Source organism: Adiantum capillus-veneris, chromosome 19 (genome assembly GCF_014529385.1).
Source record: "Adiantum capillus-veneris isolate H3 chromosome 19, ASM1452938v2, whole genome shotgun sequence".
NCBI classification, from domain to species: domain Eukaryota; kingdom Viridiplantae; phylum Streptophyta; class Polypodiopsida; order Polypodiales; family Pteridaceae; genus Adiantum; species Adiantum capillus-veneris.
The window spans coordinates 72,326,019-72,470,197 of NC_140949.1; the positions used below are offsets into that span (position 1 = coordinate 72,326,019).

General features: G+C 41.1%; 5 protein-coding genes and 2 pseudogenes across 5 annotated transcripts; 6 read left to right on the plus strand and 1 right to left on the minus strand.

Moving 5' to 3' along the window:
- Positions 1 to 26,746: 26,746 nt before the first annotated feature.
- LOC147434222 (uncharacterized) lies at positions 26,747 to 27,271 on the plus strand (annotated as a pseudogene).
- Positions 27,272 to 32,484: 5,213 nt separating this feature from the next.
- On the minus strand, positions 32,485 to 34,236 carry LOC147434223 (uncharacterized; annotated as a pseudogene).
- Positions 34,237 to 35,643: 1,407 nt separating this feature from the next.
- Positions 35,644 to 36,577, plus strand: LOC147434224 (uncharacterized). Its single transcript, XM_086489594.1, has 5 exons — positions 35,644 to 35,655; positions 35,845 to 35,871; positions 35,967 to 36,047; positions 36,136 to 36,240; positions 36,320 to 36,577. The coding sequence occupies exons 1-5, from the start codon at positions 35,644 to 35,646 to the stop codon at positions 36,557 to 36,559; spliced, it is 465 nt and encodes a 154-aa protein (XP_086345720.1). The 3' UTR covers positions 36,560 to 36,577.
- An 8,669-nt stretch (positions 36,578 to 45,246) lies between these two features.
- LOC147434225 (tetraspanin-10-like) lies at positions 45,247 to 46,119 on the plus strand. Its single transcript, XM_086490794.1, has one exon. It carries the CDS (start codon positions 45,373 to 45,375, stop codon positions 45,901 to 45,903), a length of 531 nt encoding a protein of 176 aa, XP_086346920.1. The 5' UTR covers positions 45,247 to 45,372; the 3' UTR covers positions 45,904 to 46,119.
- LOC147434226 (uncharacterized) lies at positions 45,957 to 49,833 on the plus strand. Its single transcript, XM_086490795.1, has 3 exons — positions 45,957 to 46,196; positions 49,274 to 49,526; positions 49,781 to 49,833. Exons 1-3 carry the CDS (start codon positions 45,957 to 45,959, stop codon positions 49,816 to 49,818), a joined length of 531 nt encoding a protein of 176 aa, XP_086346921.1. The 3' UTR covers positions 49,819 to 49,833.
- Positions 49,834 to 66,963: 17,130 nt separating this feature from the next.
- LOC147434227 (uncharacterized) lies at positions 66,964 to 69,147 on the plus strand. Its single transcript, XM_086489595.1, has 2 exons — positions 66,964 to 67,672; positions 68,015 to 69,147. The coding sequence occupies exons 1-2, from the start codon at positions 66,964 to 66,966 to the stop codon at positions 69,145 to 69,147; spliced, it is 1,842 nt and encodes a 613-aa protein (XP_086345721.1).
- An 18-nt stretch (positions 69,148 to 69,165) lies between these two features.
- LOC147434228 (uncharacterized) lies at positions 69,166 to 70,323 on the plus strand. The gene has a single exon (XM_086489597.1). The coding sequence runs from the start codon at positions 69,166 to 69,168 to the stop codon at positions 70,321 to 70,323; it is 1,158 nt and encodes a 385-aa protein (XP_086345723.1).
- Positions 70,324 to 144,179: the final 73,856 nt, after the last annotated feature.

A 144,179-nucleotide genomic window follows, 5' to 3' on the forward strand; every position in this document is an offset into this window, starting at 1 on the left:
TGACCTAGTGTTCAATCTTATTGATGAGCCTTGGTGTAAGTAGGCCGTGACTTTAGGTTAAGAGATTTACTTGACTACTCGTTGTAGTTGGTAAATTTATTTAAATGGTTGAGACCTTAGCCGTTTTTTTGGAATATAAAGGCTTGCTCACTCTAGCAACAAAGAGCGCTAATGAGAATACAAAGGAAATGGAAGGAAAAACAAAAGTGCCAAACGTGTAAAGCTTAATTTGGAAGAGAAATCCTGGCTTGGATTTGGTATTTCATCACATGTATAGCCTATGGTACTAGAACTCTAGCAATTCCCTATGTGGGCAATTTTCTCTAAGAAGCAAATGTCCTCAAGCATACAAATAAGCACACACATACATTGAATTAGAAATAATGTGAAAAAAAGAAAAAAAAGAAAAAAAGAAAAAGCAAAAAATGAAATGAAAAAGACTCCATTGAGCTTCAAGTGGAAAATTCAAGCTTTTGTTTGCAGTTGTGAGAGTTGGTTAGCTATCCTAAGCTGGGAGACACAATTAGAGAATGTTGCATTTAGATAATATTCCTAACTTAGCTAGGACTAGAGTAACTATTTTTACTCTTAGACTCATCCATAAGCCCAAAATTCTTCATCAATTAAAGTTCGCAAGTGCAATTCATTTGTTCTTAATGGTAGTGTAACATTTCATAATTCTTTGCATTTAAATAAAGAATAAAGAATAAAAAATTAAATTTTTAAATAATATTATATATAGTTAACAATTAAACATAAAAGTTTATATTTAAAAATACAAAATCAACAATTGTTTAGTAATGCAACAAAAAGAAGATAAAAATAAAAAAGAGTTAAGTTTAGTTTGGTAACCTGGAAAAAATTAAATCTATCTATCAAGCTATTTATATGTCCACCTATCTTTTATCTATCTCTTTTTATTATTAAATTTTCTTATGTATCTATTACACTATTTTTAATTTATCTATTTGTGTGTCTATTTAGCTATTTATTAATATATTTATTTATTTTATCTATATATCTATTGAGGCGGTCCGGGGCGGGCAACAAGAGAGGCGACCTCTAAACACCCCTCAAGGCTCCCGTGCTGCTCAATTGGGGCTGGGGCAACCACAAGCACAACACAACAACAAACCCACAGCCAAACCAAAACAAGATAGGGGCACCACCTAGTTATGGTATGCGAACTAGGACGCAAGAGAAATTTTGGCACAACCAAGAAGATGCACCACACAACACACACAAACAACCTCACACCAAGACACACATGAAATGGACCAGAGAGAGCTAGAGCAAAGGGAAGAGAGAGAGGGAAGGATCTTGTGTAATACCTTATTTGTGACTTGCAAGTGGAGATGGTTCGTTATGATGCTATCGTAGAACTTGTACAAAACTCACTCAATGCTTAGTGATTGCTAATCATTGCCAAAACACACACACACTGTCTTAGGGTGTGGGAGACCTCTCACCACAATACCCTCTTACAATGGACACAAAACTGGCAATGGAAAACACACTAAAACACTTTCTAAAATCAAGATCAACCGATAAAACTCTAAATACACAAGTCACCTTGAATTTACCAAACCGTATTGCACAAATGGAAGGACGAAGATTTAAACGTCGAATCACGCCTTTGATGCACCAAACCTCAATTTATTGATGATGAAGGAGCATGTAAAATAGTGGTTTTGAGATTTGTGGAACTCACGCTCTCTCACTTGCAATGTGTAGCTTGAAGGCTTCTCTCACACCAAGAGTGAAGCTCACAAGTGGTTGCTACACCTAAGTCTCTCCTCACGCATAGAGTGTTGGGGTGCTATGTGAGATGTTGGAGGTTGTTTTACAAGAAGGAGAGGGGCCTATTTATAGGTTGGAGACCCCTCATAAAGATTATTGGAAATCCTAATTTACAAGCTAACAAATCAGGATTATGAATTTTTTGAATATCAAAACATTGCGGGCCTTCTTTGTCTGCTTGAGTCATGGGTGTGGGCTCAAAAGAGAGCATTATTGATGGTAAATAAGGTGAAAGTCAGTAAGGAGAGAGAAAGAGAGAGAGAGAGTGTGTGTTACTATACACATGTCTTGAGGTGAGGTGTCTTTTATGGTTAGGTCAATGCTATTTTGTGTTAGCATGTTAGTCGTTAGTAATCACTAGAAAGTTAATGTTACATTTACAATGGGTAGAGTGATTTGATTTGATGAAGGAAGAGGGGTGAATTAAAAGAGAATCATTGAGATGGTGAAGCTTTGAAGAAGCTTGAACTCACCCTTGTGTAGATTGTGGAAAAAATGACCGCTGGTCTTCTTCTTCTTCTTCGCTTCTTTACGCCGCCGCTGCCAAGGTTGATCATCGTGATGAAAATGGTAATTCCGTTGATGAGATCTTTGATTTGCAGAGGTTAAGCATGGTACACATGCTGAATTTATGTATATATATAAGGAGTAAGATGGAATTGTACTTTGGAGATAATAGAGAGAGGCATAGAGATGGTGTATGTACATGGAGAGCTCATATGAGAGCTATGGGAGTAAGTGGGGAGGTTAATGGTGAAGAAGGTGAGAGAAACCATTGAAGGTGCAGGTTTGAGTGAGGGATTGAGAGAAATGTGTGTGTGTGTGTGTGTGTGTAGAAGTGTGGAAAGAGGTGAGAGAAGACTAGGGGCTACTTGTGAAAAAAGTGTGCAGACTGGGGTCCACTCAAAAAATCATAGCTCACCGCTGGTAGCTCCAAAAATCATGAAAAAATTTGAGGTGATTATTCAGAGCGTGGGCTACATTTTCTCTTTTGACCACTGCTCCAAATTCGGAGTGGAGATAGGTGCCAAAATTCTCACCAAAAAGCTTGTTTTTATGCTTGCAAAAGTCTTTTAGTGGACCCCTCCTTTGTTGAATTTGTACAATGCATCCAAGAGTGAGCCCCTCCTTTGTCATATCATAATACAAAGCATCCAAGTTGCCCTTGACACATGCATGGAGGAGGATTATTGGTGAATAAAGAAATATATACATGGTGGGACTAGTGTATGGACTATTCATGGACTTTAGCTCAATGAGCACATGGTGTTAGAATAATGAGTAAAAATAATAATAAAAATATGGAGGAGTTATGGATATGGAAAGATATTGGAATCATATGATGTGATCCCTCCTTGAATTATTTTGGGTGAAAGAGGAAAAGGTATGCAAGTAAATAATATAATAAAAGTAACCAATGAGTAGAAATCAATTTTTTGTTTTCACGAGGGTGAGGGTGAAAATGTGGGAGTGATTTGTATATAGGAAAAATATGAGGTTAGAGTATGTACATATTGGCAAAAAATATAATTATGGTGTAAGAGGATGAAAGAAGGTGTACATAGGTTTAATAAAACACACACCTAAGTAGAAATATTTAAATAAAATACCAAAATAATTATAAAAAATCCCTATATTTAGGCCATATATACAATGAAATATTTACACACAAAGAGACCATAATATACTTTTATTTTTATTTATTTATTTTTTTTTGGCTCACCTAGCCCAGTGACTAGCTAGCTGAGGGTTTTTTAAGAAAATATAGGAAAAGCCCCCTAACTCACACACGCCTATTTGCAGTGAAATGGTAGGGATAGCCATAGTGTTTGGGTGATTTTGGTAGGGTGGAGTAATCTAGTATGGCAATTATGGAGAGCCGAAAAACGGCTATCACTATCTAACTTTCTTGATATCTATCTATGTATCTATCTAGATATCTATCAAAATTGTCTACCTATCTATTCGTCTATCTATCTATTTATCTATCCACCTATCTACATATATGTTTATCTATCTATCCATCCCTCTATCCATCTATCTCTCTATTTTTCCATCCATCCATCTACCTACATATCCATCTATCTCTCTATCCTTCCATCCATCCATCTACTTATCTACCTACCTACATATCTATCAATCTATTTGTCCATCCATATGTGTCTTTGCCTATCTTGTTTTTTAATTGATTATTACTATCTTTATTTCTTAGATTCTTTAAAATAGTTCTTATTTTCTTGTTAATATTTATACTTTCAAACTCATCATCTATCTATTTTTAATGCTTTATTAATATATTCATTTACAAATATAAATATATTTATATAATTATATATGTTCTTTAAAAATGTTAAGGTTTGACTCGCACCCAGTACCAGTGGGGATAGTGCAAGCAATTTACAGTGAAAATTACTTTGTGGTCGCACTTATACAAAAAGAATAAGGAGAGATTTTCTAGGTGCAGGGCAATAGTGAGCAACAGAATTGGTTCTTGAAGACCTGGAAATGAGGAGTGCTTTGCACCTCCGTGTCTTTTGCTTAACACCTCCAAAATCCATAGTGCGAGTAGTACTGCAAGAGGGCTTGGATTTCCTGCATCACATCATGAACATGCCTAAAATGGGCAAGCAAATTATCTTGTTGGCTTTGCTAACCCCGAGTGTGACATGGCTCTAAGAATGATTTTCTAGAGAAATTGACTAGTTGAACCAAACGTTTATTTATCTAAGTTACATTTTAGGTTCATCTTTTCTATTTTACATTACAAAATGTATTTATTTTTATTTTTTATTTTTTGGCCTTCAAATCTATTTATGAGGACTAAATTATTATATATAATTTTTTATTTTTTAGCTAACCTTTACATCTCTAATGGAGAAGAAAGTGTATGCTTGAATGGAGAAAAGGGTACACGCATAGTATTTATAGTGATGTAGCTTTTCAATCTAAAAATCTTTAGATCAAAAGATCTATCGATCTAAAGATTTTCTATTGATTTTTTTTTAATAAAAAATAATAATACGGGCTAGGCGTGTATAATACGGGATATTCACGTATAATCCCGTATAATATGTATAAAGTTATTATCACGTATCTTCTTTTTGCCCTTATCACCAGAATAATACGTATAAATAGAATAATGGCAATGCATCTTCTTTTTTCCCTTATCACCAAAATTTCTAGACAAATTGTTGCCAACAGAAGCATTAGGAACATGTGATTTTCCACTCGTCGAAGAACCATAAGAAGTGGCTGCATTGCTGTTACCACCTTTTCTTTGAGTAGCAATAAAGGCCTGTTCAACTGGACATTGTCTAGTCCTGTTTTTTTTGGAAAGTGACTCTTGCAATAGCAATGTGCATAATGCATCAAACTCGACAACTTCAGGATTTCCTTGGGTCATAAGTCTCCAAGTACTAGCAAAAGTCTGGTAAGAATCTGGTAAGGCATCAAGAACAGTCTACACAAGGGAACTGTCCAAAATCACTTCTCCTACAGAAATAAGTTAAACGTTGCTCATTGATATCCTTGACACCAGCAAGGAAAGTGTCCATGTCATCTTTCTCATGCATAATCTTCAACTCCAGCTCTTATACAACAATGAAACTTTAGACTCATTGCGACTTGCATAAAGACTAGCCAGAATATCCCAAGTTTGTTTTGTAGATTTTGTTGAACGAATGTGAGGAGTAATGGTGTGCTTCATAGAAAACGCAATCAATGCATGAGCCTGTGAATCCTTTACATCCCAACGAGCTTGCTCAACCGTAGGCAAAAAAACTCTAACAGCAGCAATCCTTGTAGCAAGACTTGCAACATCCTCAACATTGCCTATATCCTCAGAACTAGGATGTACATCAATGCCTTGCACAATGTTTCAAACTTCCTTTGACACAAGAACATGTTGCATCATATAAGCCCACATAGGGTAATTGTTCCCATCCAATCTGTCCTCAGCAGCAAACATCTCACTACAACACAACATGGAGATATCGACGCGCGTATATCGACGAAATTAGCGGGCGTCACTATACGCGTCGATATACGCGTCTCAATGTACGTCGATATACGCATGGAAAGGCTTTACTTCCCATGCGTATATCGATGCGTATAGCGATGCAAAAAAAATTGGGGGAAAAAAGCGAAACCCGCGAGTAGCAGGGGCCATTTTCGCCTGCGCTCTGCTCAAATCTTGGCCTCCACCTGCTGCGCAGGTATTATGGCCCCCCCCCCCCCCCCCCCCCCCCCCCCCCCCCCCCAAACCCCTCTCTCTCTCTCTACATTGTGCGTGTGTGTAAGAGAGAGAGAGAGAGAGAGAGAGAGAGAGAGAGAGAGAGAGAGAGAGAGAGAGAGAGAGAGAGAGAGCGGTGTGTGTGTGTGTGTGTGTGTAGGAAAGAGAGAGAGAGAGAGAGAGAGAGAGAGAGAGAGAGAGAGAAGTGTGTGTGTGTGTGTAGGAAAGAGAGAGAGAGAGAAATGTGTGTGTGTGTGTAGGTAATCAAAGAGAGAGAGAGAGAGAGAGAGAGAGAGAGAGAGAGAGAGAGAGAGAGAGAGAGAGAGAGATAGAGAATTAATGTATGCTTAGGAAATTAAAATTAAAGAAAAATAATTAAAGAGAGAAATGAAATGAAATGTTATATTAACGTCTTCAAAAGGCCAAAGTGACCTATGAGACATGAGACAAGAAAGTTACAATGTGATGGATCTGATACAAAGTCAGAGTAAGAAGATGACAAAATAAAATATTATGGAATCCTAAACTGCTGGGTATGGACTAAACGGTTAAACCAGCTAGCTAGGATAGGTAGATCATAGGAGATCCAGTAGCTGTCGCTGGCGGATCTCATCAATCTCCTCCATAGTCAGTAGTCTGACCGGGCGTTATGCATGTCGAGCCAAAGTGACCTAGCTAGATCCTCTGATGCAGCCTCTGTCGATGTTGTGTAGTTCTCCGCAGTCGTGGACGTCTAGATCTCCCTAGCTCAGTCGCTCGTTCGATCAGTAGAGAGATAGGGAAGTAGAGAGAGAGAGAGAGAGAGGTAAGTAGAGAGAGAGAGAGAGAGAGAGAGAGAGAGAGAGAGAGAAAATAGAGAGATAGAGAATGAGAGTTATATATATATATATATATATATATATATATATATATATATATATATATAGAGAGAGAGAGAGAGAGAGAGAGAGAGAGAGAGAGAGAGAGAGAGAGAGAGAGAGAGAGAGAGAGAGAGGTAGGGAAGTGAAGAGCGAGACAGAGCGAGAGATAGGAAAATAAGGAAATAGAGAGAGAAAGAGAGATAGCGAGAGCGAGATCAAGAGAGAGAGAGAGAGAGAGAGAGAGAGAGAGAGAGAGAGAGAGAGAGAGAGAGAGAGAGAGAGAAAGAGAGATAGAGAGAGTGAGATCGAGAGAGAAAGAGAGATCAAGATCGCTTTTTTGAGCAAGAACCATGCAAGGCTTGTGAATCTTTCTCAAGTTTCTCATCCATCTCCACATTATCTTCTGGCTTGGACATGGAGGCCCCGTCCGGTTTACAATCAGGTAGAAAACTTTCATTGGGCTGAGAACTTCCATGGCTTGTGCTTTCATCAAGTGCGGCATTGGAAAGCTTTCTCTGACAGGCTACCTCGGAATGGAGGCAGGTGGGTTCGTAGACAGAGAAGAAACTATGGAACTAAAAGAGGCAAAGGGGTTTTGTCTGCTACATGCATTGCCATGTACACCTGGGAGTGCACGTATGTGTCTACCCATATAGGATTTGACCAATAAAGACGAGATTTTGACCCGGTGGTCCTGATCTCCGTACACCTCTGGACCGAGGTGTACGGAGATTGGGCAAGACTAGAGAATGCGAGGTAGTTTACATTGTGAGGAGTATATATATATATATATTAAAACAACATTCATAATCATTGTAGATGGCAACGTCATCAACTAACATGGAGGAAAAGATTGCATGCTCGTGCACGCTCTGCAAGTATCAAATCCTGCGCAAGCGTAGGATATGTAATGAGCATGTGCACAAGTATGGAGAGTTTGCTAGAGAAACCGTACAGAATCTGCGATATGACTCCCACGGAACGGGCATTGATTTCTGCGACATAGCACCTACATCTGAGAGAGAGAGAAAAAAGATTATGCGTGAAGGTCCGACCAATATAGAGCCACGGATGGAAGCAGAAAAGGGCTTACAGACAGAAGACGATGGCATGGAGGAGATGCTGGATGCCTTCTTCCAGACAAGCGAGGAGAACGCGAACGAAGCAGCACCAGAAGCCATGCGCCTATCTCCTGAAGACATGTTGAGGAAGTTGGCACGTCAACCAATCTATGAAGGCGCCAAAATATCTGTGCTTCGTACTTGTCTGGCGTTTTTGAATCTTCAGTCAGTGTACGGGTGGTTAGATGCAAGCGTCACTGCTTTGTTTAGGTACGTAATTTTCAAAAGAGATTTTTCGATTGCAACGGTGATGTGCTCGGAGAGCTTTTTAATTTAATGTGGCTTAAACAGGTTATTGCGGGAGAAACTTCTCCCGGCTGGCAATGAAATGCCCCCCTCTATGCCAGACGCAAAGCAACTTCTGACCTAAGTTGGCTTGGACTACAACAAGATTCATGCATGTCCAAATGATTGCATTCTTTTTCGCAATGAATTCGTAGATTGTCTGTCGTGTCCTAAGTGCGGAGCAATCTACAAATAGATCCATTGACGCAACATTTAGGGTGCCCGCTGATTTGAAGGCTTGGAGGCACATTGAAGATACCTCGCCACATTTTAAGAGTGAACCACCCAATTTGCATTTGGGCATGGCAATGGATGGAGTCAATCCATTTGGCTTGAGAAGCTCGTCATGGAGCACTTGGCCTGTGTGCCTTATCAATTACAACCTCCCGCCGTGGCTTGCTATCAAGAAGGGTCATTTGATTTTAAGCTTGATTGTACCTGGTAAGTTCAAGGCAAAAAACATGGATGTTTATCTAGCTCCACTAGTTGACGAGCTCCAGGAGTTATGGCATGGGATCAACATAGCAGATGCGGTTGAACTGGTAGGACAACAACATGCAAGGATCCATGGACTTCTTATGTGGACTATGCATGATTGGCCAGGATACGGAGAAGCTTTTGGTAATGGTTATTGATTTATAAAATTCTCGCTATTCGCAAGCCCTTTGCCTTGGCCTGATTCATGCTTTGATATATGCAGGACTAACAACTTCGGGATACAATGTATGTCCAATTTGCGGGCAGTCTACCTCTCTTCGAAAGACAATTTATCAAGGCCACCACCGTTATCTTCCAGATGGCCATCAGTTGCGCGAAGGCCAGCTTGGTCGCGTCGAATGTCCTCCTATGCATGTACAAGAGTGGCGTCGCCGATGGGAGCAACATGAGGGGCAACCTGTTCCAGGAATGAAACGTTTGTCCATTCTCCATACGTTGTCGTACTGGGGTGATATACTAATTAACCATTTGCTGGATCCAATGCATATATTCAAGAATGTGGGAGAGCTCCTCTGGAAGACAATCATGGGAATGAAAGACAATCGAGCTTCACGAGATGATTTGCAGTTGGTTGGAAAGATGCCAGAGCTGTGGCCTTTCACCAATGCAGCTGGTCAAACAAAACTTCCAAGAGCGCCATGGGTATTGCTAAAAAATGAAGAGCGACAAGTGAAAAGGGTGATTTCAGAGTTTAGGACGCCAACAGGATATATGCGATGTCTCAAGACAGCATTCACCCGTGACGATCAACTGTCAGGGTTGAAATCGCATGACTGGCATAAGTTCTTGCAATTCATTCTTCCAATTGCGATCAAGGGGTGTTTAACGGAGGAAGTACGGACCTGCATATACAAGATTTCAGAGCTAGTGCGGTGGATCTCTTCCAAGGAGATACGGGAGGAAGAGCATCTTGACAGATCAGAGAACCCATATCTCTAGAAGAGGAAGAGCTGGCTATTGGATGTGACTGGAAGTATCATACATACATGGCACTGTGGTCGCATGGAAAGCATTTCAAAACACAACAAATTGACAGCAGAAGAAACACGTTTGACAGTGGGGTAATGGTCAGTTTCATGCAAAAGACCAGGGCCAGTGCTAGAGACACGAATGAGAGCACTAGCAACCTGGATTACTGTGGTCTGGTGTCAGATATCCTGAAAGTAAGCTTCAGGCGGTTTGAGATGTTTTTATTGGATGTGAAGTGGTTGAAGGTGATTACTTTTGGTCGCAATGCAACGGTACGCAGAGATGGAAACAAGCTTGTGCAAATAGATTCTACAAAGACTTGGACAGATGCGAGCGACACATTTGCTCTCCCTGAACATTGCGAGCAAGTGGTCTTTGTACCGGACCCTCGAGAGCGACAATAGTGGTTTGTGGTTCAGGTTGCTCCAAGAAATAAACAAGTATTTGAAGGGCAAGATCTCCTGGAGGAAAGTCAGTCAGACGACGTCCATACTACTGTGACATTAGATGAGATGGACGAAGGTATGGCAGAGGAAGCTGACAGATATACGAGGGATGACGCAGACGAGCCATAATTGACACTTGTAGATGAAGATGCAATGGATGAAGACAATCTGCCAGAATGAGTTGGGGCAGAGTTATGTTTGCAATTAGAGATAGACGATGATACGGTGCAAGATCTTATCGATGATGCCTCACTCGTCGAGGCCTAGGCCTGTAAGTGTTTGTGTGAAGACTTTGATTTAAAATTAAGCTTAAATTTAATTTAAACAACTGTGTTTTGACGCTTTATTTTACTTTCTTATTGCAGGACTTTAGTATGGCGGACGAGATTCCAGATCCCGCTTCCATGAGTGCAGATGCATTCATGGGCTTCGTTACACGGATGCCACCTGCTTAGATGGCAGAGGCTTCTCAGTACTGGGTAGCCAAAGGCACGCGTACTACGCCTTCGGGCTTCACACCCGAGGGACCGACGCCTGGGGGGGGGACGCCTATGGGTACGATGCCTTCTTCTCCCATCACGGCCGCTTCGACACCTAGGGGTGGGGCAGAGGCTGGTACGTCCTCATCTCCGCAGCACAGGCGCACTCGCCGATCTCGATGATCGTCAGGTGGAGGTGGTGGTTTTTGTGGAGGAGGGTCCACAGATGCTTCGACCCCTCCTCGCTCTCGACCCCCGTCTTACCCAGGCACACCTCTCGACACACCTCTTGGCACACCTCGGACACCTTGGGGGGCACACGATCCTAGTGCCTCCAAGATCTATACTGTACGGGGAGATGGTTCTGTTGACATGGGTAGAGTCGGGACAGAGATGCGACAGCGGATTCGCCAGCTCGTGGAGCTGCAGTTTTCAACCAGCATTCTGACGTCTTGGGATCAACAAGACAAGGAAAAAGTCACTTACATAGTGGAGACCATCCTGAGAGAGTACCAGCCTGCTCCGGGTTCTTCCGTTGTTTCGGCGCGGTGGATCAAGGGTGTTGCACGGGACACCATCAAACATTGACGAGATGCAGCTCGGAAGGCTTTCAGGACCGGCTCGCCGAAGCCTTCGGGCATCCCACATGAGACGTGGCTGCAGATCAGGGAGGATGAGCGGACAACGGCCACGTGGTTCAGACAGCAGCGTGAGGCCGCGCAGGTACGACAGATGACTAGGGGGACATCTCATCTTGGTAGCGGAGGCTTCGACACCTTTCGCTATGAGTTTGTGAGTTTCTAATCCAATCTTAACTATGGCGTTTTTTAAAACGCGATGAATCATGTATTCTTATTACTTTGATTTTTGTATAAACGCAGAATCTTGCGATGCATAGAGCTCCATCACGCGAGGAGGAGTCAGATGGATATCGCAGAGGTATCTATGAAGTACTGAATGATCTTGAAGCTTCAGGAGAGCCTGTAGACTGGGAGGCCGTACAGTTTCGCTGATCGCTTGAGGTGAGACGTTAGTATGTGTGAGTTGATTTAATTAAGTCACTATATGTGAAGTAATATCAATACTAATTTTGTGAGTTGTCCTATGTGCAGGTTGCGACGCCTAGTCATTGGTGGACCAGATTTCATCTATATGCTTTGTGAGACACAGACACGCTTCTTTATCTCTTTTTTGTACAAACAGTTAGTGTTCAGACAGTTATTGTTTCCCTTATGGTTATGATTATTGTCATTGTCATTGTATAGACAGTTATTGTTTCTCTTTCTGGTTATGCTTATGGTTATTGTTAATTTTGTTTATGGTTATGGTTATCTGCATTATGGTTTTGACCAAAGTGGTTATAGCCGGTTATGGTTTTAAGTTATGGTTATGCTTTTAAGTTATGGTTATGGTTCGTTATGGTTATGCTTTTAAGTTATGGCTATGCTTTTTAGTTGGTACGATTGTCTTTCATTGGCCTTAAATCTCATGTGAGATCCTACATGGATAGCATGTAGGAGGCGTATACATGATATGGTTATTTTTGAAAAGTTTATGTAAAAACAAAGGGAACTCTGCCGAAATTTTTGCGCGCGGGAGTATGGTTGATATTTTGGTGCTGCTCGCTTTCTTGGACAGAGGGCAGGAAGTCTGGCTGTGGTTGTGTCCATCTTTTAACTGGGCATAGGCCAGGCTACCTGCCTTTTGCCCAAGAATTTTTTTTTTTGCTATGGTCGTCGCTATATGCGTTGCTATGCCCGTCGCTATCCGCGTCGCTAATAGCGACTGGTTTCACAGCGACGCATATAGCGACGATATATGCGTCGATAACACCTGTTTTTGTTGTAGTGTCTTGAACACATATGTGTTGTTGTCAGCCATGGTAAATGATGTATCTGATATGAAAACTATCCAAAAAGAGAAGAAGGAAAGCGGTAACAACATGTGCTATATAGCACAAACCATAGAAGACCGTAAGGACCTTTTATGCAAAAAACGACAATGAAATTTTTTTTGCACAAAATGATGAAATAGCCTGCATATGCCTGTAGTGAAAATGGAGGCCTAAATGAGCCCGAACAAAAAATGTGAGCGGCTTATGCTCTTTGAGCTCTCCCAAAATTTTTGTCAATCTGCGAACGCTTGCCAAAGCTCACTAAAATCGGAGAAGTGAGCATGCGTATGCCGGAGCTACTCACGACTAAGCCCGCAAGGATGCAACCTGCTCTGATACCAATTGTTGGAATTAGGGTTGCAGGAAAACATACACAACTTGGAGAAGACAAAGGAACTTGCTCAAGGCACACAAATGAGAGTGTATTACTTATTGTGCAATGGAAAGATAGATAGCCCTAGAATGATGGGTGTATATACATGCACGAGGGGAAAAACCTCCTGAAGAGGGAAAAAAATTCCCCGACGGTCCTAAGTGTGTTCACACACATCACTACCACATATATATGGTAACATGAGAAGCATTTTGTGATTAGCATAATTATTAATGTGTATATGACCAATAATCCCTTGCATTGGTTCTCTCTTCTTTCTATTGTAAATAACCTCTCATGATTTTCTCACTCTTTTTCAACTCATTGCTCTCACACACGCAAATATGTGTGATGATTTGATGCCCTAGTCGGGTTGCTACCATTTTTGGATGGACATTCTTGTTGATTTATTAGAGATATTCTACAAGGGAGCCAACATGCATATGGAATTTTTTTCAAATTTAGTGTTATGCTATACCATGCTTCTTGTACACTTTTTGCTAGATCCTAGCTAAAGAAACGGGTTTCAAAATCATGACCACCTACTTCATACACAATGGCCTAGCTTCTATAGTACAACAACAACAAACACAAGCCCATTCTGTTCAAAAGCATTCTGACGAAACATCACTAGTATGGCATTGCTAAATAGGAAGTGCATCGATGCTCTAGTAATCAAAATCTGCATAGGTATATTCACCAATATAAGTATCAATATAGGCTCTACGTAGAAACACCAAGACCAACCAATAATGACCACAAATCTACTTCACTAATATCAATGATATTAAAACGACTAATATAGCAAATTATATATGGCTACACTACATTGGCTAGCAAACATTTCAAAACTCCAGATTGTTATTAGGGCTTAATCAATATTTACATGGCACCTTGCAATGTAAATATATGTCTAAATTCAAATCTTTTTTTGGGTATATAGAGTTCACTTTCCTACTATCGACTAAGGTCCCAAGTGTGATACTAGTTTAATCTAGGGCCAACCCTGCCTTACTTCACATTCTACAGGATCAAAGAAGTGACATTGTGTTGCCTGCAATAGTAAAGTGTAGAGTTTTACTATTTTGTATGTATTTAATCAATGTGTATTTTGTAACCTCACTTGCTAACAAGTTTTCTCTCTTATTTTCATTAAAGTATGTCCCTGTCTTGCTCCCTTGGTATGGCTAAATTGAAATACTAATACTTTGAAAACATTACCGCCCAAAGAATTATTTTGATCTACTCAAAACTCTAATTTTCCAGAGGCATGTGATGCATGATTAAAAGAAATGTGCTTCCCCCAAGCACCTTACTCTATGATGTAGCACCCTAGTTACAATCTGTAGGTGTTTGCTTATTAGCACACTACAACACGGCGTGCAAAAATTGGCACAAATACCGACAAAATAAAGTTAGTTTCAAAACTAAAAATCACTGAGATAGGCTGCGAAAGAGACGTCGATATCGTAACGTTCGTATACGTACCGATATATTACGCATTAGAATAAACCATGAAATGAGCGTCGGAATACGCAGTGCAATAACCGCCGATAATACTATTGCATATTCCGACGCGGCTACCAAGGTCTATACCGACGCTTATACCTTACTCTGTACCGACGACCAAACCTACAAAATTTTATTGGGCAGAGAGGGTTGGGAACTTATGTTGCATGTACTGCAGCAAAAGAAAATAGCCCTCTCTGCCCAAAGGAAGAGTGCACAAGCAACCGCACTCCACCTACAACTTGACGCTAAAGAGAGAGTGTATGGCAATTAGCAAAATTGTAAGAAAAACATAACCACAAAATCAAAAGCTTGATCATGGCATAACGGCATAAAGAGTTTATAACAATAATTAAAACATGAGTCGAAAATTGCAAAACCATAAACATAACCTATTTGCCATACCATAACCATTACCATAATTTGCTTGTCATACCATAACCATAACAGCCATACCATCATTGCACAACCATAACCATAACCATACCCATACCCATATCCATAACCATAACCATAACCATAACCATAACCATAACCATAACCATAACCATCACATGACTGCCATACTATCATAGCAGAACCATAACCTTAACTTGACTGCCAAATCTTAACCATAAGATTTATGCCATACCATAAACATAACCATAAACCATAAACATAAGCACTACAAAACTGTACATATGCAAACAATCACTGAGTGAGAAGACCCTCATGGCAATGCCTCCCAGTCGACGTCCTCTCCGTCCTCCTGCACAACTGGGTCAAAAGGGCCACAAGTCCATACTTGTACCCATACTTCTCCTCTTGGCATGTCCGAAGATACTTCACTGAAATTTTCTACAAAATTATGGTTTAATCATTAGATAAATCTTCAAATAACACATATATTTTTCATAATTTAAAGCATACGTATAATACTTACAAATTCATGTTGAAGCGTATCGTAGCCTCCACTCCCAAGATGTGACGCTCCAACCGACTCCAAATGTACTTTGGCTGCATCTCTTTGCTGTTGAAATATCTGAGGATTGTCTTGTGTCTCTCGTGGAATCCCCGCCCACTCCTCTGCGTCCAACCATAACAGCTTAGGACTATTGTCATTGTACCCGTCTCTCGCCTCTTATCGACGGACATTGTGGACTTCGTCACACTCAAAATCCAGGGGTTCAAGACTGGATCGTACCCCTTTGCCGGCCTGTACTCTCTGTGAATGGCCTCGACAATGTAATTCTTTCTTTGAACATCAAGGTTATCCCAAACCTCCATCACAGAGTGACAAAACTGAATCGTACAGAGCTGTTGAATCCTCTGTTGCATGGCCTTCCTAACCCTATCCGCCATAACAACCCCGTCCCTGCTCTTGTACACCTTGCTGGGATCATGCTCGTGTGATCCCAAAGGTGTATGTGGTGTGCCAATCAGTGAACTATCTATTGAAGAGAGAGGTGGACACTCTCTTGGTGGTGTGGATGCATTGCTAGAATCACTACTACCACAGAAATCACCGCCTCCAGAATGACGCCTATCTCGTCTCGAGGATGAACCATCTGTCGATGCAGGGTGCACACGAGTCTTAGGCGTAGGGGGCACACTAGGCTGAGGTGTGGGGCCGCTCGTTTTGTGGGGACCACACTAGTCTCGGGCATAGGGTCGGCCGTAGTAGGTCTAGAGGGACCTGCTGCCCAAAGGTGCTGTGCCATCCGGATCTGCTATGGTGTGAACTGAGACAAAAATGAGCTCATCTGCTCGAGTGACATGCGGACCGGAGTGATAGGAAAACTAAAACTAGGAGAGTATGGCTCATCGTCATCGGCCATGGCTAGTCATACATAAACAACACCCACAAAATACGTTAGTTTACAAGAGAAATGCTTAATCAATACAAATAAAAAATCAACGAAGTTGCTACACAAATGAATGAATCTAAAGTGTATTGTAGACGTTTTAGAAAAGAGCTCCTAGCAAAAATCATTAATCTCTCATCCTCTATGAGATCTGATGCACCAAAGATGTCTATCTCAATCTGTACTTCTACATCTTTGTCATCAAACTCTACTTCTTTGTCGCTCTCCGCATCAGCTTCAGTATTTGACACCTCATCTCTAGGTTCAGACAATTGCTCGCTGCTGACATCCACCTCAAAATCTAAACTCAAAGTTTCCGTCGGTCCTACGCTTTGTTCATCATGAATCATCTCTTCGATCTTAACGTCCAATCATTCACACACTTACTTGCTACGTGGAGCAACTTGAACGACATAGAGCCAGCAGGGTTTAGACAGATCATTCTCATCATTTTTTGTCCATAGTGGATCATGTATGAACGCAATTGCTCACTGTTGATATCCACCTCAAAATCTAAACTTAAAGTTTCCGTCGGTCCTACGCTTTGTTCATGAATCATCTCTTCAATCTTAACGTTCACACACTTGCTTGCTAGGTGGAGCAACTTGAACGACATAGAGCTAGCAGGGTTTAAACAGATCATTCTCATCATTTTTTGTCCGTAGTGGATCGTGTATGAACAAAACTTGTTCACAATGCTGTGGAAGTACGAATGTATCCCGCGCATCTGTCCACACCCGCCTAGAGTTCACTTGAATCAATCCACTCTTGTCTTTACGCACAGTTGCATTAGGGCCGCTTGTAATAACTTTGAACCACTTGACATGAAAGATACATATATTAAAATTTCTAAAGCTAATCTTCAAGATGTCTTGGATGTAGTCAAAGTATTCAAGCTGGCTAGTCTTTGTATTCTCATCCCTAGCACTGCTACTTTTTTGGACGAAGCTTGCCCTAACACCACCGTCAAAAGTGACACCCTTTGTTCGTCGATCCGTTGCACTCTGAAGTGTTTCCCATGTGACCACAAAGCTCCATATTTGTGATACTGTAGCCACAAATTTGAAACAGACTAAAAGTTATTAAAGCAATATGATCATGTGGAGCTCAAAAAGGAAGTTGTGAAATATACATGCCAATCACAACCCCTTGCATCTCCTCTTCCTCTTCAATAATCAACACTCCATTCCTCTTTGCCGCTGAGATTGTCACATCTAACCACCGCCCAGTTGGAAAGTCAGGTAATTTTTGAAGATGATCTGGAAAACAAAGGTTTCTAGTGGCACGGTTACGCTTGAATTGAAGGTGATCTATCAAGCATTGTTGCTTTTCCCCTTCGTACCTCTCTAGCCACTTTTGCATGATGTCTAAGTTGAGAAGGAAAAATCTCATAACCTTTTCTCGCATTGTGATGTCCATCTTCCTAACCATGCCTTGTCCCTGTGGCTCGTCCCTTGTCACCTTGATGTTGACCTCAGTAGTCCACATTTGGGGCATCTCTGGATCAATTGAGACCAAAAATTCACTGATGAGTACACGACTCTTGTACAAGCCATCCTTTGTCCATGCTACCCTCAGGGCGAGCCCTTTGACGAACAAACCCCTTTAAAGTCTTCATAAATCTCTCCAAGAAGAACATCCACCTGTTATAGACCACCCTAACAACTGCAACTTCATCGACCACATGCACAAGTACATACATTTGGATGGTAAGAATGTTTGTTGGAAAGTACTTCTCCACCATGCACACTACTTCAATAGAATTTAAGCGTGTTGCATCGATGTTGTCTTCTCTTATCTCTTTTGAACTGATCCAGCATACCAACTCACTGATTTTGTAGATTATTCTTCTAATGTCATCTGTCAAACAATCCTTTATGGCAATAGGTAAGATGAACTGTAAAAATTTATGCCAATCGTGGGACTTAAGACCGTTGAGATTTTCATCTCTTGTAAAATCCGTTTTCAAATTTCGCATACACCTTGTGGGAGTCTTGAATGAAGATATAGTCTTCTTCAATTGTTGCTCTTCTACAAGACTCAGAACCCATGGACCTTTTGGTATAGCAAACTTTCCATTGGTTTAAGTCGAGGCCACATCTTTGGCATTCGACCCACAGCCTGCAAGTCATCTCTTTCGGCCTTTCTCGCCCTTTTTCCAGTGATGGTTTTCCATATGATCTCCCCCACATTCTTGAAGATGTGCAAATTAAGCATTGCCAACACGGTACGGAGAACTGAGATTTTTACACCAGTGTAGCGCAGCATGCGTGCAAGACTTTGCATCATCTCGCTCTCTTTATCGTTGCTATCATGCTGTCGATATGAACAGGATGGATGAGGTTGTTCCACAGTACTACGTTCAATGTTGTCGCCTTCTATGTTGGAATCCATGTCAAGGAAGGTGTCCAATATCTGCTCCATCTCTATTTCTTGAAATGCCGCATTAGATATTAGTTGGGAGGACTCAGTCGATGGCTCTTCGTTTGAAAATTGTCTTCTCTGGGATGAAGTTGGAGCAATATCTACTTGCGGAGTTTGACCTTCAATCTCTAGACCAGGAGATTGATAACGCACGTCTTTAGTTGCTCTATCGAAAAGAGACCGTGATTGCGTATTTGTTGGTCACATATGTTTTGTTATCAAAAGATATGATGCTTGCAATGCCCACAAGGACACGTCATCCTATCGTCCATACTTTATCTACCAATGATGCAACAAATAATTAAAACACTCTAGTTGTTATAACTACACACTACTAAGTACATGACAATACATGAAAACCTCACATTCTCTAGCCATGCCCGATCCCCGCACACCTTGGTACCTAGAGGTGCACGGAGATTAGGACCACAGGGTAATAATCTCGTCTTTATTGGTCAATGACTATATATTAAAGTTCTTAAAGTCAGTGTGCATTTTTGAAGTCCGATTGCGTTTTTTCAACTATTTGCTGCTAGCTCTAACAACCTCACATTCTCTAGCCAGGCCCGATCCCCGCACACCTCGGTCTAGAGGTGCACGGAGATTACGACCACAGGGTAATAATCTCTTCTTTATTGGTCAATGACTATATATTAAGGTTCTTGAAGTCTGTGTGCACTTTTGATGTCCGATTGCGTTTTTTCTACTATTTGCTGCTAGCTCTAATAACCTCACATTCTCTAGCTAGGCCCGATCCCCGCACACCTCGGTCTAGAGGTGCACGGAGATTAGGACCACAGGGTAATAATCTCGTCTTTATTGGTTAATGACTATGTATTAAGGTTCTTGAAGTCTGTGTGCACTTTTGAATTTCGATTGCATTTTTTCTACTATTAATTTGTCGCTAGCTCTAACCTAACCTATAATCTAACCTAAGTTATAACCTAAACCTAACCTAACTTAATGTAACCTAACTTATAACCTAACCTAACCAAAGTCCGTTTACGTCTTTTGAAGTACACGAGTCATCTTCAAAGTCCGTTTGTGTTTTTTGTACTATTAATTTGTCGCTAGCTCTAGCCTAACCTTTAATCTCACCTAACCTATAACCTAAACCTAACCTAACCTAACTTAACAATAAAACACACAATGGTGAGGCGTTTGGCAAAATGGCAAGCCATACAGCTTGCCCACAATGCATATGCGATGTTGGCAAGCTTTATAGCTTGCCAATTTGACAAACGGCTCACCATCGTGTTGTTTTTAGGGTTGCGAAGCGATTTTAGGGCCTGAAAACCGCTCGCAGACATATAGATAACACAATGGCGAGCCATTGGCAATATGGCAAGCCATAGAGCTTGCCCACAATGCATATGCCTTGTGGACAAGCTTTATGGCTTGCCGTATTGCCAACCGGATCGCCATTGTGTTGTTTTTTGGGCTGCGAGGTAATTTTAAAGCTTGAAAATTGCTTGCGGACATATAGACAACACAATGGCTAGCCTTTTGGCAATAGGGCAAACCATAGAGCTTGCACAAAATTCATATGTATTGTGGGAAAACTCCATGGCTTGTTGTATTGCCAAAAAACTTACCATTGTGTTTTTTTTAGGGCTGCTTAGCTATTTTAGGGCTTGAAAACCGCTTGCGGACATAAAAACAACACAATGGCAAGTTATTGGAAAGACGGAAAGCCATAGAGCTTGCCCTCAATGCATATTCCTTGTGGACAAGCTTTATGGCTTGCCGTATTGCCAAATGGATCGCCATTGTGTTGTTTTTAGGGACACGAGAAAATTTTAGCGCTTGAAAATCGCTCGCAAATATACAGACAACACAATGGAGAGCCGTTTGGCAATACGACAAGCCATAAAGCTTTCCCACAATGCATATGCATTGTAAGCAAGATCTATGGCTTCCGCATTGCCAAAAGGCTTGCCATTGTGTTGTTTTTAGGACTGCTTAGCTATTTGAGGATTTGAAAAGTGCTTGCAGACATACAGGAAACACAATGGCGAGCCGTTGTCAATACGGAAAGCCATAGAGCTTTCCCACAATGCATATGCATTGTGGGTAAGCTTTATGGCTTGTCGTATTGACGAACAAATTACCATTGTGTTGTTTTTAATATGCGATGTGGGTAAGCTCTATGGCTTGCAGTATTGCCAAACGTAGCTTAACCTAACCTAACCAAACGTAGCTTAACCTAACCTTATCTAACGTAACTTAACTTAACCTAACCTAATGTATAAGATAACTTAACTTAATGTAGCTTAACTTAACTTAACCTAACCTAACCTAACGTAGCTTAACTTAACCTAATCTAACCTAACGTATAAGATAACTTAACCTAACCTAACCTAACGTAGCTTAACTTAACCTAACTTAACCTAACCTAACCTAACCTATAAGATAACTTAACCTAACTTAACCTAACCTAACCTAACGTAGCTTAACTTAACCTAACCTAACCTAATGTATAAGATAACTTAACCTAAAATATAAACGAAATTTCTTCAAAACAAGATTTTTTAATAAACCAAAACAATTTTTTTTCATAATTCAAAATAAAATTTCATATCACAAACTATAATTTCTTTTAAAGCATGAAATTTTCTTTTAATGTTAATATACAAATTAATTTAAATAAATTTAATATGCATTTAAAGGTTGGAGCACTCACATTCGTCCTATTTGAGCAATAAAAGAAGTTGTAAATGTCCTAAAACCTGCAAGAACGCACACAAACACAAAGTTAAACCCTAAATTCTAAATCTACAAGTAAACATGGAAACAATCTCACCTTAGTGTTATGGGCTAACCAACAAGCAAGATTAGCACTTTCGATGGCTTGTTTCGCACCAGATCTGTTAGAGGTGAAGAAGGAGAGAGCTTGAGAAAAGGCGCAAGAAGAAGAGAAACGCGTAGAGAAATCTCATGGTTTTGTTTTTTGCAGGTACCATCGGTACAAAAATTGATATAGGCGTCGAAAAACGCGTTGGAGTGTGCGTCAGAAAGTGCATGCTTTTTGACGTCGGAATAGACGCTGGAACAAGCACTACTAGCCAAGGGGTGTGTAGCGACGGCCTAAAATCTATGGGCGTTGCTTAAGCGATGACGAAGGCGATGCATAAGCAAAGCTGTGCCCGATGCATAAGCGACGACCGATGCATAAGCATCGCAATTTTTTTAATAAAAAAGTTGACGTCTTTTATGGGACGACCAAGCCTTGCTTATGCGATGCCATAATTAAGCTTTGCTTATGCGACGGTAAATAACGACGGCCTTTGCGACGTTTGTAGATTGGATTACGTCCCTTAAGGGACGCTCGAGAATTCTCAGTACCCGCGGGCTCCCAAAATTCGCCGGGGTTTTCAAACGAAGCTCCTTCTGTGTTGCTTGGCGAACACCAGTCACGCAGTTCAGGTATGCTCTCCTCCCTCCCACACCCTCTCTTTGCAATGTTCGTATGTGTGTGTGTGTGGGGCATGTGTGTGTGTGTGTGTGTGTGTGTGTGTGTGTGTGTGTGAGAGAGAGAGAGAGAGAGAGAGAGAGAGAGAGAAATTTTTATTAACATCTTCTAGAGGCCGAAGTCGGCGTGTGTGTGTGTGTGTGTGTGTGTGTGTGTGTGTGTGTGTGTGTGTGAGAGAGAGAGAGAGAGAGAGAGAGAGAGAGAGAGAGAGAGAGAGAGAGAGAAATTTTTATTAACATCTTCTAGAGGCCGAAGTCGGCGTGTGTGTGTGTGTGTGTGTGTGTGTGTGTGTGTGTGTGTGTGTGTGTGTGTGTGTGAGAGAGAGAGAGAGAGAGAGAGAGAGAGAGAGAGAGAGAGAGAGAGAGAGAGAGAGAGAGAGAGAGAGAGAGAGAAAGCTTTATTAACTTCTTCTAGAGGCCGAAGTCGGCCTATGAGACAAAACCATGTATATATGTGTACCCTATGGTAACCAAAAAGGATAAAAGTGCTGAAAAAACTAAAGTAAAGTGGTACATACTGCTAGGAAAAAGGTGATACAAGGTTACAGTAATCTCCTCAAGGGTAGGGTGAGTACATGTGCATGTAAAATGAGGGGATGGAGCTCTATCTCTAATGGATGTGTAGCTATATACTTAGGAGATACAACCATAATATGCAAACTAGCTCCATCTGGTACCAAACTGGGAGTGTAGGATATCATGCATAGGTGGGTAGGGTGTGAAGAGTCCTTGTAGTATGGTGGCAGGGTCGAAGTCGACTCGCTGTATCGCTCTCTGTCTAGCCTGCTCATGGTGTGCCCGGATCTGGTCGATCTATCTTTGGTGTGCTCGTCGGGTCCGAAATCCCACAATTCTAGGTCGTCTCCTAGCTCTAACCACCTCTGCCTACTGTAGAGTGACCCTCTCTGTGTGGTAGTGATAGGGGGTGCTGGAGTCGCTCGATGAAAAAAATCTGTAAGCTGGGGCTGTCTATCTCCACTGGGTGGCTGTAGCATCAGATCTCTATGTCTTTGAATCTCAAGAAGAAAGCGTCCAAGCTGTCTCTGGTCTCTGGACTCCATGAGCTCTTTGAGTGTAGGTTGTCCTAAAAACAAGGCAGTGTAGTGGCTCCGTATATCATGGTAGGCTCGAGAGCTGCAAACATAATGCTCCTCCCTCTCCACCTCTGCTCTACGTATCCTGCATATCCTGTGCTCTCTAGGGATATGAGCTGCTCGCCCTACCTCAATCTCCAGTCTGTGTGAAGAGACTGGAAGCTGTCCAATGGCTACTCTAGCATTGTGGGGTATATAAACATCCATGTATCTAGGCCTTTTGATGAAGCCATCCTCTAGAATAGTCATGAACTGATCCTTGTAGTACAACATCTTTGGTGGAAGATGCTGTCTAGGTGTGATCCATGTCTCCCTGATATATAGCTACATCATGTTTGAGCACCTGATTTCTCTCCTCATGGGAAAGGCGAATGAGTGGTGAGTCAGGGTTGTACTGAAAGGGTGGTAGCTGCTGAATATCCAAACCATGGGTGTTGAACCACTGTGTCACCTGTGCATACCATGATCCACTCTCTCCAGACTCAGCTAGTTGGCAGGATGCCTCAAGTGCTCCATGTGATGTCTATCTGGGGGAAGCTGTCGCACTCGCTCGATAGAACATGCTATCTAAAAAAGAGCCTCTACTAGCATAGGTCATGTGGCTAGCTCTGCTCTGATGATGTCATGTGGCACTGAGGGTTTCCCGTGTATCAAACGGGATAGCATAATAATATGTGGGTGCTCAACCTTCTATCCAGAGAGAGAGAGATAGATAGATAGAGAGAGAGAGAGAGAGAGAGAGAGAGAGAGAGAGAGAGAGAGAGAGAGAGAGAGAGAGAGAGAGAGATTGATGGAGACAGAGAGAGAGGGGCATTGCATGCTTGGAAGAAGAAAGTGGGGCGTTGTGAGCGCTCTAGGAAAGCATTCGTAGAAGGAAAAGATTTCATAGTGAGTTCATTTAGCTGTTTGTGTTAAAGAACTCGTGAAACCATAGTGGTTCATTGATACTGTTTTTTTAGAAGACTCCACATCTCATGTGTTGTTGGAGATTGCCGAACTAGTTGTAGTTGTTTGCCCCCGAGATGAAGGACGATTTCGGTGCGTGCTTCAAGGTCCTTTTTATTACAAGCATCAATGCCTGCTTAGGTGGCAGGTGGCTTTCCTGCAGCTGTTACAGCAGGGTTTGCCTCTGTTTCATCAACGACTTTCAAATTGCCTGCTTTTTCGAGAACCATTTGGAGTCGTAGACTCCATGGAAGATAGTACATCGTATCCCATAAGATAAGTGGGCTTCTGGGTATCTCGGCCTCCTCACCAGACCATTCTCAATAAGTTGGAGAAGATGCTCTCTATAGCATTAGTTACCTGCAAAGGAAATGGGAAATGGAAACGAGAGGCCCCAAATGCAACCACAACCGGAGGGGCGTGACTCACAGAAACGCTCCCAAAACGGGGGAGTAAAAAAGGCTGATTATTGCTATTTTTGAGAGAGGGAGGGAGAGTCAAGAGAGAGCTAGTTGTATTATATATGTTTGTGTTAGTCTGACATATAGCTGTTTTAAAATGTACAGATACAATGAGTGACCTTGGTCATAGTGTTAAGCTTACCATCATCAAGACTTTGCTACGGAGCACTTGACTTTCAGGAGAGGCGTTGACGGAGGCTATGTCCTATTATGTGGAGATGGATGCCGTAGGTTTAGATGACGCCATCGAGATTCTTGGGAGGTTTAGTATGCCAGTACGTCCGGGAGAGGGTACGTCATCCCAGCCACATGTAGGAGTAGAGGATCACACTAGAGCATTTCGGTGAGCTTCTGGAGTGATAAAATTGTAATGTCAGTCTTATTTTGTGTAAAGTACTCTTAAAACTTGTTTCTTTTGCTATCTTTGCTTGCTTAGGACCCCTATCCCAGGTACATCACATCACGAGAGTCAGCAGCTTACTCCTGATGTACCTCCTCGTACTCAGGTGGCACCTGAGTCATAGGCTAGTGGCCGTCAGTCTCGGAGGTATTTCTTTTATGTCGATTATGGAATTAATATCAAGTAGTGTTTAAGAACTATCATCCTAACTTCCGTATGTTTGTATTCATGTAGCTCGCATCATCGACAGAGTAGCACGCCACCAAAGATATCGACTCGCGAGAGACCGCCTCAGCTGCCAGTGCCCCCCTCAGTGCCCCTGCCATTGCCGATGCGCACTTGCACCGGCAATTTGGGCGTCATGTGCGACATCCTGCCTGATGGGTCTATTCTCCCTCTTGGAGCCGGCTTACTCTTCAGACGTCAGATTGGAGATCTCTGCATGTCATATCTAAAGCAAGTTCATATTCCATGGGAGTAAGTATTAATTAACATCAAAAAGTATGACTTATAGTTTGTTATTTGAATTACTAATTGACTTTTTGATGCAATGTAGTGATCGGCTTGAGGATGACAAGAAATATGTCATCAACTCACTCGAGGTGGAGTATGGTACAGGATGGAGCCACAAATGGTTGCTTAAGCGAATGTGCAAGCTCATGGCTCATCGACGAAACAATACACAGTATGCACGAGAGAGAGAGAGAGAGAGAGAGAGAGAGAGAGAGAGAGAGAGAGAGAGAGAGAGAGAGAGAGAGAGAGAGAGAGAGAGAGAGAGAGAGCTTTATTAATGTCTTCTTCTAGAGGCCGAAGTCGGCCTATGAGACAAAACCATGTACATATGTGTATCCTCTGGTAACCAAAAAGGATAAAAGTGCTGAAAAACTAAAGTAAAGTGGTACATACTGCTAAAAAAAGGTGATACAAGGCTAGAGTAATGTCCTCAAGGGTAGGGTGAGTACATGTGCATGTAAAATGAGGGGATGGAGCTCTATCTCTAATGGATGCGTAGCTATATGCTCAGGAGATACAACCATGATATGCAAACTAGCTCCATTCGGTACCAAAATGGGGGTGTAGGATATCATGGATAGGTGGGTAGGGTGTGAAGAGTTCTTGTAGTATGGTGGCAGGGTCGGAGTAGACTCGCTGTATCGCTCTCTATCTGTCATGCTCATGGTGTGCCCGGATCTGGTGGATCTCCCTCTGGTGTGCTCATCGGGTCCGGTATCCCACAACTCTAGGTCGTCTCCTAGCTCTAACCACCTCTTCCTGCTGTAGAGTGACCCCTCTATGTGTAGTAGTAATAGGGGGTGCTGGAGTCGCTCGATGAAAAAAATCTGTAAGCTGGGACTGTCTATCTCCACTAGGTGACTGTAGCATCAGATCTCTATGTCTCTACATCTCTAGAAGAAAACATCCAAGCTGTCTCTGGTCTCTGGACTCCATGAGCTCTCTGAGTGTAGGTTGTTCTGAAAACAAGGCAGTGTAGTGGCTCTATTCTGAGAGAGACAGAGAGAGAGACACACAGAGAGAGAGAGAGAGAGATCTAGTTTAAATATTTCAAACTGAGAGGTCCCAAACTCAGCCTACCTCGCAAGGATTGGCTTCTCCCCATCGGCACTACGCGTCTTGGACGTTTATGGGTGCGCGTAAGTCGCTGAAAATCATTGTTTTTTGTGTTTTTCAGTGCTCTGCACTTGCTGTTTTTTTGCGGACAGCAGCGGATTTACTGGGTTTTTTGGATGACATCGACATTTTGGAGGCTTATACACTTCTCGGAAGTGTTTCGGAGGCATCTCGGGCTGTTTTCTCGAGCCGTTTTGAGGAGGAGTCCACTTGCGGTTGCGTTTCTGTGCCTATTCGATCTTGGAGTCTTTCATCTCTCGTACGTGGAGTACCTTGCCCTCTGAGGAGGACACTAATCGGAGTTGCAAATTATACCTTACGGCTTCTCCGTGTTCCCGGAGAGTGCCAAGTTGGACAATGCTAACTGGTCCATATGGAAGACAAAGGTGCGTACTATATGTATGTACAATGAAGTTTGGGATTGGCTCAAGGATGCGGCACAGGTGATTATGCCTCACCCAACGGAGGACTATACACATGGAACGGCAGACGAGTGGCAAAAGATAGACCACAAGGTGTTTACTTTTCTTTTGCTTAACCTTTCTGATTCTATCCTTCAGAAAGTCAGAATGGAGTCACATGCCCATGGTCTTTGGAAGAGACTCTTAGAGCTCTTCGTAGACAAGTCTATTGGCCATATTATGCGATTGGAGAAGGAGCTCTACCAGTTGCAGTATAGCCAATTCAACTCTCTCTCAGGGTTGACCCGCACGATGCGAGAGCTATCGGATGATTTGGTTGCGGTCTGAGGCGAGATGACCTCTACTCGGATGGCGCAACAACTCCTATTCAAACTTCTAGACAGGTTCGACTCTTTCTACCAAAGTCTCATTCAGTCAAGGTGTACCACGCAACCCACTTGGGAGGAGGCTCTTTCCCAGCTCATGCAGATTGAGAGCCGAGCCGAGTTTGTGCCGGAGGTGAAGGTGAGTGTTGGAGTCTCTTTGATTGCCTCACAGGACCTTGCCTTGACCTCTTCACAGACCGATGCTTGGATTGTGGATAGCGGTGGGACTACTCACATGACTCCCATGCGGGAGTGGTTCAGTTCTCTTACCTCTTCATCAGATCAGTACATTACCTTGTGTGATTCTCACTCGATTCCAGTGGCTGGGAATGGGAGGATTCCTATCTTCCGCTCTTCAGTAGACCCCAAGTATAGTGCGGTTGATGTGCTTTTCGTCCCCGACTTAGCCTTCAACCTTCTCTCGGTTTCCTCCTTGGACACGTTGGGAGCTTTTGTCACTTTTGGGGATGGTAAGGTGATTATTACAGATGGTGCTACAGGTCCAATTCTTGCTAGAGGGGTTCGTGATGGCTGGTTATTCAAGCTCAAGGCTCTACTCTCACAGGGTGCGGTTTCATCTACACTTTGGCATGCTAGGTTTGGACACCTTAGCTATGCGATGTTATAGCGCGCGGCTAGACATTCCTTGGTGGAGGGGCTTCCATCAATTCGCTCTACATCGACGATCTGCAGGGCTTGCCAGAGACAATAGTAAGCATTCAAGCTTCTGAAAGAGAAGCTTACTACAGAGCCAGTCCTTATTTTACCAGACTCGAGAAAGTCTTTTCAGGGGCAGTGTGATGCATGTGGCAGCAGTATTGGTGCAGTGCTTATGCAAGATGGACATGTTATTGCCTATGAGAGCAGGGTATTTGAGAAGGCCAGAGCAGCTTATGCAGATTTACGCGAAGGAGTTGCTTGCCGTTATTCATGCTCTAGAGTCATGGAAGCACTATCTTCTTGAATCGGATTTTACTATGTAGACTGATCATCAGTCATTGCGATATTTTCTCACTCAGGCCAAGCTTTGTGAGAAGCATTTGTCATGGGCCAACTTCTTGTCTATGTTTCATTTTCAGCTTGTGCATGTTGCGGACAAGGAGAACGTGGTAGAAAATACCTTGTCTAGGCGCCCACATGTAGCGACCGAGTTGGATGAGATGCAAGATCATTACAATACAGATGCGGATTTTGCTGAGCCCTATGACGCTCTTGTTCGTGGTGAACATCCTGATTTCTTTTCTGATGTTTCGTGGAAAGCTTTGCGTTTATCGACTTCTTCGACAGAAGGTTATGATAGAGAGTCATGCACCACCCTATTGACCTGTATTGACCAAATTTTGGCAGCATAACAACTCCAAACTGGTCCCAAACAAGTTCCCAACCAAGAACTCACTTGCTTCGACAAAAACCCTCTAATTCCAACTCAAGAAGAGCAATTACAGCTCTCTGGAATTGGTTTTTCACCTGTTTCTAGCCCCAACGCTTCCCAAAAGTGTACTCTGACAATTGGGCACTGTTTCCAATGTTCCACGCATCCATACGATTGCAAAACAGTCCAAAAACGACAATTTCAGGGTGCTGTATTTTCTGGTTATGGCCTGTTTTTGACCTGTTTTCACCTCTCTAGTGTCCCTGTACTGTTCTCTGTACCTTGGGCCATGTGCCCCTTGATTCTGGCATGATTTCGAGCACAAAACAACCCCCAAATAGCTCAAAAGCAGCAGCCAAACAATGCTAATTTTTGTATCTGTTTGGCGAGGTAATTAACTTCACCTGTTCCTGTATAGGGAGGCCCTTGCCTCAGCAACAAAGCATCAAAAATCATAGGGTTGTACATGATCAATCTGATGAGCCAGTCAAAAATCTCAAGAGAAGCATAGATGCCGATTGCACTTCAGGTAAGGTGATTGGGTTTTGCTTAGATTTGAGAAGGCGAGCGTGCCTCGTGGAAGATTCATAACGCTTTCCATGTGAGTCTTCTTCGACAGTTCATGGGAGAATTGCGGGAATCAACCCGAGGACAGTCCACAACCCGAGGTTGATGAGCTCGACAAAGTATTACACCCTGAGCAGATTCTAGCCCACAAGGAAAGGCGCCAAGGAGGTAGACTAGTCCGCTGTCGTACGTCCATGTGGAGATATTAAGTTAAAAGATTTATCAAAGCCGTTATCTGTCTCTTTGACATATATGCCAAATGTGGTGCACTGAAGAAAGCACGTAAAATGCTTGAGGAGTGTGCTTTTGAACGTTGTCTCTTGGAAGCCATTAAAGCATAGACTCGAAGTGAACGGAGGAGGCTGACTTGGTAGATACGCATATGATTTTAGAACTCTACCTAGTTTTGTGGGAGGAATACCATCACATGATGGCACTTTGGGACCAGACCAAGAGCATGGTGGATACATTGGAGGGACGAGGACTTTTGCTGCTCCAATCCTCGACGACCTTACTCCTGTGGGACCAGCAAAAGATTACAAGGAAGGTGGTCAATCAGTCAAGTTTAATACTTTCCATGGTGGGATGGATGAGGTAAAGGCCTTAGCCTTTATCCACTAGTTCGACAACGCCTTTAATGGTGAGAATTTTGCAGAGGCTTCCAAACTTCGCAAAGTCGCTACTTTTCTGAAGGACAATACACAGTCATGGTGGAATGGCCTTATGAACAACCGCATTCAGCCGAGGACTTGGGTGGATTTCAAGAGAACATTTGCAGCTATCTTTATGACTGTGGCTTTTGAAGCGGATGTGATAGCAACTTGGAGTACACTTTCATATCTTGGTTGCTCGACTATGGAATAGTACATATCAAAGTTTTGGAAGGCACAGTTGCCGGTGACTTCGTTTCAGAATGTTACTCTTAAGGAGCAAGTTGAGTGATTTGTTATAGGATTGCCAAAGATACTCGGGAATCATTGTATCAAGTTCCGGGTTCGCACTATACATCAGCTAACATTGGTCGACAGGCTTTCTCTATGTATACCAAGACAACCCAGACTATGGCTGATCTTGATGAGCCACAACCAGAACCAGAGATCATCTTCGAGTAGATCCCGTCTATCTACAGGTTTAGTACCTGATATTCTGGGATCAAGGGATGCGGATGCGAGTTCAGAGCTGCAGAGAATGGGGTCAGGTCCGGGATCATCAATTGCTTGTTTTCTTCGATTCGGGGGTAAGGGCCAGTTTTATTACACCAGAGCTAGCTGAGAAGATGGGAGTAAAGATGAATGAGATGGGGCTTGCGTGTACATCTACTATGACTATTCATTTCTTTGCAGAGATAACAACACCTTTGCATGATGCAAGATGGACATGTTATTGCCTATAAGAGTAGGGTATTGAGAGGGCCAGAGTAGCATATGTAAATTTACAAGAAGGAGTTGCTTGGCGTTATTCATGCTCTAGAGTCATGGAAGCACTATCTTCTTGGAGCGGATTTTACTATGCAGACTGATCATCAGCCATTGCTATATTTTCTCACTCAGGCCAAGCTTTGTGAGAAGCATTTGTCATGGGACAACTTCTTGTCTATGTTTCATTTTCAGCTTGTGTATGTTGCGGGCAAGAAGAATGTGGTAGCAGATAACTTGTCTAGGCGTCCACATGTAGCGGCCGAGTTGGATGAGATGCGAGATCATTACAATACAGATGCGGATTTTGTTGAGCCCTATGACGCTCTTGTTCGTGGCGAACATCCTGATTCATTTCTGATGTTTCGTGGAAAGCTTTGCGTTTGTCGACTTCTTCGACAGAAGGTTATGACAGAGAGTCATGCACCACCCTATTGACCTGTATAACCAAATTTTGGCAGCATAACAACTCCAAACTGGTCCCAAACAAGTTTCCAACCAAGAACTCACTTTCTTTGACAAAAACCCTCTAATTCCAACTCAAAAAGAGCAATTACAGCTCTCTAGATTTCTGGTTTTTCACCTGTTTCCAACCCCAACCATTCCCAAAAGTGTACTCTGACAATTGGGCACTGTTCCCAATGTTCCAGGAATCCATACGGCTACAAAACAGTCCAAAAACAGCAGTCATTGAGGAAATTCTGAATGTATTGTGCATCACTGTGTTTGCATTCCTGTCAGCTTGGGAGTCAATCTTCTAGTATGTTGTTTGGTGGTTCACTATGAAGGTACCCTTGCCACCCTGTATACAACCAAAGAAAGAAAAACGAGTCTGAGGGGAATCGAACCCCGACACTAGCCATATGAGGCTATCACCAAGAGACTCCCCACCACCCACCCTTATTAGTATGATTTTCAAAAGAATAAAAATCTTGACATATAATAAATTGCTTTGAGATAAAATCTTACCCAACATAAGTTGAGTCGTGAGTTGACGTCTAATAAGACTAGTAGTCCTCATCGTCATCTTTGAGATTAATCGTCAATAGAATCTTGTCTTCATTATCCTTGTGGAATTCCTCAAACTCCTTCGCCGTTAAATATGTGTTTACATTCATTTCCATTGTCCGCTCGACATCCATCATGTCTTCCTCTTCAGTGTCTATAGTGTCAGAGCACGAATCAATGTCGTTCTCATCATGTACAATGTCATCATGATCTGCAAGGAAAATTCTACAATTCTCTGAAGTCGATGTGTCTAGATTCGGGGAAGGAACAATTTCTTCTTGATTTTCTTCCTCAAGATCAATGCTATCAAACAAGTGTCGACCCCTGGGTTGGACATGCACAACTTGCCACCATGGATGAACATATGTATTCTTGAAAAAGAATGTTTGTTCAACATGAGGTGGTAGAATGTAAGGCTCTCTTGTTGTACGCATTAACTTTGAGGAGTCGACGGACCAAAATCTGGATGGTTCTCGTATCATTGTGGCATTATTGCCTTTATACTCGGCACGAAACCAATCCACCTTCAAAATCACCTGTCAAAATGCACGAATCAAAACTTTAGACTTATGCATAGCTTCAAGAAACTACATGTTATTGATTCATGAAGAGAGATTTCATTTTACCTGCTTGAAGATACGATACGATACTTCATAATTACCGACAATGGTTCCCACATAACCAAGTTCACTGTCTACAAGATTTGTGTCTCTTGAACTGGCACGTGATAATTGCTTGAAAGAGGCAACAATGCAAGAATCCTGAGTTAGACGTAAGTCGTCAATGTCTTTTATCCGAAGATGTTGCCCATAAGCCCACATGTTGGTATACATTCGAGCCTAGAACAATAAATAAATTATATAAGAAAAAAGAGAAGATTGAAGCTTATTTAGTTCAATTTTTGAAACCCAAGAAGTTACCTTTCTTTCACACCCGATCATGTACTCTTGTTGTTCCCTTGAGATTGACTCATGATCACTAACCGCACATTGCATACGGGTGTATAACCAATCCGTGAAAGAAGATACATTCTGCTTGTTATTTACATTGGTTTGACATCTAGATCTTCTCTTTTTATGTCTGCCAACTCGATGGTTTGCAAGCTCCTCTTCATACTCATCAATAAATTGTTGCATGCATTCGCTATTATAGACAATGAAAGTAGAAATTAATATCCAAATTTCTTGGATGCTAAGTCGAAAAGAGACTCCCTCACCAGATAGTACCTCGTCTGACATGATAGAAGAAGACTCATTTGTCCATGCAAGTGAAGCTTCAGAGTCCGTTTGTTCAAGATATTCTGAAACGTAATACATGCATTCTTCAAGCATCCATCCCTCTGCCATTGAACCCTCAGGTCTTGCTTTTTGACGTACATAATCTTTGAGTACGCCCATAAATATTTCGGCCCAAAACATCCATCGAGTAGAAACAACACCGGCGAGCTCTATCTCGTCCACTAGATGGACCAGAAGATGGACTTGAATATCAAAAAAGGATGTTGGAAGTTCCTTCTCCATCAAACAAACAAGCTCTATACATTCACACTTCTTTTGTGGAATTATTTGTTTGTCGATCTCTTTAGATGTAATCCATCTATCAGTAAGTTATCAAGAAGACATTAGAGAATGATTCAAATAAGTTATCAACTAAAAATTCTCATTGAAAATTAAAGAGCCATAAATATATACCTTGCAAGCGATCCAAGACGATAAATTACATCTCGAACTCCTTGGGTAGTGCACCCATCAATAATAAGAGGTAGAACATGCTGCATACATGATTCATCCAATCAAGAAAATATACGAGAAACTAACTATTTACAAAGATCGTTGTAGATTTACCTTCACAAAGTTGTGCCAATCATGTGTTTTTAAACCAGACAAGCTCTTGTCATCTAAAGTGAACATGTTTCTACAAGATGCTCCATATCCCGTAGGTGTACAAATTGACTGAATCTTCATGTTAACTGCCTGCAACTCTTCTGCCGTAAGTACCCATGGAGCACGCTCATAAGTTGTCTCATTTCGAGTTTCATCATAAAGTGGCCATAGATTGGGCTTTGAGTTTTGATCTTTTAAGTCATGTCTTGCTGCCGCTGTGTCTTTTAAGCCAACGAGGTGTTGCCATAATGAATGACCAACATTCTTGAAGTGCATCGGATCAAGAAGATGACATATCTTCAAATCCTTCCAATATTCCAAAGTGTACCATATCGAAGGACTTTGAGCTAAGGAACGTTTTCCTCTGTCTCGCGCCTTCACACCATTATCATCGTCGTCGCTTATGATCCCAGACTCCGGATCAATAGCGGGTCCAACAATCCACTTTAGATACCAATCCTTTGGTGTCATTTATATTGGACATCTTCCTTCTTCTACCAAACCATTAAAATGTATGGCTTGCTTTCTGTTTCATAGATGATGATCTTCAGGTAAAAATCGTCTATGTCGAAGATATATATTTTTGTTGAGATTTTTGCTATAAATCGATTTTAACCAATCACCACAAACAGGACAAGCTTTATAGCCCTTCGTACATATCCCTGCATGAAAAAAATAATGAAGGTGATTAGCGCATTAACAATCCTAGCATATGAGATAATTTATATATAAAAGCGCATTTACCTGAGCAAAATCCATATCCTGGAAAATTGTGGATAGTCCATGCTAAAATTCCACGAAAAGTAAATTTTCTCTGATCAATGCTTCTAGACACATCAATCCCTCTCCACAATTCTTGAAGATCATCGATAAGAGGAGCTAAATAAACATTCAAGTCTTTAACTTGTCGTTTTCCGGGAATCAAGAGTGAGAGCATTAAATGTTCTTTCTTGATGCTGAGATATGGGGGTAGGTTATAATTGATAACTACCACCGACCATGTAGACCATTTACTTGATTTCATAGAAAATGGATTCACACCATCCAATGCTACACCCATCTTTAAATTGCGTGGTTCTTTTGCAAAATATGGCCATAGCGTTTCCATATGCTCAAATGCAAGACTATCCATTGGAATTCGCATTACTCCATCTTTGCTCTTGTGCTCTACTCCCCATATCATAAGCTTAGCTAGTTCGGGACTTTGAAACATATGTTTTACACGTGAGCGAGGAAAAAATGTCTCAACACCTTTCTAGGGACCTTACCTTTCTTCTTTTTATAACGAGACGTTTGACATTTTGGACACGACATATTGTCCTTGTACTCACCTCTATATAAAATGCAATTGTTGGGACATGCATGTATAGAAGAATAGTCAAGTCCAAGACTACTTATCATCCTTTTCACCTCATCATGTGATGTAGGAAGGATATTGCTTGTCGGCAAGAACTTCTGAGAGAGTAGTCTGCAAGTTGAACAAAAACTATGATCAATAAAAATCACAAAAGTTTAGAATTCTAGCAAGAAAATATGTTGTATTCGTACATACTTCAATAGTGCTGAAGTAGATACATTACTCCATCCAAACTGATTCTTAAGATTAAGTATAATTAAGCTTGCACTTAGTCGTGATAGCTGGCTTCCTGTGTAGATATGCTTTAGAGATTCTTCTCGAAGATATTTCTTATTTTTAGGAATATTTGTACTATCATTTTGATACCAATCCTCAATAAAATCAGCCATGCCATCGTCATTATCAAAGATATCAACACATCCATTAAAATCCTTTGAATATTGTTCTTTAAGTCTTGCATACGTGTGAGGATCACTTCTGCGTAGGATCCTCATGCACTCTATAGACATGTGAGATACGTCATGTGGATGTTGGTTTGCGACATTATCAATGTCATAATCCGGAATCTGTATAGGCAAAGAAGATTGTATCATTAGCATGTTTAGTCAGGCACACATATATAAGTAGCACTTTTCCTTATAATTGAAATTGCACTTTGTTACACATGTACAAACATTAAAATAAAAGACAAGACGATCATCACAATAAATCCGAGATAAAAGAAACACATCACTTTTCCTCAGCAGAAGGTGTGTGTTTTTGCCAACATATACTAGAATATTAGAAACTTATCTATTATACGATTCTCTAATGTATGTTATTTTATATAATCAAATCTACATAGGAGGCAGCACGAAAGAGAGTGGCTAGTGATCACACATCTAGACTAGGCTGGATGGGACGAGACAGATTCGTGGCCACATTTGTGAGTATAGACCCTTCAAATTTGAACTTTCAAAGCTAATATTAGCGAATGAAGTTTACAACAAGTCTTTGGTTCTGTCTTACTGCAGACCAAAGACTATGGTCGTCCACCTATGATGCAGGAGATAGAGTACGCTACGTACTACGGCTACCGGGCTTTGTGCGCGACGCTTTCTGACAGGCTAGATCCACTTGTGAGTATGATTGTTTATTTTGTACTTTGTTTTCATGCAGATTGTAATATGTTGCTATCTGATTTCACTACTAATACAGGAGCAACATGGCGAGGCCGATCCAGCAGAGGTGGCTCGACAGGAGGCAGAGGGGCGACACCGAGAGGTTGAGAGGAGCGACGATCCGGTCAGTGATGACAGACCTAGGGATGTGCAGGTTGGAGATATCCACAGTCGTAGTGCCACGGGTGATGCTGATGGAGATGACACTGCTGGTCACCACACGGATGCTAGTGATTGTTCTGGTAGTGAGCACGGCTCATATATTGATAGAGACTAGGGATTTGTTTGTTGTATATTTGAGGATGGAGATGAGACTCGTTTTGTATATGCAAGTGATGAGAGTAGATATTTGTTTTGTATATGCATTAATGAGACACGTTTTGTATATGCGCTGATGAGACTCATTTTGTATATACTTTGTATATGAGCTGATGGAGATGAGACACTTGTTCTATATGTAAAAACCACGAGAGTAGATATTTTCTTGGATCCCTAACTCAATTAAATCTTGTTGCTTGAACCCAATCTTGATTTTTTTGTCGTACAAAATCTCTTGAAAATTTTAAGTCCTATACAAGCACATTGAAACCAAGGTTCTAGGTGCTCCAACTGTGTCCATACCATGTCTTTTAACAATTCTAGTTGATCTACGTGAAAATTTTGAGGATTTTAATGTGTTTGTCTCAAAATGTCAATATCAAACTTTTGTCATAATTTTCTACAAGGTCTATTCATTTTTATTTTAGCTTGTAAAGTCAATGTTTTGAAAACATCAACAGTAGTCTTACAAGGGTCCACTTGATGAGTGTAATTCTTGACCATGATAGCTTCCAAAATGCAAGATTATATTTTTAAAAGATCCCCTAGTTGACATGTTTGATCACATTAAGAGGGTTTTCTTAAATGCATTGTCTAATGCAAGTAGCATTTAATATAAATTTTTCAAAAAGGGACACCTAAGTGTCCTGTTTTGGTACCAAACTAGTGTTGAAACGTAGTTTATTTGTTTTTGTTGAGATGTTGAGCTCTACACCTTGAGTTGGCATCCACTACGGGTCTTGGCCGCTTACGGCATTTACTCACTGGCGCGTTAGGTGACCGACACGGAGGATCTCTGCCAGTGATTCTACAGCTGGACTACACTTATAGTGCCAGCCTAGTACGCTTCTAGCGAGTTCACACTTAGTGACCGCATGTACATATGTGCTACTTTTCAGCTTTAGCACTTAGTCATTTTGTACCCTCTTTTCTGTGAAGAAGAAGAAGAAGCTTTCCATCTCTGTGTGCTTTGTGCTTGTCTTGTGTAGCTCTCTTGCATCCTCATTCTTTACATGGTATCAGAGCCTGGTGCAGGCAAGAGAGGCTAAGAGAGCAAGAGCATCACAATCCCTTCGTTCGCAATCCACGACCAGATGCCCAAAGTTTTTCGGGGTTTTTCGCACAAGTTTCTGAACAGGTCTCCAAAGTGCAGTATACAGAGATTTACTGTACAAGTACAGTGGTTGTATGTACGCTTGATTGTGGACACTCGTTGAGTGTAGAAAGCGTTACAAGAACCACGATAGCAGGTTCAGCAGATTTGCAGGTTTTTGCAGATTGCAGCTATTTTGTCTTAGTGCTTCAAGATGTCTGACGGTTTCAGTCAGATTGTTACTGAGAAGCTTGAGAAAAATAACTACCCTGCATGGAAGTTCAGAATAACAAATTTCCTAAAAGGAAAAGGTTATTGGGACTATGTAGAAGGAGACAATGAAAAGGAACCAGAGATTCCCGAGGCAAATGCTACAGCAGAACAAAGGAAAGCTTTGAGGGACTGGCAACAAGGCCAGAGCAAAGTGATGTATTGGCTTTCTATGAGCATCACAGATGGCATGATGGGCTATCTACAGGATGCTGAAACCCCCGCCATTGCATGGAAAAACTTAGGCAGAGTGTTCGAGGTGAACACCAAGGCCAGGAAGCTTCAACTAAAGTCGGAGCTAAATCAGGTTAAAAGGAACAACTTCTCCATCAATGATTATGCTTTGAAGATCAAGAGTATCATTGAGGCTCTTGGATCTATTAAAGTCTCAGTGGAAGGCGATGACATTGTCCGTGCATGCTTGGATGGTCTAGGAGATGAGTATGTACATTTTAGGTCTTCCATGAATACAAGAGACGACATCCCCGTGTTCCAAGATTTGATTTCTATGCTTATTCTTGAGGAGAAGAACCTTGACACATCTTCTTCTCATGGCAGAAATAATTCTGAACAGGCCTTCTATTCTAACTCCAACAGAGGTAGAGGTAGAGGTCGTGGTCGAGGCCCAAGGGGTTGCAGGGGCCAATTTCTGGAAGTTCAATCAAATCAAAACAATACAGGTGGCAGGGGAAACTAGTCTCAAGGCAGGGGGAGTCAAAGAGGTCGTGGTGCAGGATCAAGCAGGCAGCAACATACTCCAGATAGTAGAGAATGTTGGACTTGTGGTGAAAGAGGTCACATGTCACGTGACTGTCCAAAGGGAAAAGCAAGTAGAAAGAGAGAACAGGGCAACTATGCATCTACTAGCAGAGATGTAGATGACAGCAAAAACGAGCGCATGTTTGTTATGCAACATGTAATGAATACAATGACTGCAGAGAATTCCACCCAAGATGATGTTTGGTATGTGGATTCAGGTGCCTCTAATCACATGACGTCTCGTGGAGAGTGGTTTAGAGATATGCGCAAACCAGATGTGTCAGGCTATGTGCAGACAGGAGATGACACAGCTCACCCCATTGCTCATGTAGGGGACATACCTCTAAATACGAAGAGTGGGAAATCAAAGTACTTAGCAGATGTACTTCATGTCCCAAACATTACAAAGAATCTTGTTTCTGTTGGACAAATGGTTGAGCAGGGTTTGCAGGTTCGCTTCAATCCAAATGGCTGTTATGTAGAAGATTTCCAGAATGGCTGTAAGCTGATCACAGAGGGCAAATGTGTGGGCAGAATGTTTACGCTGAATGTAGACATGCCTGAGGTAAAAGCTGCATTATTTGCACAGGGCACAGGTGTTGTGGCTGATGTTGACATTTGGCACAAACGCATTGGCCATGTCAATGAGTAGAGATTGCGCAGCATGCAATCAAAACAGATTGTAAAAGGTTTGCCCAAATTCAAGGTGGATGGTATGCATAAAGTGTGTGCAGCATGCCAGTTTGGAAAACAGTCAAAGGGCTCATTTCCACATGAGCGCAATGTATGTAAAAAGCCACTTGAGGTGGTGCACACAGATGTTTGGGGTCCAACCGATACTGCAAGTATACATGGTTGCAGGTATTATGTCTCTTTCATTGATGACCATACAAGGAAAGTATGGGTCTACTTCATGCGTAACAAAAGTGAAGTGTTTGGTCACTTTCAAGACTTCAAAGTCATGATTGAGAAGGAGACAGATATGCAAATCAAGACATTGAGGTCAGATGGAGGGGGAGAGTACTTCTCCAATGATTTTTTAGATTTTCTGCGAATGCATGGTATACACAGGCAGTTTACATGCAGATATACTCCACAGCAGAATGGGGTCGCAGAAAGGAAAAACAGGCACATTGCAGAGGTTGCACGTGCATTGATGAATGAGAAGAACATGCCTCATCATTTCTGGGCTGAAGCTGTAAATACAGTTGTGTACATTATGAACAGGACACCTACAGCTGCGGTGCATGATGTAACACCTGAGGAAAAGTTTACAGGTACAAAGCCTGATTTGGCACACTTGAAAGTGTTTGGCTGCATAGCTTACGTGCATGTACCAGATGAGTTGCGTAGGAAATTGGATCCTAAAGCAGAGAAATGTATTCTTGTGGGATATTCCCTTGAACAAAAGGGGTACAGGTGCTACAATCCTACTACACGAGAATTACGAGTGAGCAGAGATGTAGTCTTTGATGAGATGAGCAGCTGGTACAGTAATGCACATGGCACTATTGGGGCTGATGTAAAAGATGATGTGGTTGTACAAAATGTGAGGCCACAGTCACATGTTTTGAGTGGACCACAAGAGTCCTCTTCTCGTGGCTCTGTTGAGAAACAATGGAATGGTAGACTACGTACGCAGGTTACTCCACCAACAGGTACAGGGAATGTATCACGAAAAGGAAAGGAAAAGGTTGATGAACCTCCCTTTATGGTTGATGCATCATCAGGTTTTTCACATGTAGACATGGATTCAGATGGTTCTGAACAAAGTCTTGATGAGGAATTTGGAATTCCGGCTGTCAGGACACCTGGTGTAAGGAAAGTACAAGAAGATGCTAGAGGGTAAAGGAGTGACCCAGGACCGCGCAGATCTAATAGAGTCAGAAATCCAGTTCAGAAATTGACTTATGATGGGTATCTAGCGCATCACCAAGCCTACATGGCTAAGGTGATACAGGATGTGGAGCCCACATGTTTTGAGGATGCAGTTGGAAATGTGCATTGGGATGATGCAATGAATGAAGAGATGGCTGCATTGGAAGCAAATGACACATGGGAGTTGGTGCCATTGCCAAGTGGCAAGAAAGCTATTGGCTGTAAATGGGTGTATAAAACCAAGCATAAGGCTGATGGTAACATTGAGCGTCACAAGGCAAGGCTGGTCGCAAAGGGTTATGCACAGACGTATGGCATAGACTATGAGGAGACCTTTGCTCCAGTGGCAAAGATGACGACAGTGAGAGCTGTCATAGCAGTGGCTGCATCTAGAGGATGGATTATGCATCAAATGGATGTAAAGAATGCCTTCTTGAATGGTGAGTTGCAAGAGGAAGTGTATATGGATCAGCCACCTGGTTATGTCGATCCAGGTTACCCAGATTATGTATGCAGACTTCTCAAAGCTTTGTATGGTTTGAAGCAGGGCTCTAGAGCATGGTATGATAGGATTGCCAAGTATCTTGTAAGTATTGGTTTTAGGAGAGCTCATGCTGATCATTCACTCTATGTACGTGAGAGTGATGTGGGGATTGTGGTCATTACCATATATGTAGATGATCTTATTATTGTTGGTGACAATGCTATGGAGATTGACCATGTGAAGGGTCTTCTCAAACAGGAGTTTGAAATGAAAGATTTAGGCGAGTTGCGCTACTTTCTTGGCATTGAAGTGATCAGGACTCCAGAGGGTGTATGGCTATCACAGAGACAGTATGCTTTGGACATGTTGCCAAAGTATGGTATGGCTGATTGTAAGCCAATTTCTATTCCCTTGGATGTGAATGCAAAGCTGAGTGCAGAGAAGGGTGATGTTGTTGAGGATGTCAACATGTACAGGAAGATTGTGGGTAGTCTAATCTACTTGACTATCACGAGGCCAGACTTGAGCTACACAGTAGGCTTGGAGAGTCAATTCATGCAACTTCCGAGGAAGCCACATTTGGATGGAGTACGACGCACACTTAGGTATGTGCAAGGTACTCTTGACTACACATTGTTCTATGCAGCAGATGCACCATTAGCATTGTATGGGTATACAGATGCAGATTGGGCAGGTAGCATTGTTGATAGGAGATCTACGAGTGGCTTCATGTTCTCTTTTGGGAGTGCTGCTGTTACTTGGAGCAGCAAAAAGCAGCCTACGGTTGCTTTATCGAGCACAGAGGCCGAGTACAGAGGTGCAGTAGTTGCGGCGTGCGAGGTAGCTTGGCTACGCACATTACTTGAGGAGTTGGGAGTGCAGGTGGACCAGCAGATTTTCATCCATTGTGACAACCTCAGCAGCATGCAGTTGGCTAGGAACCCAGTGTTCCATGCCAGGACCAAACACATAGAGGTCCATTACCACTACGTTCGAGAGCGAGTGTTGGCGGGCGACATCGACTTGGTCTACGTCAGCACAGAGGAGCAGATAGCGGATATCTTTACCAAGGCCCTCGGAGCTGAGAAGCTTCGACGTTTCCGGACTATGCTTGGACTTTGCGACATGCAGAGCTCGAGGGGGAGTGTTGAGATGTCGAGCTCTACACCTTGAGCTGGCATCCACTACGGGTGGCCGCTTACGGCATTTACTCACTGGCGCGTTAGGTGACCGACACGGAGGATCTCTGCCAGTGATTCTACAGCTGGACTACACTTATAGTGCCAGCCTAGTACACTTCTAGCGAGTTCACACTTAGTGACCGCATGTACATATGTGCTACTTTTCAGCTTTAGCACTTAGTCATTTTGTACCCTCTTTTCTGTGAAGAAGAAGAAGAAGCTTTCCATCTCTGTGTGCTTTGTGCTTGTCTTGTGTGGCTCTCTTGCATCCTCATTCTTTACAGTTTTTACATTAAGAAAAACAAAACGTGGCTTGTTGATGAGTCATTTTTCAAGTTTACAAATATTTTTCTATGTCACACTCTAATATTAACAAGCTTTTGATTTCCATAGTTTCTGCACAAATATGAGAATATACGATACTTATCAGATTCTACGTATCATGTACAAAGTCGGGTACCAAGTACAAAGTACCAAAGTATCGGGTATGAACTATGAGGTATCAAATTCTACGTACCAAATTAGAATATATGCTACGTACCAAGTACCAGGATTCAGAATATACGCGGCGCATCAAATTCTACGTACCATGTACCAAACCACAAAGTACCAAGTACCAAATCTAACACTAAAATGTTTTCTTTGTTTTTTTGTTAATTTATTGATCCATGTACTTCAAAAGTGCACCAAAAATTAGCACCGTAGTTTATTCGTTTTTACATTAAGAAAAAAAAAAAACGTGGCTGGTCGATGGGCCGTTTTTTAAGTTTACGAATATTTTTCTATGTCACACTCTAATATTAACAAGCTTTTGATTTCCATAGTTTCTGCACAGATTTGAGAATATACGATACCTATCAGATTCTACGTATCACATACAAAGTCGAGTATCAAGTACAAAGTACCAAAGTATCGATTTGAACTATCAGGTATCAAATTCTACGTACCAAATCAGAATACATATTACGTATCAAGTACGAGGAGTCAGAACATACGCGGCGCATCAAATTCTATGTACCATGTGCCAAACCACCAAGTACCAAGTACTAAATCTAACACTAAAAAGTTTTCTTTGTTTTTTTGTTAATTTATTGATCAATGCACCATGTGGCCAAGGGATACAACTCGCTGAGAGCTCACAACCTTCGTTGATTGGTGAGCTCCATAGTATGCAAACGTGCCCATCCGCGAGGGGGGTGCTTCTGCAAGCCCTAATAGATGTCCATGTTTTTTAAGTCCAGAAGCGTTGTTTTTATGTTATGATCTATTTTTAACATGCTTATGATTCTCTAGTTTCTTCATAAGTTTTGGATTCTACGTTACGCATTCTAATATCCCAATATATCTAGTCGAGCATCAAATAACAAAGCAACAAGAGTGGGATATGTGTGTTTACCAGAATTCATCCTTGCCGTTGAAGTAGTTATCTGAAATTCCTTGCGCACTGATCCAATCAACTTTCGCAAATAATAAAAACTCCGTAAGCAATCACGAACGCAAGAAAGCGAGCGTGTGTATGTATGTGTATGTCACACACACACACACACACACACACACACAGAGAGAGAGAGAGAGAGAGAGAGAGAGAGAGAGAGAGAGAGAGAGAGAGAGAGAGAGAGAGAGAGAGAGAGAGAGCACTACTAGCTAAACAAAAAGAGATAGAGCGAGAGATAGAGAGAGCACTACTAGCTAAAAAAACAAAAAGAGAGAGAGAGAAAGCTGGAGATAGATAGAGAGCAAGCTAAGATAGTAACGCGAGCTATTACAAGCTCGCGGCTATAAAAAATGGTCGTTTTTTTCTTAACGTTCTTGAACCGTCGCTTGCGATGCACATTTTTTTTACAAAAAATGAGACGTCCCATAAGAGACGATGCGTCGATGCTACAAGCGTGGCATAAGCATCAATAATCGATGCTTTATTCGATGCTACAAGCGTGGCATAAGCATCGAAAGGCGATGCTACAGTCCATGCTAGAGACGATGTTAATAGCGATGCTACATGCCATGCAAAAGGCATTGCTACAACCGATGCATAAGCGACGATAAGTCGATGCAAAAAGCCATGCTATGGTCGTGGCATATGCGACGTATAGTAGCAACGTCTCTAGTGATGCATCTGACCCTTGCTTAAGCGACGTTTATCCGTCACTACAACCGTCACTAACCACCCCCTTGGCTAGTAGTGAAGCGTCGAAAATTTGAAAATAAATTTTTTTTTAAACTTAAGCTCCCTCCATACATACCTACACATATACCGATGTCCGTCAGTGACGTCGGTAATGTGCTAACGGACGTCGATAATGTGGTGCCGGAATTTAAGTGACCTCTTGTAGTGGCACAACCCAATGAATGTACCACTTGCAAAGTGGAATGGCTTAAAGATGAGTGTAATGTTGACTTCTTATGACATGGCATACTTTGTTCCAAAAAATTTCATGACTATTAAAGCTTGAAGCTTTTGATGAATGGACCAATCAGATGCTTGATCACTAGAAGTGGTGCAAAATTATTTGCTCTATTTATGTATGGGATCATGCGATAAAGCATTTTCATGGCTTTTAAATATTAATGTTGTGGTTGATAATAGGATGAAGTCGTCCAATCCTTTTCTTTGTTTTAAGAAGAGGGGAGGAGGTTGTGCTGAGTTAGGTTGAAGAAAGGATGCAAAACAAGTGAGATTCTTGGCTTGTAGAGGTAGTGCAAGCTTGTAAAGGAATACACTGCATAGAACCTATAATGAGTAACTTTCTGAATGACATGAGAATGTCAAGAAAGTAAGATCCTTGCCTTCTCGAGGAGGTGCAACCTTGTAAAGTAATGTTTGCTTGTATGTACCAATGGTGATATGTTTTGGACACTGTATATACATGTGGAAATTGTAGCGAAGCAAAGCAAAGGATGTGAGGAAGGAATATGCCTGCATGTGAAAATAGCTCATACTTTGAGTGAGGGGGGAGGCGATAACTACGTTAAGAAGGTGGCCTAGTAATTAGAGCGATACGCAGTCTCTCTCTCTCTCTCTCTCTCTCTCTCTCTCTCTCTGTGTGTGTGTTAAGACCGAAAGGCCGCATCTCTCTCTCTCTCTCTCTCTCTCTCTCTCTCTAGCGATGCCGGATCCATATTACAGAAGACGGCCAATCAGCGTCAACATCCTGCTGGTGGTAAATGCCATCACCATGCTGCTATCGATCGTGGTGCTGGCGGAGGGGATATGGATGCGCCATCGCCACCACGACGACTGCAGCAGGCGGCTGCAGTGGTTTATCATCTCCATCGGCATCATCATGTTCTTGGTTTCCCTGGTGGGCTGGCTGGGCGCCGCGCGTCAAAAACTGGGCTTCCTTTGGCTCTACTTGGCCCTCCTCACCATCATTATTGTCCTCCTCATAATCTTCACCATCTTTGCCTTCATTTTGAAGAACCATGGCTTTGTCTCCCTTGTTGACATGCCCTCCTCCCTCATCATTGACAGCCCCGGTTGCGACCCCGCCTTCCTCTTCTCCTTCAAACGCGATTGGGGCACCCTTGCCACCACTAGCCTCATCATCCTTATCATCCTCCTCTTCCTCTACTCCGTTGCTTGCTCTGCCTTCATGCATGCCCTCAACCGCCAAATCTTTCGCCCTGGCTTTGTTTGATGTGCTCCATTAACTTCTTCCTCCGCTCGACTCTCTTGCCCCCATGAAGTTGCATGCACAACTCGAACAAAATCTCATCCTTCACTTGTTTTCATTTCCCTTGCAAGCTCATCTTCCCTATCAATCCAGTAACCTCTCATTCTTCAAAGTCACATTCTTTATGCCATTCACTTGCACAATTTGAAATAAATATCACCTTTCACCTCTCAAAACAAACAAACACACACACACACACACACACACACACACACACACACACGAGATCGTTATCATCGAGCATCTTTTCTAGTTTGGTAAGTTGATGTTCCATATCAATCCAAAGTTATTGAACTCATAAGTTCGTTCCTCTTTTTGTATTTAACCATGATAAATGGGATTGATATCTCGACAATATGCAATCGTTCTACCTACAAGTATTATAATGTCGTAGGCACCTATCCACACACACACACACACACACACACACACACACACAGAGAGAGAGAGAGAGAGAGAGAGAGAGAGAGAGAGAGAGAGAGAGAGAGTATTGCAAGCCTCAAATCCCAAGGTCCTTGTGTTTGTAAGAGGTTGTGTACGTGTGAATGTACTCAACTTGGAAGTTTGAAGTTTCAAACCACTTTGCCATGGAAATAACAATGCGACTGGACCATCTGAGGTACCATAACAATTAGTTTGAACTCAATGTCTTCTCTAAGGTATGGAGTAGTGACTAAACTCAGGAAATGGGCATGCATGGTCTATGCATGGCAATTATTGATACAAGGATACCATGTTGGATGCATGGTTTAGCTAGGATGAATGTCATTATCGAGGAAACTTGGCGAGATTAACCTATCTCAAAAGGATTAGCAGACTTATTTGTTAGATTCTTCCACTTTTTCCAACATTCTCCTCTTTTAGTATAGGTTAGGGTGACATGCATGACAACTAGAGTCACCTAGTTACCTGTAATGTTATTTGGAAACTAATCTATTCATTGTTTTCTTACTATAAATGCATGTAAGGGTGCTCTCTCTCTCTCTGGCTTTGTTAAAAGAAGGATGTGCTATCACTTTCCCTTTTCTCTACTAGAGAAGCTTATACGATCTCGCATACACATTAGATATATGTATCTTTTAGTGTGAATGACTAAATATATATGTCTACTTGAAACAAATGTTGTGGTCTATGGTTGTTTAATTTCTAGTGGAGTTTCATGTGCTACTTTAGCCTATGTATATAAGTAACTTTTAAGATGTGGTTGTATGGCATGGTGATGTATCTTTGAGTTTCTTTAAGACTTCCTCGCATGCCATTCGGACAATTGGAAATGATGCAACTATACTTCTCTCTCTCTCTCTCTCTCTCTCTACCATCACAATGAAGACTTTCATAACTTCTACCCTCTCCATCTCTCTCTCTCTCTCTCTCTCTCTCTCTCTCTCTCTCTCCTTCATAACCTTTATAAACTTTTAGGACTCGTGGCTGTATGGCACGGTGGTGTATTCGTGAGTTTCCTTAAGATTTCTTCGCGTGCCATTCGAACAATTGGCAATGATGCAACTATACTTCTCTCTCACTTTCTCTCTCTCTCTCTCTCTCTCTCTCTCTCTTCCATTTTCTCTAGCAGGACCTCAGAGAAACTAAGATCTAACTTGCACATTAGAAAAATGTATCTTTTAGTGTGAATGACTAAAATAGATATGTCTACTTGAAATGGATGATGTGGTCTATGGTTCTTGAATCTCTGATGTAGTCTCATGTGCTATTTTAACCTATGTATGTAAGAAACTCTATATCTTATGTACATGGGTGGACAATGGCACATAGTGCACTTGCACACCATAACCGGGGCTACAATACTTCTTCCATAGATATCTAGTTGATCTAGATATCCTTGGAGGGGGGGATGCCACACAACCATTATGACTATATGTAGGTTTGTTGAGGATGGCCTCCCTTCCAAATTTACCTACCATGTTTAGCTGTTGGCTTTAGATGGCCTTGGTATCTGCTGGACTTGACCTTTCAACAAAGCCTCTCTCACCTGCCTCCCTTCTTGTCAAAAAATGACCTCAAAACCCGAGGCAATACTCCTCCATGAATGATATCTCAAAATTTCTGGAGAATTCATCACATGAATCTATCACACACTTACTTTTCTTCAATGATTGGGTCCTGGTACTAGCCAACCGTATCCAACCTTGATGCAAATGAGAAGGAAGGACTCAAATACCTACATAGCAGGACTGACAAGTAGGCAACCACTGAACAGGGGCACAAAGATGACTTGGTGCAATTTTGTTCTTTAGGCGTTGAGCTTTCCAACTACCTCAGGAATCTATGTGGGCTTACAACATCCTTTGCCCCCTCTCAAACCCTCTTCTCAAAGAAAAACCCCCAAAGGATTGTTTTTTTTCAATCCAGCAATTGTGGAAGAAGTCAAAAGGTTTCAAGCACGACTTTGCTCTACCAGTAAAGATTCTTTGATGGACTTGTCCCTAGGGTTTCTAAGATCTTCCCTTTCTACCATCCAAATAGTTTGAAATAGAAGGCAAGGCACATCAACATTAATTGTGGGAACTTCAGAATAAAGCCTTTGTGGCCCCTATTGCCATAGGTACTTGGGTATACCTTGCAGGACTCCCTGGTTCCATCAGTGAAGATTGCAAGCCAGACAAATGAAAGGAAAACAATACTTGGACAAAGGAGAATTGATCAAGGCTCCTTTTAGTATGAATCTTTTTGAACTCTAAAAGATGTGCGGTAATGGTGGGCATTTATGCTCGTACAAAAGGTACCATGACCTTTGACAAACAAAACAATGATTTCTACTCTGGAGCGATTTCAAACATTTACAGGCCATACATCAAGTATGCTTGCAAGTCGTTGGATCCCAAGGCAAATTGTGAAAGCAAAATTATTTGGTTTGACCACTCAGTGTCGTACATCTTGAACCACCTCTCTGACCTCTTTTTGACTCAGGTAGAGGAATACTACCCCCTCTTGATCTGCTCTTGGCTGGCTAAACAGGCCCGGGAGATAGTTAGGGCATATATAGCATATTTACACTTTAGGACTTGTATGTATAACGCTCTGAATGAGCTAAAAAATGATGAGCGTAGGCTCTTTCTCTCAATCTCAGCACAACTAAAGGGATAAAACTTATAAATTCACTTCTTAAGCCTTCCTTAGACCTTGAAGACTTTCCCTCTCTGAAGAGACCACTACTGTCTAGTGTAGGATCTCAATTTGTCACTTCCTTTTTGACTCCCTCTCCTCTTCTTGACTTTTAAAAGAGGAAAGGGAAATCTAGAAGCTTTGTAAGAGGGGGATGAAAAAGTCTTCCTGTTCTCCAAATGTTTAACTTTTGATCCTTTGTAATTTTCAGATGAGCAGTACACCTGTTGGAAAGCGAGTTTTGCTAAAAGTGGACAAGAATGTACCAAGGCTTGTTCACTGCCTTTTTGCTAACAAAATTTTGTATTTCTTCCCTCCCAAAATTATTTTCAAACATGTTTTTAAATCTATATTGGGAAGTGACAGTATGTTGCAGTACATCACTATTGGATGGATGTATGATCCACCACTGAAGAACTTTGTCTACTCTACGGAGTTCCTCACTTTTGAGTTTACCCCTAAATGTAAGTGCTCTGAGTTCAGGTAATTTTATAAAGACTTTGATCATCTTGGATGGCATGTATGCACCAACAATCTAAATATTGTCTTTGATAAGGAGGTGAAAGAATTGCTCAGTTGTGGGTTGAACCATAATCCCACCCTACCACTGAATCAACACTTGGATTCTGTTGCACTAGTTGATTGCTTGGCTAACATAGCCAATGTCCTAATATTGGATAGTCTAACCCTATCTGATGGTTTGTTTTCACACTTTCAGACGTGCATTGGAACGATTCCACCAACTTGGTTGAGTAATGAGACTTCCTGCTTCTCACCTTCTATTTCACAAATGCTTTTTAACTTGAAACATGACTGTTTTATTGTCAAGTTATACAAAGCACCACACATCCCTACTATCATTTGCAAACGGCTTGCAAGAACTGCTACTCTGGGCCGACTTGATGGACCAAAATTTATTGTGACAGACATGACTACCAATGAGGTAATTGAAATTGTTCAAGGAGCACTATAGCACTTTGGACTAGAGGCAAATGGTAGCAAAATTCCCATTCTCTTTCCAACTTACAAAAGTCACAAGCACAAGTTTAGATGGATTTTTGATGCATCTAACTATATCATGCTGCAAGCTACATCTATCATCATATCTTGCTTGAATCTCTTTCTTGAGGATTTTCGCACCATTTGTGAAGAAAAATTCTTAACAATCAAAATCTTTACTAACATAGAAGTTAGTACTTTCTGACTGGTTCAAAATGCAACTGAAGTCATTTTGAATTTGTATAATCACATCTTTTCCATGTTCTAAGATGACATTACACAATGTTATGAGGTCATCTCACTGTTTTACCCCCCTGGTCTATTTTTTATACTAGAAAGGATAGGGAAAATGGTCTTCAAACACCTCCAAGGGCTAGGAGTTTCAAAAATATCTCTATTCGGGAATCCAAGATGGGTTAATGGTTCCTTGAAAGGACCTCCTACACATTATGGATTGCAGAAGATTATGGATTTGATTGAATGGCTTCTTCAAGTTGTTTTATCCAGTTGGGAAAGAATTGATATAGGCAAATTTTCATGTTCTCTTGTGATGTGTAACCTTTACCTCGCTTTTGTTTAATGCACTTGGATCCTGAAGAAATTGGATTCTAATGATACGACGGTTGATCTATCATTACTCAGACACACCTACAGGTACATGGATGATGTCTTGAGTTTGAATAAGCCTCACTTTGTCAACTACCTCCCACAGGTTTACCCTTCAAAACTCATTATTGAGCCTACCATGTTGGAAAGTATGGCCCTCTTAGGAGGTTTGGAAGTAGCAAAGAAAACCTTCCTGAATATTGAATTTTCTCTCTTCTCTCCTTTCACAGGGCTCTTTTGGGCTGAGTTTTTGTGGAAATGAAATAAACTCAACCTCATCCACACATAATTTATGAAAAAAAAGGCAATAAACTTCATAAATGTGCTTTGAAGTCTTGTTTGGGATACTGTATCTCATCATGTACTCTTCATGTGACTCATTCCCTACCTTTCAGGCGATCTGTCACCTAATGAAGAAATACGAGTCTAATGTTTTTTTACAGAATGAGCTTGTGGCTACCATCAAACACTTTCTTGGGAAGAAGGGTTGGCCTGGAGCTATGACATTGTTGAATCTCTATCAATTTAGTGATGGGGTGGGTCACCACTTGGTGGTATCCCATCTCACCAATTGGTTGACCCTCCTTGGGATAGTGTGGGTCTCTCTCTCTCTCTCTCTCTCTCTCTCATAACTTTCAGGATGTGGTTGTATAGTGCGGTGGTATATTTTCGAGTTCTTTTAAGAATTCCTTGCATGCCATTTGGACAATTGGCAACATTAGAAGAAATATGAACCCCAAAAGGGCCTTTTAGGATCAACGATTCTTTTGGAATATACTCTCTACACCAATAAGATTGGGCTTGTGGCCATGGTCCCACTAGCTTTTACATTTTTTTGAATGGCCATAACTTGAGCATTTTAAATTCAAATTTGTCAAACAATAGTACATTTGGATCACATTGTAAAGCTCTTTCCATGGATATGTTACATGATATAGTTTTGAGGTATATAGATATGGGCTATCCATGCCCCCTTTTATATCCTATTGTTAACTAAAATCTTATTGGTTGCTCTTACAAGGCCCTTTGGGGTTCATATTTTTCCTAATGATGATGCAACTATACTTCTTTCTCTCTCTCTCTCTCTCTCTCTCTCTCTCTCTCTCTATATATATATATATATATATATATATATATATATATATATATATATATATATATATATATATATATAACCACCTTCACAAGGAAGACTTTTGTAACTTCTACCCTTTCCATTTCTCTTTCTCACTCTCTCTCTCTCTATCTCTTTCATAACTTTCACGATGTGGTTGTATAGCATGGTGGCGTATTTTTAAGTTTCTCTAAGACTTTCCTGTATGCCATTCGAACAATTGGCAATGATGCAAGCATACCTCTTTCTCTCTCTTTCTCTCTCTCTCTCTCTACACATTCAGTAAGATAGACACTCCATGCCTATGAATGCTTGAATTTGGTTTTTCTTAAAGAAAGACACTATGGTATGGGAAAACACTTTCTTGGGAAGAAGGACTGGCATGGAGCTATGGAAAACACTGACACTATCATTCAGTTGTTGAACCTCTAGCAACTTGGTGTAGGGGTGGGACACCACTTGGTGGTGCCCCCCCCTCACCAAGTGGTTGACCCTCCCTTGGACAGGGTGGGTCTCTGTCTCTCTCTCTCTCTCTCTCTCTCTCTCTCTCTCTCTCTCTCTCTCTCCCTTCACTATGGAAACTTTTATAACTTCTACCCTCTCCATTTCTCTTTCTCTCTCTTTCATAGCTTTCATAACTTTCAGGATGTCGTTGTATGACGCGGTGGCATATTTTTGAGTTTCTTTAAGACTTCCTGCATGCCATTCAGACAATTGGCAACATTATGGAATTTTGAGCCCTAAAAGGGCCCTTTAGGGTCAACGATGCTTTTGGAATATACTCTCTACACTAATGAGATTGGGCTTGTGGCCACGGTCCACTAGTTTTTACATTTTTTTGAATGGCCATAACTTGAGCATTTTAACTTCAAATTTGTCGAACAATAGTGCATTTGGATCATAGTGTCAAGATCTTTCCATAGATATGCTACATGATATAGTTTTGAGGTACATAGATATGGGCTATTCATGCCCCCCCTTTTATATCCTATTGTTGACTAAAATCTTGTTGGTTGCTCTTACAAGGTCCTTTGGGGTTCATATTCTTCCTAATGATGATGCAACTATACTTCTCTCTCTCTCTCTCTATCTCTCTCTCTCTCTCTCTCTCTCTCTCTCTCTATATATATATATATATATATATATATATATATATATATATATATATATATATATATATATATATATATATATATATATATATATATATATATATATGTACACACACCTTCACAAGGAAGACTTTCGTAACTTCTACCCTCTCCATTTCTCTCTCTCTTTCTCTCTCTCTCTCTCTCTCTCTCTCTTTCATGGCTGCATGGCACGATGGCGATTTTTTGAGTTTCTTTAAGACTTCCCCGCATGCCATTCGTCCAATTGGCAAGGATGCAACTATACTTCTCTCTCTCTCTCTCTCTACACATTCACTAAGATAGACACTACATGCCTATGAATGCTTGAATCTGATTTTTCTTAAAGAAAGACACTATGGTATGGGCACATGGTCCTAAAATTGAACTTAGAACTAAGTGTTAGTTCTGCTAGATAGGCTAACTTGAATATTTGATTAAGTTAGTAGGCTAACTACCACTACCTAGCTGAGACTACTTGGATGAGAGCTAATTAATTCATGGAATAACTAGATTACAAAGGAAACCTAACTAGGTTAAGCTAAGTTATACCCTAATGTAGGATGAACTAGGCCTTAATGCCTTTTGACTTGGGGACTTGGGATGTAGTAAACCCAAGTGCTTATACCCTAGGCCGACTTGAAGGCAGAATCCTTTTGCATGCGAGGTGACGTGGGTAGTTAAGAATAGGCCCGATGGTGCAGTCATATCATCTTTATTGTAGATGAAATCGATGACAGACACTTGGAAAGTTGTGAGTCTTGAAGAGAAATCCACCTTAGTAGCATGGTGTGCAGGCCTGACCTAGGGCACCTTTTGATGCAGAACAGAGTAAGATACTCTGAGCAAGATGGAGGAGAAGCAGTACTTAAAGGTGAACTCATTATTTTGAGCTCACCATTTCAGTATTCCCAAATAGTAATTGCTTAGTTAGTGATCATAGTAAGGGTTTCCTTTGTGTGAGAGCCTTATTGATTGAGATATGAAGTAAGAATAAATCATTTTGAGTATTAGCTTTACACAAACCTTCTTCTCTCAGCGAGTGGGTAAGTAGGATACATCAACACTGAACTTGCAAGTTTGAAGTTTCAAACCACTTTGCCATGGAAATGAACAATCCGACTGAACCATCTGAGGTACCAGGACAATTAGTTTGAATTCAATGTCTTCTCTAAGGTATGGAGTAGTGACTAAACTCAAGAAATGGGTATGCATCGTCTATGCATGGCAACTATTGGTACAAGGATACCATATTGGTGCATGGTTTAGCTGGTATGAATGTCATTATCAAGGAAATATGGCGAGATAAACCTATCTCAAAAGGATTAGCATACTTATCCTTGTTAGATTCTTCCACCATTTATAGAATTCTCCTCTTTTAGTGTAGGTTAGGGTGACATGGACTTGGGGGGTTCACTTTGTGTAAAACTACCATATCACGTGCGTTCAAGACATGTTTGTAAAACCCCTTATCTGTGAATTTTGTTAAGAATATAATGTACCTTTTTCTTTTAAAATCTGTGAGTTTTTTTCAAATTTGAAAAATAATATATATATATAGAAGGACATGGAGAAAAAAATAATGTCCTTCTGTATATATATTTCAAATTTGAAGAAATAATATATAATAATGTCCTTCTATATATATATTTCTGTCACATTTTTATTAGGTGACCTCCCCGGGGAAATGGATGACAACTATAGAGTCACCTTAGTTACCTGTTATGCTATTTGGAAACTAATCTATTGATTGTTTTCTTACTATGGATGTAGGTAAGGGTGCTCTCTGTCTGGCTTTGTTAAAAGAAGGATGTGCTATCACTTTTCCATTTTCTCTACCATAGAAATTGATATGGTATGCACATTACACAGATGTATCTTTTAGTGTGAATGAATAAATAGATATGTCTACTTGAAATAGATGTTGTGGTCTATGTGCTACTTTAGCCTATGTATATAAGTAACTTTTAGGATGTAGATGTATGGCACCTGGCGTTTCTTTGAGTTTCTTTAAGATTTCCCAGTGCTCCATTCGGACAATTTGCAATGATGCAACTATACTTCTCTCTCCCTCTCTCTCTCTCTCTCTCTCTCTCTCTCTACAGATCTTGCATCCTGCCTTGACACATGCATAGTGGAGATGACATGGGGGGACTACTCTATAGATAGAATTCCATGAATGGTGGGGGATGCTTAGGGTGCAAGCTCGTGGGAAGGTGGATTTGCAGTCTCACAAGGACGTATCGAGAGGTAGGGAAGGGAAACACGTAGGCAGAAGAAGGTTTTAGGGGCACATGAAGGCAACATGTATGTCGGAGAAGTTTTTGGCAAGACATGAGCAAGAGGTGAGGGCTAGGTGATGAGGGCAGAGAGAACCTTGAAGGCATCTTTCAATTAATGTATTTTATTTTAGGCGAGCTAGTAGGAGCCACTTTAAAAAAATAGATAATACAATTTTATATTAGAATACAACAAAATTTCATGTGATTTTAGGCACTTATTAAGATTACTCTGCCTCATACCCCCTTAACTTAGCAGCCCTTTGTGCCTCTTCGCCTTAATTGTCTTCTTTTGAAAACACCATTTTGAAAAGATGATTAGGGTGTGTGTGTGTGTGTGTTTTCAAAAATGTTTCATATACTTTAAAACCCTCCTTCGTTTGGTATGCATGGGAGCTAGAGAGAAGTTTTCTTTTTGCAGCACTCACAGTTGTGAGTGTATATATATTTAATTAACCACAAAAGATTTAATATAGCAAGCCATGCCCAAACAGGGCCATGGCATCAAAAGACCATAAGCCCTTCCCCAATCCATCATAGCCGAGCTTTTTACAGGGAAGCCAGAGAAACCCATTACAACCAGAAACTTACCAACCAGTCCAAAGCCAGCAGGCTTTTTACATGGAAGTCGAAGAAACCGAATACAGATGGACGAGCAATATGGGCCAAGCACATTGGGTGCCACCATCCCCGACCCTCTCACACTATTTTCTCTCTCTTTCTCTCTCCCCCTTTTCCCTTACCGTGTCATTTATTGGATGCTAAAAATATTTCTCTCTCTCTCTCTCTCTCTCTCTCTCTCTCTCTCTCTCTCTCTCTCTCTCTCTCTCTTGCATATTCATTTTTTATAGACACCCTTGCTTGTAAAAATTTAGAGAATTTATAAATTAGCAAAAATTACCAAAATACCCTCTAATTTGTGGAAATTTCCAATATACCCCTCAAATTTTAAAAATTCCCAAATACCTTTGTATCTATTTTGGTTGGATGGTTCAAGATTTTCTAATATTTGTTCCTTTTTGAGTGCTTAAAATGTAATTTCTCACAAATTACCTAGCAAAAAAGGCAATGATGTTTAAAAATAATGAAGCTATTCATCTCTAAAGCCTACATAACCAACTCAAATTCTAGTTTTGGCATTTTATATCGATAGACAATCAATCTTCTTATGAAAAGCTACAAAAAAATTTAATTTTGGAGATAGTTAATCTCACAACGAGGGGTATTTAAAGAATTTTGAAAAATTTAAAGGGCATTTTGGGAATTTATGACAAATTATTGGGGGTCGTTGGGGAATTTTCACAAAATACAGGGGTATTTTGGTAATCTTTCCTATAGATTATTAAGATGGTCCACAATTTAGCACTTCAATACAAAATACCCCAAAATTAGTAAAAGGCCCGTCAATTGGACAATCTCTTTCCCCATTTGGAGTGCCAATATGAAGGTTAGTTTTGCCGCATATTTTATCAATTTCAAATCATTTTGCTTGTTTTCTGAGGGTGATAATTAATAGCTACCCTTCACAAAATACACAATAATGCTAAGAAAATCATAATATCTTAGAAATTTGAAGGACAAGGGTGCCCCTAGTGAGACGGAGTTTCAATGAGCTAGACGGTATAATCTCTCTCTCTCTCTCTCTCTCACACACACACACACACACACACACACACACACACACACACACACATGTGCACATACACATAGGCAATGCGATGGTAAATATCTTTGATAACAATCTCGTCATGTGCATGCATTTCCTCAAAGTGAGATAACCCACAGTCGATGCATGGACATGCGAGCTTTCTTTTTTTTTTCAATCTCTTAAAAGAAATAAAAACTTGCACAAATTTCTAAAAATATCAATATTGCTCTTGAAAAAAGCCTCTTGAAAATATAAAATCAAATACATATTTGAAAATAAAATTAGTATTAATTAACAAATCTTATTGAAATTACTTTTTTTTTGTTATGTGCATTTAAACTCGTACATTTATTCTATGTAGAGTAGAAAGTCTGGTACATTTATTCTATGTAGAGTAGAAAGTCTTTTAACTTTAGGGTGTCAAAAGGCTTCTCATTCCCTAAATGTTAACCTTTACTTTTGCATTTTAAATTTTACCCTTCACTTTTTCACTTTTTCATTTTAAATTAGATGTTGTGTAAGGTTTTCTTTGAAGTGAACCAATGAGCGACACATGGAGCCACTCTCCTTCCTTGAAAACTTTAAACTTTCAATTAGATGTAGCTATTGCCAATTCAACTATGAGACCATCCAACTTTGGCCCTTTGTGTAAAGCTACATTATGCAATGTGGACATTCTCAAAGCTAGAAGGACAATGATACATCAAGGTGCCAAGTGTGAGATTTTAGCTCAACATTATATGGTCCATGAAAGCTTTGAAACTTTTGAAGCTCAACTATAAATTTTAGGGCTTGGTGTGCATCTATACTATATATAATGAAACTTATAATTTTTGAGGTAGGAGAGACACTCCACTTGTTGTTCACTTCAAAGAAAACTTTACAAAATGTTTCATTTTTGTGAACCTTCGAACATGTGAACCATCTCAACTTTCAATCTTTCAAACGGACAAGTTTAAAAAAAGGGGTTGACTAGCCGAGGGGCAATCATCGCCTTTGGAAAACACAATAAATCTGATGAGCGGAGAGGGCCTTGGATGCCCTACTGAATGTCTTATAAGTATAGAGATGGAGGCTCGTCTTGTATTATTTAGTGCCTTGTTTGAATTAAGGTGTGGGCTCATCCCTTGTTACATGGGGTGGCTCCCCAATCAACCGATGTATCTAGGACCCTTGAAGCTGGCATGGCTAGTCCCGAGCATTGAAAAATCTTGTAAATTGTTTGGTTTGACAATATAATCTACTCACTATTGTGAGTTTTGCAAAAAAAAAAAAAAAAAGAGGGGTTTGACTTTACTTTCCTTTTAATGCAGGATGTAATTTTCGTTGTGAAAGCTAATTGAGGTGGCTCAACTTTTCTTTTCAAAGGTCAATGGTCATCTATACCACGTGGCGACTCTAGGAGACTCAGGGCGTTCAGGCGGGCATTTTCAAAAAAAGGCTTCAAAAAAACCCATCATCGCTAGCCGCCTACTCAAGTTGGCGCGCCCGACGATGCGAGGTGTTCAATGCGGACGGGAGAGAGAGAGAGAGAGAGAGAGAGAGAGAGAGAGAGAGAGAGAGAGAGAGAGAGAGAGAGAGAGAGTGGAGGTCCTACTCCTGCTTTCCTCACGTCAAGAGAGAGAGAGAGATTCTCATAGAGAGTGGTCTGCCGCTGCTCATACGCTGCTCCAGAGAGAGAGGGCTACATCGGCTCTCTGAGTCACCATCAACCCGGCTCTCTGTGTTTCCATGCATTAGTGTTTGCTGAGAGAGAGAGAGAGAGAGAGAGAGAGAGAGAGAGAGAGAGAGAGAGAGAGAGAGAGAGAGAGAGAGAGAGAGAGAGAGAGAGAGACCACTTCCTTAACCACAGCGCCCCTGCCGACAACGTCGTGGCCGTGCGAGATCTGGCTGTGTCGGGCTGTAGCTCCAAGTCCTACTTCGACGAGCAGCTTTGGCAATAGGCCAAGTCCAGACACCTCTCCCCCAACGACTACGTCTTCATCCAGGTCGGCCACAACGACCAAGAGCCACGACCTCCCAATCTGTGCGAGCTCCTGCGGCACAGAGAGAGAGAGGGGCTGCTGCCGCCGTGGTCACCTTGCTCCTAAGAGGGCCTGCCGCCATGGTCGTGGTCACCTTGCTCCGCCTGAGGGTCTGCCCCATGGTCACCAATCGCAGGAGCTACTGCAGCTGCTACTGCTCCCCGGCCTGCACCACCGACGGCCTGCAGGTAGTAGCACTCTCTCTCTCTCTCTCTCTCTCATTCTGCAGCGCCTTGCGCCGCCTTGGGCAGGAGCTGCCGCCGTGGTCACCTTGCATGAAACGCCCCCCCCCTCCCTCTGTGACCTGCGCCTGGGATTTTTTTAATTCCAAAGTTCAATGATTTTTTACTTTAGTGATTTCAATAATTAATAGAGACTTGGGTTTGTTCTTGCGCACAGAGAGAGAGAGAGAGAGAGAGAGAGAGGCTACATCGTTTTATAAAAGTGAGAAGGAATCGTAGCAGATTTTACTTAAAAAAGGAAAAAATGTTTTATACCACCCATTTAATCCACATGCTCGCTCTTCTCTCATTTAATCCACATACTACTATTTTACGTGCACCTATTTCTCTCCATTTAGCGTGTATATTTGGAATCTCAATAGATGCTATGCAGGCTTTGGAGATGAATTGCTAAGCACTAAAAAGATATTTGTATAGATACAATATGCTAAAACTAGAATTTGTGTTGGTTATGTAGGCTTTGGAGATGAATTGCTTCATTATTTTACGTGATTCTAGAGATGCAAAAGAATATTTGTATAGAAGATACAATATGCTAAAACTAGAATTTGTGTTGGTTATGTAGGCTTTGGAGATGAATTGCTTCATTATTTTACGTGATTCTAGAGATGCAAAAGAATATTTGTATAGAAGATACAATATGCTAAAACTAGAATTTGTGTTGGTTATGTAGGCTTTGGAGATGAATTGCTAAGCACTAAAAAAACGGATCTAGAAAATAGATACAAGGGTCCTTTCGGGGATTTTGAAATTTAAGGGGTATTTTGACAATTAGCACAAAAAGTGCTTGAGGAGCTTCTTGTCCGAGATGTCAAGGTGAGAGAGAGAGAGAGAAGTAGGTGTGTGTTGTTTTTTGATGCGATCGCCCCTCACAAGGGTGCATTGATGTCCAATAGCAGGGTTAGGAAGCTTTGAGCTACCACTCGAATGCCTTGCCATATGTATTAGCATTGCCACTACCCTCCTCTATAGCCCGTAGGCGCACATATATTCTCTATTGTGGTAGCCGCCGGCTAAATGACCACCAAAGAACCCTAAAGAGATTTTCCTCTTTCCCCTCTTCAACATCCTTGGCTACTCACAATTGTCAACAATCAAGGAGAGCTGAGTTCTAAGCTAGATACACAAGGAGAAGATGGTAGAGAGAGCATTCTCTGGGGAGATGGATAAAGTGGGGTTATAGGTGAAGCTTCAATGGAGGAGGGTGTTGGGTCCATCTTGAGGATCGCAAGGGTTGGGGATGGGAAAGAGCGTGAAGGTGCTTAGTCATCCATAAGAGAAGCGTGGGAGGGTGGTATTAAGGATGGTGTAGGAGTAGCGATGATGGAGTTGGTCCATTTCTAGAAGCTTCTCGGATATGAAGGGGTAGGGTGTTTCTGTGGAGGTCATGGTGGCCTTTTCCACACAACCTAATTTTTGGAGTTGGCCATCCACTGGATGGGAGCTTTGAACCACTAATTGCAGCCAGTATTTGTGGATGTCCACGAAGTCCCCCATCACGGCCCACACCGTGATCTCGAATGCCTTGCACATGTATTAGTGTTGCCACTATCCTCCTTTATCGCATGCAGACATACGTATATTCTCTGTTGCGGTAGCCGCCGACTGAATGCCCCTTCAATAACCCAAAGAGGTTTTCCTCCTACTTCTCTTCAAAACATTAGATAGAAATCCATCTCGATGTTGGGTGCTACTCTCGCACAGACAATGATGGGTACATGTATGAGTGCTACGTCACATATGTTGTAGAACTATAGAGAGAAGTAGGAGAAGAAGAAGACACGTTTTAAAGTTGCAGGCTCAACCCACATATGCAAAGAAGCTTTGGGTTGTTTTCGGCTGATGCGAAGCGAGGGTGTCGCTTCAGATGCCCGAGGGTATTCGGCATGCAGCGGTGACCACAGAACCTCATGCCCCCGCACCCGCCCCTCACAGCTCTCAGAATGGCGTGGTGTTGACCATGGACTCTCACGCAGGCTCGCCATTGCAGCCTTCCTTCATCCTCCCGGCTACTGCAGCAGCACACGCCATCCTCCTCTAGGCTACTGTAACAGCCCACGCGGGCTGTCATCGCTTCTCATCTCCATCATCATTTTTGTGGGCTCATCGCCATCTGAGCCGGCTACTGCAGTAGCGCATGCGGGCTCCCCCGCACCCGCCCCTCACAACTCTCAGCATGGCACGGTGTTGACCATCGACTCTCACACAAGCTCTCCATTGTAGTCTTCCTTCATCCTCCTGGCTACTGCAGCAGCGCACTCCATCCTCCTCCGGGCTACTGTAGCAGCGCACGCGGGCTGTCATGGCTTCTCATCGCCATCGTCATTTTTGTGGGCTCATCGCCAGCTGGGGCGGCTACTGCAGTAGTGCATGCGGGCAACGTCATCATCATCTAGCCGGGCTCTCATAGACCTTGGCCCTTTGAAGACGTTTAATATAACATTTCATTTCATCTCCCGCCTCTCCACGTGAGATTGAGTGTGTGAGCTTGAAGTGCCAATAAGCTTTGAACCACTGATTGCAGCCAGTATTTGTGGATGCCCACAAAGTCCCCCATCACGGCCCACACCGTGATCGAGAATGCCTTGCCACACGTATTAGTGTTGGCACTATCCTCCTTTATCGCATGCAGACATATGTATATTCTCTGTTACGGTAGCCGGCGACGGAATGCACTGATTGCGGGAAATGTCTAGCTTGAAGCGGCCAATATAACATTTCATTTCAGCTCCCTCCTCTCCACGTGAGATTGAGATTGTGAGTTATCATCACCAATGCCCGAGGGTATTCGGCATGCAGCGGTGACCACAGAACCTCATGCCCCCACACCCGCCCCTCACAGCTCTCAGCATGGCGCGGTGTTGACCATCGACTCTCACGCAGGCTCGCCATTGCAGCCTTCCTTCATCCTCCCGGCTACTGCAACAGCGCACACCATCCTCCTCCGGCGGGCTACTGTAGCAGCGCACGCGGGCTGTCATCGCTTCTCATCGCCATTGTCATTTTTGTGGGCTCATCGCCATCTGAGCCGGCTACTGCAGTAGCGCACGCGGGCAACGTCATCGTCATCTCTGCGGGCTCTCATAGACCTTGACCCTTTGAAGACGTTTAATATAACATTTCATTTCATCTCCCTCCTCTCCACGTGAGATTGAGTCTGTGAGCTTGAAGTGGCCAATAAGCTTTGAACCACTGATTGCAGCCAGTATTTGTGGATGCCCACAAAGTCCCCCATCACAGCCCACACCGTGATCGAGAATGCCTTGCCACATGTATTAGTGTTGCCACTATCCTCCTTTATCGCATGCAAACATACGCATATGCTCTGTTACGGTACCTGGTGATGGAATGCACTGATTGCGAGAAATGTCCAGCTTGAAGTGGCCAATATAACATTTCATTTCAGCTCCCTCCTCTCCACGTGAGATTGAGACATCATGTTATCATCATCCATGCTCGAGGACATACGTATATTCTCTGTTACGGTAGCCGCCGGCGGAATGTACTGATTGCGAGAAATGTCCAACTTGAAGTGGCCAATATAACATTTCATTTCAGCTCCCTCCTCTCCATGTGAGATTGAGACTGTGGGTTATCATCATCAATGCTTGAGGGTATTCGGCATGCAGCGGTGACCACAGAACCTCATGCCCCGGCACCCGCCCCTCACAGCTCTCAGCATGGCGCGGTGTTGACCATCGACTCTCACGCAGGCTCGCCATTGTAGCCTTCCTTCATCCTCCCGGCTACTGCAGTAGCGCACGCCATCCTCCTCCGGGCTACTGTAGCAGCGCACGCGGGCTATCATTGCTTCTCATCGCCATCGTCATTTTTGTGGGCTCATCGCCATCTGAGCCTATGTCTGCAGTAGTGCACGCGGGCTTCCCCGCACCCGCCCCTCACAACTCTTAGCACGGCGCGGTGTTGACCATCGACTCTCACGCAGGCTCGCCATTGCAGCCTTCCTTCATCCTCCCGGCTACTGTAGCAGCGATATGGCAATGGATATCACCCTGAAAGACCTCTTGGTGGTGTGAGCTACACTTTTTGAAACGCTAAAAGTTTAGGTTGGAATCCCCTCCATTTGGTGCTTGGTTTTCCAAAGTCTACCAACAGTTACAAAAAATAGGTCTCATAGACCTTGGCCCTTTGAAGACGTTTAATATAACATTTCGAGCTGTTTCATTTGATACCTGTCCTCTCCACGTGAGATTGAGTCTGTGAGATCGAGACTTGGAGTGCACTCATTGTGGGATATGCCTACACATGAGAGAATGAGAGAGAGAGAGAGAGAGAGAGAGAGAGAGAGAGAGAGAGAGAGAGAGGGATGGGGCAGCCGCTCTCTTGGCCCTAACCAAGTTAGGCATATCCCACAATCAGTGCACTCTAAGAGACGACATCCTACACAGGCTTTGGCTATTGCTCTCTCTATGGCCACCTTGCGCCATAGAGAGGGAGGTATAGAGAGGTGGATATAGGGGAAAAATAGAGATAGAAATAGATAGAGAGAAAAACATGTATAACACGGTGCTAAATATATATCTTATTCTTTCTTACAGAGATGGAGCACGTGCTTACCTCTGGAGGAGATTCTTCCGAGGTGATATTTTCTACCCCAGAGAGAGACGCAAGCAACAATTTACGAAATGCCAAGCGCGTTGCCTGAGGTGGCGATGGACCTGCAAAGAAGCAAATTGTAGATGGACTAGGTATCATCCACACAGTATGCTCCAAAATTCAAGCCTCATGTGACAGAGCGGAGGCATCATAGGTTTCCTATAGAGAGAGCATTCACTGGTTGAGCCATTCACAATATGAGCAAGGGGTTTATCTTCATGGTCTAGAGGAGCGGATGCAGCTACAGATTAATGGTATTTTGCAGCAGCAGAGCTCAATGCAAGGACAACTTTCTCGCATAGAAAGCAACCAGGCAAAAATCATGAGTCTCTTGGAGAGGTTTGTTCTTGACAAGGATAGCATTGATTTCAAAAGCATTGTGCCTGAATTACGAAGTACTAGCAACAAATTGACCGCCGTAGCAGTACAACATACAACAAGTGTCTCCGAAGTTAGATCTATCTCAAACAAGCTCCATGCATTGGTAACGACCCATTGGCCCAAGAAGGGGATTAATGCCGTTGGAGATGTTCCATCCAGTTCAAAGCAGGCCAACCCTTGCAAGAAGTGAATTATGTAATCGATAGTATTACTCACTTCTTTCTCATTATAGACTTAGCGGATCTATATTTTGGTGGCTCTGGGGATATTGACTACATTTTGGGGGAGGCTTATGTATGTAGTGGATACCAATTTGCTCACGACTCTTGGTTGTCTTCTTTGGATACTACATTCTTAGAGGATCTCCATAATTGTAGTATTTTTGTTGCCACTGTGTCTTTTGGGTCACACCTCCCGTTCCCCGCCCCCCCTCGCCCTCTCTCTCTCTCTCTCTCTCTCTCTGTTTCTCTCTTTCTCTCAAGTTATGTTGCAGTGAAACTCTCTCTCTCTCTCTCTCTCTCAAGTTATGTTTCCGTGAATCTCTCCTCTCCCTCTCTCTCTCTCTCTCTCTCTCTCTCTCTCAAGTTATGTAGCAGTGAATCTCTCTCTCCCTCTCTACCTCTCTCTCTCTCTCTCTCTCTCTCTCACACACACACACACACACACACACACACACACACACACACACACACACACACACACACACACACACACACACACACACACACACACACACACACACACACACACACACACACACACACACGTGCGCACATACACACACACACACAAAGTATTCTAGGTGTGTGCAATGTGTGACTTCTTTCTAGGTATGACAAATGTGAAGCACTTCATAAAGCACAAAAAGTGGGAGAGAGCTTCCTATATAGGATGCCGTCTCTTTGAATGCATTGATTGCCAGATATGCCCAATTTGGGTAGGGTCAAGAAGCCCTGGGCTATTTTTGGCAGATGCAAAGCGAGAGTGTCTCTCCTAATGTAATCACATGCACACCATTGCCGATGTGGTATTTGCTTTTGATTGCGTAAACTGAATGTACACAACAACCCAAGCCTCAATGCAACTCTACCAACTCAAATGGGGACCTATCACCATGGTAACTCTTCATAATGAAGCACTTTGGGGCTGATTTGGATGCACCTTTGAATCTGTCTTGATTGAGCAAAGGTTTCCAATGGTCAATAATGGGTTAACGTGGCGACTCCTCAAGGGTCAGGGGACCTCGGGCGGGTGAGAATCCGGTTGACGTGCAGACTGGCGCGTTGTAACCAATGCGGAAAACTGCCGGCTGAAACTTAACCGACAATCGTCGGTGGGATAATCGGATGGACTCGCTCCCACCAATATATCCTTAGTAGTAGTTAGATGAGATATAGAGATACATATATAGAAGTATATAGACATTTACCATGTGGGTTGGCAAGCCTCCTCTCACTGACTCTCTCAAAGAAAGATAGACATAGTTTGGAAATCCTTTCTTCTCCATACTCTCTTCTTAATTCTCTAGATACTAACCTGTATATACCTGTGAGTACTTATAAGAGTTCTTTTTTGGACAGATGGCTATTGGTCCAAAGGTGTTGTCTCCTGGACATGCAAGACGTAGTAGGATATGTCAAGCCTCTCGAGCTACGCGACGTGCAGTAGCGCGAGATAGAGTTCGACGTTCTCTGGGTGAGATTGATGTGCCTCGCTGGGAAGATTGCCAACATTTGATAAACGTGAATCGATGCAATGAATTTCCTGAGGGAAGGATTGCATTGGATGTAGATAACGAGTCAATTCTCTCGCAAAGTTATGCAGGGATTGAAGTGGAAGACAATTTGGAAGCCAATAATGGAGATGTTCTTGAGGAGCCTGTAATTGTCTCCAGAGAGGGATATTGCTCCAAAGTTGAGACACTTTGCCTATCTATCACTTACTTATATTCTGAGACCACTTCCTTGATGCATATCTCTATGTTATCTATTTCTCATGAAAAGTGTATTCTTCACAACATAGGCAACTTGGATTTTGCATGTTCCTTTTGTGGTGCTTTAGCTTGGAAAACGGAAGCAAAGACCATTCGCACATTTGTGGGGAAGATTTGTTGCAACTCAGGAAATATTTCTTTGCCGCCATTAAGTGAACCTCCTTTAGAATTAAGGAAATTGATGCACGGGGGTAATACTAGAAGTAGAAAATTCTTGAAACATATCAGAGCATACAATAGTGTGTTGGCATTTGCTTCTTTGGGAGCTCATATAGATGAATCTCTCTGCTAGAGAAAAGGAATCTATACCTTCAAGGTGCATGGATCTATTTATCATAACATTGGTCCATTGATGCCAGAAGAGCGATCAGGTCAAATCCCTCGCTTTGCTCAGTTGTATTTTTTTGATACTGAGAATGAGTTGCAAAACAGGATGAGTCATGTTTCTAAACTCAAACCAGATGTTTTGGAAAGCTTGCAATCGATGATGCATCGAGTAAATCCGTATGTTCAAGCTTTTAGGGGGTTTGCTACAATGGTCCAAACTTCCAATATTCCGGAGATTAGGATGGTCATTACTAAGAAGCGTACAAATGGTTGGCAATATGTTTCTCCAACAAGTGTGGAAGTTGCTGCAATCATGCCTGGTCAGGATTAAGAGAGCAACATTGGCCATCGTGATATTGTGTTGAATCTTTTGGGTGGTGGTCTAAAATGAATCTCAAATTGCCATAGGTCATACATGCCTCTATTATATGTGTTGCTATTTCCAAATGGTGAAGAAGGTTGGAATACTTAGATACCCCAAGTGAACAGAGCGGAAGTAAGCAGAGAGCGAGTAAATGGAACTACAAAGTATATTTCTACAATGGATTTCTACAAGTATAGATTGCAAATTAGAGATGACACGACACAATGTCTTTTACGTGGTGGTAGGCTACTGCAACAATATATTGTTGATGCATATAGTTGTATGGAGGAGTTGAGGCTTTTGTGGGTTCGTAATCATCAAAGTGAACTTTGCAATGAGGTGTATCAAGGCTTGACAGATATGGTTGGAGCAAGAGATGGAACAAGGGATGATAGAGAACTGTTATTGCGTGCTAATGTTGGAAGAAGGGTTGTATTGCCTTCTTCGTATGTTGGTGGCCCTTGCTATATGCACCAGCTGTACCAGGATGCCATGGTAATTGTGCGCAAGAGAGGAAAACCTGATCTCTTCATTACACTCACATGCAATCCTGGATGGAAGGAGATACAGGATGCATTATTGCCTGGACAAACATCCAATGTTTTCTACCATAAGTTCAAGGATTTGATGGGCTTGCTGATTAAGAGAGCTATTTTTGGTAAGGTCATTGGACACATTTCTGTGATTGAGTTCCAAAAGAGAGGCCTTCCTCATGCTCACATTCTATTGATACTTGCATCTGAGCATAAGCCAACAGAGACATTGCATTATAATAAGATTGTGTGTGCGGAGCTTCCTGATAAAGTAATGTTTCCACATTTGTATGATGTTATCAGTCGGTATCATGTGCATGGCCCGTGTGGAAACTTGAATAAGAATGCTCCATGTATGAAAGATGGGAAGTGCAGGTTTAAATATCCTTGAAGCTTCAGTGCATCAACTACTGTGGCTAGGGATGGATACCCAACGTACATGAGGAGGGATGATGGAAATTACGTTGTTCGTAATAAAGTGCAAATGAGTAATAAATGGATTGTTCCATACAATCCATTTTTGACAATAAGGTACAGTGCACATATCAATGTGGAGGTTTGCTCCACTATATCCGCTGTGAAATATCTCTAAAAGTATGTGTATAAGGGACATGACAGGGCCACTGTTGTTCTACAAGATAGTGAAGGGCTTCTAAATGAAGTTACAAACTATCTTAATGCTTGATATGTATCAGCATATGAGGCTATTTGGCGTATACTTGGGTTTCACATGCATCAAGAGAAACCTGACATACAACGGCTCCAAGTTCATTTGCTTCATCAAAATCAAGTAATCTTTAGCGACAGAGCGACTGTACAGAGTGTGGTGGAGGGAGATGTCAACAAAAAGACAACGCTCACTGAGTGGTTTGTTGCAAATCAACAATATCCAGAGGCCAACGATTTGTTGTACATAGACTTCCCAACAAAGTGGGTTTGGAAGCCAGCAAGTAGAACATGGACTCAAAGACAGATTGGTGACATGATTGGAAGAATGTACCACATTGTTCCCAATGCTGGAGATTTGTACTATTTGCGTATGTTACTCAACATGTGCAAAGGATGTAAGTCTTTTGAGGATATTAGAACCTTCAATGGACGAGTATATGACACATTTAAAGAAACATGTAATGCACAAGGATTACTGCAAGTCGATGATGAATGGTTTCTTTGTTTGGAAGAAGCTTCTTTTCAGCAAACAGGGCAACAATTATGCCTACTATTTGTAGTCATTTTGGTTTTTTGTGAACCAATACATCCTGGTGCATTGTGGAATCGCTTCTGTAAGGAGCTTTCTGAGGACCATGTATATCATATGAGGGTTCACACAAATGATGCGAATATCTGTGAACACATGGCACAGAACCAAACTTTGTCAAACTTAGAGACAATGCTTCAACACTATGGAAAGAGGCTCTCGGATTATTCTGGAATGCCCCAGGTGGATCACACCTTGCAAATTATGAGTGAGCATGGAGTGCTTGCTGAAGAGTTCATGTATAACAGAGAGGAACAAAGAGTATTGTCTGCTCGAATGGAATCATCTTTCAATGTTGGGCAAAGGGAAGCTTACAATCGGGTTTTACAAGCAGCTTGCATGAGCAGAGGGACTGTTTTTTTCTTGGATGGGCCAGGTGGAACGGGAAAGACTTATCTCTACAATGCTTTTCTCTCTCGGATACGGGGAGAGTCCAAAGTTGCTTTGGCATGTGCATCGTCCGGGATTGCAGCACAGCTTCTCGACAACGGAAGGATTGCACACTCTAGATTCAAGATCCCTATTGATATAACTTCTGAGTCCACATGTAACATCAAAGTAAACAGCTAGCTTACTGAGTTGTTGCGAATGGGTTCATTGATCATATGGGATGAAGCCCCCATGGCTCATAGACACGCTTTTGAGGCTCTTGATAAGACATTAAAAGATGTCATGAAAAATGACATGTTGTTTGGTGGAAAGGTTCTCCTCCTTGGTGGTGATTTCAGACAGATATTACCTGTTGTGCGCAAAGGGGGAAGAGAAGACATTGTTAATGCATCTTTGTGCCACTCATACATTTGGCAACGTACAGAAATCATGCATCTAACACATAATATGCGAGTGGTCAATTGTTTAAGTAATGTTATTGAAAGAGAGTTTGTGCAATGGACACTTGATATTGGTAATGGCGATGTTTGTGATGGGGACATACTTGATAATGTGGCCCTGCCGGCTTGCATGATGCTACCACAAAATAATTTGCAAGAATTGGTTGCTTGCATATATAGAGACCTTGAAACACAGACTTGCCATGCATCTTTTTTCAAGGATAGAGCAATTTTGGCTCCACGGAACAAGGAGGTGGATACTATAAACAATTTGGGCTTGCAGCAATTTCCTGGTACTTATAAGGAATATGTCAGTGCGGACTTAGTGTGTGAATCAAATTGTGATAGCATTTTATTCACAAGTGAGTTTGTAAATAGTTTAGATCTTGGGGGAGGCTTTCCACCGCATGTTTTACAATTGAAACAGAATGCTCCAGTTATGTTGCTTCGCAATTTGGATCCAAGAAGTGGTCTTTGTAATGGGACACGCTTGATTTGTAAGCAATTCCACAGCAAAGTGATTGAAGCAGAAATCATTACAGGGTCACATGCAGGAAATGCGGTGTTCATTCCAAGGATTGATTTTCTCGTGGGATCTAGAGAAGGTCTCCCTTTTGATCTGAGACGTTGCCAATTTCCTCTACATTGTGCTTTTGGGATGACAATCAACAAGGCGCAAGGCCAAACATTGGGAGTTCTTGGATTGTATCTCCCAACACCTATTTTCACCCATGGTCAACTATATGTGCCAATGTCTCGCGTGAGATCCTCTTCTGCCATCAAGGTTGTGGTTGGTGATATTCACTTAACAAGCATTAGTAGACATGGAGATCAAAGAACATACACTTCTAACATTGCCTACAAAGAGGTGTTGCAATTGACCTGCCCCCTGCCACCCCCTTGCCATGGGGTTTAACGTGGCTGGATATGTTTCATTCAATAAAAAAGCACGGTGACTCTCGCAACTATTTCTTTGTCATTTACAAGCTTAGTATCTTCTTATGAAACATGGTGTAGCCTCAAGCAAGGTATATTCGCTGGAACAATTGACTAAGATTTATTAGTGTTGAGAGATTTATGCTTCATGTGCTTTTTCATGAATTTCTAATCCTTTATGTATATGTATATGTATGAATGAAGATGGATCCTAACGCCTCTGTGACTTACACACTAGGGAGACGACCTCGACACGTCCGAGGTAAAATATTGTATATGTGTGTTTGTGACATTTTGATACTTTAAAGAATTTAAATCTCACAGTCAACAATTATGTATTAGATCCACCATTATGGAGGGGTCCAATCACAGCGCAGGTGATTCATCTACTCGAGGACTTGGATGTAGCAAGGTAACAATGTTGATGTTGATATAGTAAAGTAATAGCTTTTGTGTATCAAAATAACTGTCTATACTAATAGCTTTTTGTTTGGCTATAGATCACAGTATTACCCAGAATTTTTGATGGTGGGTATATATCATGCTTCATATGATCCGAGCTTACTGTGCTACATTCAAGTTTCTATTCAGAGAGGATTCAGAGCACGTGTCACCATTGTAGAGTTAGGCAGAACCTGTCCAATTAATGCTATGTTTGCTCAGAATCTTAGTCTCGGTGCTTGGTTCCTACGTGTTTTTGTGTTAGGATCTCTTCCTCCAGTGATTGGTAGATGTGTTTTACATCGTGGGCCATGGGTGGTTCGATACCGCAGCAGGGCATGTCATAGACTACGCTTTTGAGTGTATAAATCTTAAGTCTCTACTTTTTTTTTTTTGACATGGGAAATATCACTTACTATATATATGTTAGTGCAAATTTAGTTTGAAAATATGTTGTGATGACTTTTGTTTAGGTTGCTCCATAAAGGTTTTCATGTTGTCCATCTTATAAATTTCAAACACACACAGTACCGCTCTCTCTCTCTCATCAAGCATGAGAGAGAGAGAGAGAGAGAGAGAGAGAGAGAGAGAGAGAGAGAGAGAGAGAGAGAGAGATAATCCACCCAGTATGTAGACAAAGGAACATGCTAAAAGAAAACCAAGGTTTAGTGTAATCCCACCTACAAAATTTGAGATTTACCTCTACATTTTAAATTTGAAAGAGTGCCCTATAGCCCTGATGACTGGGAGAGAGAGAGAGGGGCACCCAAACAGGGCGGCTATACTAGATAGTCGGACAACACTACAGCTTAAGGGTAAGAGGGGCCATGCCGCCGCCGAAGCTCTGCACTGTTTTTGATAGATGGGGAGAGAGGGAATCTCTCTAAATGCAATCACGTACACTTTGTGCTTGAGGAGCTTCTTATCGGGGATGTCATCTCTTGGGATGCATTGATTGAGGGATATGCCCAAGTTGGACAAGCCCAGGAAGCTCTGGGATGTTTTTGGCGAATGCGAAGCAAGGGTGTCTCTCTAGATGAAATCACATATGCTCTCAACTCGAAGGCAAGAGTCGGGGTTAGGAAGCTCTGCACTATTTTCGATAATTGGGGAGAGAGGGCATCTCTCCAAATGCAATCACGTAGACTTGCACCTTGAAGGAATGTGGCATTACACAAGATGCTGATAAAGGCAAAAGAATTTGCGATTATATAATTGTTAGTCAGGGGTCATTGAAAGAAAATGTCGTTCTTGGCACTACCTTGGTCAGAAGGGTGTCTCTCATATGCATTCACATAGCACCGCCGGAGGCGGCGCCGTTGCACTAGTAAAGAGTAAAAATTTAAGGGATTATTTGTATGTACACTAGCAAAATTTTAGCGGGTCACTTCAAGGAAAACTTGGAATCTAGCTAGGATTTTGTAATTTTAGACCTTAAAAAATAGTAAACCCCTTTTTATCGAACGCCAGTCTCAAATAGTCCCAAAGTGGAAGGACGTGTGTGTGCGCATGCACGCGCTTGTTAGAGAGAGAAAGAGGGGGAGGGGGGTCTCAAAGAGGGCACCAAATCTTTTTTCTTGATTGAAATAATTTTCAAGTAAATAAGGGGTACACTAAAAAGTCTTTCAATTTTTAGGTCAAAATTTGAAGAATCGATGGTATTTATACTAAAACCTCCAAAATTTTGTTGGTTTTCTTCGATGTAAGCTTGGAATCTATTTTGGGATTTTACAATTTAAGCTGGTTAAAAACTAAACCTTGGTTTTTTGCAAACACTGATTTCCAATAGCCCCAAAATGGAAGGGGAGACATAGAAAAGTTGAATACTTAGTACATCCAAGATCACTCTCCTCACCCCGAGTACATGCTTTCCAAAAAGAGGAGGGAAGCCCCTGTTGAAAATCTATTACATCCACACGTGCAACACTAGCATGAGAGAGAGAGAGAGAGAGAGAGAGAGAGAGAGAGGAGCCTTGGGAGCATAAAGCTACTCGATGAAGAGAAACTCTATTTTTCCTCTTGAAGGAAATTTGAAGAGTGGCTCTAATTTTCCTTTTGAATGCCATAAAGAAACCCCCCTTTTATTTCTACACATATCTAGAGAGAGCGCTCAAATTTGAAGGATGACTCTATTTTGATATTTTGTCATTTTAAATATTTATAACAATACCCACAAGGGTTAATAGATTAAAACCACCACCAATACATAATCCTCATGCTAAGAAATTTCTAGGGCCATGAGGAGAAAACCCAACTGGCCATACAAGTTCACAAGGCTATGTAGCCCATAACCATTTACATGTATTGGTGCCACCACAGAGCCATATCAATGCATTGAGGAACATTTTGCCCATATGAACATGGACCATGAACCATACAAAGAAAAAGGAGAAGAAGACATGAGAGTATCATATGCTAAGCTCTCCATGATTCCACATGTTGGGCAATGCTGAGCAAAAACCTTGTGTTAAGCACCGACACTCATAGCTATTCTACTAACATCGAGGATGTGTCCACTACATGTTACAACTTCACCCAAGGAGGCAAAGTCAATGGTCTTGCAATTGGACTGGCACCACGGATTGGCACCACCTGTGCCTCACCTGAGACAACATAAGCATGTGACACGTGAGGTCTCAAATAGGGCTTGCAAAATTTTTTTTTTCTAAAGTAATTTGCTAGGCTTACCAAAAAAAAAAAGTATGTGAAGTAAAGAAGGGCACAATTAAAACGCTTTTGGTTTTTAGGCCAAATTTTGTGAATTTAGTGCTAAAACTTGCCAAACGTTTCCAACATTTTTCAAGGAAATCTTGGAATCTAACCAAGATTTTCCAATTTTAGCTGGTCAAAAATATAGTAAACCCTTATTTTTTGCAAACATTGGAAACATATAAAGGCATAATAGAAGCTCTTTTGATTTTTAGGTCAAATTTGAAGAATTGACAACATTTACAACAAAACCTACAAAATTTTGCCGATTTTCATCAAGGAGAGCTTGGAATATAGCCCAAATTTTGTAGGTTTATCCAGTTACAAATACACTAAAACCCGGTTTTTTGTGAACATGGGCCTCAAATAGTCCCTAAATGGAAGGGTATGATGGATCTAGATGACTTGGAAGCTCAGTACATCCAGTCCCACTCTCTTACCACCCCAAGGATAGTATGTGATGAAAGGAGAGGTGCACATGTTGAAAATTTGTTACATCCTCACGTGGAGCACCGGTGTGTGTGTGTGTGTGTGTGTGTGTGTGAGAGAGAGAGAGAGAGAGAGAGAGAGAGAGAGAGAGAGAGAGAGAGAGTGTTTCTCCAATAGCCTAGTAGACAACAAAAAGCAATGACTTATTGTTTTTAAAAAAAGGGACTCAATCCTATGATAAGAAATGCTTTATCTACTTATATTATTTTTGCTAATTGTAGTGATTTAATAAATAAGAAAACAAATGAAACTCTTTTAGCTTTTAGCTTAAAATTTGAAGAATTTTTGATATTTACAATAAAATTTGCTAAATTTTATCGATTTTCTTCAAGAAAAGCTTGGAATGTAGCTTGAGTCTTACAATTTTAGCAGATTATAAATACACTATGACCTTTTTTTGTGAACACAAGTCTCCAATAGACCCAAAATGGAAGGGCATGAGAGGCATTGAAAACTTGGATGTTTAGTACATACTATTTTTTTTAATTGAAGTGATTTGATAAATAAGGGCACAAGTAAAACTCTTCCAATTTTTAGGTTAAAAGCGTGAAGAATTGCCAATAGCATTGAAACTTGAAGAATTGTTGATATTTCCACTGAAACTTGCAAAATTTATTGATCTTCAAGGCAAGCTCAAAATGTAGCTCGGGTTTTACAATTTTAGCTGGTTAAAAATACATTAAACTTTTTTTTTTGATGAATATAGGTTTTCAATAGACCCAAAATGGAAGGGCATGAGAGGCACTGAAAAGTTGCACGCTCAGTAGATCCGCAATCACTCTCTCATGACCTTGAGCACAAAGTCCCTTGCATGGACACCAACAAAAGAGAGAGAGAGAGAGAGAGAGAGAGAGAGAGAGAAAGAGAGAGAGAGAGATTCCTTTGCAAAATAGAACCCTTCCTAAAGCAACTACATACGATTTCAAAAGTAGTTAGACATTTTGCAATGAGAAATGCTTTATCTAACCAGCACTCAGTACTTCGGCTTTCACATACTCCATAAAATAAAAGACTGTCGATGTTAAAGTTTGTAGACATGCCAGCCTTGCAAGGGAAAGATTATGGAAATCTAAAGATGAGGGCTCAAGGACCTAAGGTTGTGAAAACCAAAAGAGGGTGAAACTATTGTGCTAGATTGAGATAGTTACACTATTGGCTATTGAGGTCGTATTTTTTAGGCTTGAAATAAATCAGAGGGTGGTTCATTTGAGGGAAATGAAAAGTGTTACTTGAGAATTTGGCTTTGGACTCATGCAATTATGTGATGTGTGCAAAATTATATTGCCATTACAACTTGGATATTTAGATAATGATTTCAACAAATTTTTTGAAGGACAGGCTCTTGCATTTTTGTTACATAAAACATTGCATTTTGACATAGAACTTATGAAGATTTGTTTCATATAGAAGCATCGATTGCTTGTAGGATTATTGATCTTGAACATTTACTCCACATAAAGAGATCAAGGCCATGCAACTGAGCATATCCTTACTAGAGAAGATCCAACAACGATTAATTGTCAAAATTGTATTACATATATGTTTTTGTAGGGACAATTTGTATGGCATGCTTCCAATTACAATTTCCTAAGTTTAAATGTGTGTGTGTGTGTGTGAGAGAGAGAGAGAGAGAGAGAGAGAGAGAGAGAGAGAGAGAGAGAGGTTGTAGCTCCTTATGGGCTTCCATTTGCCCATCAAAAGAGAAATTTTGATGGAGGGAGATAAAGAGGATGATTAGGGGGTTGAATGACAGTATATATGTGTGTGTGTGTGTGTGTGAGAGAGAGAGAGAGAGAGAGAGAGAGAGAGAGAGAGAGAGAGAGAGAGAGAATAGTGGTAGCTCCTTATGGGCTTGAATTTCTCCATAGGGAGAGAAAGATTGATGGAGGGAGACAAAGAGGGTAATTGCGGGTTGTGTGCCAGCACGTGTGTGTGTGTGTGTGTGTGTGTGTGTGTGTGTGTGAGAGAGAGAGAGAGAGAGAGAGAGAGAGAGAGAGAGAGAGAGAGAGAGAAGTTTTAATATCATAGGAACACACTAAGAGATCTCAAGTTTCTAACGTGACAAGTCTTTAATTTAAGAGCTGGTTTTTAAGAGGGAATTTTGATAACTAGTCCACCATAGTCAATCTATACTATAGATAAAAGGGGAAGTGTTTCCGGCTGCCAGGTGGCGCTACCTCCTTCATCTGGCCAGTCCCGGTGGTGGTGTGCACTGCAGCCGCGATCAACGAGAGGACTGCACGTAGAGAGAGAGAGAGAGAGAGAGAGAGAGAGAGAGAGAGAGAGAGAGAGAGAGAGAGAGAGATGACCTTCACGCTACATACGGGCCCCGGGGGCTGTCATCCACTTATGCACGGTCCCCCATTCATGTGGCTGTGTTCCCTGCGCTTTGTCATCCACTTATGCACGGTCCCCCATTCATGCGGCTGTGTTCCCTGCGCTTTGGCTGCATGGTGAAAGAGAGAGAGAGAGAGAGAGAAGTGGCCTTGGCAATAGGTGAGAGAGAGAGAGAGAGAGAGAGAGAGAGAGAGAGAGAGAGAGAGAGAGAGAGAGAGAGAGAGAGAAAATGGTATGGCTACGTGTGTTCCCAGAGAGAGAGACAGAGAAGCAAGGGAGAGGGAGAAAACGGCCTGGCCGCCTGTGTTCTCAAAGAGAGAGAGAGAGAGAAGCAAGGGAGAGGGAAAAATGAAATGAAATGTTATATTGAATGCCTGGCCGCCTGTTCCCAGAGAGAGAGAGAGAGAAAAATGAAATAAAATGTTATATTAAATAAATGATGAGAGAGTAAGGTTTGGAGATAAATTGCTTCATTAGTTTTAGACATAATTGCCCTTTTTTGTGATGTGTCTCAGCTTAATATCTTGCCGTTTTCAATTTCCAAAATGCCGGTTCACGGCAAGGGGAAAAGGAGAAATTCCGCCCCATAATAGAGAAAAATTCCGCCCCAAAATTTCCTCTTGGCAAATTCAAGGAAAGGAATTTTGTATGGTCGGGATTAGGGAGAAGATGGACCATGGCGGGCGGCTGTTGACAGCTGAGCTTAATATCTTGCTGTTTTCAATTTCCAAAATGCCGGTTCACGGCAAGGGGAAAAGGAGCAATTCCGCCCCATAAGAGAGAGAGAGAGAGAGAGAGAGAGAGAGAGAGAGAGAGAGAGAGGAGACTCAGTGTAGCTTGAGAGGAGACTCAGTGTAACCTGCACCTGCGCGCTCGGAAAGAGAGAGACACTACCTGCACTTGCGCGCTTGGAATGAGAGAGAAAGAAAGAGAGAGAGGTGGCCGGCTATTGACAACTGAGCTTCCGGACAGTGCTCAGTTGAGCGCGGAGAGAGAGAGAGAGAGAGAGAGAGAGAGAGAGAGAGAGAGAGAGAGAGAGAGAGAGAGAGAGAGAGAGAGAGAGAGAGAGAGGCGGAGAGAGAGAGAGCAGATTCAGAGGTCGGATTCTGGCGATGTGCTCTGCACAACAAGAAAGAAAGCGAGAGAGAGAAAGAGAGAGAGAGATAGCGAGGACTCGTAGTGCTCAAAAGAAACCTAGGTTTAGTGTAGCCCCACCCACAAATTTTGACAATTTACCTCTGTTGTTTCACATATGTAGGTTTGCCAAGTTTTTGGCAAGGAGGTCCCGAGGGGGCTGTTGCTGAAAATGACCTTCTACCTTTATGTCGCACAAAGACCAACGTGCACAGAGGCCAGTGCACAAAACCGCGAATGCACTTACACTACCTGCACCTGCGCGCTCGGAAAGAGAGAGAAAGAAAGAGAGAGAGGCGGCCGGTTGTTGGCAGCTAAGCTTCCGGATAGTGCTCAGCTGAGCGCGGAGAGAGAGAGAGAGAGAGAGAGAGAGAGAGAGAGAGAGAGAGAGAGAGAGAGAGAGAGAGAGAGAGAGAGAGAGAGAGAGAGAGAGAGAGAGAGAGAGAGAGAGAGAGAGTACATTTAGAGGTCGGATTCCGGCGATGTGCTCTGAACAGCAAGAAAGAAGAGAGAGAGAGAAAGAGAGAGAGATAGCGAGGACTCGCAGTGCTTGAAAAAAACCTAGGTTTAGTGTAGTCCCACCTACAAATTTTGAAATTTACCTCTAAATTTTTTATTTGAAGGTAAGAAAACCTTCAAATTTCGACAATCTACCTCTGTTGTTTCACATATGTAGGTTTGCCAAGTTTTTGGCAAGGAGGTCCCGGGGGGGGGGGGGGGGGGGGGGACCATTGTTGGAGATGGCCCTCTGCCTTTATGTCGCACAACAACCAAGGTGCACGGTGGCCAGTGCACAAAATCGCGAATGCAAGTGTAGCCTTCCTCGAACGACCTAGAGAGAGAGAGAGAGAGAGAGAGAGAGAGAGAGAGAGAGGACTCGCAGTGCCCGAAAAAAACCTAGGTTTAGTGTAGTCCCACCTACAAATTTTAAAATTTACCTCTAAATTTTTTATTTGAAGGTAAGAAAACCTTCAAATTTTGACACTTTACCGCTGTTGTTTCACATATGTAGGTTTGCCAAGTTTTTGGCAAGGAGGTCCCAAGGGGGGGGTGTTGCTGGAGATGGCCTTCTGCCTTTATGTCGCACAACAACCAAGGTGCACGACGGCCAGTGCACAAAATTGCGAATGCAAGTGCAGCATGCCTCGAACGACCTGTAGAGAGAGAGAGAGAGAGAGAGAGAGAGAGAGAGAGAGAGAGAGAGAGAGAGAGAGAGAGAGAGAGAGAGAGAGAGAGAGAGAGAGAGAGGACTCGCAGTGCTCGAAAAAACCTAGGTTTAGTGTAGTCCCACCTACAAATTTTGAAATTTACCTCTAAATTTTTTATTTGAAGGTAAGAAAACCTTCAAATTTTGACAATTTACCTCTGATGTTTCACATATGTAGGTTTTCCAAGTTTTTGGAAAAAAGTTTTTTTCCGGCACTAGTGAGGAGGTCGGGGGGGGGGGGGGGTTGCCGTTGCTGGAGATGGCCTTCTGCCTTTATGTCGCACAACAACCAAGGTGCACGGTGGCCAGAGCACACAATTGCGAATGCAAGTGCAGCCTGCCGAGAGAGAGAGAGAGAGAGAGAGAGAGAGAGAGAGAGAGAGAGAGAGAGAGAGAGAGAGAGAGAGAGAGAGAGAGAGAGAGAGAGAGAGAGAGAGAGAGAGAGAGAGAGAGAGAGAGAGAGAGGACGGCGAAGGAGGTCCCGGGGCGGGGTTGCCATTGTTGGAGATGGCGTTCTGTCTTTATGTTGCACGACAACCAAGGTGCATGGCGGCCAGTACACAAAATCTTTCCTTGTGTGGGGAAAGATTAATTATAGGGGAAGGGTTTTTGGGAGCTATAAATCCCTACAGAGAAGCAAAATCCAATTTGGGAGGCTTTTAGGAGTAAGTTGGTGGCGAGTGCGACGGGGATAAAGAGGGGCCAGTGCACAAAATGGCGAATGCAAGTGCAGCCTGCCTCGAACGACCTGGAGAGAGAGAGAGAGAGAGAGAGAGAGAGAGAGAGAGAGAGAGAGAGAGAGAGAGAGAGAGAGAGAGAGAGAGAGAGAGAGAGAGAGAGAGAGAGAGAGAGAGAGAGAGAGAGAGAGAGGACGGAGAAGGAGGTCCCGAGGCGGGGTTGCCATTGCTGGAGATGGCGTTCTGTCTTTATGTCGCACGAAAACCAAGGTGCATGGCGGCCAGTGCACAAAATCTTTCCTTGTGTGGGGAGAGATTAATTATAGGGGAAGGGTTTTTGGGAGCTATAAATCCCTACAGAGAAGCAAAATCCAATTTGGGAGGGTTTTAGGAGTAAGTTGGTGGCGAGTGCGACGGGGGTAAAGAGGGGCCAGTGCACAAAATGGCGAATGCAAGTGCAGCCTGCCTCGAATGACCTGGAGAGAGAGAGAGAGAGAGAGAGAGAGAGAGAGAGAGAGAGAGAGAGAGAGAGAGAGAGGCGGAGAGAGAGGGAGCAGATTTAGAGGTCGGATTTCGGCGATGTGCTCTGCACAGCAAGAAAGAAAGCGAGAGAGAGAAAGAGAGAGAGAGATAGCGAGGACTTGCAGTGCTCGAAAAAAACCTAGGTTTAGTGTAGTCCCACCTACAAATTTTGAAATGTACCTCTAAATTTTTTATTTGAAGGTAAGAAAACCTTCAAATTTTGACAATTTACCTCTATTGTTTCACATATGTAGGTTTGCCAAGTTTTTGGCAAGGAGGTCCCCGGGGGGGGGGAAAGCGTTGCTGGAGATGGCCTTCTGCCTTTATGTCGCAAAACAACCAAGGTGCATGGCGGCCAATGCACAAAATCGCGAATGCAAGTGTAGCCTGCCTCGAACGACCTGGAGAGAGAGAGAGAGAGAGAGAGAGAGAGAGAGAGAGAGAGAGAGAGAGAGAGAGAGAGAGAGAGAGAGAGAGAGAGAGAAGACTCAGTGTAGCTTGCACCTGCACGCTGTCGTGCAATTCCGTTGCCATGAAGAGAAAAAGAGCAGAGAAATGCAAGGTAAGCTTCTTTGAAGCCTACACATGTAGTGAGCAGTGATCAGGCTTTGATAATAGCTCAAGTTTAATGATTAATGTATGGAAGATGCGGCTTCAAAGTGCCAATTGATGCCTTAATGATGCTAAAAAGGACTATGCTTGAAGTGAGCACATATGGGAGTTTATGATCTAGAACTGTAGTGCTCGATGTGCTCTACTGGCCTGTCTTTACGGCTCGTCGATTGGAGCTACGGTGAAGAAGTTATGGCATATTGAAATTTGAGTCGATTGCACATCCGTACCGGATTGGGAAACTGCAGCTGAGGTGACAGAAATGAAACGAATGCACGGGCCTAAAGTGCTCACTTTGTGGAGCATGTTGGTCTTTTCAGATCAATACTCGGGGTTCTGGTCGCCAAGGTATTGATCGTTGAATATTCACCGGGGGCCGGTTCCGTGCCAGTCTAGCAAGCTCGGTCGGAGTGCCATCTAGGAGATTTTGGCTCTTGATCATGTTTCGAATGTCGTCACCTGGACGGGCTATTTATCCCAAAGGTCTTTTCGTTTCAGCACACAAAAGTGTATCATCAAAGAGGACATGCATAGATTGACCTAGATAAGGGAGCGTGTTGATTGCTGATTTACTTCAGTGCTGCTGGAGAAAAAAAAAACGTTGTGCTTGGCATTGCCTTGGCCGGGGGCTGATATTTATGCCAAATGTGATGCCCTTGAAATGGTGCCCAAGGGCCCATAACCTATGGCCGACTAGCAAGGGATGGCCGCCCAAGAGGGTATGGTTAGAGGCCACCCGCCCATTGAGTCACAAAGGCCGCCCAATTAATTGGGGGGGTTTTTTAGTGTGTAAGGGGAAGAAAGAAGAAAAGCATGGCGAGCGTGGCAACACGCAGAGGGCGCAGGCAGGAGAGAGGATCTCGCACAGGGCAGGGGAGTCCTCGGCTGCGCACGGGCAAGAAGACGAAGTTACTCAGCTCGCCAAGGCCGCCAAGGCGTCCCTTTTCCGTGTTATCTCGAGCAGTTTCCGCGCTGGTCAGGATCCACTTCTGCCACGTCATCAAGAGAGTTCACGCCCCTAGCAACGACGGCGCCGTCGTTGCTTAGGGGGAGAAGGTTTTTTTTAGGGCATAATAAGAAGAGTTAACGAGGGGAAAAAGGGGGAACGAGGAGGACTCCAAGCGAAGCAAAAGAGGAGCTTAAGCTACGAGCAGGGCTCCGGAAGCAAAGCTTGGATGGAAGGGAGTCGAGGGAGGAGGAAGGGCTCTGGAAGCAATGCTTGGAAGGAAGAGAGTTGAGGAACGAAGAAGGAGGAAGGAAGAGAAAGAGATTGGAAGGCAAGCTTGGGGCAACCTCGCTCTCTCTCTCTCTCTCTCTCTCTCTCTCAGAACTTGGAGACGCGGCGTACTCTCTCTCTATCGGGCTTGCATAAAAAGCCTACCTCTCTCTGAGCTAGAGAAGGGGCAAGAAGAAGGAGTTGAATCCGAGCTAGATAAAAAGGCCGGCAAAGCAAGGGTAATCTCTCTCTCGGCCCTTGAGAAGATGGGGAAGGGCATCGAGCAAGGAGGATAGCTAGAGAAGGGGCAAGAAGAAGGAGTTGAAGCCGAGCTAGATAAAGAGGCCAGCAAAGCAAGGGTAATCTCTCTCTCGGCCCTTGAGAAGATGGAGAACGGCATCGAGCAAGGAGGATAGGAAGGAGAAGGGCAAGCAAAATAGGAAAGGAGATTGAAGCTTTTCCAAAGCAACTAAGGCGGGAAATTTAAGGTAAGAAAAAGAAAGCTTGTGAAGGAGAACTCGGTCGAAGTAGAAGAAGCATAGGACGAGCCTGGTTGAGGCAACCAAGCAAGGGATAAAGTTTTGGCTACCAATTGAAGGGAAAGAAGAAGTTAAAAGATGTGAGAGGCAATTAGGCCAGTGCAAAGCATAAGGAGCAGGAAGCTGCGGAATAATTGGCAAAATTGAAGCTTGCTAAATCTAAGGGAACTCAAAGCAAATGAAGCGACAAGAGATAATTACCATCACCGTCATCGACTAGTGATTGATTAAATAATTGTTTTAAGCGCGGTGTCGTTAACGGCCCGATTAATTCTGTAAAGCGGGAGCTTAAACTCCTAGTTAGCAGAAACCAAGTGATGGTGCTTTTAACAGCCCGCCTTGGCTAAGAACTAAGTTGTACGCAAAGCATTAATCAATTAATTGATAATTACGGCGATTGCCTGAGTCAATTGCATCAATTGTTCTTGTCCTCTCTCTTTCACACCTCCCACAGCCAGAGGCCCGATGCCTGCCCGGCTCACGTAGCGAACACATATTCCCCGACAATGCTCGAAAAGAGAGAGAAAGAAAGACAGAGAGACGGCCGGCTGTTGACAGCTGAGCTTTCGGACAATGCTCAGGTGAGTGCGGAGAGAGAGAGAGAGAGAGAGAGAGAGAGAGAGAGAGAGAGAGAGAGAGAGTCGCAGTGCCCGAAAAAAACCTAGGTTTAGTGTAGTCCCACCTACAAATTTTGAACTTTACCTCTAAATTTTTTATTTGAAGGTAAGAAAACCTTCAAATTTTGACACTTTACCTCTGTTGTTTCACATATGTAGGTTTGCCAAGTTTTTGGCAAGGAGGTCCCAAGGGGGGGCTGTTGCTGGAGATGGCCTTCTGCCTTTATGTCGCACAACAACCAAGGTGCACGACGGCCAGTGCACAAAATTCCGAATGCAAGTGCAGCATGCCTCGAACGACCTGGAGAGAGAGAGAGAGAGAGAGAGAGAGAGAGAGAGAGAGAGAGAGAGAGAGAGAGAGAGAGAGAGAGAGAGAGGACTCGTAGTGCTCGAAAAAACCTAGGTTTAGTGTAGTCCCACCTACAAATTTTGAAATTTACCTCTAAATTTTTTATTTGAAGGTAAGAAAACCTTCAAATTTTGACAATTTACCTATGATGTTTCACATATGTAGGTTTGCCAAAAGTTTTTTTCTAGCACTGGCGAGGAGGTCCGGGGGGGGGGGGGGGGGGTTGCCGTTGCTGGAGATGGCCTTCTGCCTTTATGTCGCACAACAACCAAGGTGCACGGTGGCGAGTGCACAAAATTGCAAATGCAAGTGCAGCCTGCCTCGAGCGACCTGGAGAGAGAGAGAGAGAGAGGAGAGAGAGAGAGAGAGAGAGAGAGAGAGAGAGAGAGAGGACTGCCAAGGAGGTCCCGGGGCGGGGTTGCCGTTGTTGGAGATGGCCTTCTGCCTTTATGTCGCACGACAACCAAGGTGCATGGCGGCCAGTGCACAAAATCTTTCTCTGTGTGGGGAGATTAATGATAGGGGAAGGGTTTTTGGGAGCTGTAAATCCCTACAGAGTAGCAAAATCCAATTTGGGAGGCTTTTAGGAGTAAGTTGGTGGCGAGTGCGACGGGGGTAAAGAGGGGCCATGCCGCCGCCGAAGGCGGCGCCGTTTTACTAGTGGTTATTATAATTTTTGCTTTTTATTCAATGAGAGATATCTCAAAGATCTACTTGACAAGTGTTCACCTTAAAACTTTGTGTGTGTGTGTGTGTGTGTGTGTGAGAGAGAGAGAGAGAGAGAGAGAGAGAGAGAGAGAGAGAGAAGAAGAAGAAGAAGATAATTTTTATTGATGAGAATAGATATCAAAGGTATACTTGACAAATCTTGATCTCAAGTTCTAGTGAGAGAGAGAGAGATAGAGAGAGATTTTTCATCTTCTTGGAGGGATCCACTCTCTCCATTTTTGTGCATACGGACACTTATCCACACCTTCATATGTGTATGTATGTGTGTGTGTTTGTGTGAGTGAGAGACCCAATGTCCATGTTTTTCTTGGCCGAAGCAACAATGCGCGGGTTACACACTTGTTTGTATAGAAAAGAAAGGATAATTTTTATAGGCTTCAAAATGCAAAAGTACAACCACCCTTCAAATGGCTTCCAAAAAAAAAAAAAAGAGGTGGCCTTGGTAGGTACTATAAATAATATAAATATAGATAGAGTACTAAGTTTTTTGGCCTTTTTGTCATTACTTAGAACTCACAACTCAATCTTTTCATTTTGTACCATCATAAGACTTACTACTTACCCTTCACTTTGCATTTTAAATTAAATACTTCTTAAGGTTTTCTTGAAATGAACCAAAGTGTGAGGCTTTCTCCTTACTTGAAAATTTTAAGCTGCATTATATAGAGTATAGATATAAATATATATAGTATAAAAGACACCAATCTTGAAAATTATCATTGATTGGACCTCAAGTGTGAATGTGACAACACACAGAGTGTGCCAAGCATTTTTAAATCCAAAGTTCAACTTGTAAGTCTTGGCTATAAAAAAAAGGACAGAAACTATCCCTGCGAGTCGTCAAGTTGTGAAAAGACTTAATACCTTGCATATACATCAAGTTGGACTTTGTATCATGCAGTGTAGTAGAAGGCTCTTTAAATATAAACTCAAAAAACATTTTTGGGAGATACATAATAGGCACTATACCTAACCCTACATGTAGACTTTGAGGAACGTATCAAACATTGAGTAGTAGTAGTAGTTAAAGACAACTTGAGAGGTGCATGAGAAAATAGTTTATCTTAATAAAAAAATTTCTAGGTTTTCCTAAAATAAAAAATTGCATGAAGATGAATTGCCACATACATTCAAACAAAATTGCTAATTCAATCCTCAAAGAGTTGGTCTAACGGTAAGGCTTTGGCCTCTCAACCTACGGGTCCTGGGTCCAAATCCCTCGCTTGGTCACACTCTAGAGGGAAACCTTGTGCTCACTTGGTGTTCATGTTGCTAGAGCCAGGGATTTCATTGACGTGATCATGATCATGTGATTACGTTAATAACTCTAGTAATTATATAAGAAAAACACGTGATCACGTTAATTGTTAACGTAACTTTGATGATGACCTGCAAAAACCCATAAAGCCAGTTAGCCCGTTGGATAAAAGAATATTCCTTACAGGTCCCACCGGGCTTTTTTATTCTCTCAGTGGGCCCGTCGGATAAAAGTAATTGCCCGGCGGACATAATTACATAAAGTAAACAACGTGCTTACCGTGGTGCTTTGACTAAGCCCCCTTATGCAACCAATTCAATATATAGAATCTATTTTGACCCAATTTAGGATTATAGCTCTTATATTGTGTAGTGACAATGTATATTAACTCAAATCTATGATGGTGAAAATGCAAGACTTCAAAGATCTTTCTATGCCCTGTACACTAGTATAGAACATCCAACGCTTGACTATCAACTCGTCATTTACATATGCTCATCTTCTAAAACCAATTATAGTCCTCATTTGGACCAATGCCTTTGTCGCAATGAGCATGAATCTCCAAATTTTCAATTGTTTTGGTTTCGTACCTGTATGTTCGATAAAAGAATTAAATATTTTTAGAAGTGGTTACCGAATTAAGAATCACGTTTGGCCCAAAAAAAAAAGGACCTATGACTGTAATTTTAGGTCAATTCAAAAGGAGATGACTGTACCCGACACTCAGATACACTCCCCAAGGATTTTCTACACTCTTGACTAGGTATAAGTAGTCCTCAATTGTGTGATTGTATTGAAGATTTCTTTGCGTTATTTCATGCATTGGTTTATACAGAGAGTGTAGTATGTATTATGAAAGATTATTAGTGCATGACATGACCAATCATAGATTTTATTGCTTGCGTGTGTTTTTTGCAAATAATTGACATTGTTCAGTGTAGAAATTGATTATTTTTTGTAGCATTTGAAATTAGATGTGTCTTATTGTTTGCAAATCAAAGAGGACGTTTAAATAATCATCATAATAATAATTGCATTGAGAAATTCATAGCATTGTTGTATTTATTATGCCATGCAGAGAGTGCATTGCAATATGTATGTTTTCTCACAACATAGGTGATCCATATGTGGATTGACTAGCGTGTATTGCAAATCTCATATCGTGCAAATTTGATTACTTTCATAGTGAATAGTATTTTAATATATATTGAAAAGAAGAAAAATGTTTTAAAAATTGAACATCTAGTTCTTTTGTTTTCAATTTTAATTTAAAAGCAATGGAAAAAAATGTCGGCACAAGTGGTATGAAGAAGCCAAAGAATAAATAAGCTCCTAGAAAAGAGTGGAATTATGCTCATAACATATAAGATCGATATATGGAGTGTCAATGTAAATTTTGCTTCACAACAAAATTCAGGAGGTGGACCATGTATTAGGGACCATTTTATGGGTAGCGTTAAAAAGAGTTGTAAGAAATATCAACATCCTCAGGCACCTGTAATTGCAAAGTATTTAACAGAAGAGCTCTCCAAAATAGGTGGCAAGAGACAGAAGATATATAGCTTTGTTATGCAAGTCAAGAGCAGTCAGAGCCAAATATTAACTCTATTAATCCTGTGGTGACACCAACTAACCTTGGAGAACAGCCCGCGTAGGGAGAGGAAATGTCAAGCAACATTCCTTTTAAGCGTCACAATGAAGGTGGACTTGGTCAAATGCGTCAAAAATCATTTCATCAAAGATTTCGGATGCAGTCTCTAGAAGAAACACAGACTGCCTTGCCAAAGCAATATTCTTCACTGGAAGTGCTTTGGTCATGGTAGACAACAATCATTGGAAGGCCGCTTGGAAGAAAATTGGTGAGTTTGGCCCAGGATTTTTAGCTCCTTCTTATCACACGATACAAAATGTTCTCTTGGACAAATTTTACATCAAAGTCAAAGAGCGTGTTCACAAAATAATACCTGGGAATATTTTGCTTTCAGGATGCACAATTGTGAGTGATGGTTGGTCAAATGTTCAAAGAAGACCAGTGATCAATGTAATGCCGGTTTGTCCAAGGGGAGAAAAGTTCATAAAGTCTATTGACAGTTCTGGTGCAATTAAAAGTGGCAAATACATTTTTGAGGTCTTGATTAATGTAAGTAAAGAAATTGGTGCTTAACATGTCGTTCAAGTAGTCATGGACAATGCAAAGAATTATAAAAATACTAGTAAATCAGTAAAGAAGTGCTTTCCATACATTTTCACCAATGGGTGTAATGTGCATAACTTAAACTTGGTGCTGAAGGATTGGTACACTAATGAAGCAACCACATGGTTAGCCAAAATAATTGACACAACGCGTCAAGCTGTGAAATTTATCTTGAAACTGCAAAGAGTGCTTGATTTATACAGAATGCGCATGTCAGTGATGCTGAAACTTCCTGCTGAAACTCAACTTTGCACGTATTTTTATACATTGGAATCACTTCTCCACAATAATTGCACTATGACTGACTCTTTCAATTGCACGGCCTTTGATGAATGGCTCCTTGAGCAGAAAGAAAAAGTGAAAGAGAAAATTACATGTCTACGTGACAACATAAACAAGACTGCTGGAGGAGTGTGATGGATGCACACCATGTAGTGATGCCCATTATGTTTGCGATTTGCAACCTTGATCAAAAGGCGCTAAATATGGCAAAGTGTGTGGATGACATGGTGATTAGTCTAAGAGAGTCTTGAAAATCCCGAGGAGCTAAACGAGTCTATACTAGAGAGAAGGAGTGGCAACTACCATTCTATAGCAAACAACAAAGGATTTTGGCCAAGCATTTTCATGCAAGATGGAAGAGTGCTCATAGTCCACTCCATAGTGTGGCTTACATGCTCGATCCGGAGTATTGGAATTTAGATCTGATGTCCAATACAAAGGTGGTCAGCAATTTATATCACGTGGTTAACACGTTCTACTCCAACGTTCATGACCGAATTGATTGTATCAAAGAAATGAGTGCATTTAGATTAAAAGCCCGGGGAGGTCACCTAATAAAAAAGTAATCTATCACGTGAATTCAACAGAAGGGTATTTAAAGTTCTTTAAAATTACAAAAATATATATACAGAAGGGTATTATTTTTTCAAATTTGAAAAAAACTCACAGACTTTAAAAGAAAAGGGTACATTATATTTCTAACAAAATTCATAGATAAGGGGTTTTACAGACACGTCTTGAACGCATGTGATATGGTAGTTTTACACATAGTGAACCCCCCAAGATTAAAAGAAGTCCTTTTGTGAATGATTTTGTACAGTCAATGGCAAAAGAGCAACCTACATGGAAGTGGTGGATGATGAACGATGGAGAGCATTACTCGACCTTACGTCCCCTTGCAATGAAAGTACTGACACAATATGCAACAAAATCAAGTTCATAGAGAAAGTGAAGTATGCACAAGTATGTTCATAGCCCTACTCACAATAGACTATTAGCAGACAGAGTGCAAGAATTAGTGTATATGTTTGGCAACAAAAATATATTGCATCACATCAAAAGTGTTGGCTACGAGGAGAAAATGCCAACCTGGTTGTATGATTGCCAAAATAAAGAAGAAGAAGAGTTCAATGTCAGTGTATCTCAATGCACTATAGAGGTCAAGTTCAACAAGCAATCGTTGGACATAATTAGGGTCTCTCTTTAAATGTTCTTTGAAAGATATCAAAACTTTAGATGCATTTTTTCTATTTTTCCACTCTCTTAAGTTCATCCAACAGTCTACTTTAATATGAAAGGCCCTCATAACATCTTAGTCGGGGTGGTAAAATACTTCTTCTGGAAAATAAACTTTCCTGATTGCACTCCAAAAGTCTATCAACATGTCGAATAGATAACCCAATGCATAAACGTCATTGGCTTTTGTGTACGCATTTGCGCACTGTGGATCGTATAGTTCTGGAGCAATCCAAGATCGCTTTGCAATCTCTACTTCCCTTGCTTTTTGTGCCTCCAAAATTGTAGGGTCTAACTGTCCGCTTGGATGTAGATAATTAGTTGACACGCACTTAGCTAGCGTTCACGCCAAGTGAGCAGTTGCAATGCCATCAATTAAGGCGTGACAGATTGTTGGCATCTGCTCAATCATTGCTTTGATCCATGCTGTCTCTATCTCTGATAAGTGCTAATTTGCTGGTTCCAATGACCTCCGGCCATGTTCTAGCCTGTACATGTGGGCGTCTAAACGCTCTGTGAGAGAATGGAAAGCGGTACATCATGTCCCCCAAGGTGCTCCCATTGCAGTATGAAAATTTTGTGATCCAGGGAGCTTTGATGGTAGATCAATGCATCTTACAATGGAGGAGTGAAGTGTTTGCATTCCTTGCTCTGTTTGGAAGCTGTCAACTTTCACCTCACTCCCTCCCTTGTAGCATTTTCCCACATATGTAATGTGGTCTAGAAAGAAAGAAATGCCTTTGATGGTGTACAATGTGCACACACCAAAAGAGCCTGCTCCAACTCTTGTACCTTCTACCAAGGACTTGTGGGGAATGCCAATTATATGAGTGCACTTGGCATTCAAAGCTGGGTGCATGATTGTGTCGGTGCCGTTGGCATCTGATCGGCCACCCACAAATGCTTGCATATCTTGGACATCTTCAATCTCTTGGGTAAGGAAGCTTGGTCCTGAGCTTTTACACGCTTCATCTTGACCTTCTCTTCCTCCCATAATTTGTCCCAGAGCTCTAATTTTTTCATACCGCAGGTAGGAGGGGTATCTTCCTTTAAGTCTCTTCAACAGACTTTTATATTGCGCAACATTGTCCTAACCTTGTGGTGGGGATCAAATTTTGGAATCCTTGCTGGAATCAACAACTCATAATGGCCTTCACCTCGTAGCCTACGCTCTGTGTTCTCCCATATAGTGCTAGTGGGGTGTTTGATAAAGACGTTGCTTTCACTAATCTACTGTATGTGACCATTTGCACATGATGATATTGCCGAAATACATTCTTTTTTAATGGCATGCATAAGAATTTTCTTTGAATATGGCGTCATTTTAGCACTGGACAATAAAAAACAACATATCAAATACAAATTCATGGTTGCACACTGCACTAACACTCTCACACTAGTTCAGACAAACCATAACTTGAAGACTTTAAGAAATGTGCACGAATATATTGATAAGCATTGGAAGCAAATTTCACTTTAAAAATGCAATATTTACACGTGTAAAATGCAGAGAAAACAAGTAGTTTATAAGAACTTCATCCAAATTCAAAGAAAACATGTTAAAAATCTAAAACATTTTAGCATATTGTGAATTTTTAACTTATATTTTTCACCATGGTCTCTCACACTAGTTCAAACAAAGCATGTACTGACTTAAAGACTTCAAAAAATTATGCAAGTTTATATTTATTCAGGTTGATAATCATTTTGACTTTAAAATTTTATGTTTACTCGTGTAAAATGCAATACAAATAAGTCACTCCTAATAAAATTGTCTAGATCTAATAGAACATGCAAGAACCCCAAAACAATTCAAAAAAGTTTAATAGAACAAAATACCTGAGTTTATATTTTTGCACGTTATCACGATTCGCTTAAAAAATAAAGCCTCTTGGAAGATACATGCATTGTGATGTACATATTGTCAATTTTATTTTAGCTCATTTAAAATATTGAAAATATACAAATCGGGCTAGGAAATTTCAAAGAACATCTTGCTCATTAAAAAGATGAAAATGAATATTTAGCATGCAAATTGTGTACATATACTTTTTTATATAGAATTTATGTAAATGTAGCATTTAAAATAGCGATGATGATTGATGAATAAAGCATTCTTTTGAATATGATTAGCTAGTATATATTTTTATAAGAACACTTAAAAACAACAATATCAAACAATTCAAACATTTGTATATGAAATACTCTTCACGGCCGCGTTATCGACCAAGTATTTCATATACTTAATACTTAAAACAATGAATTGCACATGCACATACAAATTACATGGCGTTTGTACGGCGGGGTTAATTAATGACCTGAACACCACATTTATGCAAAAATAGATGCTTCTAACAAATGACACTCAATTAGCCGAGTTACCGATCGAGTGCCACCCGAATCTAAAGAGAAATAATGGCTTGCATACAAGCATCATATAGCCGCGTGACCGATTGATGCCCATATGTTTTTTTGGAAAGGGAAAGGAAGTTGACTCACCATAAGGATACTAGATTCGTCGCGTTACCGACGTAGTACCCAAGCAGTAAGCCAATACTTACCACAAGGATACCATCTTCCCCGTATCATCGAGGTTATGCCCCCGTGGTAAGCACTATTCTGCAAAACAGCTTACGCACACACTCCCATTGTGTGGTAAGGTAACTTATGACTGCCACACAATATGAAAAAAGGCATGCTACCACACAACACATACCCTGGTCGTGTGGTCAGGTACTCCGCTACTTCCACGCATTGTGACGTAGAGCATGCTCCCACACAACCCTCTCTCTCCTCTTGACGTACCTACAAATTCAATCATCTCTCTCTCTCTCTCTCTCTCTCTCCAGATGGTTCAAGGAATAACACCTAGTGTGCTTGATCGGGGCCCTATATATATTATTTTTGGGCCCACCGGGCTTCTTGGTTTTCTCGACGGGTCCGCAAGGAAAACTAGAATTCCTGACGGGCTTTTTGTGGGTTTCCATGTTTCTCTTAACCGGCTTCTTTGTTATCATGTTAAGTGTGATTATGTAAATGTGTCAATGAGACCTTGTGATCACACAAAATTTGTGGTAATTATATAAATATTAAATCCATGGCTAGAGCTCTTGCCCTTGGAAACTCAAGTCCATCCTCCTCTTGGGGTGGATCACCCAAGGAGGAGGTTCCTAGGTGGTTGCTATGAGTTCTCTCCATTGTTCCCAACACATAGTGGATCAATTAGGTGGTCAAAGTGATGCCTACACATGGCTCTTCCTCGATAGTACGCGGCCCTTGCCGGACCATATAACATGGCTAAGAAACTCCCCCTGTGGGCCCTTTGGTGTGTCCAAAATAAAATAAAATTGCTACCTTAATATACGTCACAATAAATTTCTGAGATTATTTGGCCCCAACAAAGGGAGAAGAAAAAAAGATGGAAAAATAGGGAAACAAGAGAGAAAGAGTGCAAGGAATCAGGAAAATGCAATGCGAGAACAAGAAAGAGGCCTAGATAGATTCTACTTCCCTCGTACTTGGTAGCTAAGCACCAAGGTAGAAAGTTTACCTTTTCTTACACTAATTTTCATTCCCTTTCTTGAAAAGGATTTGACCCTTAAATGATATTACGCAATGTTGCAGCCAGAAAAGGCATGGAAAATGGATGCCTCTCTCTCTCTCTCTCTCTCTCTCTCTCTCTCTCTCTAAACTCGCAAGGGTGGAAAATCCACACTCTCCATGGAGAATGATGCAAAATCTCCAAGGAATTTGGACGGTAATCCAACCCACATCGTCTACAACAACGGAAGCAATGATCATGGCTTACTTGGTCCCATTACAAGAAACCATCAACAAGCAAGGTGAAGAGTTGCGCGCACTTGCAATGGATAATGGCACTTGAAGAGTTCTTGTGGTGGAGAATGAGTACCTCAAGAAGGTTCCTGAAATCCAAACAACATGCTTGATGCATCTTGAGAGTGAAGTTCAAGAATGTAAGCGCTCTCTTGTTGACATGAATGGATTGAAAGAGCGCTTGAGCAAAGTTGAGAGTGATCATGTATTGAAAGAAGAAACGATAGCTCATTGCAAATGGTGTATCTTTATGGCAAGGCACCAATGACTTTACATGTAGAAAGAACAATGGTGATAGCGTGATTGACTATATGTTGTTTTCGGAAGCCACTCTAGAATGCATACAAAGATTTACACTTGGTGAATGGAATCTGGAATTGCATCATAGGATGTTAATGTATTGACCTGAAGTGTGGTAAAAGCCCCGAGCATATAGCCTTCAATCATGATGTGAATCATTCGTACCTACATCTAGACTTCAAACGAGCAATTATATATGATGATATGGTGGATCAAATGTTAAGCATGATAGAGCATCAAGAGAGTCCAACATTAGAATGCAAGTGGAAATTTTTCAAAGAAGTAATTTTCTCTTGTGCAAAGGAATGATTTTCGGTGAAAAACACGTCTTGCAAAAGATCTAAGAAGGGTAGCACCAAGACGAAATGGTTTGACATGGAATGTAGTCAAGCCCAAAAACACTTGCTAAGTTTGGATATAAGCAAAGACAAGGAAGTTTATTTGGAACTTTCACACATACAAAGTACTTGTTCAAAAAAAGAGGAGAAGATGGGAAGTCAAAAAACAACTTCTTTTAGCACAAGAGAAAGCACATGCATGTGGCAAGTTTTGGCAAAATCTAAAAGGAAAGCGTGTTGAGAGATTTGGTGACTTGACTCTTGAGAATATGTATACGCATTGCAAGAACCTCTATGAGAAACCCAATGTCAATAAGATGGAGTGTTGTAGCTCCCTTGTGTTTATGCCTCCCTTCTTTACCATTGAAGATGTATGCCGTGCACTTGAGAAACTTGCTACTCACAAGGCAGAGGACCTTCAAGGTGTGAAGGCTGAAATGATTAAATGGAGAAGGGAGAAAACACGGCATTGGATACGCAATATGTTTAACCTTGCACTTCAGCATGACATGCCTCATGATTGGAGTACAAATTGGATCTAACCTTTGCACAAAGGAGGAGATGTAGACACTATGAGCAACTCTCACACTATAATGGTTGGTTCTTTGATGGCAAAGTTATCTGGATGTATCATGGAGATGAAGATAAGTGAATGGGTTGAAAAGAACGGCAAACGTGTGCTTGGCCAAGCAGGTTTTTGAAAGCATCATAGCACTATTGATTACCTTGTCACTCTGCGAGTTCTTATGGAAGTTGTATTGTTGCTTTGTGGATTTCAAGAAATGTTTTGACATGGTATCGTGAGGAAATCTTTGGAGGCGTACACAAAGCCTTCAAGTGGGGAGAGAATTTATGCATACAGTCTTTTGCATTTACCAAAAAGTGATATGTTGACTACGTATGGGAGACATAATTTTTTGCAAGCACCATTGGTGTCAAACAAGGATGCCCACTTTCCCCAACCCTATTTGGGCTACTCATTGATGAATTGGAACGTATGGTTCTTGATTTTATGCAGCAAGAAGGTATAGAAGAGGTTAAGATTGGAAATGCGGTGATCATGCTTTTGCTTTATGCCGATGATGTAGTGCTCTTGGCACATACTTTAGAAGATGCACAAAAGCTTATGAGTGTCTTGGAACGCTTTTACCTACATAGCGGGCTGATCGCAGAGCTTTGACCAAGTGGTCAAAGAGGTGATTAAAAGAATAAACCAAGGCTACAAAGAGAATTGAATGTATGGCAAGGAGATGTAATACTTGTGGAGATCATCACCCCACTCCATGGTGTAGAACTCAACCAAAGCAGCAACAAAATGCTAGAACAACAACCACCTCTTCTAAATGATGGTAGAGTAGTAGTCAACTACACTCAACCAACACACAGTGCCACAACCTACAAGAAATCAGTACTCCATGGATGCAAATACGCTCATGTTCATAACCACTGAAGAGTATGGTTCAAAGAACATTCTTACCAGGCCAGAACAATCATTGACTGGATAATCAGATATGAAACAAGAAGGCCCATACTATAAATATGGAGGTGACCATTGGCCACAAGGTTGTCCAAGCAAGGGTCAACAAATAGAAATATTTGTATTCTGTAACGGTTGTGGGAGAGACCATCTACTCCAACACTGCCCTAAACACCCAGACAACAAGGGGAAAGCAACAATGAATGTTTTAGGTGGGATGCTTTCTTCAAGCGTATCTGAAGTAGAATCCATAATTCCTTTAAAGGTCATGACTTGAGCTCAAGCTCAAGAAGCTACCAAAAACGCAATTGTTGAGAAACCCGCATTGCCACCTCAAACAGAAATTGAGAAGAGATCGATAAGAACAGGAAGCAAATCGTGGAAAGCCAAAAGGGACAAAATAAAATCAAACCCCTATTAATGATTTATAAGGATATTATTAGGTAATTTTGCAAAAAATCACACGTTAACATCAAACTTTTTCCTCCCTCTTCAAACATTGCCCTTAATTACTTAGTACTCTTTCACCCCTCCTAGATGGCGTACTCCGGGACAACTGTGTGCATGGGTTGAACAATCGTGTCTATCCATAGCCTTGGTTGGATCTACCATGCTTTCAAGATCAATGCAGTTCAAACCATTATAGTGTGCAAGATTTGGGTCATGAGTAGTTAACTCAAGGGTTTCTGATGTTGAGGCTTTCTGATGTTGTCTTCCAAAGAGAAAATCTTGTAGCTTGTGTGCTCTTTGCTTGATTGTATTGTCAGGATGCTTTAGCACGCTGATTTCCTGAGCTGTTGGTAGCACTTTTGACTGTTTTTGATCTTTTACTCGCCATTGATACCTTGGTTTGCTTGGTGGAGAACGGTGTGGTTGAGGTTTCTGAGGCTTAACTCTCCATTGCTTGATTGGTTTTCCCGTTTGCGGAGAAGATAAGTGCTCTTTTTTTTGCCAAATGTATTTTATGTTAGATTCTCTGCTCGAAGATGGTCGTCTCTATGTTTTGACCTTTGGAACCGTCTTTGGTATTGTCAATGATGTTTTGGGCACCATATTTGAATCGGCTTGTCCTCAACACTAGAATGGTAAAACATGACACTTTTATGTCCTTGGACACTTTTGTGTCCTGTTAAGTGACCATTTTGCTTGAATTATTTGAAGAGTATGAAAATTAATTTCTAGGTGCTATATATCCACAAAGTTGCCTTATGAGCTGAAAAAAACTTAGCATTTTTTTTGGAGTAGCGATCTCACTAGTAACCTTACTCTTGCACAACATTTTAGAACCTAAACTGTGTGAAAAAATGGGTCATGTTTTTGGCTTTTCTTCAATTTTTGGCAACTATACCACTCTAAACTTCATGTTTGTGAGGTTTATATGGCTAGAGGTTAGGCCTTCATAGTTCTCAACATGTTTTGATGCTTGTAGGGAGAGCTAAGTGTTAAAATTGAAAGTTATGACCAATTTACAAGAATTGCATAATCTTGTTTTTTGGCCAAAATTAGCACTTTTATGATTATTGGGGTGGCTTTCTTGATATCCAAATTCAATTTTGATTGTTTAAGTGTAATATATAACATAAATCTAATCTTCCTTGAGTCTTGGGGGACCTAATATGCTATATAGCATAGTATATGATGATGGTTGAGTTTTTTGATTGCTGAAGAATACGATACATTTTAGAGTAGTAAGTATAACTTTCTCAATATTGCTAGTTTGTTAGGCCAATTGTGTGTATTTTGTAGGTAGTAACCATATCTAATCATAGAATACAAACTTGGCTAGATATTGAGTAGTTTCTATGGGTTTCTAGAGGTCATAATGCTAAACCCAGTTTTTTCATGTTTGCTATATTTAGCACTTTATAATTGCCCCCAAGGTTCCAATTGTAAGAGATCCATTATCCTTTTGACATGGTCCATGGCTCCTTTTGAATCCAAAGGCCCAAAGGGAACTAAGAAAACATGTATATAGTATCTGTATTGAGCGTGACTAGAGAAACTTTGATGATAGGTCCACAGAATGGCAAAAATGCAACTTTTTTGTACCTTTTTTTTTGGCCCAAAAAAAAAACAGTGAGGTAAAAGCAACCATATGTTTCGGTCACCAACCCATTGAAGCTAACGGGGCATTTTATCTCATGTCCTACAAAAATACCCACTCTTATTTATATGCAATCAACCATAAGAAATTGCTGTTTTGGGGAAAATGCACTAGTCCATCAACTTTGGAGGCTTGTAGTGACCAAGGGATGAGAAAAACTACAAGTTTCTCATTTTTCCCATATGTAGTAGTTATTGAACTATAAGCTCATGAAAGGATTTTTCAAAATGAGTGGATCTACTATGGTTTTGGACTTTTTTCCCAAAACCCTGAAAGGACACTTTTATGTCCTGTTAGGTTACCATTCTAGTGTTAAGCTGTGCTTTCGGTACCCAAATTTATCTGACTCCTTGCATGCTACCTGTAGCATTTGCTTGTCGATAGGATGGAGAAGATTGATTACTTTGTGGTTTGGTCTGCTGATTACTTTCTTTCCATTCCTCCTGCTTGGTGCCATTGGACAATGAGTTGTCCGCCTTTAGGTGATAGCTTGAGCTGATTCGTATCCCACCAATCTGGTACTGCCTTGTATGTCCGCATTCATGGAATTCCTAGAATCATTGTCTCGTTCATGTGTTCATCCAGTAAGCATACAAACTTATGAGGGCATGAACATCCATGTACTATCACATTCAAGTTGACTACTCTCAATGTTGGTGTTGGGTTCTTGTTGCATCCTTTTATTGTCACTATTTCTACTGTCAAAGACTGACTTGTTGCTTTCTTGTATGTGGAATAACTGACTGCATTTACTCTAGCTCCTGTATCGACTAAAGCATTTGTGCTATGATTCTTGAGATGTACTTTGATGTGAAGGTCCATTCCATCTAACCATTCATCATCTGTTGACACTGTATCTTTCTGCAATTCCCATTGTCGATCATCTATTTCCAGTTTGTCGATGGGAATAAGTATTTGTTGCTTCTTGAGAGCAGCTTTCCTTTTGAGTACCCGAAGCCGAGCTTCTTTCTATGCTTCATCATTAACCTATTGTTGTTTTATCTTCCTTTGCTTGGCTGCATGCATTCTTTCTAGCAATTCATTGGTTAGAGGCAAATTGTACTTCTTTAAACGACATCCGCTAATTCAATTAGCCAATGGTTCACCATCTAGAGTGGATAGCTTAATTGCTCCACTTGGAGATACATCTTTAATGATAAAAGGTCCGTTTTTCTTTTTCTTAAACTTGGGAATGTGTTGCATAAGGGAATAGACTAGAACTAAGTCCCCTTTTTTTGAAGATTTTTGTAATCAGATGGGAATCAAAAAATTGTTTTTGTTTTCTCTTTTGTGCATAAATGTGAGCTATAGCAGTTAGCCTTTGCTCATCTGGCTTCTCTAAATCTTTATTCTTTCTAATAATTCATGTCCAGTCCACTCAAGATCCTTTGCTACCCTTAATGTCGGTAATAGAAATTCTATTGGCAGTATGACATCAAGGCCATAAACAAGGTTAAAGGGTGTAGATTTAAAGTTGTTTTGAATGAAACTCGATAAACCCATAAAGCTGCATGGAGATTCATTTCCTAGTCTGTGTCCTTCCTGAACTAACCACTTTAGTCAAAACCAAGTTAAGAATCTTATTCGTATGCTCAGCTTCTCCGTTTGCTTGTGGGTGATATGGAGCTGATTTGTTATGGATGACCATAAATTCATTAAGCAAATACTCGATTACCTTATCGAGGAAATGAGTTTCCCTATCACTAAAAATTTCTATTGGCAGTCCATATCTTGTGAACACATACTCATATAAGAATGCGGCAGTGATTCTGGCATCATCCTTTTGAGTTGCTTTAGCCTCGGTCCACTTGGTCAAATTGTCTGTAGCTACAATGATATATTGATCTTGGGTTCTATAAGCAGGTGGCTGTATTGACCCAACAAAGTCTATACCCCATTTTGCGAAAGCTCTAGCCCCCATCATTGGTCTTAAGGACATGCTATCTACACGTGTTGGCATTTTTGCTCGTTGACAAGCATCACATCTTCTAACATATTCTCTGGCATCTGCAAAAAGTGTTGGCCACTATATGCCTGCCATTAAGATTGCTCTTGTGGTGGCCTCACTAGAAAAGTGACCTCCAGCTAATCCAGGATGTGCTTGTTCTATAATCGGAATATATTCGTCTTCATTTGCACAAAGACGCAAATGTTGATCCTTACCTCTCCGATACAATTGGTTTCCAATGAGAGCATAGTCTCTTGCTTTAATTTCAATTTCTCTTTGATGGCGTTTACTCATATCCTCAGGAAATGTTTGGCTCGATATGTAATGGAAATGGCCTATGAATTTTGAAAGTAGCGGAATTAGGAAATTAGGTGAAGCACTTTTTGAGAGATTACTTTGTGAGCATAGCGGGTGAACTTAATTGATGGTAGCAACATAAACATGGTACTTAGTTAACTTGGCATAAACAATACTTTTGCAAGAGAGAGAGTTCAAAGAACATGACAATAGTTGAGGACCAGATTCATATGGAGCCGGTCCCCCCTTTAATAGGCATTTGTATTATAGTTTCTCCCATCAAGAGAGGCTTGGTACAATAGAATCTTTGTGTTCCTTGTGACCTACGTGATGCAATGAAGATGGAAAGCTTCATGCATCACAAGCATAACATAAACTTATAGAAAGAATTAACTATCCCAAGCCTCAGTCCCAAGGCCTCAAACACCTTCAAAGGTGGAGAGAGCTAGCGGGGAATGAGGGTAGGGAAGAGGAAGAAGAAACATTCCATAGGAGAAAGAAATAGTTCCTCACTTATCATTACTCTTCTTGCTAGCATACATAATAGCATAGTAATGGAGATGGAGAAGATGGCAAGCTTAATTAACACTAGGTTGGTAATGGGACACTTTTATGTCTTGTTAAGTGACCATTTTCCTTGAATTATGTTAAGAGTTTCAAAATGGACTTTGAGGTGCTATCTGTCTAGAAAGTTGTCTCATGAGCTGAAAAAAACTCGACATTTTTTTTGGAATATCAATTCCATCTTTAACCTTGTCCTTGCACAACATTTCACAACCTAAACTGTGTGAAAAAAACGGGTCCTGTTTTTGGCTTTTTTCAACTTTTTTGCAACTATGCCACTCTAGAATTCATGTTTGTGAGATCTATAATGCAAGAGAACTATCTTTAGTAGTCCTCAACATGTCTTGATGCTTCTAGGGAGAAATAAATGTTAAAGTTGTAAGTTATGACCAAATTACAAAAATTGTCAAATCCTGTTTTTTAGCCAATTTTAGATCTTCTATGATTTTTTTGGTGGCTTTCATGATATCCAAATGTAGTTTTTATTTTCTATGTTGCATATTGTAACATGAAGCTAATATACTTGAGTTTTGGGGCACCTAATACACTATTTTGCATAGTAGACAACGATGGTTGATTTTTTCAATTATAGAAGAAAACGAAACATCAAGTATAGCTTTTTCAATATTGTTAGTTTCTTGTGACAACTACATGCATTTTGTAGGTAGTAACCGTATCTAGTCATAAGGATCAAATTTGGCTAGATATTGAATAGTTTCTATGGGATTCTACAACTCATAATGTTGAACCCACTTTTTTCATGTTTGCTGTATTTAGCACTTCATCTTTGTCCCCAAGATTCCCCTTGGTAAGAGATATATTATTCTTTTGACATGATCCATGGCTCCTTATGAACCTAAAGGACAATAGGGAACTAAGAAAACATTCATATATTATTTGTATTGAGCGTGGCTATAGAAACTTTGATGATAGGTTTGCAGAATGGTAAAAATTCAACTTTTTTGTACCTATTTCTTTTGGCAAAAACAAAAAAAGTGAGTGAGAAACAATCATATGTTATGATCACCAACCCATTGAAGTTAACTAGGGAATTTATCTCAAGTCCTACAAAAATCCCTAATCTTATTTTTATGCAACAAAACGTAAGAAATGACTGTTTTGATGAAAATGTCTTGGTCCATCAACTTTGGAGGCTTGGTGTGACCAAAAGATGATAAATTTTACAAGTTTCTTATTTTTTCCATGTGTACTAAGCCTTGAACTATAGGCTCATGAAAGGATTTTACAAAATGAGTGGATCTACTATGGTTTTGGAGGTTTTTTTCAAAACCCTAAAAGGACACTTTTATGTCTTGTTAGGTTACCAACCTAGTGTTAAGCATTGAAGCATGGCTCTTGGTTGGATTTTCTTTTTCTCACAAGCTTGGAGAAGGAGGTGGTGTTCCTCAACTTTCACCAAGTGAGAATGCCCTTGCAAATAAGTGTGTGTGTGAAGTATATCCCCCTAGCACCCTATTCCTTTCTTTGGGTGAGTGGTGACTTTTCTACATGTTGCAAGCTCATTGGACCCCTCTGCCCATAGCCAATCACATGCAACATGCAGTCAACAAGTGTCCTCCTTACCCCTTAGAGAGAGAGAGCTTGAAAATATCTAGATATTTGTTGAATGGAAGTAGAAGCTCATTGGACCCCTCTTTAGCTCAACCAATAGCATTCAAGAACACCATGTGGTTAAGCTTAGTGAGAGTTTGACATGTGTCCCATGTGTCCTTTTAGAAAAGGGGTGCCCCTTGGGTGAGTGGAAGGTTATGTCAAAGATTCCCCTAACTTTGGGACTTTTATGCATAGGAAGCTTCTCAAGCAACTTCCTCATTAAGTGTGTAGGGTCTCTTTTTGACTCAAGCATCTTACCCCCCATGCATAGGAAGCTCCTAAAGCAACTTCCTCATTAAGTGTGTAGGGTCTCTTTTTGACTCAAGCATCTTACCCCCCATGCATAGGAAGCTTCTCAAGCAACTTCCTCATTAAGTATGACAAGTAACTCAAGTACCTTAGTCATCAAGCATGACAAGCACCTTAGATGGAGTTCCCACCTCAAGCTCAGCCCTAGCTTGCCTAAGGTCAAAGGCAAGTTTAGCTCGGGTTCCCACCTCAAGCACATCCCTAGATTTCTTAAGGTTAAAGACAAGTTTAAATCGGGTTCCCACCTCAAGCTCAGCCCTAGATTGCTTAAGGTCAAAGGACTTTCAACACTAACCATTGGAGGTCTTTAATGAAGCTAACCCTAAGGTCTTTTAAGCTCCATTAGTTAACCTTGCTCTTTGAGGGACCATCTCTCATTAGGGCCCCTCTACCATTGGCCCCGTGTTGAGATAGATCCGTAAGCACATGTCTACATTCTAACCGTAGTTCTCGTTTACTATTCCACATTAAATGATCAGTTTAATATGAGAAAAGTATTTTGGTTGGTTAGATATTAGATATTTAATGATATTACCTCTCTCTTGAAATCATAGTCATCCTGGACTATGAGGTAAAAGAGATAAAGTCATAGTCATTAGTAGTTTGTCTTAGCGGGTAGAGGATCCCTTTTTACCCTACAACATCATTCCAAGATGGATGGCTAATCCATGTGGTGCTTGGGAGATATAGCTACCGCAAGCATGTCTGCTCTTTAGTCCATTTCATGTTCCCAAGTAGAGTGACAAATTCTACATGGTGTTTGAGAGAGGTCGTCATCCCAGACATGATCCTTAGTATGCATACTACATAAATTTGGGCACGATAAAGAGATAATTAGTCTTATAAGACAAAACATTGATCATTAAAAGAAACATGTACATTTGCTTACTTTAATGTAGCATTGTAAGCGTCGACAAGGTTCATACTATAATTAAGCTGGATTCCTTGCATCCATCTAGCATCTTCAAAAGGATAAATTTTGAACTTAATAAGATATCATCGGATAATCTTACCATGTTGTAGTACCTTGTCTTCATGCCGAAGGATAGCTTCGGGTTGTAGTACCTCTTCTTAATCTTCGATTTTGGGAGGGTCTTCAATAATTGGTTCATTTGGAGGTTCTCCTTTGTAGGGCTTGAGTAGGCTCACATGGAAAGCATTGTGTATGAGCCAATGGTTAGGCAACTTGAGTTGATAAGCCACCTCATTGACTGGCTTCAAAATTTGAAAAGAATCATAGTATCTTTTTGTTAGTTTAGCATAATACTTTTGATGGCCCGTAGGATTTTTTCCCATCATTTGCCTCAATCGAGCCTTAGGAAACTTAAGTAAGATCCAATCATTTTCTTTGAACGTTAAGGCCCTTCTGTGCTTGTCAGCATCAAATTTTTTCCTTAGTTGGGAGATGGATATAGCCTCCTTAATCTTTTGAAAAGATGCTTGTAGGTCATGGCTATACTCATCAGCAACGAAGATCTTCCCATGTACTTTAAGTAGCAAGGGACTTTTAGGTCTTCCCTCTATGATTTCAAAAGGTGATTTTCCCGTAGAAGTATGGATAGTATTATTATACGCATACTCTATAAGAGGTAAGTACTTTTCCCATTGTGAGCATTGATCTAATTCTGTAACATAGGTCTTTAGTACATCAAGAATCGTAAGATTGGCTATCTCACTTTGGCCATCCGTTTGTGGGTGATAGGCCAAAGAGAAATTCAATCTTGTACCTAGATTTTTGAAGAGACCTTTCCAGAAATTACTGGTCATTCTAGGATCTCTATCTTACACGATGGATGTTGGCAATCCATGGTGTTTGAAAATCTGTGATATGAAGAGAGTTGCCATTTGGTGTGCCTTAATAGTCTTCTTGACAGGGATAAAGTGTGCTTGCTTGCTAAACCTGTCGACTATTGTCCATATTCCCTTATTCCCATGGATAGATTTGGATAATCCAAAGATAAAATCCATGGATATACTCTCCCATGGTGAATTAGGAATTGGCAATGGCTGGAGTAATCCAGGTTGCTTCCCTCTAGCATACTTGTTCTTTTGGCATACCACACATTTTGAAACATACTCTTGTATGTCCACTTTCATGGTAGGCCAATAAAAGTATGTTTCTACTCCTTGAAGAGTAGGTTGAAGGCCTCTATGCCCCGCATAGGGAGGAGCATGGGATTCATACATGACTTTCTCATGAAGGGAGTGGGTAACACATAGCCTATTTCCATGGAGACGATAACCATCCTGCAAGGTGAATGATTCCTCTTTTTTCCCCAAAGCAAGGGCTGACATTATGTCTTTAAAGTTAGGGTCAGTTGTGAGTTGCTATGACACACATTAACTTTTGGTCGTCGTGAAAGTGCATCAGCCACTTGATTGTGCTTACCCGCAATGTGAGCAATGTGGAAATTAGATTGTGAAAGAAAATTTTCCCACCTCATTTGTTTGTCAGAAATCTTTGTTTACGTCATGAAGTACTTGAGGCTTTGATGGTCTGTTCGTAAAATGAATGGAGTCCCCAATAGATAGTGCTTCCATGTGTCTAGGGCATGTAGAATAGCTAACAGCTCTTTCTCATAAATTCCTAAGATCCATTCATCCGTGTTGAGCCTTCGGCTCTCATATGATATGGCATGCCCTTCTTGAAGCAAGACTACTCCAAGGCAATCACCACAAGCATCACATTGGACCTCAAATAGCTTTGAGAGATCCAGAAGCATAAGGACTGGTTGGGAGATAAGCTTCTCTTTGAGCTTGTCAAAAGCACTTTGCTCCTTAGCAGTCCATGAATACTTAACATTTTTCTTTGTTAAGTCATGTAATGGTCCTGCTATTTGAGAGAATTTTGCTATGAAGCGTCTATAGTATGCACACATACCAATAAAGCTTCTTAGCTCATGTAGATTCCTTGGATTAGGCCATGCTTTTATTACCCCCAACTTTGATGGATCCATATGGATACCATCTCAAGAGATAATATGACCTAAGTAATGAATCTCTTGAAGCAAAAATTTTCTTTTCTTTTGATTGAGCAAAAGCTTATTCTCCCTTAATGCTTGAAAAATCACTTGGAGATGTTGCTTGTGTTCTGCCAAGGAATTGGAGTAGATGATTATATCATCAAAGAACACTCCAGTGAATTTGCAGTAGGGTCTAAAAAATTTCTCCATTAATTGATTGAATGTAGCTGGTGCATTAGTAAAGCCAAAAGGCATGACTAGATATTCATAAAGGCCAAACGTTGTACAAAACGTGGTCTTTAGGATATATTCATTCACTATCCTTATTTGATGGTAGCCACTTTTAAGGTCAATCCTACTGAAGTAGGTAGAGCCTTGTAGCTTATCAAACAGATCTTCTACCCGAGGTATGGGAAATCTGTTTTTGATAGTGATATGGTTTAGTGCGCGATAGTCCACACACATGCGGTATGTACCATCTTTCTTTTGCACTAAAAGGATTGGAGAGCAAAAGGGAGGGGAGCTAGGCCTCACCATTCTTTTTTCTACCAATTTCTTGTACTTGCCTCATGATATCCTCTTGTTGAGCTTGTGAAAATCAATAGGGAGGTTTGTTAGGCGGTGAGCTTCCTGATAGGAGCTCAATTTGATGGTCATCATCCCCTCAGTTTGGAGGTAAGTCCATAGGGATATCATCGATGAACACATCTTGGAATCCTTTCAGAAAGTTAGACAAGTCTAACTCTTCTTGATTCCTACCATTCACCTTTGATGAAACATTAGGACCTTTTAGGGATTCTTTGACAAAAATCATGTACGTAGAAACTAAGCTTTTCATTGATTTATCAAGGGCGAGAGGATTTACAAGTGGTATAGTACGACCAAAATCATTAGCATCTATATAGATATTCTCTCCCCTATAGGTGAAGTAGATTCTCCTTTCAGGGAACTTCATGCTGGCAGCCATGCGGTTGACCATGGTACCCCTAGGATAGCATCCTCATGTTGGAGAGGAGAGATAAAGAAGTATTCTTTGTCGACATAGCTTTGGACATGAAGCCTCAACTTCCCAATCAAGGGAGTAACGCAGGCTTGCTGTCCCTTGAAAGCAGCATCGGTAGTTACAGCACCTCCCATCTCAAAAGTTTGAATGTCCAACTTGGTGGCCAACTCCATTGATATGAATTGAGAGTAGAACCAGGGCAAAACAAGATGAAGGCATCATGCTCCCTTACCTTTCCCCAAGCATAGGAGAGAGGTGATCCTTTGCAATGAGTATCCACTTTTGGAGCTTCGATAGTGGAAGCTCTAGGAGTCTCATTGCGAGCATTTCTTTTGGGGCAAGCATGATAGCCATGTCCTTGCTCCCCACACATTAAACCTTTGTGATCCTTGCGAAAAGTTTCAAGCTCTTAAGGAGAGAGTTTATTTTTACATTTGTAAACTCCTTTCTCTTTGGACCGATTGTTGTTGTTGTTGTTGGAGTGGCCATGGAAAAAATTTTGGGCATTAATTTTGCCCTTTGCATCACTTTTGTCTTTATTTTCCATGGGTTTGATATCCCATCTAACCCCTTGTTGGAAATTGATGCGTGAAGCAACCATGGTATGGTGGATTACTTCGCGGATAGAGTCAAGCCATTGAGAGTTGACATACTCGGCCATCTCTTCAGGTAATCCCGCACAGAATTGTTGTTTTTGCTCAACAAAGTCTATCTTTTGAAAGACAATAGCCTTGAGATGTAAATCCCAAAACTTTCCACATATTTGTGGATAGACTCATGAGAGAGAATCCTTAAACTCCGCCGTTCAGTGAGAACTTTGTCCTTTGCATCGCTTGCAAGGAATTGCTTCATGATGGAAACTTGTAGAGTTTTCCATGTCTTTGGGGTTTTGCCATTGCCACGAAGGCTAGCCCACCATTGACGAGCCGATTTTTGGAAGTGCATAGCTACATGGTGTAGCTTGGAGGACTCTGTGAATCCCTCGTCTCCAAAGGCCGCATCAAATAGTTGGATGAAGGCCAATACTTTGTTGGTAGCACCAAAGGTGCCATCATAGGTGAGAAATTCATTCCAGGTATTTAATATGTAGTGCCAAAAAACCTGAGAGCATAGGCCGCACATGTGCAAAATCACCTTCTTGCCATCCTCATCCATGATCAAGTTGCCACTGGTGTCGATCGAGTACGGTAAGCCCTCTTGCCTATTACGGTTGAACCTAGGTGTCATTGCGGTCATCTCAACAAGGGTCTCAAGTGGCATCTCGATAGGGGTCACGACTACGAGTTTCTCCATGGGAGTTTGGGCTCCAAAGCAAGAAGTGTTGAGTGGAGTGAGTGCCGGAGCAGTATAGCGAGTGGTGTGTAGCCATGAATGGCTGATGGTCACGCAAAAGCCTTAGTAGAGGGCGACATCGCGGCCGGTGTGGGGGTAGGCAAAGAAGGGGGAGTTAAGGAGCCTCGATGACTACAAGGCGGTGTGGAAGCGTCAGTGGAGCCTCCTCCACAGCAGTCACTGCTGCCACCACTAGAGCATTGGTTCCTAGAGGAGTGTGTAGTTTGTCTAGTTGACACCAAGCTCTCGGAGCGTGTTAAGCGCTATAAAGTAGATGAAGACTTTGAAGGAGTGGAACGATGTGCACGTGAGCCAACTCCGTGGTGGATGTCATACCACCTCCTCTGATCGAGATCCAAGGAAGCATAAAACTCATCTGAATCCATACCTGCATTTAAAAAAAAACACATTTGAAGTTGAAACATGTTGATGATGAAAGGAGAAGGATTCATAATTTAAGTTTCACAAGTTTAGTATAGAGACAAGAGGGGGCAAAACTGCTCAAATACAATGTCTATGACAAAAGGGAGAAAAATTGCTCAGATACAATGTCTATGAATTTAATAGGTCTCTCTCTCAACCTCGCATAATCAACATAACTCCCTATGTCTATATAGAGCCCTCTGTCTAATAAAATGTTCTATGTTTCATCTAGGAGGTCCTCCACATACATCTCTCTTTCAAAAGCAATTTTGGCCTCAATCGGCACCACATCCGTGGCTTCTTGTTCATTTTCCTCTTCGATCTCCTCCAAGATGACAAGGTGACTAGAAAATTGTAGCCTTTGTACACATGTGCGCTGTGTGGGGCTACCTTCATAACATACCACCAATCTGGTTGCAACTTTGTAGGCTGGAATATCACGTGCAAGAGCGACGTATCTTACATGAGTGGTCAAGGCACACAAGTCCTCTAAAGTTGGATGAGGAAAAATTTACCAATTTACTTGTTCACAATGCTCGGGTAATACAAAAGTGTCTCAAAGTTCGGTCCACTTTTTGGTTAAGTCCACCTCAAGGAAACCTGACTCTCCTCTGCGCACAATAGCATTTTGGCCCTCCATGTTTATCTTGAATCATTGCACGTTGAACAAGTCCACAAAAAATCCTCTGTAGTCTACCCTCAAAATTTTGTGTAGCATGCAAAAGTAAGTGAGTTCTACTATCACAAGGTTTGCAACAAAGGACCGTTGTCAGCTCGATTGTTTGAATTTTGCCATGACTCCGCAATCTTGTGTAAAATTCTTTATATCTATATGTTGTACCCTGAAATGCTAACCTTTACACCATGCTTCCGTGTATGACGTATAAAACAACCAACAATGATAATGAGTAGCCGCCGTCAATACAAAAAATATGCCATGGGTCTAAGGTTATAAGCATACCTTGGGATTGCATCCTCATGAGTACTCCCACTCCTCCTCAGTCACCTGTTTATTGCACTACTGTGTGCTTTTCAAGGCATTGTACAACCATCTTAAGCTCATGAATGTTGGTAGGCTCTCAAGACCTACTGGATAATGCACCGGTGGTTGTCTTCCCCGTCTCGACTCAAGTCATGCCCTTTGTCACTCTTGCTTTACATCCTCATAATGTGAAATCCACTTTTGGATCACTGGGTTGTGAAGCATGGCATCTGGATCCTTTGTCATGTTCTTTTCCACACCAATATTGCACATCACAACCCAGATATGCGCTCATCATCAATGGTGTGCCAAAGCGGATCTCCTGCATGATCAGCTCCAAAGAGCCACTTTCTCTAATGTACACAAGGGACTCTGAAACAAGCCAACCCTTTGCCATGCTACCCTCTGGACGTGCCTTCTGATGCACATATCCCTTGAGCGTTTCCATGAAATGTTCTAAAAAGAATATCCACCTGGAATGCACTATGCCAGCTATTTCCACCTCATCAACTACGTGAACGAGAAGATGCACTTGAATGGTCAGCATGGTAGTAGGAATTGTGTGTTGAACATGCAAAGGTACCTCCGCAATGTTTTGTTTCATGGATGGTATAGAAACTACATCAATCTCCTTCTGGGAGATCCATTGCACCAATTTTGCAAGTTTGTAGATTGTTTGGCAGATGCTGGGGGACAAACAACCTCAATCACCACTGGCAAAGTAAACTGCAAAACAAGTTTAGCATTGGAATCAAAGTCCACACATGGGTAATACTATGCACATCTTACTATGATCAATTTCAATTCAAACATACCTGACACATTTTATTCCAGTCATGTGATTTAGAACCAATAAGCTTCCCTTTCTTTGTGAATGCTATCCGGAGTGAGTGCATTATGCATGCGGATGTACGCACGAATCGAATGATCCCTTTCACTTTGCATTCCCATTGTCCTGTCAAGATTCATGGTGCTCTAGGCAGCTTTATCAATCCATCGTTTTCTATCTATGGCCAATATTGCTCCATACGACCAACATCCCTAAGGTCAATTTTGGCTTCCAATGTATCTTTCTTACCAACGAGATGGTCCCACAGTAGATTATCCACATTCTTGAATATGTGCATTGGATCCATGATTGATCTTGAGTCTGGGCCACTCTAGCAACTCATACCATAGAGAGAATCTCTTCATCCCTGAGGGTAGACTATCTTCATATATCTCCTTCTACTCTAACCATGCTTGAGCATACATCCTTGGCGATTCTTTTCCCAAGAAACCCTCTCATAACTCGTGATTCTCTGGAAGATACGCTCGATGACCTTCATAGATTTGCTTCTTGAATGAGGGTGCTTGACGTGCATTAAGTATGGGGCCACATGTGATGCATGCATTGTAATTTCTTGTTTGAATCCCTGCACCCATACACACGAAAATAAACCCACTTAAGCCCTGCACCCATACACATGACAATAAACCTAACCACAGGAGGTTCTCACCTGAGAATTTTGTTAGCATGGGATGGTCATGCATCATCCACATTAAAATACCTTTGATCAAGGCATTGCATTGACCTGCATGTACTCTCATATCCACCACTTCTATGCCTGTCCAAAATGCTTGTAGCTCTTCCAATAGTGGATGAAGATACACATCCATATTCTTCACTTTATTCCCCCCGACATAATCAAGCTTAAAAATAGGTGTCCCTTCTTAGTCGTCAGCCACCATGGGGGAATGTTGTAGTTGACAATGACAATTGGACATACACTGTAAGATGTCAACCTCTGACAAAGTGGATTTACGCCATCCACAACAAGGCTGAGGTGAAAATTTAGAGCTTCCCTACCAAAATCCGACCATGTGTCATCAATATGGTTCCAGGCCGCACAATTTACATGGATATGTAGCACACTATCCAAAGACCTATTCTCCTCGTGCTATGTTGCTAGAGTGGCCATGGACTTGCATTCAAAGAAATGCTTGATGCAAGGCAATAGAGGAAAATGTCATAGCACCTTTTGCAACACTTTTTGTCCATGGAGATCCGTTCGATATCTCTCAGAATTACATTTCGAACACTTTTGCATGTCCACATATTCCCCCTTGAAAAGAATGCAGTCATTAGTACAAGCATGAATGGAATTTTAATCCATCCCCAAGGTTTGCTAGATCTTTCTTGCATCCTCTATAGAATCTCGCATCACATTATCAACTAGAAATATGTGCTCCTTGAGCAATCTACAGAGATAAAAACAATAACATTTCTCGTAATTTGGTACATTTTACATGTATAGTTTTTCATTGAAGTTGACACATTGCAATAGATTACCTGAAAAGTTATGTGATGCTAGTGTCACTCCATCCAAACTTTGTCTACATGTTGAGAAGAACCAAGAGTGCCTTCAATCTAGACACTCATGCTCCATCATACAAGGGTGTATCAGCCTCATGTTTCATGTCATTGTAGGCAAGCCTTTCCAAATCGATGATCGTCTTGATCAATTTGTCAATCTTGGACTCAAACATATCCTGGTTGGGGATGTGCTATGCGTGGTCACCCACCCTTCGAGCTTGAAGAGGCTGTATTTTGCACCCTCACGTATGTGCAAACGTGCTACAAAGAAAAGCGCCTTGTCCGTTTCACATCATGTTTGCATTGATTACATGGACATAAGATCCTTGTTGTGAGATAGACGTCTTGATCGGAAGGCCCCACATCATCATCACTACTCATAATGACTGTGAAAACCCTGAACCCTAAACATAAATTTATTCTTCTCTCTTTCTCTCTTTCTTCTCTCGTCTCTCTCTCTCTCTCTCTCTCTCTCTCTCTCTCTCTCTCTCTCTCTCTCTCTCTCTCTCTCTCTCTCTCTGTCTTCCCCTCTGGTAGCAGTCATCAAGAAACCATAAATCACACTATAAACTACCTCAGATTCTCTAGCCATGCCCAATCCCCATACACCTCAGTCTAGAGGTGCACGGAGATAAGGACCAACGAGTTATAATCTCGTCTTTATTGGTCAATGTCTCTATTTGTGGGTGTGATAAATCTGCACACCCACATCTACATGTCAATGCATATAGTGGGCAAAACCCCTTTGCCGCTTGTTCAACTCTAGCCATGCCCTAGTGTACACTACCTCAGATTCTCTAACCATGCCCGATCCCCGGGATGCAAAAATGCAGTGACCTTTAGAAACGACTTTCCCGCGAGTCGTTTGCGCATGTGAGCTTGCAAACGACTTCATACCTAAACCCATGGAAGCTATATGCAAGCTAATTGAAAGCTCACATGCTCAAACGGCTCGTAGACAGGCCGTTTTCAAAGTCTGTGGCGTTTTTGGGATGCAATAACACAATGATTGAGAGGGTAGAGATAGATAGAGATTAAAGCTTTGGTTAATACTTCTCTTAGCCTTTGAAAAAATGCACTCAAGTAACTAAACCCATGGTTTAGAACATTGTTTATTGCAAAGAGTAGTGGAGTGGGTTTACTAGTGCTAAGTTGGCACTTATTCCTATCGAGCTTGCTAGTAGCTCAATAATGGTTAAGTTGTAGGCAAGTCTAAAAAGACTCCATTATTAAGACCATATTTCTCGATGGTGTCCCCCAAACCTTGTAAACAGGCATGCCAATGGAGATAATAAATATCAGTCCCACTTACCCTATTGAAACGAACAACTCCAACATTTCATAGATTAGAGGAGTGCATCTCTTCTTAGGTAGAGAAGAAAGAAACCTAGGCTCTATCACAAACTATCTATCTTTGCACTCTCTTCAAAGAAAGGTAGTTAGGGTAGGATGAGGGAAATAGAGTAGAGAGAGAGAGCAATAGGAGATTTATCTACTCCTATTGCTCTCTCTCTACTCTTATTGTCCTTATGTATAGATAGAGAGGATGTAGAGAGGGAGGTAGATACCTAATCATCCCACTCTCTACCTACACCTAATTATCCCTCTCTCTATAGATAGGTAGAGAGGGATAAGTTGAGCGCAATATACTAGAGAGAGGGTAGAGACTAGAGAGATAGGGTAGAGAGAGCAATAGGAGATTTATCTACTATTACTCTCTCTATTTTCTCTGATCTGTATCTTCTATCTCTCTATTCTATCTAATTTTAAACCTTAAACATAACCCTAAATCTAAACCTTGATCCTAACCCTATATTAAAACCCTAATCTTGAAGCTAAATTTAAATATAAAAAATAAATTCTAAACATAAACCCTTAACCTAAACCCTAAATCTAAATCCTAAAGCTAACCCTAAATCTAAACCCTAATCCTAACCCTAGATTTAAACCCTAATCCTAAAGCTACACACACACACACACGCACGCACGCGCACGCGCACACCCACACACACACACACACACACACACACACACACACACACACACACACACACACACACACACACACACACACACATCTAAACCATAAACCTAACCCAAAATATTCTAAACCTTAATCCTAACCTTAACTTTAAACCTTAATTCTAACCCTATATATAAACCTTAATCCTAAAGTTAGCTAAACCTAACCCTAAACCTAGATTTCTCATTCTCTCTATCTCTAGCTCTCTCTCTCTCTCTCTCTCTCTCTCTCTCTCTCTCTCTCTCTCTCTCTCTCAATGTGTTTGTGTGTGTGTGTGTGCAGGCGTGCGTGTGTGAGTGGGAGGGAGAAAGAAAAGAAGGGAAGGGAACATGGGAGAGAGTAGAGGGAGGGAGTATACCTGGATCTCCCTCCTCTCCTCACGGGCACATGTGTGTGTGTTGGTGTGTGTGTGTGTGTGCATGAGAGGGAGGTGAGGGCATATACATCTTTTCATCGTCGTTTACTCGAGAGCCCCAAAATCATCACAAATCTGAGTTTTGGTACTCTTGGGTTATTTTTACCTATAGAATCGTCGTCGCTATAGTCGACCCTATAAGCGTCACTTATAGCGTTGACTACAGCGATGCTCATAGTGTCGTCTCGTGAGTTTTGAGCGGCGCAAAATGAGCATCACTAAGCTTAAGCACCTCTTGTAGTGATCCCTTGGGAAACTTTTCATCGAAACAGGGCTGCAAGGGGACCAAGCAAAGGGTGGAGGGCATGCCCTAGCGCTCAGTGGGACGAGGCACATAGGGGCCCATTTTTGGACATGTGTTGCTGTAAACGAGGGGATATAGACATAATAAACGAATGAACAAATTATATAGTACAAAATGAAATAAAAAAACAATACAAAAGACCAATTTTATTCTATTGTATCTGATTTTACATCATGGAATGTGTACCTTTCTTCAAATTACATCAACTGGTATCATGGGACTAGTGGTAGGCTTCATGCAAAGGGTTTTTAAATCTCTTCAAGATTTGTCACTACTTGACTTAGGCTTAAGACATAGTGGGATAGAACTGACCCAGGATTCTTGATTTTAAAGGCATACAAGGTGGCCTCGCAACCCGTTGTATACATGTGTTGGCACTCAAAGTGAGGGATCTTTGCAAAGTATGACACTCAATGCCTTGCACTTAAGTAGCTTCGCACAACTACGCATTGAGAACTATGTGTGAATGACTCAAAGAATGGATGGTCCTAGGTGGCTCAAGTAGTGCAACAAGGAGCTATCCCTACCAACATGCATGGTGTGAGAGTATCCAATTTTCATAGAGAAACTTCAACATGGTATACAATCTACAAAATATTTTGAAGAACATTACCCTGGTGAGGTCGATGTTGGAACAATTTTCTCCACCCATTGGAATCATTGGTTTGTGTGGGTGGAAAGAGATTTTGGGCACACTCTCATAAAAGAAAGCACATGATTTTATCTCCACAAGGGTGCTTGCCATTGTTTGCACCAGTTTGTGTGGGTGGAAAGAGATTTTGGGCACACTCGCATAAAAGAAAGCACACGATTTTATCTCCACCAAGGTGCTTGCCATTGTTTGCACCAAATTTTGATCATTTTCATTGGGCAAGTAGGAGAGTCTTTTTGAGAGATTTTGGTCTTCAAAGTCAATTCCTAATTGTGTTGGTGCTCCCTTTCCTCTTGGATCCTTCATGCCTACAAGGATAGCAAGCACCAAGAGTGACTCATCTTCTTTGAGTCCAAGTGTCTTTGCAATGTCATTGAGGAAAGAAAGTGACGACCCTCCATCACCATTGCATGCAAAGTGAGCAGTTGAAAGTCGGGGACTTCCTCCAACACTTCATGTCCCTCTATCATTTGATCTTCCTCCTTGATGGAGCTAGGTTTTTGTAAGAGAACAAGTGCCATGGATGCTTCCATCTCCTCAATATCTTCATTGTTCTCCTCCATTATCGGTACATGCTCCTTTTTGCTAGCTTTTGATTTTGATTTTTCCTTGTCTTTGCCCTCGAACACAAGCAATGCAAGCACCATGTCCCAAGATATGAATTGGGTGCCTATACACCCAATGCCCAAGTTTATGAGGTCATTCTCATCCTTTGTCTTGTAGTTGCATTTGGTGAGTTGTAACATTTAATGGTCTAAAAACTTGTGTGTAGCGGAAATTAGCCTGAACATAGTGGGCATTTCATTAGAATAGATTCCTAATGAGAATTACAAGAGTGCTTGGGTGGAGAGAGCGACAAAAATCATAACACCTAAGTAGATAGCATGAAAAATACTTTCAAAAGAGAGAGAAATTAAGCTATTGACAACAGTTGAGAACTGGATTTACATGGAGCCGGTCCCCCCTCCAAAAGGCTTTGTATTATGGTTTCTCCCATCAAGAGAGACATTGTACAATACAATTCTTTGTGTTCCTTCAAGACTAGCTAGTGCAATGAAGATGAAAGCTCCATGCACTAAGCAAAACACTTATCAAACACAACATCAATTATCCCCGGTCTCAGACCCAAGACCTCACACACCTTCGAAGATGGTGAGAGCTAGCAGGGTATGAGAGTAGATTGAGAGGAAGAAGGAGTAGTCTTACGAGAATGATGTACATCTCCTCACACAATCACTCATATTAGCATAGCTTAGCTTAGTAATTAGCATGGTAGAGGAGATGAGCATGCATTGAAGCTTGGCTCTTGGTTGGATTTGCATCACAAAGCCAAGAGTTGTTGGTGTAGGCCTCCCTTCTCACAAGCTTAGAGTAGGTGGTAAGCTTTCCATTAAAGCTTGAGAAGGAGAGAGAGTCTTCTTTACTTCACACATGAGATTGTGTGAGTGATAATGCCTTGCAAAAATCAGCCCCCCTCTCTCTCTTGGGCGACCCCTCTTGCTATTTGCTCCTGCTACCCTCTCATTGGACCTCCCTAGGGCTAGCCAATGACAATTAAGCAGCATAAGTGATAGCCTTCTGACACGTGTCCCCCTTTCCCCCTTTGTGAGAGCTTTAGGTAATTTAATAATTCAACTAAACTCTCATTGGACCCCTTTGCCTCCTGGCCAATAGGAATCAGGCAAGCCATTGGGCTGCTGAATGCTCATTGGACCCCTTGGGAGACTATCCAATAGTCTTCTAGAGGACTTAATTCTCATTGGTTCTTTTATTAAGTGCTTTTAAATTAATTAAACTAGATTTACTCTAGCCTAATTCTCATTGGTCCACCTCCATGGCCATCCAATAGGAATTGGGTACACCTTGTGGGCATCTGGGCTAGGGAGCTGGCATGTGTCCCTCATTCCCTTTGTGTAAAGGGAGCTTGTGTGTGTGTGTGTGTGTGTGTGTGTGTGTGTGTGTGTGTGTGTGACTTTATCTCTCATCCCCTACAAGCTAGGCTTGCCCCCTCCTAATTAGGGATTTGTAAAGACTTTTTTGACACACACAAAGCATCCAATTCCCCCATGGTTGACCTTTGGACACAACCTTTGAATTTTGGAACCTTAGCATTTTGGAAGTCTTAATGGGCTGAACCTTAGGGTCTTTTTAGCCCATTTTTGCACATGGCTCTTTTACAGATGGTCCCCCCTTTGAATCCCTATTTTCCCTCCTTTGGATCCCTTCTGTGGCCTGTCTGCTAGCTTAACCAATATTCTAGCTTTTTCTCCCCTGGCACTTCCCCATATTAAATGATCAGTTTAACATGAGAAAATCATTTAGGAGAATAAGATGTTGATTATTATGACATGAGCCCTTTGAAAAACTTGAAAGATGAAAGAAAGATTTCTTGTTGGCCCTGTAGAGGTGTTTAAGGAAATTCAATGAATGCAATCATTAGGAGAAGCATGAATGGAATTGTAATCCATCCCAAGTGTTTACAAGATCTTTCTTGCATCCTCTCTAGAATCTGGCATCACATTATCAACTGGAAATATGTGCTGCTTGAGCAATTCACATAGATAAAAACATTAACATCTCTCATGATTTGGTACATTTTACATGTATAGTTTTTCATTGAAGTTGACACATTGCAAGAGATTACCTGAAAAGTTATGTGATGCTAGTGTCAATCCATGCAAACTTTGCCTGCATGTTGAGAAGAATGAAGAGTTCCTTCAATCTAGACACTCGTACTCCATCATATAAGGGAGCATCAGCCTCAGTTGTTGAGTCAATGTGTTCCCTAGCTTCAATTGTGAAGCTATATACACATATTGCACCTTTGCTAGCCTCTTACTGTCTTGAGTTTGTTTGAACTCCTCGATTCTTCCCTTCCAGTGGTATGATCAAGAATCTATGTGTCTCCTTGAGACTATGCGTGCACCTCAGAGCTTGGCTGGATTGCCATCCACATGAATTATTTGTAGTTGATAGTAATAACGACCATTTTTGTCTTATACATTGCTGCACGAAATTGAGCTAGTAACATTCTTAGGTCATCATTTGTAGTTGATAGCAACCCAAAAGTCACTTTATTTTGTACATTGTTACTTCCTCCCATGGCACCTACTATTTCCATGGAAGGAAGTAGTACCACCTACACAAAGGAATTTATGATTATTCTATGCACACTCATGGCCTCCATTGACTAAAGATCAAGGCTAGAAGGTATATGAAGATGGTCAATACCACCGCTATGACCCTCCACTTGCAAGTTGGCTAAATAAGGAAGAAGGAGCAAGAAATCTATTGAGGAAATTAAATCCACTCTAGAGAGAGAAATGGGGAAGAAGGAGCAGGGAGCTATTGCAAAAAGTAAATCCACATGCATTTTACAAAGGGACAACAACGTAGACAATCAAGATGTTCTTCTTGATTTCATTGAACCTCATATTAAACCGTGTATCAACAATCAAATAAGACCATATTAGGTAAAGTGGGAAAATCCCAATTCCCAGATTGGACAGCTTTCAATATATCAGATACAAGGTGTTGACGTTTTATACTAGACCAAACATTTGAAAGAAACATTGGCCAAGAAAAATTATGCTTTTGGGTGGTTAGCACCATCAAGAGACTAGTACATTGATTCCATTTTCATTGTTTATACTCTATTGTCCTACCTACAACTTATCTTAACATGGAGACATTGGTTTGGAGGCCCACAAGTTGTTCAAGCTAAGGTCAACTGGAGTACCTGAATTTTTAGTTCAAGGTCCACCACTTGTCCAAGCTAGCACCCATTGAGAAATAAACCCACTTGTGCATGACATCAAAGCAACACACACCTCTAATCTAGAAATTCTTCACTTAAGGTACGAGCCATTTATAAAATGTGTAGCATATGTCAATTGCAACATAGGAGGGCTAGTTTCAAGGTGCATTTGTCTAGGATAGGCTATGGAGGAATGCAAAGTCCACTTCTTATCTAAGATACAATTAGTGAAAGGGTAAGCAAACGTGTTTACGTAAAAATTTCTCTAAGTACTTCTCTATTGTAACATAGAAGGTTTAATTTGAAGTTCACGAAATTAAGCTAAAAACATATATAATGAAATAAATACTACCCACAAGAAAACATTAAATATGTTATTTTATATCAAATTGGAGAAGTTAACATCCAAAAGCATCCAATTATGCGTAGACCCTAATAAAGGTATGCATGCATACATTGACATCTCAATACATGAACTTAGACTCCATAGTTTTCCTCTCATCATATTTTAGTTTCCAAAACTCTTTTACGTGGAGGATGTAAAATGACCATTCTTGATTTTACACGGAGGATGTAAAATGATCATTCTTGATTCAAACATTTTTCTCCACAAACAAGGTCTCTCACACAATTCAAAGTCCACGATTTCTTTTCTCCCAATGCAAACAACTAGACTTTATATTTTTCCTTTCAAAGACTTGTAGGTTCTAAAACTCTTTTATATGAAGGGCACAAAAATAAATGTTTTAGGCAAACATGCGTGCCAAGACCAAGATATTTCTTGCACATCCATGAATTCTCCATTCCATACTTGTAAGGTTTATTTTGATATCAAACATAAGTTTCTCCTAGTTACAAATGGATGCAACCTTGAGATGGAATGATATAGAATTGCTAAAGAACAAAAATAATTTTTTTAAATATATCATGATGAAACACAACCATAATCTAGTAAAATGAGTCCCCAAAAACAAGGTGCAATCTAGAACTACATTGAAATCTCCTTAGACTTAAATACACTCTAGTAATATAGTAAAGTCCCCTTAGACTAGACTACAGTTATTGACACATTTTTGTTCTAAAGCAGGATGCATTGTCATTACATTGGATTCTCCTTGTAATTGGATACACTCTAGTAATACATGGAAGTCCTCTTAGAGTAGAGTGCACTGCATTACAAGTCCCTTAGAACAGAGCACGATCCATCACATAGGATTCTCCTTATAATAGCATACACTGAAGTAATACATGGAAGTCCCCTTAGAGAAGGGTGCACTCCGTGTACGAATAATGTTCGTTATAATAGGATACCCTGTAGAACACATGCAAGTCCCCTTAGAGTAGAGTGCACTCCATGCAAGTGTTCATCAAATTGACACATCTTTGTTTAAAAATAACCTTTGAATTATATAGTAATACAAATACACATCATACTAAAAGGACATCATCTGGCCATAAAAAGGATCATTGTCAACCTTCTTTAATGTTATTGCCTTGACACGTACACATGGAGGACATGATTTGTCTCAAGATCACTATACTGACTTACAATTGTGTTACGGGTATAATCTCTCTTGTCTCTTGCATACAACCATCCAAGTAACCATGGAATAATCGTTTCTTGCAAGAATCTTTGAAGTTGCTTCGGTGTTTGTCTCCACATCTTTGGAAATATAAGATATGTTCCTGGCATATTCCACATCATCCTATATGGACTATCATCAAATATCAAGGTATTATTTGCATCCAAGTCCTCAAACATCTTCCAATTATCGCTCAAGTTTTTATGATAAACCCTTCTAAATCCTAACAAGATGTGCACAGCCATAACCTCTTGATTTAATGTCTAAAGATAAGCCTTTATCCAAAGGTGTTAATTTTGGATGAAATATATAGCTACATTTTGGGCACTTGTACAATGAGAGGTATTTTTGTAATCTAGCACATTTCCCTTTTCTAAAATCTACAAATCTATGCCTAGTTAATTTCTCTCTTCTTGTATATTCAATTTTTTTCTCAATAGAGACCTTAATAGAAGCAAGGTCTACCACTTGTCCAAGCCGGTGCAAGGAAATGACTATTGTTTTAAGTCTACCACAATTAGACACCATAGAAGGTTCATCACCACACTTGTTTGAATTAGCCTCCATGGAAGGTCCACCACTTGTCCAAGCTATATGGGGTTGTTTGAAGGTCTAACACACTTCTTGAGATTGGGATCTATGTATGGTTCACGTACCCATGTTAGCCTTGAAAGTATAAACTAAAGGGGATAGTACAAGGTCTAAAACTCATCAATTCAAGATTTTAAGTCTAGGCTAGTGTTTTTTTTTAAAATCTAAGGGTTCATCACTCAAAAATTATAAGATTATTCTCTATATTTAAACCTTTAATTCTTGAAGATAAAAAAGATGGGACTCAAAAAATACTACATAAAACAAAACCTAACATTAAGAGTATCAAATCAACAAGAATAGATGTTAACATATACAAGAAGTTCAAAACATACGTCCTTCCATTTCCAAGTAGGCCTCCATTGACAAAGGAGGTTGGTATTCCTTCTCCTTCTTCTTCTTGCAGAGAAACTCTTCTTTGATGGGCACATTGTCAGCTAATTGCAAAGTAGGTTGTTGATCTTGAAGTCCATCCCATATCAGCATGAGACTTAGCGAATTTGAGAAGCCTAGGTGCTAAGGTTCCTTGCTCTTGCACGCTCTCAACTATGCAGATGACATCTTTTTTTTGTTGTAATCCTTCTTGTGCAACCAGAGAGCCATCACTAAAGAGATCTACAAGCTTGCGATCTTCAAAACAGTATGTATGAATGTAGTGCTTGACGAAAACTCTTTTTTCGGCTTCCAAATATTGCAAATCTGACATGCCTTCATTTTCTACTTGAAGCAAAGAACAATCAATTGGCATGGGATGTTGTCCTGATCTCCTTCTCAGGTCTTCAAATGCATTACCTTGTCCCATGAAGGCAATAACCACAAGGAATTGAATTGCTCCTTTGCAAGGTGCTAATGGAAAGTGATGCAAGGCACCACAACAATGGTAGCTCACATTATCTCCCATACTTTGGAATGCACATTGCAATTTTGTGAGTTTAGAGAAATCTATAAATGCAAGAAACACAAATCCATGATCAATTGAGCCTGCAAAAATAGCCAACACCCCATCCAAAGCATTTCTTAATATCTCCTCACTCCACTGCAAGTTGTCCCCATAGTGTTTTTTCAAGTCTAAAATGCATAATCCAATAGGAATTTGGTTGTTGAAGTGGCGCTTCAAGTAGAGATTTCCTTCCATCTGTAGGTTCACCACATAGCTAGACCATGGCAAATCAAGAGACTCAATTTTGTCCTTGTGAAGGTGAATTTCCCATTGAATGTATTTATAGCTTCATCCGAAAAGTCCATTTTCTTTGTTTCATGCTTCAAGGTTTTTTTGAGCCATTGCTCACATAGCATTAGAATGGTTTTATAAAATACATCATTGATTTTATACATGCTAACTATTTCCTCCCAATCTTTACACGATGATGACTCATTCAAAGCATTGAAGCCTTCAAGAAGTGCGTCTTCAATGAGTTTGTCTTGTTTGAGTTGCTTGATTCGATCATACATATCACCATCTTTTGCACTTTTTGACAATAAAATTTTCTCATCTTTAATTTCTTCTTGAATGATCTTTACCTCTGATTCCTCAAGACCGCAAAGAAATCTGCATACCATTGTTGGGGGTTTCTTGTTCTCCTCCTCAATCCTTTTAATAATTTCTAGCCAACAATCATAAAATCAATCTGAATATGTAACCATGTGTGCCTGTTTAGCAATCCAACTTGCTCTTGCACTCATTCTTGCCAATCAAAGAAAAGTCTAGAAAGAAATATAACACCAATGAGAAGATTGAACTCAAGTGTTCAATTAAAGACAATACGAAAGAAGAAGAAAGACACTTACATCCCATTGAACGAGATGTATGTCCCTCTGCAACTCCAGTTGCTGCCCTTGATGGTCTTCCTGAATAGATCCATTGACTTCGCAAATGCCGCAATATTTGACTGTAAGGTTGCTTGACATACAATGCTTTAGCCTCATCATTTGCAATGGCAGATATAGTAGTTGCAACCATTGGAGGAGCATTTACAACAATACGAGCCTTTCAAAATTTGAATGTAAGGTTTCTTGACATACAATGCTTTAGCCTCATCATTTGCAATGGTAGATATAGTAGTTGAAACCATTGGAGGAGCATTTACAACAATACGACCCTTCCAAAATTTATACACGTCAATCAATCTTTGAAATATCTCATTGTTTTTTTGTTCATTTGTGAAGCAAAACTTTTGTGGCATAAATTGAATGTTGGCCATCAAGAATCCAATAATGATAATCTTGTAGTTTTCCCTCTTGTACCTCTTCTGCTGCCAAAGGTGTACCCTTCTTTGCCTTTGCATTTTGAACAGGCATTAAATATGCACACCTGCAAGCTTAGTTGTACTTTGGGAAAATCCAAATAGCATGCTTTCAACATGTTTTCCATCAATGGTACGTACATTATAGTGATCAGTAGCCAGCCAACAATTTTGAATAGGGATATCAAACTCCTTATATTGAAAAGGGAAATAGCTTATATATTTATTCATTCCACCTGTATCTTTTTCTTGTCCTTTCATGGCCTCTGCCTCTAGAGCTTCTGGATCCACGATTCTCATCTTGGACGTTGAACCTTGTGTTGAGGATGTTAGAGATGCATTGTCTACATCCAAAATAGGACTAGTCTCCTTAGGTGCTACTTTTTGCACTTTGACTTTCTTGTTTATAGGTGGTCGTGAAGCTTTCACCTTCTTTCCTTGTAGTGTGGCTATGATGGAGCTTTGAAGTTGACCTGCTGTGACACCTTGAGTTGACTCTTCAATCTTCCATCCTCGAGAAAACATTGTCTCATCTTTATTTTGAGACATGCGTGAAACTGCATATGCTTCTGGAGATAATTGGCATTCTTGATTCATTGGGACTACAATATCAATGCATTCCACCTGTGGATGACCATCAACTGTAGAGATAGAGGATTCCACTACTTGGCCACCATCTTTAAATAGACTGTCATTCTCTTTCTTTGCAATAAATAGATGCACCTTATGAAATTGTGCACCCTTCACACCATGTATATCCAGATACCAATTCCTTTGATCATTGCAAGTATAGTCAATTGAGATAGCCACCCTTGTAACATTTATTTTTGGTGCCATATCTTCCTGAAAAAGAAACAAATTCAGTTGTTACTAAATAATATAGTCCACGACTTGTCCAACCTACTTCCAAGGTGGTTTGTAGGTCCACCACTTGTCCAAGCTAGCTCTACTGAAACAAGCTATCTCTATTGTTTCAAGGTGAATGTGTGAGTGGAGTGTAGCTAATATGTCTATTAGCATGAATGGTTTGGGGCAAAGGTCCACCACTTGTCCAACCTACTATCCATTGTGTTATGGAGGCTTTAGCCCAAGGTGGCTTGAAGGTCTAACAACCGTCTAATCTAGCTCTATTGAAACAAGATATCTCTATTGTTTCAAGGTCAACATGTCAATTGAGTGTAGCTACTATGTTTACTACCATGGATGGTTTGGGGCATAGGTCCACCCCTTGTCCAACCTACTATCCATTGTGTTATGGAGGTTTTAGCCCAAGGTGGTTTGAAGGTCCACCACCTGTCCAAGATAGTTCTATTGAAACAAGATATCTATGTTGTTTCAAGGTCAATGTGTGAATGGAGTGTAGCTACTATGTCTATTAGCATGGATGGTTTGGGGAAGAGGTCCACCACTTGTCCAACCTACTATCCATTGTGTTATGGAGGTTTTTCTCCTAGGTGGTTTGAAGGTCCACCACATGTCCAAGCTAGATCTATTGAAAGAAGCTATCTCTATTGTTTCAAGGTCAATGTGTGAAAGGAGTGTAGCTACTATGTTTACTACCATGGATGGCTTGGTACAGAGTTCCAATCCTTGTCCAACCTACTAATCATTGTGCTATGGAGGTTTTGGCCCAAGGTGGTTTAAAGGTCCACCATTTGTCCAAGCTAGCTCTATTGAATTGTCCTATATCTATTGTTTGAAGGTCATATTGTGAATGGAGTGTAGCTACTAGATTTAGTACCATGGATGGTTTGGGGCAGAGGTCCAAAACTTGTCCAACCTACTATCCATTGTGTTCTAGAGGTTTTAGCCGAGGTTGGTTTGAAGGTCCACCACCTGTCCAAGCTAGATAAATTGCACAAAGCTATCTCTATTGTTTCAAATTCAATGTGTGAATGGAGTGTAGCTACTTTGTTTACTACCATGGATGGTTTGGAGCAAAGCTCCACCACTCGTCCAACATACTATCCATTGTGTTATGGAGGTTTTAGCCCAAGATTGTTTGAAGGTCCACCACCTGTTCAAACTATCTCCATTAAAAGAAGCTATCTCTATTGTTTGAAGTTCAATGTGTGAATGGAGTGTAGCTACTTGGTTTACTACCATGGATGGTTTGGGGGTAGAGGTCCACCACTTGTCCAACCTACTATGCATTGTGTTATGGAGGTTTTAGCCCAAGGTTGTTTCCACCACTTGTCAAAGCTAGCTCTATTGAAAGAAGCTATCTCTATTCTTTGAAGGTCAGTGTGTGAATGGAGTGTAGCTACTATGTCTACTACCATGGATGGTTTGGGGTAGAGGTACACCACTTATCTAACATACTATCCATTTTGTTATGGAGGTTTTAGCCCAGGGTGGTTTGAAGGTGAACCACATGTTTAAGCTATCTCTAATGTTTCAAGGTCAATGTGTGAATGGAGTGTAGCTACTATCTCTATTACCATGGATGGTTTGGGGCATAGGTCCACAACTTGTCCAACTTACTATCCCTTGTGTTATGGTGGGTTTAGCCCAAGGTGGTTAGAAGGTCCACCACCTGTACAATCTAGCTCTATTCACAATAGTTGTTTCTCTATTTTTTGAAGGTCAATGTGTGAATGCAGTGTAGCTATTAAGTTTACTACCATGGATGGTCTGGGACAGACGTCCACCACTTGTCCAACCTACTATCCGTTGTGTTATAAAGTTTTTAGCCCAAGGTGGTTTGAAGGTGCACCACATGTCTAAGCTAGCTCTATTGAAAGAAGCTATCTCTATTATTTTAAGGTCAATGTATGAATGGAGTGTAGCTACTATGTTTACTACCATGGATGGTTTGGGGTAGAGGTCCACCGCTTGTACAACCTAATATCTATTGTGTTATGAAGGTTTTAGCCCTATGTGGTTTGAAGGTCAATCTGTGAATGGAGTGTAGCTACTATGTTTACTACCATGGATGGTTTGGGGCAGAGGCCCACCACTTGTCCAACCTACTAACCATTGTGTAATGAAGGTTTTAGTCCAAGGTGGTTTGAAGGTGCACCATGTGTCCAAGCTAGCTCTATTGAATAGTACTATCTCTAGTCTGATATCGTGGATGGTTTCGGGTAGAGGTCCAACACTTTTCCAACCTACTATCCATTGTGTTATTGAGGTTTTAGCCCAAGGTGGTTTGAAGGTCCACCACTTGTCCAAGCTAGATCTATTGAAAGAAGCCATCTCTATTGTTTGAAGGTCAATGTGTGAATGGATTATAGCTACTATGTTCACTACCATTGATGGTTTAGGACAGACGTCCAGCACTTGTCCAACCTACTAACCATTGTGTTATGGAGGTTTTGGCCCAATGTTGTTGTAAGATCCACCACCTATCCAAGCTAGCTCTATTGAAAGAATCTATCACTATTGTTTAAATGTTAATGTGTGAATGGAGTCTAGCTACTATGTTTACTACCATGGAGAGTTTGGGACAGAGGTCCATCACTTGTCCAACCTACTAACCATTGTGTTATGGAAGTTTTAGCCCAAGGTGGTTTGAAGGTCCACCACCTATCCAAGCTAGCACTATTGAATAGTCCTATCTCTACTCTGATAGTGTATATGGTTTGGGATAGAGGTCTAACACTTGTCCAACCTACTATCCATTGTGTTATTGAGGTTTTAGCCCAAGGTGGTTTGAAGGTTCACCACTTGTCCAAGCTAGATCTATTCAAAGAAGCTATCTTTATTGTTTGAAGGTCAAAGTGTGAATGGAGTATAACTACTATGTTTACTACCATGGATGATTTGTGTAGAGGACCATTACTTGTTCAACCTACTAGCCATTGTGTTATGTAGCTTTGAGACCTATGTGGTTTGAAGGTCAATCACCTGTCCTTTCTCCCTCTAATTAATAGTCCTATCTCTGCTTTGATAGCGTGGATGGTTTTGACCGAGGTCTGACACTTGTCCAACTTACTATCCATTGTGTTACTGAGGTTTTAGCCCAAGGCGGTTTGAAGGTCCACCACCTATCGAAGCTAGATATATTGAAAGAATCTATCTCTATTGTTTGAAGGTCAATGTGTGAATGGAGTGTAGCTACTATGTTTACTACCATGGATGGTTTGGGGTAGAGCTCCACCACTTGTGGAACCTACTATCCATTGTGTTATGGAGGTTTATGTCCAAGGTGGTTTGAAGGTCCACCACCTGTCCAAGCTAGATCTATTGAAAAAATCTATCTCTATTGTTTGAAGGTCAATTTGTGAATGGAGTGTAGCTACTATGTTTACTACCATGGATGGTTTGGGAGAGAGGTCCACCACTTGTCCAACCTACTTTTCAAGGTTTTAGCCCAGGTTAGTCTGAAGGTCCACCACCTATCCAAACTAGATCTATTAAACAAAGCTATCTCTATTGTTTCAAAGTCATTGTGAGAATGGAGTGTAGCTACTTTGTTTACTACCATGGATGGTTTGGGGTAAAGCTCCACCACTTTTCCAACCTACTATCCATTGTGTTATGGAGGTTTTAGCCCAAGATTGTTTGAAGGTTCACCACATGTCCAAGCTAGCTCCTTTGAAAGAAGCTATCTCTATTGTTTTAAGGTCAATGTGTGAATGGAGAGCATCTACTTTTTTTTACTACATTGGATGGTTTAGGACACAGGTCCACCACTTGTCCAACCTACTATCTATTGTGTTATTGAGGTTTTAGCCCAAGGTTGTTTGTAGGTCCACCACTTGCCCAAGCTAGCTCTATTGAATAGTCCTATCTCTAGTCTGATTACTTGGATGGTTTGAGGTACTTTTCCAACCTACTAACCATTGTGTTATGGAGGTTTTAGCCCATGGTGGTTTGAAGGTCCATCACCTGTCCACCCTAGCTCTATTGAATAGTCCTATCTCTAGTATGATGACGTCGATGGTTTGGGGTAGAGGTCTGATAGCGGAAAAAAGAGCAGTGCAATCGGGTGGCCTCTGTACTCGTGCACACTCCACAAACCACGCCTCATGCAAACAAGCAAAGAACAAAACAAAGGGGGCACCACCCTAAATTAAGAGGTTTAGGGACCTTACACATAGTGCACATAGGCAAGTGAGACTTCTGGCATTATGATGGCATCAAAACATATGGCAAAACACATAGAAACGAAGCTTAGGGACCTTATGTAGCATATATATACACAAGACATCAGCTTAACAATACAACGACATCTGATTATACATAACAAGGATATAGAGAAGCAAGCCAAGGATGGCATAATCCCTTGTCAAAAACAATCAACCCAGCAAGTAGGTATGATCCTACGAGCAACACATCAATACCTTAGAGAATGATGGCGAGGATGGTGGCCATGGAGCATGAGAGAAGATTCCTTATTTAGGTTTTAGGGCTAGTAATGTAGCATAGTAGAGGGAGAGAGAGAGAGAGGGAGAGAGAGTAGAGCTCCATCCATAGCTCCTCGTTGTGAGCAATGTCGTCATAGCTTCGTTGCTTGGTGAAGTGGGTGAAGTGTTATTTTTGAGTGAGAGAAGGCCTCCTTATATAGGTTTCTGAGAGGGTTTAGGATTAGGGATAAACATGCTTAAATCCGCTCATTGGGGTTACTTTTTGCTTAGGGTGGTCAACAGATTGAGGTCATGGGGATAAGGCCTTGACCAGCATTTAAGAGCAGGTAAGGTGGCTGTTGAAACTCGAGGTTCTGCACATGTCAGGGGGGGACCTGCGGGGGGGAGGTGGCAGCTGGGTCCTCCTAAATATCAAATTCTCAAAAAATCCTCAACCATGGCTTCTTTTGACATGTGCTCTTTGAAAAAATCAGCATGTCTCTTTTCAACTCAAAAGTCTTTATCCCTGTTGACTCACCTTTACCATAAGATTTTCCCCTTTTCTCCTCCTGTAACTGCATTGTTGATGCCCAATCACTGCTTCTAGTAACAGTGAACTGTTCCCTACCAAATACTTATGGTGCAGTAAAAAATATTTACCATGGGTAAAAAAAGTTACTGTAGGTAAAAAGTGATTTGTATTTACCATGTAGGTGAAAAATATTTAATGTAGGTAAAAAATATTTACTGTGGTAAAAAATATTTACTGTCGATAAAAAAGTGAAAACGGAGTATGCTGTGCTGTGAGTCCACACGAACATCCTCGTGTAAATTTCACTAGAAATTCACACCTAGAATGGGCTATTCTGTAAGATATAGGTTGTAGGCATGCATAAGAGCTCGTTCCCACATTTCTTCTGTCCATGGCACTTTTTACTCTTTGGTGCTTGTGAAGTAGATTTTTCTTCTCTTTCGAGATCCCTTGGACTAGAGTATCCTCATCTCCCCAACAACTGACTGTGCCTTTATTGCATATTCAGAAGGGGTCCTAAAAACCATGCATCATATAGCCCTCCCCCTTAAACTAGAGGTATTTGATGCCTCTAGCTATAGGTTGTGCTACAATAGGGTTCTGTTTAATACTTACCCACCTGGTACCAATTGAATTTGCCATGTTACTGCTTTCTTGGCTGATGCACCCTGTTTAGTCCTTTCTGATGAATAATTGTATCCATCCATGACTTACAACTGGTCTCCTAGACCCTTGAAAGCCATACCCCATCCATTGTCAATATCCGCTTTCACTGGTAGCATTCTCTTTTTTTCTTTTTTTCTTCTCTTTTTTTCCTTTTTTTTTTTTTTGTAACGACTATGTACATGATTGTTACCTTAGTTGGAGCTCGAATATGATGAGCTCTCCTCTGAACCATCCTTAGCATTGATTTCACCAGCATATGGCTGTGAAAGACGACATTGGTAGGCCTTCAATTGCCAACCATTTATCGGGGTCTGATGTACCTTACCATCTAGGTCACCTAGTTGGTAACTACCATTTGAGAACCTGTGTATCACTACAAAAGGGCCTTCCCACTTAAGCAAGAACTTACCATCCTTCCTGTGATCAAAGCGATTGTCGTATCTGAGCACTAAAGAACCTTCCTTGATACCTTTCTTGACAAGGTTGCGATTGAACTTCTTTCGTTTCTTCTCTGCCTGGGCTGCATAGTACTTCACTGCCGACTCTCGATCTAGTCCTAACCTCTCCAAATCGATGATTCTTCCTTCCACCTGCTTCTCTTGACTATCCTCTTGATGTGCCTTTAGAACTCGGAGGCTCGCTAGCTCCACTTCTATAGGCAATAGTGCCTCTTGCCCGTAAACCAAGTGAAAAGGTGTATACCCCAAGGATGTTTTAAAGGATGTTATGTAGGCTGCTACATCTAGGTGTTTGTCCCATGCCTTAGGATGTAAATGCACTTGCTTAGTGATGATTTTACATATAAGACCATTTACCTTTTTTACAAGACCATTGCACTGAGGGTAGTATGGTGTAGAGTGCCTGCGCTTGATTTTTAACTTGCTCATCAATTGCCCGACTAAATCAGCTCGAAATCCCGGTCCCCTATCCGAGAGAATCTCCAAAGGTGTGCCAAAACGGCAACAAAGGCATTCAAAAATGAAATCACTCACGTCCTTGGCTGTGATGCGCTTTGTGGGATGAGCTTCTGCCCATCTGGTCATGTACTCCACCCCCATAATGATGTATTCCTTCCCTGATTGAGTGCAAGGTAGTGGCCCTATTGCATCTATCCCCCATTTTTCAAATGGCCCATAGGTTTTGATTGGATGCTGATTTTCATGGGTAAGACGCCTTGGTCTAGCTTTTTGGCAAACCTCACATGTGCGGCGCCAATGTTGTACATCTCGATGGAGGCTTGGCCACGTGAACCCTGCTTGTAAAATCTTTCTGCTAGTAATCTCTTGTGCAAAGTGGCCACCACACACACCTTCATGACAACTAAACAAAATATCCTTTATCTCTTGGGATGCAGGAACTCTCCTTAAGACAGCATCTTTCCCTCTACAATACAAGTCCTCATTCACTAAGCTATAGCTGGTAGCCTTTTTTGCCAACCACCTACGTTCACTTTTACTCATACCAGAGGGTGCTTCACAATGCTCAAGAAAGTAAAGTAAATCATGCAGCTCCTCCTTTCCCTGGTATAAAGGACTTTTCACAAGGATAGCACCTACTATGAGAGTTTGTAGTTCTTCACCTGCTAAGGCATCTGCTTCTCGATTTTGATCTCTAGGTACAAAGTGCACTCGAACTTCTTTAAAACCCTTCAACAAGGCCTTTTCTTCCCTCATCTTAACAGACAATTTGTCATTTTTACAGGCCCATACACCAACCATTTGCTTAACAATCAACATGGAGTCACCAAAAACATTTAGCTTTGTGATGCCCTGAGAAAGACAACATTGCAACCCTAAAACAAGGGCATGGTACTCAGCTTCATTGTTAGAATGAACCTCTTTTAGATGAAACCCTTTTACAAAGATCTTCTCCTTCTCTGGACCTAATATTACTATGCCTGCTGATGCCTTGTCTTTGGTCCTCTTGTAAGCCCCATCAAAATACAGACTGTGTGCTCCCAGTAGAACTTCAGGCTCCGGGATAGGCGGTACCTTACTAGGTGCCTCTTTCTTGGCCTTCTCATAACACCTTTGTGTGAGGACATCTGCCAAACAAGCACGGGTGGAATCCTCTACTTGTAGTGTGTAGTCAAACTCTTAAAGCTGCACCACCCACTTTGCTATTCTTTGAGACAATTCCATGTGTTGTAGGGCATATGGAAAAACCTCCTCAGTTGTGATCACCACAAATTGTCTCGGAAGTAAGGTGGTTCCTTGAGGTGGGAACTCCACCTAAGGTGCTTGCCATGCTTGATGACTAAGGTACTTGAGGTACTTGTCATACTTAATGAGGAATTTGCTTGAGAAGCTTCCTATGCATGGGGGGTAAGATTTTTGAGTCAAAAAGAGACCCTACATACTTAATGAGGAAGTTGCTTGAGAAGCTTCCTATGTATGGGGGGTAAGATGCTTGAGTCAAAAAGAGACCCTACACACTTATAAGGAAGTTGCTTGAGAAGCTTCTTATGCAACATAAAAGTCCCAAAGTTAGGGGAATCTTTGACCTAACCTTACACTCACCCAAGGGGCACCCCTTTTCTAAAAGGGCACATGGGACACATGTCAGACTCTCACTAAGCTTAACCACATGGCGTGCTTGAATGCTATTGGTTGGGCTAAAGTGGGGTCCAATGAGCTTCTACTTCCATCCAAAAAATATATAGATATTTTCAATCTCTCTCTCTCTCTCTCTCTCTCTCTCTCTCTCTCTCTCTCTGGGGGAAGGAGGACACTTGTCAAAAGACTACCATGTACATGATTGCACGTTGCATGTGATTGGCTAGGGGGAGAGGGGTCCAATGAGATTGAAGCATGTGGAAAAGCTACCAATCGCCCAAAGCAAGGAGGGGGGGTGCTAGGGGTATATACTCCACACACACTCATTGGGAGGGGCATTCTTACTTGGTGAAAGTTGACCACCTCCTTCTCCAAGCTTGTGAGAAGTGAGAGCCTACATCAACACTCTTGGCTATGGAATGCAAATCCAACCAAGAGCCATGCTTCAATGCTTAAGCTTGCCATTTTCTCCATCTCCATTACTATGCTATTATGTATGCTATCAAGAAGAGTAATGATAAGTGAGGAACTATTTCTTTCTCCTATGGAATGTTTCTTCTTCCTCTTCCCTACCCTCACTCCCCGCTAGATCTCTCCATCTTCGAAGGTGTTTGAGGCCTTGGGACTGAGGCTTGGGATAGTTATTGCTTTCTACAAGTTTATGTTATGCTTGTGATGCATGGAGCTTTCCATCTTCATTGCATCACCTAGGTAACAAGGAACATAAAGATTGTATTGTACCAAGTCTCTCTTGATGGGAGAAGCTATAATACAAATGCCTATTGGATGGGGGACGGGCTCCATATGAATCCGGTCCTCAACTATTGTCATGTTCTCTAAAATCTCTCTTGCAAAAGTATTGTTCATGCCAAGTTAACTAAGTACCATGTTTATGTTGCTACCATCAATTAAGTTCACCCGCTCTGCTCACAAAGTAATCTCTCAAAAATGCTTCACCTAATTTCCTAATTCCGCTAATCTCAAAGTTCATAGGCCATTTACATTACACCACTTGTCCAACCTACTATCCATTGTGTCATGGAGGCTTTAGCACAAGGTGGTTTCAAGCTAGCTCTATTGAAAGAAGCTATCTCTATTATTCGAAGGTCACTGTGTGAATGGAGTGTAACTACTATGTTTATTACCATGGATAGTATGGGGTAGAGGTCCACCACTTGTCCAACCTACTATCCATTGTGATATGGAGGTTTTGGCCCAGGGTGGTGTGAAGGTGGACCACATGTTCAAGCTATCTCTATTATTTCAAGGTCAATGTGTGAATGGAGTGTAACTACTATCTCTATTACCATGGATGGTTTGGGACATAGGTCCACAGCTTGTCCAACCTACTATCCCTTGTGCTATGGTGGGTTTAGCCCAAGGTGGTTTGAAGGTCCACCACCTATCCAATCTAGCACTATTCAATAATCCTATCTCTATTGTTTGAAGATCAATGTGTGAATGGACTGTAGCTACTATGTTTACTACCATCGCTGGTCTGGGGCAGAGGTCCACCACTTGTCCAACCTACTATCCCTTGTGTTATAAAGTTTTTAGTCCAAGGTGGTTTGAAGGTCCACCACCTATCCAAGCTAGCCCTATTGAAAGAAGCTATCTCTATTGTTTGAAGGTCAATGTGTGAATGGATTGTAGCTACTATGTGTACTACCATGGATGGTTTGGGGTAGAGGTCCACCGCTTGTCCAACCTCCTATCCATTGTGTTATGAAGGTTTTAGCCCTAGGTGGTTTTAAGGTCAATCTGTAAATGGAGTGTAACTACTATGTTTACTACCATGGATGGTTTGGGAGAGAGGTCCACCACTTGTCCAACCTAATAACCATTTTTTAATGGCTTTTTAGCCCAAGGTGGTTTGAAGGTCCACCATCTCTCCACGCTAGCCCTATTGAATAGTCCTATCTCTACTCTGATCACGTTGATGGTTTGGGATAGAGGTCCAACACTTTTCCAACCTACTATCCATTGTGTTATTGAGGTTTCAACCTAAGGTGGTTTGAAGGTCCACCACCTGTCCAAGTTTGATCTATTGAAAGACGATATCTCTTTTGTTTGAAGGTCAATGTGTGAATGGAGTGGAGCTACTATGTTTACTACCATGGATGGTTTGGGACAGAGGTCCACCACTTGTCTAACCTAATAACCATTGCGTTATGGAGGTTATAGCCCAAAGTTGTTTGAAGGTCCAACACCTATCTAAGCTAGCTCTATTGAAAGAATCTATCACTATTGTTTGAAGGTCAATGTTTGAATGGAGTGTAACGACTATGTTTACTACCATGGATGGTTTGGGGTAGAGGTCCATCACTTGTTCAACCTACTTACCATTGTGTTATGGAAGTTTTAGTCCACGGTGGTTTGAAGGCCGACCACTTGTCCAAGATAGATTTATTGAATAGTCCTATCTCTACTCCTATAGCGTGGATGGTTTGGGGTAGAGGTCCAAGACTTGTCCAACCTACTTTCCATTGTGTAGTTGAGGTTTTAGCCCAAGGTGGTTTGAAAGAATTTATTTCTATTATTTGAAGGTCAAAGTGTAGCTACTATGTTTACTACCATGGATGGTTTGGGTAGAGGTGCATCACTTGTCCAGCCTACTAACCATTGTGTTATAGAGGTTTTAGCCCAAGGTGGTTTGAAGGTCCACCACATGTCCAAGCTAGCTCTATTGAATAGTCCTATCTCTAATTTGATAGTGTGGATGGTTTTGGGTAGAGGTCCAACATTTGTCCAACCTTCTATCCATTGTGTTATGGAGGTTTTAGCCCCAGGTGGTTTGTAGGTCTACCACTTATCCAAGCTAGATCTATTGAAAGAAGTTATCTCAATTGTTTAAAGGTTAATGTGTGAATGGAGTGTAGCTACTATGTTTACTACCATGAATGGTTTGGGGTAGAGCTCCACCATTTGTCCAACCTAGTAGCCATTGTGTTATGGAGGTTTCAGCCTAAGGTTGTTTGAAGGTCCACCACCTATCCAAGCTAGCTCTATTGAAAGAAGCTAACGAGCTATTGTTTGAAGGTCAAAAGGTGAATGGAGTCTAGCTACTATTTCTACTACCATGGAGGGTTTTTGATAGAGGTCCATCACTTGTCCAACCTACTAACCATTGTGTTATGGAGGTTTTAGCCCAAGGTGGTTTGAAGGTCCACCACCTGTCCAAGCTAGCTCTATTGAATAATCCTATCTCTACTTTGATAGCGTGGATGGTTTTGTGTAGAGGTCAATCACTTGTCAAATTTACTATCCCTTGTGTTATAAAGGTTTTAGCCCAAGGTGGTTTGAAGGTCCACCACCTGTCCAAGCTAGATCTATTGAAAGAAGCCATATCTATTGTTTGAAGGTCATGTCCAAGCTAGATCTATTGAAAGCAGCTATCTCTATTGTTTGAAGGTCAATGTGTGAATGGAGTGTCTACTATGTTTACTACCAGGGATGGTTTGGGGCAGAGTTCCACCACTTGTCCAACCTACTAATCATTGTGCTATGCACGTTTTAGCCCAAGGTTGTTTGAGAGTCCACCACATGTACAAGCTAGCTCTTTTTAAAGAAGCTATCTCTATTGTTTGAAGATTAATGTGTACATGGAGTGTAGCTTAAGGATGGTTTGGGGCATAGGTCCATCACTTGTCCAACCTACTAACCATTGTGTTATGGAGGTTTTAGCCCAAGGTGGTTTCAAGGTCCACCACCTATCCAAGCTATCTCTATTGAATAGTCCTACCTCTACTTTGATAGCACAGATGGTTTGGGGTAGAGGTCGAACCCACTATCCATTGTGTTATCGAGGTTTTAGCCCAAGGCTATTTGCAGGTCCACCACCTATCAAAGCTAGATCTATTGAAAGAATCTATCTCTATTGTTTGAAGGTCAATTTGTGAATGGAGTGCAGCTACTATGTTTAATACCTTGGATGGTTTGGGGCAGAGATTCACCACTTGTCCAACCTAATAACCATTGTGTTACGGAGGTTTTAATCCCAAGGTTGTTTGAAAGTCCACCATCTAGCCAAGCTAGCTCTATTGAAAGAAGCTATCTCTATTGTTTGAAGGTCAATGTGTGAATGAAGTGTAGCTACTATGTTTACTACCATGTATGGTTTGTGGTAGAGGTCCTCCACTTGTCCAACCTACTAAACATTGTGTTATGGAGATTTTAGCCCAAGGTGGTTTAAAGGTCCACCACCTGTCCAACCTAGCTCTATTGAATAGTCCTATCTCTACTGTGATAGCATGGATGGTTTTGGGTAGAGGTCCAACACTTGTCCCACCTACTATCCATTGTGTTATGGAGGTCTTAGCCCAAGGTGGTTTAAAGGTCCACCACCTGTCCAAGCTAGCTCTATTGAATAGTCCTATCTCTATTGTTTGAAGGTCAATGTGTGAATGGAGTGTAGCTACTATGTTTACTACCAGGGATGGTCTGGGCAGAGGTCCACCACTTGTGCAACCTTGTAACCATTGTGTTATAGAGCTTTTATCCCAAGGTGGTTCTAAGGTCCACCACTTGTCCAAGCTAGCTCTATTGAAAGAAGCTATCTCTATTGTTTCAAAGTCAATAGCTGAATGGGGTGGATCTACTATGTTTACTACCATGGATGGTTTGGGGCAATGACTACTTGGACACTAGGAAGTAGGGTCATGCACTAGTTCACCTTGGACATTGAGCTTTAAAATGAGGTCCACCATTTATCGCGACGCTATGCCACTTAAATAGGGAGGGGGTTCTTGAGCCAATATGCACCACTTCTCAAATGTTGCTTCCATTGAAATAATTAAGGATTACTTGGACATTGAGATGCAAGTTCTATAGTCTTTTAGTGATGACATTAGAACTAGTTCCACCACTTGTCCAAGCTATATTGTAATATAGTAAGTGGGTTACCATTTATCCACTTTAATTGGGACTCCTCAAATTGAAATTCGTCGGACTATTAACATTCATAACCCTCATGTCTTTTATAATGGAAATTATAAAAATTTTCTCAAAGAGAAGTACCTATGAGTATGAACTTGACAACGTATTTTTTTCACTTGCAGGATGGACTTTAAATCTCGGGAGAGAGCACATTTGATTCTTGATAATGAAATTTTTGGTATTGGTTGTGTGTAGAACAGATCCATATTCCACATGTGGTGGTACAAAGATAGGGCAAGGAAATGTATCTATACTAGTGGAGGAATGTTTGAAGGATGTGGTGCTCCCTTTTCCTACAATGGATACTACATCTCTCCAAAGTTCTTTATGGAGTGCCGTTTGATGGCCCAAGCTTATTTTGCTTTCTTCCATGATAAATGACAAACCAATTGACACAAATGAAAGCTACAGTGGTGATGAACAAGGGGAACAACCTCATCCTCTACTTACAGATGCAATACCTATAACAAGCCCAGAGTTTGAAACATTGATACGAGAATCTTGGAGAAATCAAAGGGTACTTTTAAAGGATGACACAATGATGCAAATGGTACATGAAGGGACCATCTTATATGTATTTCCAAACGATTATGTTAACTTCCATGTACTTGGTGATGATTTTGTGGGTGTGGGTAAAGGGAGAATGAAATTAGTGAGTACATGCCTAATGTGGCTAGCATCACTTTGGCAAAGTGGCCCATCAAGAAGGCAACCATGTTGGATGGGATCCCATTACAACGGTTTGCTCCTATTAATGGGATGCATGCTAGATGTGCAGAATCTGATGTATCCAATGATGATAATGCTAGAAAATATGGTGATGGGAATACCGTTGCTACATCGTTAAGGAAGCGGTGCTACACTTTTATCAACAGATCTTGGAAAACAAGAGCAGCACCAGCTTCTGATTTTTATCTTGCAACAACTGAGTCAATTCAAAGGGTTTTATGTATTGATTGTTGTGGACAAAAAGGCTGTCAGTTTGCAGATCGGGATATGGTGACAAGATTACGACAAGGATTTTGGGGAGAGTCTCAGAAAGAACGCACTAATTATGTTTATGATGTCCTATCTATATGCTATCAGAAAGATGAAAAGATGCGATACCAATTCAAGATAAATGGCTCTATTGTTTGTTGTAGAGCATGGTATGAGCTAGATGGAATACCAAAGACATCATTTTACCACTACAAGGAAAAAATTGAAAATGGTGTGTGCCATTATGTGCATGGTAACACATGCACATTGAGACGAGGACTTCAACATACTAATTTAGCAAGAGCATTGCTAAATGAGTTTGTGGATAACAACTCTAAGAAGATGCCACACTGAAGTAGAACACTACTGGATGGCTCAAGAAGCACTCAATTAGTGATTCCATCAATGTACAAACATGTTGACATTTAAAGCGAAATTAACATGACACTTGACCAAATGGGTTATGAGAAGAAGTTATCTCAGTCTTCTTTTGGTAGGATGTGGAGCAAAGAGTATCCACATGTCACTTTAACAAAGACAAGTCAGTTCTCTAAGTGCAATGTTTGCAGTTCAATCAAGTCAAGTCTAGAAGCTAAACCTTCTCTTGATGAGAGGTCTCTTCTCTTGATGAGAGGTCTCTTCTCTTGAGAGAGAGAGAAGTTCATATGGCACAACAAAAGAGTTGGAAGAGCCTATATTATGCATGTTGCACATATTCAGAAACTGAACCACAAAAGTATGTATGCATAATTCATGATAAGATGGATCAAAAGAAGACTGCAATTCCTAGATTACGCGTTGTTCCTAAGGGTGTGGACTCCGGATACAATTTGCAAGTGGAATTGATAGGTATGATCACTCATGGACATGGAGAAGGTCATTACGGTCACTTTGTCTTGAATGGTTTGTGGCCAGCTGATCCAAATCTTACAATTGGCTCAATTGCTAATTGTTTACATAACCTAGAGAGGATAGATAAGCATCCTCTTGGTGATCTAGCAACCAACAGACTATCAAGGAGCTCTATCTCACTACTAAATGCTTTGAACTCAAGGGATGCTTTGGACTACCACAACTTGAGTTACGGAAAAGAGCCCATTGTACAGACATCAGAAACTACATAAGAGGAATTGGGGTCATCATTTTGCAATTTATTGAAGAACTTGTTACTACAATTAGATAATTGTGTAGGGGAGAACAAAAATTGAAACTTATTTGCCTATTTGTTCATGCTTGTTGCAAGGGGCATTTTCAAAACCATTCAACTAGGATTTTTGATAGTTGGGCATACACATGAGGACATAGATGCAATGTTCAGTAAGTTTTTAGAGAAGTTGAGAGTTACACAAACTTATACTTTGCCTCATTTGATTGATACACTAAGGATAGCTCATCTTCATCTCCAGCTCCATTTATGCTCACAAAGGTCCCTGATTTCAAGCAATATTGTGACTATCTTTGTGATGGATAAGATATACTTGTTGGCCATTCCAAACCTCTTCAATTTAGGTTTTTTATGCAAGATGAGAGACCCATGATACAATAGAAGGCACATGTAGGTGTATCAAATTGGAGTGGAAGTATTCGCCTTTGGAAAACTGACATAGAAGGAAATCCAATGTTACCACATGGAGATCCACCTTTGGTACCAATGGCAGAGTATGTCAAGGACCATGAAGAAGTGATCTCAGGGTTGAAGTATTATATTAAGTTTTGGAAAAATTTAGGAAATGGTTCAAGTGTGCCACGATATTATAGGCCTGTGTGATAGATTACTAGACTAAGGTAATTGACAAGCTTGGAAGAGCAATCATATCAGAGGGAGTCTTGTACGAACAATTTTGGCCAAAAATTCAAGAATCTCATCACGAACAATGCACCACAATGAGCTTACAACAAGGAGCCGAAAGATTCCTAGGTCTTGAAGAGCTAAATGATCATTTTTGTGGTCCTCAACGAGATAGACCAAGGGAATAATTTGACCCTCTATCTGATGTGCACCAAGGTGACTTTGTTATTCTACTTCCAAGTGACATGGATATCTATCCAATTTGTCGTGCAATGGATATATCAAACATTGACAACAAGCCTACATCACCAAACTATAGAAATGTTTTGATTCAATATTGGGCACCTTGTGCAAGAAAGAGTGGGATGACAAATACTCAAGCTTACACTAATTGTTGTGAGGGTTTTTGGGTTGTCAACTATAAGGACCCGCAAGTGTGGTAATCTATAGATGTGATTGCTTGGTCTTTGAGACCCAACAAAGAAGGTCCATTTTCAAGTATTAAGATTCCATAAAGGCATCCTCTAAAAGCTAAAACTAACCTGGCTCGTGGACATCACCAACCACACTTGGATCAAAGTTTGGACATGGCATTCAATTTGGAGTAGATTATATGGATCTTCTATTGTTACTATAATGGTTGTAAACAATACCTTTGATTGTAGTGATCTTTCTTTCTTTATTTCATTACTAGTATTTATTCAAATTCATGCTTTGTGCATCCTCAAATTTTGGTGTTTATCAACACCACAATTCTTTAAGATTTCACTCTACCCCATTAGCAAGTATATCAACATTTTTCCCACTTTAAATGGAAAAAATCCAAATTACAAGAATTTAGTCAATTTGGAGATTCCCATCATGAGGGATTTTTACCATAATACCTAATATGGTCTTAGATGGACATTTGGACCCATAAGAGGTGACTATAGAAAACATTAGTATTCTTGAGATGATCAACACTTTTGTTTTCAAGGACAAAAACATTTCTCCAAAGGGGGAGTAATGTCAGGCCAAGGGACAGGTCACACATGCAATACAGGGGGTCTATATATAGTTGGGACCAAGAACCTATATGGAATGGTTGGATGGATAAGAGAATGTTTCTGTCACCAATCTCTCACAATACACACCTAATTGGAGAGGTAAACAGAGTAAACAAGACAACTTACCTCTTGTTGTTGTTGATGAAGATGACTTGCTATTTGGTCCACCAGGCGTCACAGACTATGGTGGAACAAAGGACCTGGTTTCTATGAACATAATGCACAGCATTTATGAATTGATGATGCTATCAATGATTCACAATGCTACCCATAATGCAAAGAATACTCCGGAGGTAAGCAACATGTAGACGCCACAGATGGAAGCCCATTGCATATGAAGATCTCCTGGCTTTGCAAAGGAAAGCCAATGACTTTCCTACTACTTGGAACTCTAATAAAATGTGTGGTGCATATGAAGATATCTTAGTCTCACCAAGGAAAGCCAACAACTTGCCTACTGGTTTTTATAACTATTTGTAAAGTGGATGATAATTTTATTTCAAAACAAGAGATTGGATGGGCTTCAAATGGAAGAGGTCCCAAAGGGCACAAGAGAAAGGGATGTAAAGAGTAGATTTTCTATGCGGACGAGAAAAAGTACATGACTAATGAATGAAAAAAATACAAATAGAGAGCACAACATAGGAACAACATGGAAATGTAATGTAAACAAGGAGGCCTTCAAAGATCAAATAAATTCTTGTAAAAGTAAAATTGGCAAAATGATATCGATAGTGTCGACAATGAGCACTGGTTTGTTTGTGGCTTTTAAGTAGGGTAACTTAACCTCCACCAAGAAAGGTTAGTTTTTGAGCTACTATTAAGTGGGATGTTTAGTTTTTGTGGTCTACTTTTTCTCTAATCTTTATTCAAAACAAATGGATAACTAAAACCTAAAATTTTCAAACAAGTCATTTCAATTGTCTGCTACTACTACCCACTAGCATTTCAAGGGAGCAGGTAGAAAAGGACATCATAGAGTACCAAAAAATCATTGATGAAGAGCTGGAGGCTACCATATAGCGGCTACAAAAGATGCTAAGAACTATATGCACAAACGAGGCTCTTATGAAGACCTTGACATAGGATGAGCACACAAGCATAATCTCATTTTACATAAAGTATTTATGTATGCATATATATTGTATGCACAAACGAGGTTCTTATCAAGACCCTGACATAGGATTGAGCACACAACTTTAATCTCATTTTACATAAAGTATATATGTATCATATATATCTCATTTTACATAAAGTATGTATGTATGCATATACATTGTGCATATAAGTACAATTTTGTCACCAAAATCATAACTTGTGATAATAGCAAGACTCCTCTTCTAGAGTCAGCTCCCGCTACTTAGCAGGTAGTACACACTACTCAAGCACCACCCAATGGCGACCTCATATAGTAGTACTAGGATACAAAATATTAGTTTAGTCTATATTATAAAAGTATAATGCTCCTATAAACATTTACCTAGCAACCTTTTTGTTAATTCATGTACAGAAGGTCTCTTTTTATTGAGGTCGATGGTGTGCCTTGGGACCTTCTTTGACTCCAACCCTCTCCATTTGGGTCCCACGTGTTTACCATGCCCTCACTAGGGTAGCTATGAACACCAAGGATAGTTTTGGATGTATGTCAGCATCAGCTCCTATGACATCATTTACGACATCAACATGGATGAGCGGATCGTGCATATTGTAGGTAGACATCTATGTCAGCATAGAGGATAGTTGTTAGAACTTTACTTTCCTTGAATCCATGTACTTTGAGTGTATGCATCAATGTGCTATTTCAAATGTTTGAAAAAGTATTAACTTGTTCTAATCTATCATCTTGTAGTGCAAAGATTAGCTAGATCTTGACAAAAAGCTTACTATTGCCCAGCCAGAGTGGGATGTAGCAAAATGGCCAATATTTTACAACATAGATGGAACAATGCACGCTTAGTACTTACTTTGAGAGAGAGATAGAGAGAGAGAGAGAGAGGAAAATGAAATAAAATGAAATGTTCTATTAAACAACCAAAATGACCTATGAGACCAAAAGTGACACACAATAGAATCCGATATTCTTTTTAGAAAGATATGAAAGTACAAACATTGATACCCAAGCAAGCATTAGCTACAATATACGAGCAAAAACTACAACATGGAATAGAAACTAAAAACATGGATACTGAAGCAAGCATTAGCTACAACATATGAACAGAAACTAGAACATAGAACCATATGAAACTTAGAACATATGACACTTAGAATCATAGAGTGCAATGAAACATCATAGAAGCTATAGATACTTAGTACTTGAAGAGTTCAAAACATTATAGCAACATAATTTGAACCGACTTCTTAGTACTTGAAGATCTTGAAAATACCTGTTCTAAAAGACAAAATCAAGTCTATGGGGAGTTGAATCCTAAGTAGCCATACACAGCTATCACCATAAGACTCCTCGCCCAACCCACCCAATGTTAGTAATGTTCAAATAGATCAATAGGGAATAAATTAAGGGACTTTGTAAGTTCTTATCAATGTACTTGAGTGCCTATTCTTGTGAATGCATTACATTGCTCATTCTCTTCTCTGAGTACTTTAATCTTTAGGGTTCAATCAAACTTCAAAAGATATCAATGAATAAATTGATCTCTTAATTTCCCTCATTGATTCTTGAAGCTCTTCAATTGTCAAGTCTACACACACACAATGAGACACACACACACACACACACACACACACACACACACACACACACACACACACACACACACACACACACACACACAGGAGGAGGAGGAGAAGAAGAAGAAGAAGAAGAAGACAAAGAAGAAGAAGAAGAAGAAGAAGAAGAAGAAGAAGAAGAAGAAGGGTATTTTAATGTTGTAGAAAACTATCCCAAGAGACCTTAAAGATTAATCCGACGAGGAGAGTTGAGCTCAAAACTTGTTATTCAAGAGGGAAATGGCATAACTAATCTACCACACTTGGGTGATAGAAAGGTTATACCATTTTCCTCTTTCTATTCACACACACACACACACACACACACACACACACACACACACAAGAAGAAGAGTATTTTAATTGAAGTAAATCTACAAAACGTTGAAGACACTAGCAACACAATTGATGTTAGAGTGTCAAAGAAACTATTCCACAAATAGTTAAACTATCCCATGCTGGGTTAATTTCTTAGGTGTTTTAAAATAAGTTGTTTTTAAATACTTTTTGGTAGCTTTTAAATATTTATATTTTTTATCTTCAAGGTTACTACTTGTCCACTAATATTGGAAGACATGTTACTATCCATGGGTCTAAGCCTGGTAACAAGTTAGTTCTGATATTTGAGAGGCTAAGAGCATAACCATATAGGTTAAAATCTCAACTTTGAAGTTGCACTTTGACATTAACTCTCCTACAATCCCACTTCATCCACTCTCCTTGTCAGTGGAAAAGGTTAAGATGGAACCTATCCAAGGTTTTGATGGCGATGAGATATATGTTCTCGATCACAATATGTTTCAATTTTACAAGGTGCATGAATGTATCGACATTTTTCCTATAAACCAAACAAGAAGCAAAGTAAATCCAACAACTTTAGAATAAATGAAGAAGAAAACCATCTTAGTGTGATTGACATGATTAAAAATATGCCTTCTCAAAGCAGCTTGTTGTCTATAGCTCTTCGACAAGCAACAAAGATCTTGAAAGTTGTGGAGATTCCAACACACTACAATGGCTATGTTGCATTTGAACTACCACCTCCATTCACTCAACGAGGATAATTGGAATAAGTACACTTCCATTGGTACGCCCTTTGGTGAGTATTATTCGCAACTTTGATTTATTTTTTTCAAGATAAAATGATTTAAAAAATAAATTTTAATTGTCAACAAATTGAAATAATTTTCAATTGTTAATCAATTTAACTTAACTTTGATTATTTATAAATTTGAGTTATCTTTTCAAGCTAAAATAATTTAAAAGATAGTACTTAATTGTCAATTGATTTAACTTAACAAGAGAGATCTTGAGTTTATTGCTAGAGAAAAGGAGCAAGATAGGATGATAAATGAGG

Coding starts and splice junctions, on each gene's coding strand:
- LOC147434224 (XM_086489594.1), top strand. Junction 35,872..35,966: donor TCACTTTTCCTCAGCAGAAG/GTGTGTGTTTTT, acceptor AAATCTACATAG/GAGGCAGCACGAAAGAGAGT. Junction 36,241..36,319: donor CTGACAGGCTAGATCCACTT/GTGAGTATGATT, acceptor CTACTAATACAG/GAGCAACATGGCGAGGCCGA.
- LOC147434225 (XM_086490794.1), top strand. CDS start 45,373: ATGCCGGATCCATATTACAGAAGACGGCCAATCAGCGTCAACATCCTG.
- LOC147434226 (XM_086490795.1), top strand. CDS start 45,957: ATGCACAACTCGAACAAAATCTCATCCTTCACTTGTTTTCATTTCCCT. Junction 46,197..49,273: donor CGAGCATCTTTTCTAGTTTG/GTAAGTTGATGT, acceptor TGTAATTTTCAG/ATGAGCAGTACACCTGTTGG. Junction 49,527..49,780: donor TTTTGAGTTTACCCCTAAAT/GTAAGTGCTCTG, acceptor TCACACTTTCAG/ACGTGCATTGGAACGATTCC.
- LOC147434227 (XM_086489595.1), top strand. CDS start 66,964: ATGGATTTCTACAAGTATAGATTGCAAATTAGAGATGACACGACACAA. Junction 67,673..68,014: donor CTTGAATAAGAATGCTCCAT/GTATGAAAGATG, acceptor GATATGTATCAG/CATATGAGGCTATTTGGCGT.
- LOC147434228 (XM_086489597.1), top strand. CDS start 69,166: ATGGGTTCATTGATCATATGGGATGAAGCCCCCATGGCTCATAGACAC.